The sequence below is a fragment of the Fringilla coelebs genome (genome assembly GCF_963513975.1).
Source record: "Fringilla coelebs genome assembly, chromosome: 1".
Lineage (NCBI taxonomy): Eukaryota > Metazoa > Chordata > Aves > Passeriformes > Fringillidae > Fringilla > Fringilla coelebs.
In genome coordinates this window covers 12,713,333-12,847,010 of record NC_140028.1, presented here as the reverse complement: position 1 = coordinate 12,847,010, position 133,678 = coordinate 12,713,333, and the positions used below count along the sequence as shown (strand labels likewise).

The window sequence follows — 133,678 nt, the reverse complement described above, 5'->3', positions numbered from 1 at the left end:
CAGCAGGCTGATGTTCTGGGTGCCTTTGGAGCTGTTTTATGAGCCAGAACTCTGGCTGGGCCAGGAGCTGATCCCACCCAACTGCAGCAGCCTGGTAGGAGAAGGAAAAAACATGTCTCTGTAAAGGAGCACTATGAGCCAAAACCACAGACTTTTGCTAGGCTTCAGTAAGCAGCAAACAGCACTTTTACACTTCAGTGCTTTGAGAAAGCTTATCTACAATAACCATCCTGAGTATAATTCAGTGTTTAAACAGCCTCACCCTGCCCTGGTGGATCTCTGGGTGGGTTAATCATAAACACAGGCAGAATCCCTGTGGCAGCCAAAGGATGAAGACTGGAGTGTTTGGCATGTATGGGATGAGTTGCTGAAGGCCAGCTTGACACCAGACAACAGGAAGGTGTAGGAGATGGAAGGAAAAAAGCCCAGGTAATGTCTTTTCTTGGCAGTGAAAATATAAGACATCTGCAGTAAGAAAAAATAAGGTTTAGGAATACCTAGAGACCTAGAATTTCAACATTAAGGTGCTTGCATGGGGGTTTCATTTAAGTCAGCAAGTTTCATATTGTTTTTTTCTTTGTTTGAAAGCCTTCAAGGGAAGATCATGAATTCCACTGAACTACAGATGGGAGGAGATTAATGTCTCTGGCAAGCATAATTTCTCACGTCTTTAGGTCTTTTCTTTCTTGTCCACTGTTTTCTAGAGTTTCAGTGTCCTCAGGATCACTGTGTGCACTGACCAGCAGGGCAAGCTAAGAGAACAGAAATCCCTTGGAGTGCCCTGGTGCAGGGCTGTGGGGCTTGGATGTGTAAGGGTGGTTTCTGTGTCTGCATCAGTTGGCTTCCCATAACTGGTATCTCTCCTGTAATTTTGTGATTCTGCCCTGAAGAAGTGCTCAGAAACAGCATTGCTGTGTTTCATAGGTAGACATATAGTAGATACATATATGCATCAGTTTATCCATTGGGATAAACTTTCCATTGCTTTTCATTGCAATAGGATGCATCTAGGCAAAATATGACACCTAAATCTTTCAATACACAAGTGCAGCAGCTGGAAATAATCTTACTTTTGTGAAATTGATCTAATTAATGAGCTGGAGATTAGCTCTAGTTTTTGAAGTGCTTGTTTTTCATAAGGAAAGGTTACTGGCTTTTTGCTGAAAAAGAACAGAGGAATATGTGGGTGTTTGTGTCTTTGAGTAAATGCAAATATATATATATTTATGCATATATCCATGTTTATTCATATATTTCTATATTTCTGCTAACAGTAAGATTATTTAAATAGGATGTCCTGCTTTAGTGTATATTCTTGTTTCTACCTTCTTTTGCAGTAGAGCTGAATGTGCATCTAGAGAACAAACTTTGCCTTGGCTGTAGGAGAACAAACCCAGAATTTTTCATGGATTTTATAGCATCTCTACAGACTCAGAGATGTGGAACTGAGACCAAAGCTTGGCCAAAGTTCTTAGAGAATTTGCCTTAGAAATTTATATAGTTTATATAAATAGTAAATAACTGGTAGTGGATTATATAAATTTAACGCAGTGACAAATTTTAATTTGTGCCTCACCCTAAATTCTAGGACAACTACATGAGGTTTTTTGTGTGTAAAGAAAAAGTCATGTTTTGCTTTAATGGTTTGCTTCCTTCATTGAAACAATCTAAGAATATCTACCTAAAAGTAAACTAGCATTAGCTCTGGTAAGATTTTATATCAATTTTTCAATTTATTCTGCTGAAATGTATCTGTTCTGCTGAGATATATTGATGTGATTTTGGAGTCCAAGTCATTTAATATTCTGTGGGACCGATCCTGCAGACAAGGGATATCTCCATCAGAGAAGAAAGAATTTCTATTTATTATCACATAGATACTTATTCTGCATTACTGTGGAATACCTTTGGCTAAATGCTCTCTGGAAAAGCCTGTGTGTCTCCACTGGTCTGCTAGGGGGATCCTGCCTGCTCATATGCAGTGGGACCAAACCCTGGCTGCCTCCCTCAGTCCCAGCAATGGTGAACATAGTGGGGGTCTTTATTTCAAGTTGGGAGCTTTATTCCTGTTCACTACAGCTCAGCAGCTCTGTTAGGGACTGCAGCACAAGGAAAAGCAAAGCAGTTGTGCTAGGCATGAAAAGGTTTTGAAATAGTGGATATGGAAAATTACTTCAGGGACATAATGCTTTCCTCTTTGAGTCATACAAATACCCCCAGAAAGATTGCAGACAACACAGAGCTGCAGCTGAGTCACCTGAGGGAAGGGATGCCCTCCAGAGGGGCAGGCTTGGGGAGGGGGTCTGTGTGAACAGCATGAAGTTCAGCAAGGCCAAGTGCAAGGTCCTGTGCATGGGTTGGGGCAATCCCCAATATCAGAACTGCAGGAGGAGTGGGCTGAGAGCAGCCCTGAGGAGAAAGACTCAGGGATCCTGGTTGGTGAAATATTGGACATGAGCTGGCAATGTGCACTTGCAGTCCAGAAAGCCGAGCAGGTCCTGGGCTGCATCCACAGAAACATGGCCAGCAGGTGATTGTCCCCCTCTGCTGCGCTCTTGTGAGAGCCCACCTGGAGCCCCTGCCCCACCGTGCCCAGCTCTGAGTCTTCAACAGAAGAGAGACTCTTGGAGAGGGTCCAGGGGAGGCCATGACACTGATGGGGGCTGGAGCTCCTCTCCTGAGAAGAAAAGCTGAGAGAGTTGAGGTTATTCAGCCTGGAGAAGAGAAAGGTCAGGGGAGACCTTATTGCAGCCTCTCAATACACAGAGGACACTTGCAGAAAAGCAGAGAAACACTTTTTACCAGGGTTTGTAGTGGCTGGACAAGGGGCCAGGGTTTTAAACTGAAAGTCAGTAGGTTTAGATTGGGCATAAGTAAGAATTCTTTTGATGAGGGCATGAGACACTGGAGCAGGTTGCCAGAGGAGCTGTAGATACTCCAACCTGGGAAGTGCTCAAGACCAGTTTGGGAAGGGCTTGGAGAAACCTGGTCTGGTGAGAAATGTCCCTGTCTGTGGTGGAGGGGTTGGGCTGAATAATTTTCAAAGTTCCCTTTCAACACCAATCTGCTGTTCTGTGGTTCTGTGAATAGAAGATTAATATTTCCTCTGTATGTTTATATACAAAGGGGCCTATTAGTAAATCCTCCATCAATCTTCCTCATATAATAATCTGTGTCTTCTTTCATGTTTGTTTGCTTTTCTTCTTTATTAAATAGTCCTGGTAAAATATGAATGAAATTTGATGCAGACCTGATTCTTCACAAGAGAATCAATTTTTATGAGGAGACAGGCTCCTTGCTAGACTGCATGGACAGGTATTTTTGACCAGCCATTTCCATCTCTGACACTAACAAGGCTTGTGACAATTGCAGTAACCTGGCTGCTTCCAAACATCTTGAGAAATACTGCAATAACCATATGTTATTGGTTCAACCAAATGTGCTTATTTTTGATAAGGTGTGACTCATACCCCAAACAGCAAACTCCTTTGAGTTCCACCCTGTGCAGGGAGGATGCTCTCAAGGACATTGATGAGACAGGAATATTGACATAAAGATGTTACTGTAGACACTAGCAGTATTCTAGACATTTTATACAGCCTTCATTTGAGCAGCTTCCCTCTAGCAACAGTGAAACAAAGGAGTAATACTAATAAACAATGTTGTATTGATGGCTGTGGTGAAAAGTGATAGAGAAGATACTTGCCCAGAACTCTCAGGCCCTCTCCTTTGAAAGATAAAACTGTCTTTGAATTAAAGGGTGATTTTGTAGAAAATTTGGACCGGTCACACACTTTGTTTTTACAAGTTTGGATTCTCTGGTAGCAAATGGAACTTGAGTTGCTGCAGCACCAGAGAAGACCCATTTCTAGTTCAGTTTAAAAGCATTTTGCATCATCAGTGCAAAGCACATAGTCCTGGTTTCAGCTGGGATACAGTTAGTAGCTGGGACAGTGTTGCAAAATGAGGATTTAGGATTGAGAATAATGTTGCTATCACTCTGATTTAGTTGTTCTTGAGAAGTACTTACACTCTGTCAAGGACTTTTCAGCTTCTCACACTGCCATGCCAATGAGGAGTCTGGAGGTGCACAAAAAGATGTGAGTGGTCACAGCTGGGACAGCTGACCCCAGCTGATCCAAGGGATATTCCTTATTCCACATGGATCCAAGGGACATTCCATCCCATATAGCATCATGCTGAACAATATCCTGGGGGAATTGACTGCAGGTCAGGGACTGGCTGGGCATCAGCCATTGAGTGGTGAGAAAACTGCATTGTGCATAATTGGTACTGTACATAAAAACATTATTATTATTATTATTATTATTATTATTATTATTATTATTATTATTATTATTATTATTATTATTATTATTATTATTATTTCCTCCCCTTCATTTTTGTCCTAGAAAACTTCTGTATCTCCACAAAAGAGTTTTCCCTTTTTTCCCTGTTCTCTCCCCCACTCCACTGAGGGCAGTGAGTGGATGGCTGTGTGGTGCTCAGCTGCCTGCCAGGGTAACCCAGAACCCAGTGGAGTGTGGCACTGCCAGAGGGTCACTTGGTGCTGGGTGGCAGCAGCCCTGTGTCCCACTCATAGCCTTTGGAGGCTCCCTGGGATTTCCACAGGCAATTATCCTCATGCTCCATAAGTAATTGTTCAAGGTGTTATTGGTTTTTTTTGTCTCTTTTCTTTCTCTCTGGTTCAGGGCTGGAGAATAAAGGAGTTTATTTGGCCTGGCAGGGCACAGGCTGCCCATAGTGCAAATCAAGTTACCTTGCAATGATTGCTGTCTGGACCAGAGCACAATTACTGCAGCAGCTATTCCATAAAATACTCCCTTTAAACTTGATATCTATGGAAATGCTGAAGGCAGCATTCACTCTTCTGGTTTTCAAAAGATATGTCTGTTATGAAGATAATCCTCTAAAATCATACTGAAGATTAATCTGAAAGTTTTGCAGAACAGGAGGTTATTCTGGAATATGTGACTGGTAAACTCTAGCATTTTACAGCTCCACTGAGCCAGAAATAAGAGTCCTTTGCACTTAAGGATAAGTGAGATATTCATCCTGTTTCAAGAAATGTCAGAATAACAAGCTGCTTGCCTCTTTATCTAGGAGCATCTTTTATGTTGGTCAGTGATGGTCTTTCCACTTATTTGGATTGGAACTGAGGCAGGGACAATAAGAATAGATTTCTAATGGAAGGAGAGATCTAAAAAGAAAAGAGATCCAATGTTGGCAGCATGGAATCACAGGGACATAGGAAGTGAAAAAGTGTTGTCAGGCCGTGGGCAATGCAAAAATCATAACTTTAATCCTTTGTAAATAGAGAACTGTATTATGTGCTCAAGAGTTGTCAGTTACTTTTGGTAAAACTCTGGGAAGGCAATGCACATTCCTTATCCTCCACATTTGCCCACCAGGACCCCTGCTACTGGGTGTCTGTACTTGTCTTGGTAAGGTGAGCTACAACCTTTCTGAGGCTGGAATAAAAAAGCAGCTCTGTGCCAGGTATAGTGACTTCAGAGCTGCTTTGTGCTCACAGCTTTTTGTTTATGGAAACCAACCTGCCAGTCCTCCTGGGCAGTGTTTGAACTTCATGGCTGCTTGGTAGAGAATCCCACTGTGTGTGTGGGATAAACTGGGATGCTGAGCACTTCCCTCAGCAGTGTGGTTTTGTTCCTGTGTCAGAAAGGATTTATTTGGGAATAATACTTCCCTGCCCACCAGACAATGGTTACATTCCAGTGCAGACAATCTACTGATAAAGCAGAAGCATCTTTGCAGATGTCACTGTTAGACTGACATTCACAGTCTATCTTGTGTCATTACTGTAGAGGGATGACCCAGACAGAACTCTTGGGGCTCTATTGGTGGGCTGCATTTTTTAGTCATGAGTCCTGATAGCTGTACTGGGCAGAGGGCAGAGCCTTGTTTGCCCATCAGAGCATGTGAGAGCTCACAGTGCTGCTGTTGCCACTGACAGGGTTTGGTATAAAACAGGGCAGCCCTAAGTGTGTTTCATATCCATGGCCCAGGCAGCCTTCTATAACCAGGAGTGCAAGGGAGGGAGAGGAATTAAACCCCTGTGATTTAACTCATACCTTGACAAGAGACTAACCTCTGTCTAGGATTGACAACCACATCCAAAGATACATAATATTGTGAGCCAAGTGCACCCAGATGGAATTTATGATTCCTCTCCTTTTCTAGCTCCACAATAATTTGCTGACAAATCTTCCTAATGGACTTTGGAAAGTCAAAGATTAGGTATATTGTGAGTACTGTAAAATAACAAGCCCCCTGGGGAGAGGTAGATTGCACAGCTGAGCTGCAAAGCCTGGGCTGAATATTGAGATCTGGCATGGCCTGGGAAGGGTGGAGCCACTGCCTGTGAGAAATGGCTCAGCAAGGGATGCTTGTCTGCCTGGCTTCACAGAACAAGGCTTGCTCAGGAGCAGTTCCTGCCCCAGGCTTGTTTTAACACTCACAGGGCACTAAATCAGGCATCACACTGGCTCTAGGCAGATTACAAACCCCTCCTGGCTGACCTGGCACTGAGACTGCTCTGGGACTTGGCAGCTGAGCAGGTTTCTTTTGCAGACCAGCACAGCCCTGAGTCTGTCACTGATGCTTCATTACTTCTGCAGATCCAGAAGTTTTCATGCCTGCAGGAGCAGAACCAAGGGCATTAGCAGGGTCTGAGTCACTTTGTGCTGCCTGAGCCACACTGCAACACCTGCTGTACAAGCAGGGAGGGGGAAGGGGAAGCAGGGGCACAGAAACCTGCAGGCAGCTGCTCACCTGCCATGAGCAAAGCTGGGATTACGATTCAGGGCTCTTGAGTAGCAATCCCTCCACCTTTTTGTATGCCTTTATCTCCCTGAAATACGATTTTTTAGTAAAGCAAGTGCTAAAAGATTGAATTAGGGATGGTATCAGAACACTGAAGTCCCCCTAGGTAGGGCACTGAATATAATACTTCACTTCCACAAGCACTTATTAGATTTCTCAAATTTGAAATGTTTTCCTTTACATCAAAGCATCCATCTGTTCAATATTCAGGATGAAATACACTCACTGAGAGCAATCCAACAGCATTTTCCCACACCAGCCAGGTCTTGCAGAGGTTGGTGGGTTCTGACTCTCCATCCCTGTGTGACCACCTTGCAACCTGGTCCCCAAAGCTGTAGGAAGCACTGGGGAAATGTTCTTGCTATAGCCCTGTACAGCCACTTCCATGTCTGTACTTCTCTTGGCCCTTGGCCAGCTTTGCAGCATCACTTACAAAAGCCAAATTCTGCTCTTTACACTTGGCCCTATTAAACCTCTTTATTTCTTTTCAGCTGGATCATTAGTTAGATGATTCTGTATTGTTTCTGACATATATATTCTTCCCTGAAAAATTAGAGAAATCCCATTTATAGGGCTCCCCAGTCACTGAGAGAACACCCCAATTTATACCTGCTGAGTGGACAATCTATTTAATGTCTTTTTCTAACCAACTATCACTTCCTCCAAAGGAGGTTGTTCCAGTGCTTTGAGGACTCCCTGTCAGCAGACAATTTATGCTTCTTGTTCTCTGACTTGCCACAAAATGAAGTCACTGTTTATATTTTTGCATTTGGCAGCAACACGCCCAGTTTGGTCCCATCTGGAGCCATAGAATGGTTTGGGTTGAAAGAGATCTTTAATGGTCATCTGCTCCCAATGCCCTGCCATAGCAGGGACACCTTCAGCTAGACCTGGTTGCTCAGGCAGCTGTCCAGCCTGTCCTTGAATGCAGAGATGGGGCATCTACCTCCTGTCTCAGTGGAACAGAGAGCACCAGGTCCCTCAGGGTCTCAAAGGTGATTGAGAGCAACATTCTGCACCCATTAAAGAAACCAAACACAAAACATGTAAACATGTGGATCACTAAGTGCCTGGGGTAGCTGGGAGGAACCACTTTGTCGTCAGATGCACCAGCCCATCTCTAGAAATGCCATGGTTTTCAAACCACTGAAGTCTGAGGCTCTTCCCACGGGACAGGTAAATCTTTTAAATCCATCAGCTGAAGAGACCACTCAAAGCTGCACAGCTTTATTGATAAGGCAGGAATGAGGCTGGAAATAGACTCTGTATCTTGACTTTCTTCTCATCCCTGGCCTTTCACTGGAGGCTGGACTTAGCCCAGGTCTGGTCTACTATTTTTTATGACAGGAGAGGGGCTGAGTCACTTTTCTAACATATTGACTTATTGAAAACCTCCCCTTATGTAAGCTTTCTATTTCTTGACACTCCTGAGTTGCCAAGTATCCTATAACTTGGTGCTGGGCACAGCCCCCACCTTGATTTATCAGGCAGCTTAGAGAAACACCCACTCTGTAAATACGAGGGAGTTTCTGTTCAGCCTCAGATTCATAAAATGAACATGCCAGAACTTTCTGTCCTCCTGTTCCTGTGGCACAGAGCAATCCATCAGGCAGAGGGACTGCTGTCCTGTGGTGCTGGCTGGTGAGTTGAGGCTCACCGCTGGTGCAGGGTGTTCCTGCTGGGTGAGAGTGGGAGATGCAAAGCTGAACTTTGAGCATGATGGGAAAAATATTATTTTTAACAAGTATTGTTGAGGTTGGATTTACTAAGGGAGGGGAGAAAAGAGGCAAGGCTCAGGAAAGTGTTTCCCCTCAGGCAGAGATTTGTGATGTGCTTTGTGATCTGTGGTGGGCAGCTGGTGAAGGCAGGGTTCCTGCAGGCCTCTGCTGCTGCTTTCCTGTATGAACACCACAGCTGGAAACTGCCCCCTCTGTCTTCCACCAGTTTCCACAGGATGCTGTGAACCAGCTGGTGGCATTTCACTTTTGGCCACCACCACCCTGAAGCCAGCTGTCCCAGCCACAGGGACAGTGTCCCACACCCAGCACTTCCCGTGTGCCGCAGCAATCACCAGGATTATTAGGGTGACATGCTCCACTGTCTCCGATACAATGGCAGGTAAAGACCAGCACCCCACTGTGTTGGGGCCAGGGTATGGTCACAGAAACTCTCAGAGAATCTCACAGAGTCTCTGAAAGTCTCTGAGGAAGCCTTGAAGAGTTTTTAGTTTCACCAGCAAAGGGTGAGAGGAATGGAATTGGTCATGCAGATAGGAGGGATCGCATGGTCTGATTTCAGTCATTTAATGTCTAGCTTCTACATGGCACCCATGGCTTTCCTAGTGAGTAGTAATAAATGGAAAGGGTAGCTCCTGGAAGAGGACTCTCCATTGCACCATGTGCTCTGCAAACATGGCTTGATTTCAGAGTATCTGTAGATACACACATGGAGCCTGCTTCTGCCCTACGTGTTGCATAGCAGTTCTGGAAACATAAACTTCAGAAAACATGGGCTGAAGTTGCACCTGTAACATGGTCCTTACAGCAACAGGAACAGGAGATACCACCCTCACAGCCTTTCCTTGCTGTTACAGTGCTCAGTTATAAAACAATCTGTGAGATTTCTTGCCAGCCTTGCCAGTCTGGAGGCACACAGACTGAGGAGCAGTGTACTTGTTTACATCCACTTAAAAAAGCCCTGTTGGCAGCTCAAGGCAGGCATCCCATATGGCCTGAAGGCTGATTTACACCTCTTTACCCACTGAATCTTCACTGTAAAATTTCATAAGTCTGAAAACATTTCCTATGGAAAATGAAGCAGTCAAGACAATCTTAGTCTCTACTTTCTCTTTTCAACAAAGTGTGAGAGAAGAGAACAAAAAAGAAGAGAAGAGAAGAGAAGAGAAGAGAAGAGAAGAGAAGAGAAGAGAAGAGAAGAGAAGAGAAGAGAAGAGAAGAGAAAAGAAGAGAAAAGAAGAGAAAAGAAGAGAAAGAATTAGGTCACGGCAGCTTTTGCCACTCAAGTGCAAATTAAGTCCTCAATGCAGAGCCACCATGTCCAGCTGAGCAAAGGGGATGCTATTGGATTGTTTCAGGTCTTATGCCCAGTTAGAAAACAAGCTGTTTGAGACCTGGATGGTGTAGGAGGCTTGCAGCCTGCCAGAGAAGCTCTCTGCAGAGGTAAGCAGAGTTTGGTTGTCTGACAGGATGTTGGTGAACAAAACTGATCATCCACTGTGTACTTGGGTGTCCAGGACTCTCCTGCAGAGCTGTCAGTTCTGCATACTTGGTTGCAATTTCTAGGGCAGGGTAGTGAAACCCTTCTGTGCAGGTCACGAATAATTTCTCAATTCAGCCCTGCAAGAGAGAATTTCTTTCTTTTTTTAAAAATTTTATCAGACTGTGAGCAACCTGTCCACTGAAGGGGCTCACTGACCTGTCCTGGTGTTCAGGATTTCATCTAGGAACAGGGTGCTTTAAAGCCTCCCTTTGGTGAAAGTGCTTTGGAATGGCTGTGCTGTGTGGGGTGTCCAGGGGACCACAGCATTCTGCTGTCAGCCCAGTCTGCCTGCACTGGGTGTGCTGTTATCTGCTATTATCCATGTTCCAATTCCTTCCTTAGTCAGCTCGTGCTTTCTAATGAGAAAGTCACTGAGCCTTTTAAAGGAAGTAGATGGGAAAAGCAACAGTATCTGCCTGTGGCATAGGCACATCATTACCCAAAACTGGGAAAGACAAGACAGATGAGAAAAAGTAAGAAAAGAAACTGAAGAAGAGTATCCCCAGTAAAAGCCAGCACAAGAACTCAGGGCTAATTGTAAAATTCAGAAGGATGAATGAAAAAAAAAAGCATTAATTTTCTGCTCCAGTGGAGAAAAGGAAATTTTGCATATGCTTGTTAAAGATAGAGGAGCATACGAGATATCCAATTTAATTACCATTTCTCCTTTGAGTGGAGAAATCACTTAAGTCAAACAAGAGTGTGATGGATGCTGGTGAAGGGCAGGGCAGCTTCTGGACAGCTAGGCTGGAATCTTCTTGAACAGAAGAAGAGCAAATAAGCCTGACTTTCTGAGGTAGCCATCTCCCCAAATTCCAGTGGAAGAAACAAAAGGAGAGAGAATTTTGACCCTGGTTGATCACTTGGGTTAAGCTGTCTACTGTAGTTTAATTTCTTTGCATTTTCCACATCAGCAAAATTACTGATACTTCATGTGCTATGGGTACTTATCTCTGCAGGGATCTTAATTATGTGTTTTGGGAATAATGAATCCTTCTGCTGGGGTTCAAATGTTTAATTCCAAAGGTGTCCTTAATGAGATGTTCACCTCACAGTAATGGAGTGTCCTCTTTAAAGGCCAGCTCCCATCAGACAAGGTTAAGAACAATGTGAAAACTGTCTTTGGGAAGTGCAGAACAAAAGTGGTCTTGTGCCTCTGTAATTTGTTCTCAGTAAGGACTGAAATATGTCCAAGAGGAAATGTCAAGGAAGCAGATGTACTTACAAGACTGGAGACAAGAGCTGTGACTAATATTATGGTTTATTAACTAAGAATAACACATGTTAAGCCTTTGAACTGGGGAGGTTAGTGGAGTAGAAGGGGGAACCACAATCCAGAGCCTTGTACATTGAGCTGCTATAGAGAGAAGTTAGGCAAGCTACAGGTGGAAAAAGAAAACAGAGAAAAAGAAATTGTGTCCTTATTAAAAAAGAAGTGAGTGCAAACGCAAGAATACTTTAGATAGACCTATTTTTCAGAGAGTGGTTGCTAAGACTGTCTGAAATCTAAACTTTTCAAGGTGTCCTGGTGGGTGTGGTAAGCCTGCTGGCCTCTTAGCTCAGAGCTGTTGTTCAAGAGCAGTGCATGCCTTCCACAACAGACTGGCTCCTGCAGATGTCTGCAAAGCAAGAAGACTTAATGTTTGCACTGAGATAAATCTTTGTTCTTGTTCAGTGTTTACCAGATTGACTAAGCAGGTACCACATTTGCTACCAGCAAGAAGCAAACTTAAATGCAAATAGAAAAAGGGGACACAGCCTCAAATGTGACCAGGGAGGTTTTAGATTGGATATTTTAAAAAAAGTTCTTCACTGAAAGGGTTATCAAGCAATGAAACAGGCTGCCCAGGAAAGTGGCTGAGTCACCATCCCTAGAGGTATTTAAAAGACATGTAGATGTGGCACTCAGGGACATGGTTTAGTGGGGAGCTTGGCAGTCTCAGGTTAATGGTTGGACCTGATGGTCTTAGGGCTCTTTTCCAGCCTAATTGGTTCTATAGGCTCAGAAAGCCACTCACAATGTAAAAGGTAGAGACTGAAAGAAAAGCAGCAGGATGGAGCCCTCAACAGTGGTACCTCAGGCCCGCAGGTATGTCTCATACCCTCAGGAAATTCTTCCAAGGTTTAAATTAAATTCAGCTAATTATAGCTGAAGACTTTCTCTTGAAGGAAAAGAAAATCAAGAAGTCCTTTAGTGCTTGCTTTAGCTGCTCCTGGGGGGTGTGATTATTATTCCTGGTAAGATCTAGTCCCTAATGCCTTGTGCTGTCTTTAATAATTTCTAACTGCACAAAGTCATGGGAAGTCTTTCACAGTTCAGCAGGTGAGGGGTCAAAATTCCTGTAGAGGGAATAAAGAGCTCTAAGAGGTGCAGGAACACAAGAAAGGACCTCTCTGCATGTAATAACTGTGTTCTTTATTTTGTAGGCCTGTGTTAGTATTTAGTAGATCTGTTACCCAGCTCTTGTGTACTGACATGAGAAATGTCATTGAATATAACCACTAATTTGCATCTGTTCAGGATGTGGCTTCCTTGTTGTCATGACTCATGGTGCATAAGGATGCTAAATGTCAATGCAAAGTCATTGGTTTTCTGCAGGAGGGACAGGATTTGGGAGAACCAAGGCTGTATGTGCCAGGGTGGATGGCCAGTGTTTGCAGACATCCCATGCTCTGCTGCTGCTCTCCCTGAAGCCTTCTCAGAATTTGGAGTTTTACATAATTTGTGATAGAACTCTGCACAATTCAAAAACTCAAATTATAGGTCGCTCAGAGTGCATGTCAGTATACCTGGTATTTCTTCTTCTGCATCTAGGGAAATATTTTTTTTAATTTAAAATGCTGAAAAGCATAGAAGCGACTGTGTCAAACCAGTTTCTGCCTCCCAAGAAGGGCTAAAGGTAGAAAGTTGGACATACAGTTTATTAAACAGGTATGAGCAAGGCCCTCAGCAGTTTCATACACTTAGGAAGTTTATGAGCTGGATGGATATCAGACCCTCTGCCCACAAACTCCTTAAATGGGCCTGAAATCTCCTTGAATTCTCTAACTCAACGACCTTCTTTGCAATGTCTGATTTATGTGTCTCACTGAAGAATACCTCATTTGTTCACACCCCCCTTTGTTTTAACTTGTTGCCTGGTAATGTCATTGAGCACTGTGGTTTTGTGGTCTGGGGAGTGAAACTGCGACACTCCTTTTCTATCCATTGTTCCATGTCACTCATTATTTTATAGCTCACTTCCAAAGAACACTTCAGGTGTGGTTAAACAATATAGTAAACCCAGATGCCTCTCAAAGACATGGGGATCACATGAGGCTCTGATAATTGGGAATGAATTCACCTTCCTGCTCAAATGTGCTCCAAGAATGGATTCACTTTTTCACTATCAGGCTTTATGCTGGATTAGGTATAATTTTGGCAAAAGCTTATGCTGTATGCTTTGGTCATTCAGACAGAAACATGATGATGAACCCATTACTTGTTCAAATCCATGCCAGGTGACCCAGCCATGCATGGATTTGGTATTTATGATCAGGGAATGACCAGAACAGGAGAAACATCCTATGGATTTGGTATTTATGATCAGGGAATGACCAGAACAGGAGAAACTTCCTATGAGGTCATATCCCATATCCATCTGGCACTGTGCTCTTCTCCAGCAGTGGCAAAAGGATGGGATATTTGGGGAGAGCACATGAGCCTGGGCACTTTCTGTGTCCATTCTCCTTAGCATCCAGAACATTTTTATCATCCAGTCCTTTTAGTATTTTCAGTCTTGTTTCTCAAGTGCATCCTCATTCTAGTGTTGTGTTATGCTGTGTAAGAAGCAGCTGTGCTTTCACCCTATTTGCCAGTTTAAATTTATAAAATTTCATCCCATTCCCACTCAGTCATCTCCTCTCCAAATGAAGAATTACAGCTGTTTCAGTCTCTCATAAACTGACTTTTCCCACCCTTTTTCTGTGCCTTCTCTAACCCTGTTGCCTTATTTGAGATGTGGAGACCAAAGCTGCCCACAGAATGTGAGATATTAAACTTTTTTATTCTGTGATCCTGAGTAATGACCTTGTGTAGGTTCACCAGTGCTTTAGAGGCGAGCTGGCACTCGCTCCTTTGTTTCTGACACCCATGCTGACAGCACCCAGCACAGTCTGGATGCTTTGAACTGATGCTGCACAGAGCTGCTAATTCAGAGACCACCAGGGGTGACTCCAGGACCGTCTTCCAGTGTTTGGTAGCCAGTTCAGCATTTCTCAGGCATGCTTCATTAGTTTCACCTCGCTGCACCACCTGAAAAGCTCAAGCAATCATCTCTTTCTCAGGCTAAATAGACTCTGCCAGGACCCTCTTTTGATCACACTTCACAGTGTTTTCTCTGCATTGCTGAGTTTTAGGTTCCTTTTGAAATGGGAAGACAAAGCTGCAAGCTGCAGCCCAAATGCAGTAATTTAGTGGCATAAGAGGTTCCCTTTCATATTTTAATTTAATTTCTTATGCTTTCTAATGGCTAATTTCAATTTTTTATTGCTGCAGTGCAAGGAACAGAAGTTTTACTCAGAAATACTCACAAAGACAGCAGAATTTCTCCTGAAGAGCTATTTTAGAGCCTGTTCTTGAATGCACAGAGCCAGTGTGTAACTAATCCTGACCACTGTATTGTCAACTTGCAATTTTGTTTTCTTATGGAGGAGATATTAATAGTTCAGACAAGACATGTGAAGTCACAGTGTCACATAGATATGGAAAACCCCAAGATTCAGAACTGATTCCTGTGGCTGCCACAGCTGTTTTTTAAATTGCAGCTTGTCATACAGGATTCTGTATTCACCTTCTTGAAGAGCTGAAGCTTTCCTATTGCAAATCCATGGACCTGTCAAAACAGCAGAACCAGGGGGAAATCAGGAAAAGTGTAAACAAGTTAAGGCAGCTTGTAAAAGCTCCAGGCTTTGAAAGAACCCCATCAGAAATAATGGATTTGGGAATAAAGGGAGGTTCTTTGCTGAAGCAGGATGAAGGATCTGACAGTATACTGAACAAAGCAACCCTGCACTGGGAAACAGAGTGAGTGAAATGAATTAATTGGTGAAGTCTTCTCTTAACTTCTATAATCCTGACAAAAGAAGGCATGAAATGAATATATTTTAACCACTCATTAAGATTTTTTTGCTTTCCATATGCCCAAGATCACAGAATTTATTTTATTCAGCCCTCCTGGATAATTAAATGTAGTGCAATTAGTTTCTTCCCTGGGACTTCATTTATTATCACAAATGACATACTGTCTTAATAAAACATGGTTGTGAATTAACCAATTGTGCTCATGTGACTGTTTTAAATTTAGTAGACTTTTCATTTTGAAGCCACATCTTTGTATTGTAATTGTGTTTTATTCTTTGGAAAAGGGGATTTAAGTTATGAGATAATTTCCTTGACTAGTACTGTGGGAGTGTTAAAATGAGCCAAGAGTCATTCCTACATTTCAGGTTTGTTGTTTTTTTTGGTTTTTTTTTTATTTGAAATGAAATGAAGTAACACTTTTATAACTTAGAGAACTGGTGTTTATTTCATGGAAATTAGAACTACTCATGTGTAGATAATTATTCACCTGTTTGATCTACTGAAAGACTCTTGAAAATGAACTTACATTGAAGAAGTGGAATTTTAAGGAGCTGAATAAAAACCCCACCAAGACGTCTTAGAAAATGCAAATAACAAAATCCAAAGATAAAAACCCACCTATCAAATTTTATGTTCGTGTATAGGAAGGCAGAAGTATTTTTCCTCTTTCTTCAGTTTCTGCTTCCTCAGCCAAGGCAACCACTGTGCCCATGGCTTACAGTCTTGAGGCACTGGAGCTGCACAAACCTTTGATCATCCCTGAACGAAATAATTTTGATGGTTCCAAAAGGTTTGCTAAGACTGCTGCTTGCAGGGAGGAAGGGACTTGCGAGGAAAGCAGGGCAGCTGCTGCAATAAGGACTTTCTGCTGCCAAGAGCATGCTGGCAGCTCACTCAGCCTCTGTGAGAACTGGATGGTCCTGGGGGATGTGCTGGGTAAAACAGGCTTTGTATCTGTGTCTGATCTGGGTGTGCAGACCTCACTCCCTGTGCCCACCAGGAGCACAGCTCACACACCTGCACAAGGGAAGGGCATCTCAAGGTACAGAAATGGAACTTGGCAAATGTCTTGGTCTGTTGTAGCTAAGCTCAAGTCTGGGTTTTGCTTGAACTAGTTCTGGGAAACTGCACGGGGAGGGGGCTCTGAGGAAGGGACAGAAGGTCCCTCCTTGAGCTCCACGTGTCTGTGTTTAAATGGCTCAGTTTATTCTTCCAGCTGCATAAATGATGGAGAAGGGTTTTCTGCCACCCCACAGTGCGTGCCCAGAGTGAGGCAGATAACCTGCACCCTCCAAGTGCCTGTTTGTCCCTGGATGGCTTGTAACCATTCCCACAGCAGCAAGGCAGACTCCTCCTGAAACAGCTCTTCAAGCACACAGACTTCTGAAAAGACTTTGCTGGAAGAAAATACTATGTTTAAACAGTGTGGAGGGACTCTGAAGTTCAGTATTAGTAAGGTCATTTGAACACTCATGCTGACAGCTCTGAAGTGGATATTTTTGGCCTGCTTGCCTTTAAATTAGACTGCAAATTGCAATTATTGGATATCTAAGAGAACATTATGCTGTGCAAGAAGTGATCACAAAGCCTCTGTGATGATGGAACAGCTTAGATGAAAAGAAAGAGCACGAAAGCAATCTTTTGAAAGCTGGATGCTGCCATGGATGAACCTTGACAACAGGAGAATGAAATTTGTGAGTCTTTTTTTCAAGGTGTGAAAATTAATTCAGAGACCCAGTGGACCTGTGGCACTGAGAAGAGGAAATGCACACTTGTGTTTACAGAGGTGTGAATTCAACATGGTCTGAGGATAGACAAATGCTGTGGTATGGTTGCTGCCCCACTCTTATTTACTATTTATATCAGGGAAGCCTCAGTGGATCAAAGTCATAAAGTAAGGTCTACATTGTACTGTGCATATGCAGAAAAGAAAATTTCTCCCAACTTCAGATTTTTTTACAATCCCCATGTGAAAGGAGCTGGGACACTCGGTCCTGTTTGAACTGAGAAATGTTCTTGATTAGCTGAAATGGCTGATTTTTAATTGCTTCTAATCAAAGCACATAAAACAGGAAACCTCTTTGTAGCATGTAAGAATTCTTTCATCTGCCTTCTCTTTGGGCATGAAATTGCTTTATTCTATCTCAAATTAGCCTGGAGGATTGAGTAAGGAGCAAAACCTCTATTTGTGCATTATGTAGCACATGGGGGTTAAATCTTCACTGAAGTTTTTGAGTAATGCCTCAACACCAACCTCCAACCTCCCCACAGGTCCATGACTGGTGAATGAGTTTTTCTGCACCCAAGGCTCTCCTGATTTCCCATTTTTGTTTGTGCCTCACTGATAACCAGCAGGTCCTGGGGGAACAGGAGACATTTCTTCAGTATATCTTTGGGGTTTACTTAGAGGGGGCACAAAGTTTTATGCCTGGCCTAGGGCTACAGATGGGTATGGATAACTTTGGGGTCATTCTGAAATCTGGTGCAACTGCACAGAAGATCCAAACTTTCTCTTGTTAAAATTTACACCATCACAGGGAAGAAGGGATGGAATAATTTCCAAGTTTTCAGCAGTTGATTGAATTTATGTCAAAACTGCAGGGAAAAACATTTTGTGGAAATCTGAAGAAAGTTTACTTGTTTTATTCCTTCCATAAGAACAAACTGTCTACCACAAACAGCATATCCACAGAACACCTTCAGGATGCCTAGCTGGTTATTTTGAGCAGTGTGGATGTTACCCATGTGCACAGTAGCAGGGTGTGTGATGGGTTTTCTCCTCGAGCCAGATCTTATGAGCTCTCAGAGAAACCATCACACCCGAGATAGCTCTGCTACCTGGAATGGCATAAAATCTGCAGGATGGCCTCTGAGGCAGTGTTGGAAACAGAAAAGTTTTAATAAAAGGCAGAATAACAAAGCTCCTTCACAGAAAACTCTAGCTAGGGGCAAGAGGTTTTTTTGCTCTTGCTAAAACACTTCACAAAAGCAATGATTTCCTTTGTTCTCTTCTTTTTCCAGTGAATTGCCTAGGTGGGATTTTTTGGCTTCTGTCCAATTGGCAGCCCTAGATTTGAGGTGAAGTCCTAAAGGTCTTCTAAGATGTCTTTTTACCAAGTTGAGGAGAGAAACTTCTGGGCTTTTTTCCTTTTTAAGGAGACAAAGGATAATTTGGATACTTCGTCAACAGGGGGCACATTCCTACAGGTGTGCACACTGACACCGGCTGACAAGCGGTTTTACAGGTCAAAGTGGTGGAGCCTATTGTGAAGGACTGATTCATTCAGTTCCCTGAAGACTTAATTTACTTACTTTAGACCCTTACAGAGAAGATTCTCTCTGGCAAATCCCATGTACAGAGAATGCCACCCTGCTCTCCTGCTGAACAGACCCACTCTCTTCGTTCCCATAGCTGAGCCTGGCAAGTGACCTGTGCTTGCTGCCTCTGCTGCTGTCGAGGGACACATCTCTGCATGGTGATCTTGGCCAAGGTAACCTCTGGGGACAGGGACAGGGGTCAGGGACACATCTCTGCATGGTGATCTTGGCTAAGGTAACCTCTGGGGTCAGGGACAGGGGACAGGGACACATCTCTGTATGGTGATCTTGGCCAAGGTAACCTCTGGGGACAGGGACAGGGACACATCTCTGCATGGTGATCTTGGCCAAGGTAACCTCTGGGGACAGGGACAGGGGACAGGGACACATCTCTGCATGGTGATCTTGGCCAAGGTAACCTCTGGGGACAGGGGTGCAGGAGAGCTCGGATGCAGCCTGATGCCATTTGTGCCCAAACCTCTGACAGAATAAAAACCTGAGACAGAAATGTGGTGTACTTCAAAGATGCATTTTGCTCTTGGCACCATGCAGATATCCAAAGCTTGGCCAGTTCTCTTTCTGTTACCCTGTGGCACCTTCTGCAGTTCTGTCTTTAGGCAGTTTCAAGTGTTTTGACAGCCCAGTCACACATCAGGCTTTATTAATGGCCATTTCCTGCAGCCACCCTCTGACTCTTGCTTTGCTTGAGGCCTGTTTTTTGTCTGAGTGCTACATTTCCACGCATACTGATGACATTTTAGGATTCTTTGGTACAAAGAAGTTGTACATTTTCTGCTGTTGTACCCTACATTGCTGACATTCCTCTTGGGCTGGCCAGTAAACCTAATTTGCTTGCTCTGAATACAACCTTTAAACATTACCAACTTCTCTTTCCAGTTTGCAGTATCTTTTCCTCCACAGCTTGAGTTTGCAGATGATTTCAGATGTTTGAGCACTGGTCACTATCAGGTTTACTCAGCTTGTAGGTGCCTGCTTGTTTTGGCTCATTGGACTGTGTGCTTGTGCAGGTAAATTTTTATACCTACAATAATTTAGGCAAACAAATCCTCTAATGACAGGGGGAAGAAAATTTGCTGAATGTTTGTCACTGCATGCTTGTGGCCAACAAAGAACCTGAAAAATGCTGCTATTATATGAAATCCTTTGTGTTTCCTGTCACCACTTGGTTTGTTTGTCAGTACCATTAATAGCACAAAGTTCTCAAGCAGACTGGATTGTTTCTCCCTCTAAAACATGTGGCATATTTATTTTCTTGGAAGAACTGATGCTAAGCAGAAACACCTCTCTAACACAGCTTGAGGAGTAACCCTTGTTCAGGCTTGTTCACTGCTTTGCTGCTGAAGGGGAGTGAGAACTGCCTAAATTATGTGGGTGTAGTGGGTATTTACACAAATGACTTTATCTCAATTCAGTGGAAAACTGCTTTTGTTCTAGATCCTCTAATCTGCCTTTTATCTTTGGTCTTGTCACAGGCATAAGGAATGAGCTACATGTGTGGGAAGTCAGTAGATTGGAAACTTATCTTTGATTTCCTTTCTTTGCGTCCTGCCATCTTGGTTTGAACAGAAGTTTTGGCTCTTGTCACATTATATTTGCTTGTACATGGCCAAATTTTAAAAAGAAACTACATGGGATGAAGCAAAAAGTCAGAGCTTTCTCTTGTTTCTCTCGTTTGCTGTCAATAAAAGGAAATTCAGAATATAATGATCTTGCTAGGAAATCAAAACTCCCTCTTAACAACTCCTTGAGTTAAATTAGAATCCAGTACAGAGAAAAGTTTGAAAATACTGAACTGATCAATTTTCTTTACTTTTTCAGAAAGGGGCTGTTTGCTGGAATGAAGCTGAAGAAGAAGAAAAAAGGCGAGAGAGGGCTGACTATTGCAAACAAAGACGCATTGGGTAAGCCTCATAAATCAATATTTCAACAGGGATGAGCAGGTGGTGGGGGATTATATTAGATCTGATTTCATGTGAACTCATTTGAATTGTGTCTCAAGGCTCAGCATTGATAAAACAGGCAGTAAAATCCTTATCACTCCCAAATAAACAGCTAATTCTTTTTGCATTAACTGTTTCATGAAGTTCACGTTCAGATTCTGTGAGTTTATACTGCTCCATCTGGTGCAGTAAAGTAAAAATGTCAGCCTGCCTCTTTGCATAGAGAGATGGCACATTTTTGAGTTTTTGTTTTCTACTTTACAGGTAGATAATTTACTACAGGTGTGTAACTCCTCTGGAAGTTCTGTTTCTTTTAGAAACCATCAATACTCAGCCTGCTTAGGCTGTGGTGGCTGGATGGGCTGGCTCCATAAAGCTGGCAGATTTACTCAGCAGTGTGTGTGTGCCTGTTGTGAGTGCCCAGGGTGAGGAGAGTGGCTACAGCCACATGGATATGGGAAATGGTTTTGCACAGGGGGGGAGCTGCTGCTGTAATCAATGCTGCTCAATACAGACCACGAGAGTATCTCTGACTGGGACACCCAAATAAATAAAATATTCAGCTCATCATGGTGAATTCACTGCTCTTCTCCAAGTGAGATTTTTGCTGCTAGAAATCAGATGTGGGTTTTACTTCCTTGTCTGTTTTCTTCATCAGGTGGTCATGATGAGATTTCAAGTTTTCTCCATGACACTCTTGGAAGACAGGAAGAGGCAGAGGAAGACCTAATGAACAGTGATGCTCTGTCCAGTGCTTTTGGATCCTTAAGCCCAAATAGGAAAAGGTGCTCCTTCATGTATCTTACCTAACATCCCCCAGACATCTTTTCCAGATCCCTGTTTTCCAGGAAGGGCATTGCCCTTGAACAAAACATCTGACAGAAAATCCCTTTGCTGACAGCAGTGATCCCTACACTCCTGCTCTCCCACATGACAGAGTGGAGTGCATGTGTCAGCTCAGAGATATCACCAGACGCTATCCAGTGCAGGGAGAGGTTGAAAGGGATCCTGAGTGTGCCACAACTGTACTAAGGAGCTCTGCTAAACAAAACCATCCAAAGGGAACAGTGATGTCTGTAGTGAAGAGCTTGTGTAGTCGTGCTTTTCATACAGGAGAGGAATGCAGTCTGGGGAGGACTAGAGTCAAGCTTGATGGGATCAACAAGTGAAATCATTGCCACAATAGGTGGCTGCACTGGTTTGTGTGCATGCAAAACATTTCCCTATCAAAAAGTATATGAGGAAGACAGAGATGGTCTCTGCTGATGAAATCAAGCCTAACAGTTCACAACAGAGCTGTCTGTCATAAATAATACTTGTTTACTGTTGAGAAGTCCTCCCAGTGTGTGTCCAAGTACCAGCTCTTACCTAGAGATGTCTAATGACTTCTTCTGACATTTAAACAGGGCAAAGCTGGTGACCAGAATTCATGAAGAGGAGATGAAATCCCAGAACTACCAGGTGAGCAGGGGGTGACAGCCCTTGTGTGACTGTGCATTCCCCAGGCAGGCTGGCCCTGAGCCCAGGAGTGTCCATGGTGTCCTTGTGCCCCACAGATTGCCATCACCATCATCGAGGCCAGGCAGCTGGTGGGCGAGAACATCGACCCTGTGGTGATCATCGAGATAGGGGATGAGAAGAAGCAAACAACAGTGAAGGAAGGCACAAATGCCCCTTTCTACAATGAAGTAGGTGCTTTCTCTTAAAAAAGACACTTTCTTCTATGGTTCTGGCTGGGCTCTGCCATTGGTAGCTCATAAGGGGATGAATTAAGTTTGCAGCACTTCCATGTCTGAGCAGGGAGGTCTCTCCAGGAGACAAAGCACCAGCAATAGCTCCCTGGGGTTTTAGATCTGTTTGCTCTTTCTCTTCTCAAGGTCTGTCCACCCTTTTCCCTATCCTCTCCAGCACATTCTGCCTTACCACCACTGCTGCTGCAGCTTTTAAAATCATCCATTTAGGAGCTTTGTCTATACTGCAGCCCTCCATACATCCACCCCCTTTTCTACTATTTCGTGGTTTCAGCCTTTCCTTGACATGTGTTTGTTCCAATTGGTGACAAATGACACCAAAACAATCCCCAAAACAAACAGGTCCCTTTTGACAATACCTCCTGACGCAGACTGAGGCCCATGGGCATTTGTGAAGCAAGTCTTGAGCAGCCATGTAAGGAATAGAGTAGAAAACAAGTCTGGGCCATGGCAGAAACACATCAGGGTCAAGGAAAGAATTTTGCTTTTTCCACCACTGCCCCCCTGCACCCCAGAATCTCACCTGGGCTCTGTGCAGTAACACAAAATGCTGAACCATGCAGCTGACAGCACTGTCTGCCTGCCCAGGGATGGTTCTCACCTGCTGCCCCCTCTTCCCACAGTACTTCGTGTTCGATTTCGTTGGACCGCAGGTGTTGCTGTTTGACAAAATAATCAACATCTCTGTAAGTACCCAGGAAAGCTTAACACAGTAAGTAAAGGGCATTGTTTCTCTGTCATTTCAAATCTAAAGGATTCTTAATGTAGTTTAAAAAAAATTTTGTGTACCAAGAGTGCTAGAAAGTCACCATGAAGTATAGGAAAGAGAACAGAGGAGAGGGTAAGGAGGGGGAGTCAGCTGGAAGAGATTTGAAGGAACATACCCAAAAGGAAGATTTAGTCTGTATTTTCAGGGACACTCCTTTCTGTGTGGCGAACTGCAAGGAAGAGTGAGAAAATTCGGCTTAGCTTTCTCTTCTCACTGCCTTCATCCATCTAATTTTCAACCTGCCACTTGCTTCAAATGACTGAGTTCAAACTTCTTGCTTACATCAGTTCCTCAGATATAACTGTTTCTAACTACATGGAACTAATCTAATGCAGACACTTTTCCTCAGCAGGGGCTCTCAGGCTGCCTGAGTGTCACTGGTTGGTTGCTCTTAGCATGGGAGTACTCTCCAAGAGTTTAGTGCTGCTTCCGCTGCTCACTGCAACTAAAGTCCTACAGGGGGACCTTATTGCTCTCTACAAATACCTGAAACAAGCTCAGAGACAGGTGTGGCTTGCTCTCTTCTCCCAAGTAACCAGAGACAGGACTTTCCAGGAGGAAATGGCCTCAAGTTGGACCAGAAGAAATTTAGACTGGATATTGGGAAAATTTCTTCACTGAAGGGGTAGATAGGCATTGGAATAGACTGTCCAGAGAAGGGGTGGAATCACCATCCCCAGAGGGATTTAAAAGGCATGTGGATGTAGCAGCTGGGGACACAGTTTAGTGGTGGACTTGGCAATGCTGGGTTGATGATTGGGCTTCATCCTTAAGATCTTTTCCAACCTAAATGATTCCATGTTCTGTGACATTTCAGAACAGTCCTGATAGAAGACACACATGTTCTTGGGCTTGGACATTAGATAACGATGTACAGTTTGGAAGGCCAAGTCTGTGGAACCAAGTTAATTATCTTGTCCAAAACTCATCACCATGTGTAGCAGAGCTGCTAAGGAATTAAAGATCTCATGAGACTCTGGACAGTGCCATATTTGTATTATTTGGAAACTTCAACAGCCGTGCCCTTCATGAACTCTTGTTTTTCCTAAAAGTCCATCCATTTTGTCAGAGATTTCTCTGGCAATAAGCAGTGCAACAGTTGTTGCTCCAAGGAAAGCTCTTTTTCTCTGGAGTGCTTTGTGCATTTCAATAATGTACACCAGAAAAAGATATGTGCTGGTTGAGCTTGACAGAAACAAGCAGTGCTCAGGAGCTATAGGACACATCACTGTCTGCTTCCTTTTCTGAGCTGCTAACTTTTCCCAGCTAGAGAATAAAATGTGTTCATTCACACATGGACAACTGGACAAGTAGGTTTTCAGTGCTGGGAGTAAACTGACAGTTGGAATCCTAAAGTTCCATTAATATCCACTGTATCACACTCAGAGCTCAGATATATGAAGTTCATTACTACATAAGGTATCTGCAGATCTAATCTCAGCTGTGAGGACAGAATTTACTACAGGCTGACAATGGCATGGGAGTAGATGTCACCTCACAGCTGTGACATATCACAGCCTGTGGTCCGTAGGTGTTTCAGACATGGTTCATGTAGCAGCACACTGCCAAGGCACCAGCTCCTGTGTGCTGCTGGTGCTGTTGGGGATGTACAGTTATTTTTCTCTGAGATATGGCCAGTCTTTCCAATCTCACATTCTTTTGATAAAGATTCCATATCTCCAGTAGTGGAGGGGAAAATGCCAGCTTTCTTCTGACTGCAATAGGGGTGTGGGAAAACATGTCACCATTACCCTGCTGTATATCTGCACAGTTTTATCAGACTCAGCAAACTTATTTTATTTATAGCTGATGAAGGTGCAACACTAAGAAATTAAAGGTCTTCTAGGTAAAAATGACTTTAAGAAAAAGCTCAGTAACAACAATGATCTAACCTTGGGCAGTGCTCATGTGTGCTACTGAAAACAGAGATTCATTACCTTGCAACATAGTCTGGAGAATGTAATCTATCAGGGGAATAGAAACAAAGAGGGGAAATACGTGTGTTTGGAGTGAAGGAAACCCTGAGGGATGGAAAGTTTCACAGCACTTGCTTAGCATGAATCTTGCTTAAGAAGAAACAAAGATTGACAGCCTCCATTATGAACTTATCTGCGTATAGAAGCTCAAGGAAAACAAAATAGGTTAGTGCCCTTGTCCATCAGTTTAGTAGTTAGTCTAGCTGTATTCAAACCCTGCATTGGAGAGGAAAATGAGACAGTCAATTGCCCAGCAGCTGCTTATTACTAGATTTTTTCCTTCATTATTGTCTTCCTGTACGTTTCAGCAAACTTGTAGTAATACCACAGTAAAACTAAGGTGACCCTTGTGTGCTAAACCTGTATCTCCCTTACTGAACTATTCCTCAGTGTAACACTGTGCATGTTTGTGCCCATTCAGAAAATCTGAAGCAAATCCTTCAGTCATCTACAGTCAAGTGTGAAAAGACACAAATCTTTAATTAGATATGGTGTGGATGTGATGCTCCCCCTCAGAGAAGACAAGAGGTGTTTGCTATAAACTTCATGGTCACTTGCTTTGTTGCATTAGAAGAAAATACACTGGGAAAAAAAAAAGAATGAGGAAAGATGTGGAGTGTTTGATAGAAGCAGTGAGCCATTGCCTGAGCGTTAAAAGCAACATGCACTGCAGGGAGTGGAATCCTGCATCATTTCAGTGGAACAGGGGCATTTACTTTTCACAAAGCAAACCTCAGGGGCAGAGGAGTGAGTTTTACTCATTTAACATTTAATGCTCTCTGGACAGGCTGTCATGGAGAGGAATTGAGCAAACAGCAATGAAACAGCACCACTTTGGACTCGCCATATAACCTCATCTTGGTTTTGAGTCTTAAAGAAGCTTGTGGGGTTTTTTCCCTACAGAAAGGCTACATCCTTCTTCCCCCTTTAATCTCTCCTGGTTGGATCTGTTGATTTGGGCATTCCCACATACTTCCTCCAAAGGTGCAATATTGCCTGGCTCCAGGGAGAAGCCAAACAGATTTCAAGGCTTCTTCCCAACCCTGTGTGCACTCTAGTCCAACCTCACAGGAGGGAGGGTCCAGGGCTGTGATGGGACCTGACAGCACCAGGGATTGAGGAAAAGCAGTACTTGTGCATGCAGCACTAACTTCACACTGACTCCTTTTCCACATGAAGGTTATTTAATTTTTCAGCTTAATAGTAAAGTAAAACTGCTCCTGTGTCCACTCTTGATTTTTCAGCTCTAGGAACTGCTTCTGTGTTGAAATGAGGAATTACCAAGGACAGCTGAGTGTGTTCCCTAGGTCACAGTGGCACAGTGGCCATAGGCCCTTAACAGGGAAAAACATTATATTGCAATTAGAAACTTCTTGAATTTTCTGGTGAATCTTGATGAAGGTGTCAGTGATCTTTACTTGGAAATGTGTGTCTCCTGCTCTTGAAAAGTGTAGAAAATAAAGTCACATGACCAATCCAGTGCAAAATTGCAGAAGTCTTCCTATCCAGAAATATCCTTCTCTGCAATGTATAGGTCCAAAGAGAGAATGTGAATGTGAAGTGCTGTCAGAGGCCTGATTGTTTACTTCCAATATTTAGATTTAACTTCTGTAGACTTGAAAGACCTTAGTTTCTCCTTGCAATTTGGGCAAGGGGTTCCAGAAAATTTGGCCTCCTTCAGAGGCTTTTCCAGAACCAAGGAATAGGTTTGAACTTTTTAAGCTATTCTGAAACGAGGTGAGACATATTTTTTGAGAAATACAGCTCTAGAGCAAATCTTCCCTTAGAAGAAGCCTCTGCCTTGTCTGTAAATTGAACCACAAGCAAGTATTTGAAAACAAGACATGGAAATACATAGGTCTGGGAATCACGGCAATTGAAAATTATTAATTAAATTTGAATTAAATTCAATTGAATTCATCACTTGGCAGGAAGAATACCGAGACAGACTCACTGGGGCCTGCTTGCCATCTAATTTACATCTATATCACTTCTCTGATTTCATTAATATCGTGGGGGGGTAGATTAGAAATGACTCTCTTGGTTTATGTGTACATTAAAATGTTGCCAAGAAACACATTCTTTCTCCTCTGAGCGTACTCAGTTTTTATGGCAATTCAGCAATTGCACAGTGATAGGATTTCTGCAGCATAGTGTGAATCCAGTTACATCCCATGTGTTTATGCTCATTATGATTTAGCTAAAACTGCCAGGATAAGTAATATAACTGCACCTGCTATGAAGGAGCAGGTGCTCTAATCTTGATCTAATTCCTGCACTCTGTCCTAGGGACCTGGGATGAACCTGTGTGATTCCACTCAGATGCAATTATATTGTTTTTTAAATCGACACAATGTTGGGTAAAAGACGTATTTCAAACACCGGCTGTATCTGCTGTGGCTATGTGCCCCCAGTTTTGGGTGCTGGGTGTTGCTGCTCATTGCCTCTGAACTAAATGTGATCTTTGGATGCTCTTTCTTGGGCTGACTGTGAAGAGAGATAGTGACATTCTTTAATCAGCTTTTTCTAACAGGTTATGCACCATAAACTGATTGGGAGTGTGCTGATAGGCTCCTTCAAAGTGGATCTGGGGACGGTGTACATTCAGCCAGGTGAGCCGTGCATTTTCTGCCCTTTTTGTCTGCTAAGAGAGATTTGAGGGAGGGAAGGAGAGGAGAGGGAGATGTGCTGCTTTTCCACTTGGATGGTTCTGGTTTACACCAACTTAAAGTTTTTGGGAGAGTTGTTTACCTATTTGGATAGCAGAGTACCAGCCAAACTGTTGGAAAGAAGTTCAACACTGAAAACACCTTGGCAATCTGCCTGTTGGTGGGTAACATTTCTCAAGGATGGCATTTCTTTAAGTGGTCAGAGTGGGCAGCTGAATATTCTATAAAATCCAGCTGCACTCATTTACTACAGAGCATCCAAAGCTCTTTCCCCTGTGTTGGGGTAGAAGGAGCAGAGGGAGGGAAACCAGGATGGAAAGTGGAAGGAATGGTGAGGAGAGCACAAGACAAGAGGAGGAGCAGATCATAACAGGAGAGAGAAGATGACAAAGAGGTGACCATGGGTCCACTTGACTTGTCCTCTTCAGAGCTGTTCAGTGCTTTCTGACATTTGAACCAAGAAAAGATCACCTACTTCTCTTTTGGAGTTTTTACAACCCTCCACGAAACATGTACCGTTTTCTCTTCCATAATTACTCAAGGACAGGGTCTCTTCCTCTTTGGGAAAGAACATATTTAAGCCACTTGCTGTAGACATCACACAGTTATAGCAAGAGTGTAGAGTCATTTGGGCCACCCTCTCTGCAGGGTTCCTGTAAGAGTCAGAGGAATGGCCTATCTGCAATGAGCAGTCCACGTCCACGCTCAGGCTGTGTTAGTCTTGAATCCTGTCCGTATGTCCTGCTCACACTTTAACAGGAGGGTGGTGTCTGAGGGTTGATCTTGAGCTCATATCCCTGGTACTCTGTGGTCTCTCCTTCCCACTCCTTTACCCACCCAAGGTGATGTCCAAGGACTTAACATGAGATCTTGGGACCTTTCTTGGTAGGGTGGTTGAAACACGGTCACAGCAAGGGCTGTTGTGGGGGAAGAGTCTTGAACATTTTCCTCCTTGAAAGATGGAGCTGAACGTGCTTCTGGCTCATTCTTCCTCCTCTGGTGGCTGTCCCTTCTCCTTCCCTTTCTCAGCTGTCTGCCAGCATTACAGTGGTCACAGCACCCAGCAAGGGTTTTGCTGCCAGGGTTCTGAGATCTTCAGACAGTTCTCATCGAAGAGGTGACCTTTTCTCATAAGGGCTCAGCATTAGTTCAGCTGCTGAAATCTCACCCAGGCTTCCACTGGTCTTTAGTCATTGATCTCAGTAAGCAGTGATGAAAATGAACTTGTTTCTGACAAGCTCTGGATCAATCCTTTGCTTGCCTTTTTGATCACAAAATATTTTGGATCCTCTAGAAGTGTCTGGTAAACAAATACATTTCAGCACAATCCTCCTGACAGCACAAACATTGTTTGATGTACCTTTTCCAGGAGTGAAGAGGAAAATGTTTTTATATTGTCTATTTGAGTGTTTAAGCTTGTCCTTCTTACAGGTCATCAGTTTTGTGACAAGTGGGCACTTCTCACAGACCCTGCCGACATTAGGACAGGAGCCAAAGGGTACCTGAAGTGTGACCTCAGTGTGACGGGGAAAGGTGATGCAATACAAGCCACACAGAAAACAGCTGATACTGAGGAACAGATTGAAAAGTACTGCAATAATTTGTTTGGGTTTTTTTACTGCTTTCTTCCTTAGTAGGGGCCTCAGGAAGTCTCTGCTCTCACTTTAGTCCTTTTCGTGTTAACTCAGGGTTAATAGCTGGATAACATTGTACACTTGTTGGTCTAACATGCTCAAAGAGAGTTGAGAGTTTTTACAATCCTCTCATCTAAATTGAAGGGCACATTAGGGTCCCTTCTCTGCAGCTGATAGAATTGACCAAGTCCTGTTGGCTAAGTTCCACATTACCCCTGACAGAACGTTCATTGATCTGAAACCAATTAATGATCTCTTAAAGAAGTGAAGCAAGAAGAAAGAAATGTGAGGAAAGCCTATTCCTTTTCCCCTCTCAGATGTGTGTATGGATATTTCCATATCCTTAGATAAACTCAATCACGTTATCATTCTCCTTGTAAAATACAGAAGTTCAAGGTGGTAAATATGCTACCAGCATACTTTACATTTTACTGAAGCAATGTTTCTGGTCAGTATTGACATCCTGGACTAAGTCTGTGGAAAGGCACCAAGCTGAGGGAGCACATGGTCTGTGGGAAAAGGTGGTGGGTGTTGGCTTTTTGAGCCCAAAGGAGAGCACTCAAATGGGCATCATAGATGAGGAAGGCAGAGACAGGCTCTTTTCAGATGAGTGGCTCTTTTCAGTAGAAGGATGAGAGGCTTTGGAGGCAGGTAAGAACAATGAAATTACAGAACAGATTGTGTTTTACCATGGACATGGTCAAACAAAACAGGAACCCAAAGAGAGTGGGAAATCTCTGTCCTTGGAGATATTCAGAATTTACTGAACAAGGTCTGGAAAACCTTATCTGGCTGGACCTGATTTTATATCACATAGAAAAGTTTGCTGAGTAATGCCATATAATTTTCTTGTGGTAAAAAGATTGGTTTTGGTTCAGATGAAAAAGCAAATTCATACACCTTTTTTTGTTTTCTCAGGTGCATGCTAACCCAAGATCACAGTACTGGTGGAAAAAATATCACTTAATTGTCCAAGTTTTCAATTTTAAGACAACAGCTTCTCTTTTCCTTTCAGGAATCTCTTGATCCCCAAAGGCTTTCCATCTGAAAGACCATGGGCCAGATTTTATGTGAGAATTTACAAAGCAGAAGGACTTCCAAAGATGAACTCTAGCATCATGGCCAATGTCACCAAAGCATTCATAGGCGACAGTAAGGACCTTGTGGATCCCTATGTGGTGGTCATGTTTGCAGGTCAAATGGTAATTGGGATCCTCTTGATCACAAAAGTAGGCCTTATTTCCTATTAGCTGTGCTACAGGCAGGTGATTATGCTGATGTCCTTTAACTTACAGTTACATAAATTAGGTAAAACCTGTATCTTGGTCATCAGAAAATACTCTTCTTAAATTATGTAGAAATAAAGTAATGGAGACATTTAATGCCAGTAGATCTAATATCAGGCTCACAGCAGTAGGTTACAGGCAGGCAGCAGGAGGGGAAAGAGAATTGTGTAGCACTGTTACTAAAACACTGAGTTACAAGACAGTGATTTACACAGCATGGGATTAGGTAAGAGCTGTGTTCTGGTCTCCCTCGAGTGAAATAAGGGAGCAGGGCTGAAATCAGTGAATGTGGCTCAATCAGGCTTTTAGGGCTATGTATTGGTTTCTGAATTACTCTGCTGAAATTCAGGACCCTCTCAGCTTTCCTGTGTGGAGTAAACATTTTAGCAGACTGGCAGTGCTGCCTGGCTTCATTGCTCCTAGAGCAAATTCAGCATCAAACCTGGTGTGACAGGTTACTGCTTAGAGAGGTTTCTGACCCTGGTGGAAGAGGAATGCAGAGGAGGTCCAGGGTCTGGTTCCTCTGGGGTACACCATGAAACCCTGCATCAGGGAGCCTGTCTTGATTATTGCTGCAAATAAACAAAGGATCAAAATGGAAACTATTTTAATCCAGCAATGCTTTCTGTGTGCAAGGGAACCTTAGGGACAGCTCCAGCTAGTCCTTTTTAGACATGAGAACAAGGATCTTGGTGCTGATTGCATGTTTTGTCATGAATCCAAATTGCAAAGTACAACTGTGGGTTAAACCAGGCAAACACATGCAGCACCCTCAGGTTCAATAGAGGGCTGAAGAAGACAGGAAGGGTCACTGGTGTGAGTTTGCACACTGGTGTGCAAATTAGGGTTTTATAGAGAGGGTTGGTGAGTTTTCTGACTCAGTTCTCTCCACTTAATGTGAAAGTCTAAGTCCTGCCAGTGACTGTACAGACTGTGATACAGTCCTGCCATCTCCTTAGGTTGGAGGAACAGCTCCAGATTATACTTCTCTTGCACACAGGCATGTGTCCAGAACACGAACCACAATAATCATAGTTTATACTAGATAAATTGCCTCATTTAAAGTAATCCCATTGGTACACACAGCCTGGAATCTGTAGTGAATTTAGTCTTTTATTAAAAAAACTGCACTGCATCATCACTACCCTGATATTTCAAGAGACATTTGAAGGTGTGCAGTTTGTAGGAGAAATGCCAAAGTCTGGCTTTACAGATACATTTTGTTAATAAGGGTCCTGAAGTATTAGATTTTATTCCAGGCTGTGCTGTGTGCATGTGAGAATTCTTTAGCCATAATGTGGTCTTTTATTAGATATGGACTGCAATATGAAGAAGCTAATAGAAAAGCCAAAGCACTTTCAAGATAGCACATTTGTGCTTTAAAAATGGCCAGAGAGATGCTGCTAAGTGCAATTTCTGCTGTACTCATTGCCAATCTCCAGAGTTCAACCTCTCTGGAATTAAATTTGCTGGACTTCCATTTCAGGGCCGGACAACAGTGCAAAAGAACTGTGCAGATCCCGTGTGGCACGAGCAGATTATCTTCAAAGAAATGTTCCCTCCACTCTGTCGAAGAGTCAAAATCCAGGTCTGGGATGAAGGCAGCATGAATGATGTGGCCTTGGCCACCCACTTCATTGATTTGAAGAAAATATCAAATGAACAAGATGGTGACAAAGGTAAAGGGGAAAATATCTGTTCCAGGATATATCTTTGAGGTAAAATCTACTTGCATGGAATCTTGGCACTGGCTAATCCTAATTTAGGGATGCCCAGAGTTCAAGTGTTGGTTCTGAGACACCTTCTGTTGCTTAATTTCACATTATATTATGTTGTGCTCAGCACATGGAGGGTCTGACATTGTTCTTGTTAAATGGCTGCTGCATAATTTGTTACCATCTGTGTGGCTGTAGCAATAGTCTGCCCTAATCCATTGGGGATGACAGATGTAAGTTTATAGTTCATGTGAGTTTCTACTAAGCAATGAAGCCACAAACTGAAAATCACTAAAAATCAAAGGCAGAGCAGGCTTGTGTTTTGGATCTACCCACTGGAAGCAAAGTGTTCAGGTAAGGCTCAGCTGGGTGCTGTCATAGCCCAGGGAGGCACCATGACCTAGTGTGTCATGCTCTATTTGAGGAGAGACTCTCTATCTGGAGTCCTTTCACTGATGTTTGAGTCTACCTGTATAGCCCTGTTTATGTTGTGTGACCTGTATGTGGAACATGGCCAGTTATCACAGCTCAATGAAAGCACAGTAACTCCTTAAACCTGCCAATTCAAATGTGTGTCTCAGTTCTTAACCAGAAAATAAAAGAAAAATGTGCGTAAATTGAGTGACACAGACATGAAACAGTTTGACCTACAGGAGAAAGCCTCCATCCTCTCCCATCCTGTCCCAGTCTTTAATCTGCAGCAGCAAGCTCTTTTTTCAAGAGATGCAATAGACCTTCTGCCCAGCAGGTGTGGTACAATCATCTTCTGAGAAAGAGCTCCAACCCAGCAGAGTTGGTTGGGTATTGGCAGAGGTTCCTTGGTGTCCAAGAATTGCCCTGCAAAGCAGTGCTCTGTGTGAAGTGATTCCCCACTGCCCAGAAATAGGTCCAGGTTTGGCTTTTGGGATGTTAGAGGCAAGATTTCTTGGAGCAGACAATGAGGAGAGCACACCCAACAGAAAAGCCACAAATATTACTTTAATTCCAGGGTTTTTGCCTACCTTTGGGCCTGCCTGGATCAATCTCTATGGCTCACCCAGGAACCACAGCCTCATGGATGACCACCAGGAGCTTAATGAAGGTTTTGGAGAAGGAGTCTCCTTCAGGGGACGTCTCTTCCTTGAGATTGCTGTGGAGATACTTTCAGGAGGAGCCCGTGAGTCGAAGTTTTCAAGCATTATCAAGGATATCAAATTGTCATCTAAAGATAAAGCACTGAAAGGAAAAGACAAAACTGACAAAGCAGGAGAGGACCGAAAGTCAGCTTCTCCTTCAGACAAGATGAACTCAACTGAAGTGGAAGTTGAGCCTTTTGATGTACCTTTGGAGGTCAGTATGATATTATGAGAGTGGTTGTCATGTGTCACTAAACCTCCAAGAATGGCTCTGGTGTGTGTATTTGGGGTCAGGCCATATAATACTGCTTTTTGTGCTCCCAACAGTTTCTCCAAGCTTTCACTGTCTTGGGACCTCCCCACAATAATACAGCACAAATGGAGCTTTAATGTGTACCTGTAACTCAAGAAACTCTCGAGTAGGATTTTGTGTTCATAAAATTTAGTCTCCTGTCATATAATCCTTTTGCAATAGCTGCATCCGCATGTTCCTACTAGAAATTTATCTGACATAATATCTACTAATGGACAGAGAACCAGTGTGGACAGCTGGTAATTACAAAGCCTGACTTCCTGCATTCATTCAAGAAAATCTGGAATTGTCAATTGAAGTCAATAGAGAATCATTGAGATAAATCTGTGCAAATGCAGAGAGACAGATACAGTCTAGCCTGATTTGGTCTCTTCCTTTGATACTGCATTGCCAGCGTGGTGCTAGTGTTAGGCTGATAATCCCTTTAGAGGAAGAGCTGAAAATTATGTGCTCAGTTTCACCCAGTGGTAACTGTTGTTGTTTGCCTAATTCCACCTGTGGTATAGGATTACATCATGGGACAATCTGCTTCGAGAAGGTTGGGCAGTTGTGGCAGGGTGTGTGGGCTTTGGAGCTGAGCCAATGTTCGAGCTTTAATTCTCAGCTCCACCACGTCACTCTCTGGGAGCAACAACAATTGCTGCATATGCAAGCTCATTTTTTTAAACCCAATAAATAGGAAAAAAATATTGTCGTAATCAATTTTCCTCCCACTTCACTATATCTACTACAACTACCTGGCAGGAGATTGTGGTGGGGGGGTTGGCCTCATCTCCCAGTCAACTAGCAATAGGAAAGGGGAAATGGCCATGAGTTATGCCAGGGGAGGTTCAGGTTGGATATTAGGAAAAATGTCTTCACAAAGAGGGTGGTTATGCTTTGGAACAGGTTCCTCAGGGAAGTGGTGGAGTCACCATTACAGGAAGTGTTCAAAAAATGAATAGATGTGGTGCTTTGTGACACAGTTAATGGGCACGTTCAGTAAAATTTGGACTTGATGATCTCAGAGTTCTTTTCCAGCCTTGATGATTCTGTGATTCTATGTCATTGATCAAAACTTTGTCTTTTGTAGTGGGAGTTCCAGCTCACTTAAGATATTTGTGTCCTTTATTAGTTCTGATTCTTGGTCTTTCCACACCATCTCTACAAGTAACTAGGAGAGGAGCAATTGTTCTTTGGTCTTGAGGCCTGGCCTTGGGAAGTGCCCTTCCTTGGCCTGGGTGTTTCTGGCCTGAGGTCTGGCTGGGGTGGGTCGAGGAGTGTGTTAGCAGGGAGCTGGATGGGTAATTGTGAGCCACTCGTGTGAACTTGTGCTCCACTGTTACTTTATTTACTCATGTAGTTGTAAATTACCTCTGTCTCTCAGTTCTTCTTGGGAGACTAATAGAGATGACATTCAAAGACACTTATTTCCATATCAATTTTCCTTTATATGCAAGAAATCCTTTATTGTGAATAGCTCAGTCACTATGGTCTTGGGCCTGGCGAAATACCCCAGGTAGAGAAACAAACCCTCCTGTAACACCCACCAACAAAAATTAATAGTAATAATAAGGATTTATTTCCAGCTGCTGTTTCTCAGTTTCAAATAGGGAATACATAAAAGGCAATAGCATGATACAGTGATGCTTGATATTCTTTTAGTTTTGACATTCAGCGGTACTTTGTGCTCCAGTAGACAGTAATTGTATTACAACTCTCTGAAAGGAAAAGCAGGAACTAGAGACATTACTAATAATGCAAAAAATGTCTCATAGAGCCTCTGAGACGACAGAAGCAAATTATCTATCCCCATAGCACAACTTTATTGACCTATTCTGACAGCAAGAAGATATTAAAATTTGTTTTCTTTATAATGGGAGGTAGATGTGTGTGTCATAGTCTCTGAGCCTTGGCTTTGTTTGGGTTTCATACTGGACAACTATAAAAAGCTAAAGTTACTCTGGAGCTGCAATCTGAGCTGTTGACTCTGATATATGATGCTGCTAATCCTTTCACTGAAGACCTATGATATTTTGCTGTGTATAGCAAAGGTTTTTCAAAATGAAGACATCATGGGCAGTGTCAAAAACTGTTTCTGCTTTGCAGAAGTCAGGGAAACAAATATTCATGTAGAGCTGATGTTTTATTCATTGCCTCACTCACATTGCAGAAGAATTGGGGCTGATCTTGCCTAATGGGCCTCCCTTTGCAGATGTTGTGAAATGAGAAGGGTTTGAATGGGAGGAGCAAAACAGCTGGGGAGTAAATTTGGGGAGAACTCAAACCATACAGTAGATGTCCTTTGAGCTTAGGCTTGGCTTGGGGTTAACAGCTTTTGTTGTTAATGACCCAAGAGCATCAGAAGTGTTAGCTGGCCCTCCTTGACTGAGAGTCCATGCCAGGCACAAGCTGATGCTGGGTCTCCAACAGGTGTAAACAGAGCCCAGCAGAGCCTTAAAATTCAACAAAAGACCATTGCACTTTTCTTTTATGCTGTAAAAAATAGTAGGAGGTAAAATAAATGCCAACATTTTCCTCCTTCTTATCCAATAGATCTATGAAGAGAAATCTGAAGAATTCCTTCTCTTTGGGACATTTTTTGAAGCCACAATGATTGATAGGAAGTTTGGGGACAAGCCAATAACCTTTGAGGTTTCTGTTGGTAAGTGTGTTAAAGTCTTTTCCAAAGGAGAGGGGCAGCCTCAGGAGCAAGGGGATGATAGGTGTTACTGACTGATGTGTCTCAGGGCTCAGGAGTCAGCTTCAGAGTAGAGCCTACATTTGAGTTAACCCTGATTATCATTTCTCTGGATAAAAGTCAAGCTGAACATGCTGATGCCTATCTGTCTTACTCCCCAAATGCTCTGTATTAATGCAATCTATCCCCCAATATATGCAGCAACTTAGCCAGTATTTACCCTTTTAATCACATGGGAGATCAAGCTCAGATAATTTACCTCAGGCAGAGCTCATTCTGTGATGTCCATTTTGATCAGTCCCTGGCTGAGAGGGAGCCCTTTGTGGAGGATGGTCCCTGTCCATTGTCTTGGCCAACCCCAGTGAGTTACCTGTGGGTCTGTGAGTGTGGCAGGGGGGTGAGGTACAGCCAAGACTCACGTTGCAGGCACCACCTTGTCCTGTTATCCTCCTGGTAAGTCCTTTCCTCTTTCAGGGGGAAGCAGGACCATACTCCATGGGCTCTTCATGGAGCTAAATTATCCCTCGAAGCAGACTAAAGAGAAAATGAAGACATTTTCATGAATATTTTCCAAGCAGAAGAACTTTCTCTTAAGAGAGAAGCTTGAATTGGTCTCATTTCCATTGCAGGGGTTTGATTATCTCTGTACCAGACCCACCAAGTGCACAGTGGCACTTCCAGTCTTTGTGCTCATGTCCATGCCTGTGCTCAGCTATAGGGTTGTGTGTGCAGGGAGAGATGCTGTGAGAAACAGGGGAATCAATGAGGGATACTGATTCCTGCTGAAGCTTAGCAGGAAGATGAGCTGAGAATGACAAGAAACTCATTTAAATGGCTGGGCAAGGAATTATAGTGATTCTTGTCAGAATTAATACTAAAGATGAATCTGGCCCTGAATTCTAGACCTGAACATCTCTTAGCATTTGTGTAGCTGAAATTTGGACCCAAACTTAACCAGTTGTCATTATTTACATGAAAGGCTGAACCAAAATCCAGATCAGGATGTCATATGGGGTGATTCAGCACATTATTTTTCTGCAGGGAATGTTTTTTGTCTCTCTTTTAAAATCTGTAATTATCAGTTTGATGGATGTACCTCTTTCCCAGTGCTGATAATTGCCCTTTAAGGCAAAATCCTTTTAGGGAAGATGATTGTATTATTAGCAGAGTTGTCTGGCATTAGGTTTGAAGCTGAGCCCTCAAAGCATTGTTATTACTAACTCTGCAACCCTAATGTGCAAAATTTACTTGTCTGAAAAAGAGTTTATAACTTCTGAGATCAAACTTTGAAATGATCATCCATATGGTATGAAGAAGACATACATTTTCTGTGTGAATCAATCCCTTATCAGGGCTCCTGAGTCTAGAAATATCAACAGCAGTATTGTTTTGGTTTCTGAATTTCTTTACCAAAAGCTGAATGTCCTGGGGGCCAGCAGTCAGAGGATCAGATCACTTAGTGATATGTTAGATATATGTCACGTGGGACAGGCAAGGAAGCACTGCTCTAGAGCCTGACATTCCAGGGACAAACATAACCTGTCACAACCTTTATAAACTGTGGTGTGGTTAAAACAGCTGAATGAACAGGAGAGGACAAAGATTTTCCACTGGTATGACTGGCCATCTTCCTTTTTTAAAACCTCCTTCATGTTCACCACCTCCAATTTAGACATCTCCTGTAACCCTGGGTCTCTAGGTAACTTTGGAAATACAACTGATGGAGTGCCAGCAGGAGCTGGAGGGAAAAAGAAGACACATAATGGAGAAGCAGAAGAAAGCCTTCTTTATGAGGGGGAAGATGACATTTCTCATGACCTTGGAGTACCCCTGGTATCTACCACGCCCCCTGAGAAGCCACTGATCACAGGTGGGAACAGGTGAGGATCTGTGTTTCAAAACCTCATCATGTAGGACTCTGGTTCTTATTTCATTATCCCGTGGCACTCCTGGATGTACCCAGGCAGCATTAAAAAGTTTGTGTGAAATGGAGCCTTTCAGGTCCTCAATTACATCTTTCACAACAGTAAATTTTCTTGTCTTCACTGAAGTGAGCAGGCTCTGAGCTATTTTATATGCATCTAATCTTGGCTCCACGGGCTCTTGAATCCTTTCTGAAAGTGTTGTGTGTTACACCAGCTGAACATTGAAAAGCTACAGCAAAATGCAACTTCTTCAGTGCCATCCCTGGTTTAGGGTTCCACACCGTGGTCACAAGTAACACCCAGCCAGTGTCCAGCTCCAGAAGCACAGTGTCACATGTGAAATATTGAAATCTGGTCAAGGCAAAGGCACCTTCCCAAAACACTTTCTAGAACTAGTAATTACAGATACAGACTTAAATAGCCAGTAGTAACAGAGGTAGGAGGAAATAGGCTTTGAAAAAAGAAATAGAGCAATGGATGAAAATATTCAGAACATTTCTTCCAAATAACTTTGTTTATAAAAAGAATTGTAAAGGTTTAATTCATTTGAAAGATGCTAATAAAAAGAAATATTTTCTTTGTTCTTTTGGTAGGTAGAACAATCCCCAGTGTTGGTGACTGCCAATGGCACTTCTTCCTTTAGAAGGCCAAGCAGTCTAGAGATAAAAGGACCAGGAGGAAAATATCGACCTGGATCTGTTTGGTTTCTGGATGTCTCTAAATTTAAAAAGCACTTTAATTCTTTTCTGCAATCAATGCCTCACATAGATGAAATAGGAGTTAGTGAAAGAAAACAAGAATGAAAATATCATGGTAAAAAATCTGGTTTTGCAGCAAGTCAAAAAAGAGAGGGGAAAAGCACTTTCTATCAGTGCTTGATAGAAAGACAGTTGTCTTTCCTTGTTAACAGAACTGCAAATTTGGGTACATGCAGAGGGCTATTATCTTCCCTGAGACAAGCTGGGATTTTTAGTTTTCCCTTAACAAGAATGTAGATTTAAAGAACCATTGTAAAAGAATGAATCACTCTTCAAATCAGCTGTTTGCTTCTTGACTTGCTTATTAATAAAGTTTTCTCTCATTAAAGATCCCTTTTCCTCAGATTTATGTAGAATGCTGCATCTTTTATTCCATCCTGTGGTATTTAAAACAGTTTGGTCAGCCACAGATACCAATTAATGAGTTTTTCACTGTCTTCTCATAATGATGTCTTGGTGGTCTCACCACTGGATATTTTTAGTACTTAATGGGATATCCAGTACTTTAGAAAAACTGCATTTTAGATTCATAAATGAATAATAGAGAACAAAAAGAAAAGTATATTTTGGAGAATTAAACCATGAACTAATTAAAGGAACAGGCAGAGTAATAAGACTTCTAAAGCAGACACCATGAAACTCCCAGGAGTTTTCCACACTTATGTTAAAACTTAAACTACGTATAAGCTAAAACTGAAAAAGCAATTCCTCAAAATTGTAATCGTGGGAATAACAGACCTGAATGTTCAGTTTTCCATTTGAATTTTTTCACGGCTATATACTCTTAGTAAATCAAATAAAAAGGTTCATAAGCTCTATAAATTTCAGGTTAAGAAGTTCAGGCCCTGGGAGATGCTTGAATTGATTTTCTTCCTTCTGAAAGCACCAGAATTAATGACACCTAAGGTCTGTGTAGCTGTGCTGTGCACCAAATTCAATGGGTAATCCTCACCTTTTTGTAGGTTATTGAGGAGAAAGTAAGTGGAAAATTCTCTTTTGATATCCCAGAGGGCAGTAAAAGGATGTTATGGGGAGGATACTAATATTTTTAAACAGAAAAAATTCACACATAAACCTCTTTGGGATGTGCGGAAGTTTGGAGTCATTGATATTGAAACTCAAGAGCAAAAAGTGATTTGGTTTCCATGGTCTTGGCTTGTGATCTAACACGTGGCCACTTCTATCTGAAATCACTGAGACTATCTGAGGCCATTAGAGCCATGGCCAGAGGAACATGAAGTGGTTTGCAAATGTTCATACACATTAAAAAGGTCTCCACTGTCCCACCATTGGTACAGAAAATGAGGAGACTTCTATTGCTAAATCCAGTGTGGCTGAGCAATGAGGTTTCATAAGGCTCTAGTGTTTATGGAAGGGAGGACAATGTGCTTATTGGGTCCATGGACTTGGCATGGTACCCACTGCAGATCTAACCAAAGCATCAGCTCTGTGGCAGGTCTGCAGAGACTCTGGGTATGCTGGCCTCCTGCTCATTTTTTTCTGTGCAAGTCACTCCTGCAGCTGAACACACAAAGAGAGCAGAGATACAAGAGTCAATACGACACCTTGGACTTAAGATCAAAAGTGTGAGAAGAGAGAGCAGTGGATGCATTATTACTGAGTTATTATGAGCTTGGTATTTTACTAAGCAGGTCTTGCAGATCAGTTTCTGACAGGGAATGTCAATCTCCACAAACTCTGAAAAAGAGCATCTTGTGAAAAGGATGTGGTGTTGAGGCTGACATGGCTCTCCCACTGTGCAGTTGTGGAACCATTGCTTTTGAAGATGTGATCAGATATTAATCTTTGCTCTTTTTTCCCTTGTAGTTTCCCACCATTAATAGTATTTCAGGGCTTCCCTGCATGCCTTTATGTTTGGCTTTTCTCTCACCCTGGAAAACACTGAAATTAGATCCATTGACTTCAAATTGTTTCTCTTCAAGGATATCACTGGTAGCACAAAATGATGTTTGTGTTTACCATTCCCAGGCAAAATTTACTTGTCAGCATGTGAGAACACAATCTGTTGTGCCTGCAGCTTCTGTGCTGTGAGAACACCAAGCAACTTTTCTTTGCTCTGCATCCCCTTGACCTGCTCTGTCCCTTCCTGACCTGCTCCCTGCCGTGTTTCCACAGGAACTACCAGTACCTGCCCTATGGTGAGAGGAAGCCCTGTGTCTGTGTGAGGAGCTGCTGGGGCAGCCAGACCTTTCGGCTGTACTCTTCCAACACTCTTGAGAGAATGGCAGATCACCTGGTACGTGCCAACCATCCTCCCAGGCTCATTTATTCAGCAAAGTATAGCAGTGAGAGGCCACACTTCCCAGATCAGACCTTCAAAATTTCCCCCAGCTGCATTTCTTGTTGTTCATTTTGTGAGAAAGCAGTTGATATAAAAGCAGTTGAAAAAAAGCAGTTGAAATCCTTTCCTTTTTATTTCCCCCAAATTGCTTTGAACTGTCAGAGCTGCTCAAGCATTCCTGACCACAACAATTATTTTTGGCCTTAGGTCTGCTTTCTTTCCTTAGCAACGTTTTATTCTTTGAAAAACACACAAACAATTAAATTTTGAGATACAGAGTAATTTTGTCTCCTGTGGCTCTTCCCCTAATGCCTTCTTGCCTTGTATTTATACTGTGCCCTCATTAAAGGACAATATTTTCTCTTGTTTTCCTAAAACATTGACAGAGAAAGAATGGCATATCATCTCATGGGCAGTCACTCTGATGGCCCAGTCACTGTGTTTTCCCATAATTAAGGTTTTATTCTACCTTTGTTTAAAGTTGAGTATCAACAGTCTCAAGAAAGTTGGTTTTGTTGTTTGTTGGTTTCATTTAAGTGACTACTAATGTTGAATATTTTAATGTGGGCACTTAGATTAAGAGTCTGATTCACCCCTCATTTATCCATACATATCTCATGAGGAACAACACTGAAGTCACACTTATGCAAGGTTGTATCTGGAGAAGACAATGGCTTATAACCAAACATTTTGAACTGAGGTATCTGAATATTAAACATCTCAATAGACAAATGTGAAGAGATAATGTTTGTCAACACCCACAGGCCTTGCTGAAAATCCAGATATTTATTTTAGCTTTTAAGAATAGACTCCATTCCTCATGGATAACAGTAGGTTTTGTGATGGACCTTACATATGGATTCAAGTGACCACTGAATTTTAAGATGTCAACTCCAGCAACTTGCTGAAGCTAAGCAGCAGGATTAGAAACAAAACCAAGAAATATTTTTGTCTCCTACCTAGTGGATAATGTTTCCAAATTATTGATCTTCCTCAAAGAACTAAGAACACAAAGTTGCTCCAAGCAGTAGTAACTTGGACAAGTAATTGGAAAGACTGGGAAAAGGTCAAAATATATCATGCTGCTGGAGTATTTTCTCTGTGCTCTTCAAGCATAGTGATATATCAAAGGTTCTTCCTGTCAGGCCACAAAATCGCCTCCCTCATTCTTGCTAGTCATAAATGGCACTGTGACACCGACAGAATGACAAAGTGCCCTCCTGTGCAAAATGGCTTTCTCATGTGTTTTTCATAGGAAGAATCATTAGAGCAAGTCAAGGACTTGATCAAGGTTTCAGAGACTGCAGCTGAGGAGAAAATGAAGAAGACCCTAAATGGTTTTATCAATCAAAGCAGGTAATAACCTTTAATAGATGCATACAGAAAATTAAATTTAATGTTGGCTACAAATTCAAAGCTAGACAAGGAAATGGATGTTAATTAAAAAAAAAGTACAGTAAACTTACTGAGCTATATATTTTATTTATTTTGCTGTAAAAGCAAAGACCTTTCCAAATTGCAGTTTCTATTTATACAGGGAAAATATTTGTTGTTATTTTACATATTCAGAATTGACAATAGAAGATTTCCAATCATTGTCATATTATTTTGGCTTTCAGAACTCTAAGAATACATTGTATAGGTGATAAGTAGAATTTAATAAAGTGCGTGATAGATACACTGTAAAAAAATCCAACCACAGTTAATATAAAAACAAAGGATGCCACGTATTGGTATAGATCCAGTGGGCTCTGTATCAAATGACTTGATTTGGCTCAAAATAGATATAAATCCTTATTTCTAGATATTATTAATCCATTTCTGGGAAGTGTGGTGCAGAGGTTTTGGACTTTATTCCTTTAATCTTATAGGTACATAATATTTTAGAGATTTTCAGCACCTTTGTCTCCTGGTTCATGTACTGCAGCAGACACAGAACATTACAATGTATTTTAGCACACTAGTATTTTCACATTAAAAAAAACAGATTTAAAACCCCTGTTATTCCTGTGTCCTAGGGTGTTCATGGTCATTGCTGAAAAGAAGCCCAAAGGGTTGAACTGCACTGCTTTGGACAAAAAGAGGCTCATGCTGTTCAAGCAAGAGCTGGTATGTGCTGTTCTTTTCCTATAAGCATTGATGCAATGATGATTACTGAAAGCACACTGCTTGAGGGTTTTTTTTTTTCTATTTTATTTTCTATTTGATTGCACTATATGGGAATGCTATGTAATTCATATGAATAAGTATCCCTGAGCATTTATTTTAATAAATCCCACTGTGCTTAATAAAGATTTGTCAGATACACTAGAATCAGTCAGAAGGTGTTGTTTTTAATTACCAATAAGGCATTATAAGAAAGAGATTATTATTCTCATCCAAGCATGTTAAAATTGAATGATTCCGAGTTCAGTGGAAAAGTGCCAAATTTACAATTTAATTAATCTATTACTGTTGTGGTGCTGAACTTCAAGACTACTAAAGTTTGGCCTTTGTAAAGACCTTAGGAGGAGGACCTTACTGGACCCAGTAATCTCCTCCAGGGAACCAGTGAGAAGAAACCAAACTGTGTGGAGGTCATCTGAATATTTGTTACCTTTTTTACTGTTTGTAGCACAAAAGATTGTGCCTTCTGTCTGGATCAAAGCCCAGTGTATCCAGGTGGCAATAACATGTGTTTTGGGACTTCCATACATGCAGTATACAGACAAACAAAGACAAAATGGGGGACGTTCCATTTTTATGTTGTCCAGCTCCAACGAGTTGGTCAGTTTCTGTTGTGGCAAAGAAACATTGAACAATGTGTCTCCCATCTTCTCTTTTCAACTTGAATCAAAGACTATTTCTCTTCCATATCAAACTACTTAATAACAGATGAAAAGTATGTATTGTCTTTCCTCACTGCAGGAGGCAATGTCCAGTGATGCCAAGGGAATTGTTCAGCAGCAGAAAAAGAAGATGTCAGTGGATGAAATGATCCGTGAGACTCAGGGCTTTATAGATAAAATTCGATTCTTGGTTGATGAGGTAATCCACACAGAATTCAGAAAAATTTGATTTTCATAATTCCATGTGAATAATAACTTCCGGCTTGGTTATCCAAAGAGTCCTCCTTCAGATATATGGACCCTATTCTCTTTTGCATTAAACTGAGCTGTTATCAATCCAGGGTAGGAAATACTGGGCTGTGTGGTATGGAGAGGATGCACCACAGATATTTTTTTAAATTAGGTCATCCCATACCTGGTGGCTTGATGAAGTCAGCTTTGTGATATGAAATGTGCCCACCTGTATGGACACCTGTATGGATTTGGACTGATATGAGCTTGGGGTGCCTATATCATTTAGCCTGAGAATAACAGAAAAATTGATATATTTGGTTGGGCCAAAATCCAGCCACTGGAAAGTTGTGCCTCTGAGAGCTGCCTGTGCTAGCAAACCAAAGAGGGCTGTGGCTATCCCCTGGCACAGAGAGCAAGTGGCACACTGGCATGGTTTGCATCCTACGCACAAATTCTCTTCCTTTCTAAAACAGAGTGACCATGCTTATAGTTCCTTCAGGGAACAGCCCCTTGCCTGGTCTTTTTTTTTCAGCTTTGTTTGGGGAACATTATCTGGGAGAGGGCAAGGCAGTCTCACTGAGCATTGTCACAAGCAGAAAGGATGATCATATGCCAGGTTTGAGCTTGGTCCTGGTCCTTTTTGGTTTGCTGATATAGAGGAAATTAGTGGTATTTCCATGGTAGTTACTACATGGTCTGTGGTCAAGTTATTTCCTGGGACAGAGCCATACCCAGATTCTTAATTTTAGTTTCTCCTGAAATTACTTATGAAGTAATCCTTAATCACGCTAAAAAGCTCTTTACCTTCAGCTCTAATTAGAAATTGAGGTATGGGCTGCAAAACATGAAGTGACAGCCTTGTTTAATTCAGAGGCATATCTGCCACAGGAGCCATGAGGGCATCAGCTCTTACTCTTAGTGAGAGTGTTTCAACAAAAATATGATGGTGGCGGCTCATAGAAAGAATTCAGTTTTAGTTCAATATGCCTCATTTAACAGCCGCAGAATACAGTGCCTGATGTGTTCATCTGGATGATCAGCAACAACAAAAGAGTTGCATATGCCAGAGTCCCAGCAAAAAACATCCTCTACTCCCCAGCAAAAGAGCAGAGAGGCAAGGACTGTGGGAAGATTAAAACTCATTTCCTGAAGGTAAGTCTGTGGCACACTGCAAACACAGGCAATGCCTGGGGAGCATTTGGCATTCAGATTTCTTCCAGGGGTAGTATTTTACAGATTAATCTTTGTAATGTAAAAATATGTACAGATTTGTATCCACCATTTATTAATATTTGCTTCTTACATTTATGCTTGTCATTCTTAAATCTCTCTATCATTGCCAGTCTTTTTATGTATGAGTAATTAATTCCCTCACTCCTTGTTATGGCAAGTATAGAACATTGTTCATCTATGGCTGTATAGAAAAGGTACAGCCCCTTTGCTGACAAAAACATCAGAAGGCGGCACAGGAAAGTCTGTGAGGAGACTGGTGAGAGATCAGCAACTCAGTGAGGAAACCTAGGTATTCAGGGGTAATACAGGAAATATTTATACTTTCTATTTAAAACATGCTCAAGTTTGCACAATATATGTGCAAAAACATTGTTATGGGATTATTAATGACAAAGGAAAGGCCTAGTGGATATAAGCCTACAAAGACAGTGTGACCAGTAGCACCTACAGTGGAATAATGTGCAATATCATATTTACTGTGACCATCAGGAAAAACCCAAATACTCCAGACAATAGTAACTTCATATAATGACTTTTTAGTGGATTTTCACCTTGGACTTCTGAGAATACTCCCATAAGGCACAACTAAAGAACAGATAAAAACATCGAAGATCCTGAGATACTTGCCATAGGTACTTGCTAAGCAAAGTATTATTTGCCTGCATGAAATGAAATATTCTGCAATTAACTATCCATCCCCTTCAGTATCAAGAATTACCTTAGGAACAGACAATACTAAACTCTGAACTTAGCAGATCTAGATGAAGGGGGAAGGAAGAAAAAGGAAATAATAAGTCAAGAATAGTAACATTTTTGTTTTCTGACCTGCCCAATGGCATAATACTTTTAGTTATACATGGGACTAACTACTGGATATGCAAGAAATGGAAAGTGGGCTGAAGTCTGGGCAAAGTAGGGGATAAAATAGCTCTTCTATATGTGCAGCTGTAAGATAGTCTGCACAAATCTGTGCATGTTAGGCAGTATACAGTTTACATAGGCTGTTAGTTGAGCAAACTACTAATTCTTCCCTAAGAATCCCAGAAATTTCTTGTGCTAAATGAGTTTCAGGGCCATTCACTGTGAAGAAATGCCATTTATCAGTATATCAGCTCAGAGAATGCTTTTTTATTTTTCTCTGGCTTGGTAAGACTCAGCACCCAGCCATCTCTCTTGAGCTTGTTGGTAACATTGGATTTTTTCTTCAGCTGCCAGGCAAGCGCCCTCTGGGCTGGACTGTGCAAGCAAAGGTGGACATCTACCTGTGGCTGGGACCCAGCAGCTATGCCCACAGTGCCATGGAGAATTTGCCTGTAGGATATGAGATTGAATTAGCATCTAACACCAACTCAGGGCACAGTGTGCTGCCCTCATCTGCTTGCCTGCTGTATAAAAGTAAGGCACTCTTTCTTCTCCCTTTTAACAATTAAGAGAAATGGCCCCAAAAGCTCTAGTTCAGTGTGTCACAACCCCTCTATAAAGTAACGATTCTAAGATGAAAATGGCTTTGCTTCTTCATCAGAAAAGGCTGGGTTCATTGCCAAGTCATCAGTTCTGCCACTGGTAGATGCCAGGGAAAGAAGGAACTTGTTCACTTGCAATTTCTGTTCCCTGTCCTGTGAATCTGTCTCCTTGCAGAGGAAGCATCCCTCAGTTCTCCTGATGATGCATAGAACACCTAGCAGATAAGAGTGATGGCAGATAACAAAAATTGGCCAATAAAAATTGGCACTTAATAGCCCTGCAGTAGAGATGTACATAATTGATTTCAGGTGAATTCAGATGTCTTGCACAACTTCTGAGTGTCTCAGGTGCTTCTTTTGTGAGACAGCACTAGCAACAGTTCCCCCTGTCAGATCCTGGTTGGGGAGCAGCCGATGACTCTTCCCCCTGCCCCTGTGCTGCACTGTTTCCATGGAGCTGATGTTGCTGTTTTCTCTGCCACGATGCAGCCCTGCACCTCTTCCAGCTGAGAGCCCACATGTACCAGGCCAGGGGGCTCATTGCTGCTGACAGCACTGGACTTTCTGATCCTTTTGCAAAAGTTACTTTCACATCACGCTGCCAGACCACAAAGGTAAATTCCAAAGCCTCTTTTGGTGACTGAAAACTCTTTTTTTTTTCCCTTTCTTTTTCCTTTTTTTTTTTTTTTTTTTTTTTTAACAATTAAGATATGAAAAGGGAAAAGCTTGGTTTTGTAAGAAGGTACCTAGCAAGAAAAGTTAGATGCCTGCTGCTAAAGAGCAGATCTTGAAATTCTACTGCAAACAGGAAAAAATTTCCGTGTTATCCACTCCTCTAATAAGAGGTGCAGCAGTACTAGTTTATTTTTGCTCAGATATCAGATTCTCTGGGACTACTGGGACTTTGTAGCAAGTGTACCTTTCTTCACATCTTTATTTCTGTGTTTAGAATTTGGACTGTTGTCATTGCTAGGTATAAATGTGGGTATAAGGATGAACCCTCATGGTTCTCTTTTCCTCTAGCCTGTGCATTCAGTCGCTGGGCAGAGTGGAGACCTTTCCATGGCTCCTGTAGCCAGCACAGCCCTTTGTGATGGAATGTGGCAAAGCACACTGGAGACTGTAGAGCCTTAAAATGGGAATGAGCTGAAAACAGAGAGGTGGGATACTTAGAGGCTGCTAAAATATGCCCAGTAGGGAATGGTCTCCCATCTCCCTCAGGAAGCTCCAGGGATCAAATGGGCTCCTGTGGGGCCTCTAGAGAGAAGTGGAAACTTCTACAGAGTTTCAGCCAGAAGGGTTGAGGAACAGCCTGGGCAAGTGAGCAGGAGGATGGTTCCTCACAGAGCATGGAGACTTTCAAAGGTCCTGAGCCCTTTACAACTATCCTGGAATTAAAATTGGGCAGGAATTCTGACAATCATGCTGCAAACAAAATTTGCTGAGCTAAATGTGGTCTTGTGTCACACCAAATATGGTCTTGCTTCAGAAAAAATATTTAACCCTCCCATTCAGCCCCTCCCTGTAAAACTTCACAGAAGACTGTTTCAATTCAATTAATTCTAATATTCCTCTGACATTTTATTCTGTTACAAAGCAAGTTCTGCTGCATATGCCAAAGGGAGAAAAGAAATAAAAACCTTTCTCTAAATTGTAAATGCTTGTGCTACTTCTGCCTCAGGGTTACTAATTGAATTTTTCCTCTAATGTGATTTTAACTTCTAATAGAAGATGGTGAATGAAACCAATTAAATTAGCGTCTAGATGCATCTGATTCTGGAAAGTAGAATTTGGCCCAGGAAAAATCAGTGTTTATAGGCACAGAAGTGTTAAGTTTATTTACTGCCTTAATAAAATATTGCAGCTGATAACTTGCATATTTCATAAGTGTCAGTTAAGAGCCAATAAATGGTAAAGATCTTTATTTCCATTCAAAAGAATGATAGCAGGTTATGAGTAATTTTGCAGTTGGCACGTTTTTCCTCTTTAGCTGTTATCTTTGTTAAATGTATTTTCTGCCTAGACAGTTAAAACTTTCTATATGAGGAAATACTATAAGCATCCACCTAATTCAAATTAAAACAAATTAAAAACTTCTGATTTCTTATGAGTGATTCATGAAAATAACTTCTTTCTTTTTCATAAAGTGTTAAGTGTCGTTACACAGAACTAAAAATAAGATTAAGAAACGTGCCCTGGAGAAGTGAAAACTGGCCTCAGTTAGGGAAAAAGCTTTATTTTAATAGCACTTGGCATGTGCCTGCTCTCCTAAACTAACAGCTTTCCTCTACCTTTAATACTGAAGTTTGTCTACACAGACTGGTTGTCATATATTGATATGCTCTTAGGATTTGTGAGGCAAACAGGGAAATGGAGAAATTGGAGGTACCAACCTCACAGTGAAAGATTCATATTCTCCTGGCTGGGAGGAGCTGCTGAAAAACGTGATGTCTCAGCCGTGGCATTGCTCAGGCTGTGGAAAAGGAGGTCACCGGCTGATGAGCACGTCCTGCTGAAGGGTACTCAACCAACAGCTCACTAAACAATTCCTCTCTTCCATTAGATCATTTCTCAGACATTGTCCCCCACCTGGAACCAGACACTGCTTTTCAACAGCATTGTGCTTCATGGTGACAAAGAGGAGATTGCCCAGTGCCCGCCGGAGATTGTCATCGAGCTGTACGATGATGATGCAGTGGTAAACTCAGAATTCCTCTCACTAAAAACCTGGGCTTCTACATCCCACTGCAAGCATGAAGGCAAAGCTGAGTCACTGAATAGGCTTTAAATGGATCACCTTGCTGAGCAGAGCTCAGTGCTACTGTGGTTTGCAGTTTAGCATCTGAGAACAGCCCTGAGATTCACTACATGGCCTTGCAAAGATGTGGCCTTTTATTTTCCCCAAGTGAATCTTGCTCCCAAAGACCAGCTTGCAGAAATCAGAAGCATCTTGCCCCCAGACCCCTTGAACTCTGCTTTAAATATTGTATCTAAGTCTGGGTCAAGACCATGCAGACTCTGATGCAGTCTCACTGACTAAATATAGACCTCAGAAATTTTGGATACACTGAAGAGCTAATAACTACTCAGCTCTTCCTCTTCATAGCTGCCTTGCATCTTACCTTGGACTTTCCTTCAGAAGTTTTGGGGGTTTTTTTCATAAAAAGCTTTGCATCATCTCAGCTCCTATAAGCATTGTGAAATCCAAATGCATTTGACCCCCTGTATTCTCCTTTATTTAGGGTAAGGCAGAATATATTGGGTCTACAGTGGCTGCCCCTGTGGTGAGACTTGCTCATCAAAACTATGAACCACCAAAACTTTGTTATCACCCAGTGCACTGTGGAAGTCTTTCAGGAGGAGACCTTCTTGCCACATTTGAGCTTCTAGAGGTAAATTTGACTTCCTCAACAATTACACTTTTACACCCTGGGGCTCACAAAAGCTGCATCAGAATCTATGACCATCTTGAATTAATAGGAACTATGAGCCATTGGGCCTCATAGTCCCCATGCAACTCCTGTCACCCCTTCCCCCTTGTCAAGGGCCCCTGCCCACACTGCCAGCCTTTCACAGGCTGTAAGCCTCCTTTGCCTGTCACTTACCCTGCCCTAAACTCTGCTGGGCCCTGACAAACTGTGAAAATCCCACTGCCATTGCCATGAGCTGCTGTTTGGACATGCCATTGGACATGGTTGCACATGGCCCTGACTACCAGCCTTGAAGCTCCCAATTCTGCTTTGCTTTCACTCTTAGGGAAATGAAGTGGTGAATAATAAGGATTGGGTTAGGGAGGTTGAGTTTTTAGATACCCCTGCTATATTAAAAGCAATATTACACGGCTTCCAGCTGCAAGACAAAAGGAAAATTAAGTCCTAGTAGATGCAGGACAGGGGTCTGTGATGCCAGGATTTCAGGCAATTTCACTGAAATTTGCAGAGCTATCAGTTAAAGGTAAATTCTATCTGCTGAAAACCTACAACACTTTATTCTGAAATCTGAAATGGGAAAAATGTGGAATATCATAACATGTTTTACTGATAAAACAGGCTTTTAATAATGATAGTTATTTATGTCTTTGGTGAAAGCCAGAACTATAACACCACATGGAATATTTCCTCATTATGGTGGTGTCACAGGAGAGAGTGAGAGCTTCAGACAAAGCTCCTTAGAGAAGCCTTCCTGCTGAGTCACAAGGTGCAGAAAGGATCACATCTAGAATCTTCCTGTGGAAGGCTTCTAAGCAGTTTTGCTCAGGATTTTTGTTAAATAGATTTACCATGCTTTCCATTTTTAGTAAGTAGAATTACCATGCTTCAGTACATGCATGTCTTTAGGGCAAACTATGTCCTACTAGGTAAAAGGAGCCTTTTTTTTCAGAAAGACACATAAACCCAATCTATTGAATACTTCTTCTGCCATAGGTTTTAGCATCACAGCATGAGAGGGAGAATTTCAAGTCACATTCACAGCACAACAGTTCTGCTCTGCAGCTTGTCATATAAAATTGATTGAATTGGTGTGTTCTATGTGCCATTATCAACAGATACTTCCAAAACTGGTTTTATTCGTCCAAAACCCAGTCTGAGTTACAACTGCTTCATTTTCAGATTCCTGAGTCAGATCCAGACAGACTTCCTCCACTGGATCCACCAGATATTGGCCAGATTTACCCAGTCCCAGCTAACATAAGGCCTGTTTTAAGCAAATACAGAGTGGAGGTGAGATACTTTGACTATTTCCCCTTTCTAACCTCATCTCCTTTTATTCTCTTGTTGAGCTGTAACAGTAACTGATGATTTTACAATCTTGATCAATATGATTCACACAGAAATAGCATATGAGGTCATGCAAGGCTGTGCTTCCACTGAGGGGGCTGTGTCTCAATCCTGACCTGCTGGGACTTCTCTTGTGGCAGAGCAAGGCTGGTGGATCCACACTCTGTGCAGCCAAGGAAGTGTGCACAGGAGATGGAGAGCTACCCCTTGCAAATGACATCCCTGGAGCTGAAGTTTGGCATCAGCTATCTACCTCACAGGCTTTTTCTGGGTCCCTAACTTCAGCCAAACAATGCATTCTGCCTGTGTACAAATGCCTACACCTTCCCTGCCCTTCTCTCTTGTACAATTTGTGTCCAAAGTAGCCTTATATTATATATTAGAAAGCTGGGAGAAGTGGCAGCTTTTCCTCTCACTGCAATGCCTGAGGCTGCCCAGCCTCACTGCTCACTGCCACTCATTCTGCAGCCTTCACACCAGCTGCTTATCAGCCCACTTGCCCATGGCAAGCCAGGGTTTCTGCAGGCTAACAGAGTTTCTCTGTTTCTCTCTGCACACCACAGGTCCTGTTCTGGGGCGTTCGAGAGCTGAAGAAAGTCCAGCTGCTCTCGGTGGATCGGCCCCAGGTTCTCATCGAGTGTGCAGGGAAAGGAGTCAGATCCTCTGTCATACAGAGCTACAAGAAAAATCCCAATTTCACTGGCCTTGCAGACTGGTTTGAAGTGGTGTGTACAGCATGCTGCCCCTTGCCTGTCTGTTCTCTGGTCAGACAAGGTGTTAATTACCATTATCTTCCTTTCTTGTCAAATCACTTCTTCTGTGTCTTGATTAAATACTAAGGGATGTCAGTTCTTGTGCAAAAGCTGATTTGAAAATGCTTTAAAAGACTTCTGCTACAACCATATGATAAAAGAAGATGATGTTTTGCATGTTAAGTCCCAAGTAGATAAGAAAATGTGTTGCAATCAGATTTTTACTGATAGGTTGGATCATAGGGGCAGCTAACAGAAATATATTTATTATTTTTCCTTCTCCTTTCCAGTTTTGCTGTGTAGTGTTTGTTTTCCTTTGCTTTCTTTCCATTCTTGCAACTTTCTTTGTGTTTTACTGGGCTATTAAGGGGATTAATCATTTCTGGCTTTTGAGCTCAGGACCTACTTACATTGTCGCACCTGATTTTATGAGCTGCAAAGTAATTTTGGTTGGGTTATAAGAGCTGGCACTTTCAGAATCAGTCCCCAGCAGAGTAAAACTGTTCAATTTTCTCTTGAGAAAAGTATATCAAAACAATAACATGGGTACTGAAGTGCAGTTCCTACAGTATTTTTAGCTCCTATTGTACTGTCCTGAGAGCTGTTTTCCTCTTGGTAGTTCATCCTATAAGCATGTGACCACCCAGGGTCCACATCTCATTGTTGGGCAAACTGAGGCAGATAGGGCAGAGAGCCTTCAACAAAGCAGCAGTGGAATTAGGACTCACAACTTCCAACACTGCATTTCATCCTTCTGAATGCTCCCGATTCTCCCAGTTTATCTAACAAGAGATGCTTCAACATGAGAGCATGGGATTCATCTCAGCAGCACGGTCTGTACAGTCCACTCTGTATGTTAAAGAACAAAATTTTTAGATTTTGCAGAAAACCAAAATCTTACTGCCTATGCTGAATGCATATTGCATTATGTGTATGTTCATTGCTAAGGAGGAGAAGGGAAGGAGGGAAGGAGGGAAGGAGGGAAGGAAGGAAGGAGGGAAGGAAGGAGGGAAGGAAGGAGGGAAGGAAGGAGGGAAGGAAGGAGGGAAGGAAGGAGGGAAGGAAGGAGGGAAGGAAGGAGGGAAGGAAGGAAGGAAGGAAGGAAGGAAGGAAGGAAGGAAGGAAGGAAGGAAGGAAGGAAGGAAGGAAGGAAGGAAGGAAGGAAGGAAGGAAGGAAGGAAGGAAGGAAGGAAGGAAGGAAGGAAGGAAGGAAGGAAGGAAGGAAGGAAGGAAGGAAGGAAGGAAGGAAGGAAGGAAGGAAGGAAGGAAGGAAGGAAGGAAGGAAGGAAGGAAGGAAGGAAGGAAGGAAGGAAGGAAGGAAGGAAGGAAGGAAGGAAGGAAGGAAGGAAGGAAGGAAGGAAGGAAGGAAGGAAGGAAGGAAGGAAGGAAGGAAGGAAGGAAGGAAGGAAGGAAGGAAGGAAGGAAGGAAGGAAGGAAGGAAGGAAGGAAGGAAGGAAGGAAGGAAGGAAGGAAGGAAGGAAGGAAGGAAGGAAGGAAGGAAGGAAGGAAGGAAGGAAGGAAGGAAGGAAGGAAGGAAGGAAGGCTTATTGCTGTGCATGAGAAATATTCTATACATGTTCTGTGTTCTCTAGCAATTCTCTCATGCTGCTGTCTGTCCCCTGCAATAGGAGCTGCCTGAAAATGAACTCTTGCATCCACCACTGAGCATCTGTGTGGTTGACTGGAGAGCATTTGGGAGGAGTACTCTCGTTGGAACACACACCATCAACTGTCTTAAGCAATTCCTATGTAAAACCCCATTAGGTCTTCAAGCTGCACCTAACAGAATAGACATTGCAGAAACTGAGAAAGGTAAGTGCTCAATTCTGACCCCAAATAAAAGCACAAAGGACCTGTTTAGAGGTTTACACTTAGTAGTGTGCTTTATTGTGTTGAGTGTACGCTCAAACCCTTAATCACGTGATTATTTGATGATCATCAAATGCAATGACAGTATTTCTGCAAAATCTTACCTAACTTGCAAAGCTTCAATTTCAGCTTCCCCTGAGTTATCCCAGCCTGCTGAACTACCCCAGGAAGAACCATTTTCAGCTGATGACATCTACGCTGAGGTGGAGCAGGGTAAATGGACAGTGGTGGAGCCAGAGCCATCCCTCACAGCACCTCCTGCCACTGAACCAGAGCACTCTGCCTCTGAGCCAGGGAAAGAGAAGAAACAGAAGGTGGGTGCAGCTGAAACTAACTTCATCCTGCAGTCTTGCAGACTTCAGCCCCTCCTTATGAATTGGTGACCTGTTGATCCCAGGTTTAGAGATTTTGGGTATTGATGTTGACACCCACACTATCCTGCTGGCCCTCAAAAGAAATAGTTAACAATGCAGCTTTGACCAGAATCTCATTACTTCCACTGATAAGTTCTTAAAATTCTTGCAGATTCAAGTGTGAGGAGCCAATTTGTACCTGGATGTTTGCTTCCCTTGAAACATCATAATTTATTATCTGTGTAGATTTGTCTGTTGTATGGGTTGCTCCTGTGGCAGTGTCTCCAATGCTTAAAGTCATGGCATAGTCAGCAGAAAATACAGAGATCGCTTTAATAATATGATGATCACGATGAAGTGTCTTGGAATAAAAGACAGAGATAGGAATTCATTTTTCATTCTGTTTAACTCTTGGAGGCTGAAATTTTCAGTGTATCCAGCTGTTCATGCTTAATGCCATGAGTTAGGTGATTACTTTTAATCAGTTCTAGTGCTTTTGCCATCTTTTGGTAGGAGATTAAAAAATCCATCCGACGGTCAACAAAGAGGAGAAAAAGAACCATTGCAGATGAATCAGCTGAAAATGTTATTGACTGGTGGTCAAAATACTATGCTTCCGTGCTCAAAATGCAAAAGGTGAGTCACCCAGCATGCCCAAAAGTCTCACAGATGAGCAATGTTGTAAAAGTAGATTTACTGCTGAATGATTCCTTTTCGGTATTACACTCATAATGAGGAGTTTGTCCATCATGTTTTTCTTTTGAAAGGCAAAAGGAATTTTTTCCAGTGAAGGAAAACCTGAGGATAGTAAGTAAATTATTTGCATTTTTCTAATATTTTGTAATATTGTCTCTAGTGTCGCTTCTCTACTATTTTGCTGGCAACAATTTAAGTTTGGTAAGAGAGTACCATTGGTGTATTGGGCTCTTTCCTCTACAACTGACCAGATGATGGGTAGGTTAAAACTTCACAGTCAGGATTGGGTTAACATGAATTTCCTGTCATTCAAATAAATTGTAAATTCTCTTCTGATCATTTTTGTTGCAAATTTTCACCTGTGATGGTAAGCATTATACATATAAGACATCTCTGACATTAAATATATATCTCTAAATATTTAGTGCTGTTAAACACACAGAAACTACTCAAAAAAATGAAAGTAAAGTGAACTCAAAATCCAGATTTCTGCCAAAGAACTGAACCATCTCAATGTAACTTTTGAGGGCTCACCCTCATTTTGTTGGGAAATCCCCTCTCAGTGTTTGGAATCTGACTTCAGTCCGGTGTGCCTCCTCCCTTCTCACACTCCCAGGCTTTTACCAGTGAAATACACCCTATTTTGGGATATCTTTAAGCAGAGAAGGACTTGGGTCATCCTGATATCTGAAGTAGCTGTCAGCCTAAACAACAGCTTTCGATTTTAAATAAACCTTGAATTTTATGTGAAAGCTGGTAAAAACTGTTTATTTGCACTGGGGAGGAGTCAGAGAGGGAGGAAAAGGGTGGTCTGGGAGGTGGCCATTGGGGAGGGGGCCATACAGGACACCATCACACTTGGTCCAGCAAGCTCTTTATGAAGACTGGCAGCCACAGAGAGCATAAATTGCCACCTCCTGCCTGGGAGGACCAGTGGTAAAAGAGAGGATCCCTGTGTCTGGCAGTAGAGGAATAAACAGAGAAAGAGCAAGGGGGACTTTTTAAAAAATGTGTTTTGCATCCCTGCCTGAAGCATTTTATGTGCTTTGCTTACTAAAACATACACAATGTCATTACATTTCTGCAGATAAGCAGACTTCTGACCACATAGCATTGATCATAGAGGATGAGCCAGACAAAAAGAAGAAGGATAAGACATTGAAAAGGATACAGAAGGAAACTCCAAACCTAGCAACACTGCAGGTAAGAGAAAAGTAAAGCTGAGGTAAGGCTGTTGTTATTCACTGTCTCTCCAAAGTTTGACATCACAGATGAGTTTGGCAAACCCTCCTTACACATATTTCAGACACTGTAAAATGAACAAAACACACTAAATTATAGTGATAATGCCCTTCAGCACATGGGACACAGAGGAGACCATGGTGTGGCCCACTTGGTCTTAGACATAGAATTTATTGGTGTAGACAAACCCAGAGAAACTTTGGTGAAATTCAGTTTTGTTGTTTGCAAGTAAAATACTGCAGTTGGAAATCCCAAATTTCATGTTAGAAATATTGCAGCCTATTAAGAATGCCCTTAAAAAGAGGTGGAAAGCATTACTGTGATGTCTAGTGCACCCCCCTGATGGGAAATAATACTCAGCTCACATTAGATTTGGTTGGGCAATGATAGAAGGAGTTCAAAGAAAACTATATGGGCTGTGCAAAATGCCTGGAGAGATGAGAGGTTTGAAAAGATTAGGACAGTTTGGATTAGATTGTGGCTGAATAAATGGGAATTTGAAACTGCTGTTTCCATTTTTTAAGAGATGGCAGTACTATAGGCCTTTCCATTTAATGCTTGATAAATTACTGGGGGAGAGCATTGAAAAAACATGTTCTTTGAAAAATCGTTTGGTCTTTTGAGCTATCCTAAAGCTCTGTCCCCACAGCACTTTATTATTTTCTGCTTTGCTCTCAAGTTTTGATACATTAACACAATAGAATGGGTCAAGTCAACAAAGGCACAACGCAGCAAGGAAACAGAAGAAAAGAGCAGCACATCCACAATTTTTCATTCACACCAGTGGCTACAAATGTTCATTTTGGCCCCTCCAGATTCACTTCCACCTGCTGCATTAATGTGTTGTTTCAGTAGTTTGGGAAAGCCTTTGGTTGAGGACAAAATTGGTCCTGTTTTAAACAGGGAATTAACTTTTTTCCTCAAGGACTTTTGCAAAACCTTGGTTTTATTAAAGTCTGCATTTTGGGTAGAAGTGAATTTCTATTCATTCTCTAATAAAAAAAGTTGCTATAAATATATTCACTGCACCACAAAATGTTAACATTCTTATATTTTCAAAGATTTATGAAGGAGACTTGGAGAGTGAATTTAATAACTTTGAGGACTGGGTGAAAACTTTCCAGCTTTTAAGAGGAAAATCTAACGATGAAGTTCATGCTGATGCTGAAGACAGAATAATAGGAAAATTTAAGGTAAGCTTTAATGTTAATTAAATGGGTAATAATTTAGAGATTTTAGGTTTTAATTCATATTTCAGGTTTGCCAGGGATGAAAGAAATAAATATTGCTAGTCTGTTGTAAATAGAATGAGTTTTATTACATCTAGAGTCAAGTTTTTTCCTTTCCTGTTATCTGATAGAAAAAAGCATCATCCAGTACCAGGTGTTCCCTTCTGTTTTGAGACAAGGAATCACAAGGAGTTTGAAATTACAGAAGGGGAAGAAGTGATATTATGTAGTCCAGATTTCACTGATGCAATTTGGTTTCTACACTCTCAGTTATAGAGCCTTGCATGTAATTTTGTGTAATTTAAGTGTAGGCCCTCACAGCTACAACCTCCTCCAGGGCTCCATCAGGCAATCTGAAAAGTTCAAAGCCTGAGTAATGTTATTAGGATTTGTTTGATTAAACTCACTGATGTCTCAATTAGTCTGCAATGCAGATTTCTGTCCAAATGACTTGTTGGTTGTTTTCAGGCAGTGTGAACTACTCAGCAACATGAGTCAATATTGATTCATATGAGCTGCAAAAATACAGCTGGATTCCTCTCATACTCTTATGAAACTTACTCAATGGAATTATTAATTTGCCAATATACAGTTAAGGTGAAAATATTATTTTTTAAATATTAATGATAAGAAAACTGGATTTAGAACATCTACAGGTATTAGTTTAAAATAGTCAATAAGCACAGAGGTACTCCTTGTAAATATCTAGATATGATAGTACCATCTTGTAGAGAACAGACATTTTAAAAGGTGATGTTTATTGCAATGCAGTTTGGGTGCCCTGTGAGGGCTACCACAAAAGAAGTTGCATGAGTGATGGTTTTTCCATTCAAAGGATTGTTTTTTATTGCACTTGATCTGTTTTCAAGGGAGATAAAAGTCAATATATTTCCAGGGCTCCTTCTGCATATACCCAAGTCCTGAGGATGGCAGCTTGCTGGATGGAGGGCAGCCCCGCATCCTGCAAGGGATCCCCCCAAACCACCCTGTCAAAGTGCTCATCAGGGTTTATATTGTGGCAGTAAGTAGACAGATGCTCTTTTAACCTTGAAATAACTTGGATTTTTCTTTTCAACTCAATTTACTTTAAGTGTCTTTGTTTAAGTTTCTGAAAATCCTCATCCATGGGGTTTGGGCTGGTCATATTTCAGAAAAAGTTTCATACTGTAGAAATGTGTGTGCAGAGTAGAAAATGTTATATATATTCCTCACAATAAATCTGGAGACTTCGGCAAGACTGGAGAATCGCTTCTCTTGTTCAAACTAAAAGCTCTGGATACATAACTAACATAGTATAGATAAACTGTTCCATCCACAATATGCAAATGCAGCCAGTTTTAATGAGTTGAGTTGTTAAAAATGACATTTAAACAAAACCTCAGTAAGGAGGAAATGGTAGTGTATTTTTGAGGGCATGTGAATAGCATATGAAAGTTCTACAAGTGAATAAATTTTGGGGTCAGTAAAGGTAGAAATACAGAGCACAAGATGAGAGAGAATGGTGTAAAATGGGTAGAAGAAACTGGTGTTCCAGAGAAACAAGAGAGTTGCAGGTAATCTAAGACAGAAAGATTGCATGCAGAGAGATTGTGGCAACAAAATACAAAGACATAGTTCTACTTCCCAAATGAATAAAAGGACCTAGAGGTCTTTTCCAATCTGAACAATTCTGGGATTCTATAAAGAGTAGGTTTCCACTGTTCAAGGATCTGGAACAAGATTAGTGGGTTAATCTTTCCTGAATCCTACCCGCACTTGTGCACCCAGCTTCTTCTAGCATTGCTGTCCCTGCTCAGCTTTTTCCATCTTAGTGATGGGACAACATTTCCAGCCTTGCAAGCTCTCCAGATCATCTTTTCATAGTAGCCTACAAAGCCACAGGTCAAATTTTGCATTACATGAGGCAGGCAAAGTCCCTGAACTTCCAAAACACCAGGACCAGGCAGGAAAACCACAGTCCTGTGTAGGGACCCTGCTATATTTAAGCAAACTCCTTGAGGACACAAATTTCCTTCTTAACAGGCATTTAACCTCAGCCCAGCTGATCCAGATGGGAAGTCAGATCCCTACATTGTGCTGAGGCTGGGCAACACAGAAATTAAAGACAGGGAGAACTACATCCCCAAGCAGCTAAACCCGATATTTGGAAGGTCAGTGGTGACTTATTTTTGTATTCAGTGTAATTTGTGCTTTATCTCTTTCTACCCCTGTTGCTGTTACTAAGTGTTTGCTATATGCTGATTTCTGCCTGTTTGGATGTTTTGTAATTCTGATGGTAAAAACGTTGGTTATTGCTGTCACACTGTATGATAATAAAATATTTCATTTTCATACCCATCAAAGCATACCAAGTAATGCAATCTGTGAGAGGTTTTGCAAAATTATGTGTGAGAGGAAATGAAGCAACAAATGATAATTGTCTGTGAAAATTAATACAATCATTAAGTTTAAAGCAAAATAAATATCAGAACAGTAAAGTGTGATTACACGATCTTTGTTGCTGTTTCAGGTTGAATAGAGTGCTAAATAAATCTCATAATTCTAGGACATCTGAGTTTTTTGAACTCAGACAGCCAGGGTCAAGCTGTCAGTAAGGATCCAGTTTGTATTATCAATGCTTTATAGTTATTTATAGTTTTAATGCTAATAGCTGTGATATTTTTTTCCCAGTAAATTTCCTTATTTTCAGAAGGTAGAAAATATTTTAAATCGGGGTGGAAGAACATTGAGACAGAAAAATGATACTATTTTGGACTGAAAGAACCCTAGAACAGAGGGAAAAGTAAAAAACTCATACTTCAGGAGACAAAACTCAGCTTTTTATGTGCTTTGGAGAAATCTGGAGCCAGTGTTGTGATCAGGATGTTCTGTCTTTCACTAATTTGTCAAATCCCTTTTAAAATCACGTTTCTATTTTCAACTTCTCATCATATCTCAACAATACTGATTCCTGAAAAATGCACCTAGTGAAAAGGGAGTCCTTATCTTTGTTTTTTTTGAAATTTATTTGAAACTTTTGCCTGATCATTTTGTTGGGTGCCCCCAAATTCCTATATTCAATATTTAACCTGCAGCTTTTGCAAGAAAAGAGAAAATACTTAAATGTCCCTTTTGGGAGTTTTGAAAAATGTGTGAGAACCCTTACATACAGCTGTATTAGCATTACTGGATTCAGGATTGTAGAAACAATCTTAGGACTGTTCACAGGGTGCTAGGGAAGCAGGAGAAAGAATACACTTTTACACTGTATGTTTCCAGCATGTTCATGTATTTAATTGAGGCAAAAAGCACTACCAAAAAAGCCCACTGTGTATTAGAAGAGACACCACTCACACACTGTTTGCATGGCATTAATTGGCCCAGCCTTTGAGGTTTAAAAAGTGATTTGACTTCATTTTTCCTGTAGATCATTTGAAATCCAGGCTACATTCCCTAAGGACTCCTTGCTCACAGTCTTGATCTATGACCATGACTTCATTGGCACAGATGATCTTATTGGAGAGACTAAAATTGATTTGGAAAATCGTTTCTACAGCAGACACCGAGCTACCTGTGGATTACAGAGTCAATATGAAATGTAAGTACTTCTATATGAAGTGTAAGTATTTCTTCAGGCAGCAGCAGAGCTCAGAGTCAGTGACTTGACTCGAAGGAGAAATTACAGATGTGTTCCAGATATTATGCTTTCTCCAGCACAGAAGTGTCACAGAGGGTATTTTAATTAAAACTCACCAAAAAGCTTAGTGGTGGCTTTGGGCAGCTGCCAGCCTCAGTGGGGAAGGGATATTTTTAAATTAACAGCACTGTTGGTTGAAGAAGTATTTTAGATGGTAAACAGCTGATGTTTACAACATACCTGCTTGATAAACTGCCTTTGGACAGGCATAAAGGGCAAATGGGAAAAATGTCTCGGAGAAATTATGCCAGGGCTCTACTTTGCTCTCTGCTGTTCAGCTGCAGCTGCAGTGATTGCAGCAGGGCTGGTGGGACTGGGGTGGCACTGGGGGAGCAGGAGCAGAGGCTGCTGACACGACCTCTGTGGTGGGGTGAGCCATGGGGCAGTGAGCCTGAGCTCCTGGTCCCTGCCAGACAGCTGCACTCTCAAGGACCTTGTGCACAAAAAGTAATTAATGCAGAGAAAGTCAGCCTAAAATAACTCAGCTGCCCTGGGGCAGGGCACTAACCTGGGAGATGTGTGTTTGGGGCTCTTCTATGATTGTTTCTCATTTTTTCTACAAACCAGGGGTGGACAATGTCAAAAAGCAATCCAGAAACACAGACCAAACCCCAAAGCTTCCCTTGCCAGCTCAATCTCCAGTGTGAGATATTCCTTCATGTGCTTATTACATGTCTCAGATAACCTGAGCTTGTCCTTTGCATCTGGGAGCTGCAGAATAATTCTCCTTGAATGGAGGCAGCACATGTAATCTGAAATCTTTTCAGTACAAGAGGGAACAAGCTCCGTTCCTTTTCCTCATAGGAAGCCTGCCCATCCTATTACTTTATCTATGCTGTAGGCAAGGCTGCCTCAGCTTCTCCTGTGTTTTAAGAGAAAGGAGTGGTTGATCTCCAAGGACCTGAGCAGAAAGAGGCAGTGTCTCAAGTAAGTGGCAATTCTGGACAAAGGAAAAATTTGACTGAGCTGGTATCAGGGCCACTGACCACAAAGTGAATCTCTGCATTGAAGTTCCTGTAGATTCTGAAGGCAAACCTCACCCATTTTTCACTGTGTCCCCTCCTTGCAGAGAAGGGTACAATGCATGGCGAGATGCAACCAAGCCAAGTGAGATCCTCACTAAGCTCTGCAAGGACTACAGAATCAGTGGACCCTTCATGAGGCCAGGAGAGATACAAGTAGGAACAAAAATCTTCAAGGGACAGACAGTCTTCACAGAAGATGAGAACGGTAACAAAGTAGTTCAGCATCCTCCCTTTGCCTTGTGGCAGTACCAGGAGCCTGCCAAGAGGCATCTGAAGCCCTTTATGCTATGAATTGCCAAGATGGATTACTGGAGCCTGTGTCTGCTTTAAACACTCATGTAACTCTGGCAATGAAGGCTGTGTCTGTATTAGCTTTTGCTGTAGCTTAATTGCAAAGAATCTGTAGAGTGAAACAGTTGCTGCTGATGACTTGACATCTGCATGGGAGCTGTTGGGGAATACCTTGGACTCCTACCTGATCCCAAGGATGGGATGTCCAAGATTGGTTGGAGTGAGGGGGACCCTCTTGGAACATGTCTTCTGGCTTAGTGTTGGTCTGTGCATGCTCTGAAATCCTTCCCCACAGAATATCAAAGCATGGGAAGTCAGGAAGAATTGTTCTTTAGTTCTCTGTCTAAATTAAAACACTGGGATAGACAGACCCAAGAACTGAGAAGTAGAGAGAAGGGAAATACTGTTTTGAAGGGAGTTACTCAAGGTCAAGTTTCTGACCATAGTTATATTCCAGGCTGCTTACCAGCCAGTCCTACCTTTCCTCTCTGCTGTTTTCTTCCTCCTCTTGGTTACTGCCACTCTGATTCCCCTTTTGGCATAGCACTCTATAAATCCAAGTATCTGTGGGGTCCATGGACCCAGGTGGCAGGATGTAACTTACTGACAGAGCTCCCAGGTTAAAAAGAGGTCAAAGCAATTGGGACCTCCGGTGTCCCTATCACATGGGGGTGGAGTGGGAGAGTCATCAGTGAAAGGTGCCCCTGCTCATGGCAGGGGGGATGAACAAAATTGTCTTTGAACATTCCTTTGAACCCAAACCATTCTATGACTCAGTTCTGTACTTAGAATAAGGAAAAAAATAAATAAAAGATGTGAGGGTGGAGCCTGTCAAGGGGAGTGAAAGGTGCAGTTCTCAGAGACAGTAGTGGACACTGTGGCAGTGCAAGACAACCTCCAGTCCCTTATCAGTGTTGGTTTGTCTTTGACACAATTCTTCTTAGCAACTACAAAATACAGCTCACACCTTGAGTGGAAGGTGCCAAGGAAGCACTGTTGAAGGGAGAAGAGTTGATCCATTTTTCGTTTCTTGGCCTGAAAGAGATTTTTTACTCCAGTATTGCTGTTTGTTTTCCTCACTAGCAGATGACTGAGTGTGACTACCAGCAACAGGATGTCTCAATCAAAATTCTGGTTCACTAAAATGAGCTTCAGACAAACCAATGTCAGATAAGATGATGTAAATCAGAAGCAAGGAAATGTAGAACCAGATGGCAAAGACCAAAAGACTCATGTACACAAGTTTTTCAGTGCTGTACAGAAATAGTTTATTGTATGCAGTCTTTACATAATTTCTATCCAGATTGCTGTTCTGACAAGTACGTCTGGATCCTTATTTCCTGATGGATTTCTGTGGTGGCCATCATTTGGATCTGTAAAACTAACAAAGGCCACAGATTTGAGCTCTAGAGGCATATTGAAAAGGGAAAGCAGTCCCATTTCCACTGTACAGATGGAGGAAATTATAATTATACATCCAGCGGCAACTTGCAAGGGAAGGAAAAATTTAACTTTGCTCTAATATCAAAGAAGTTGGATAGGATGGGATGGGATGGGATGGGATGGGATGGGATGGGATGGGATGGGATGGGATAGGATAGGATAGGATAGGATAGGATAGGATAGGATAGGATAGGATAGGATAGGATAGGCTAAGAATATTCTGCTTGGAACAGATCTACAACAATCATCTAGTCTAACTACCTGTCCACTACTCCCAGATAGTCTAGGGTTACCTGTAGCCAATGGGAAGCAATATACATCTTCAGAGATTAAAAAAAAAAAAAAAAGAAATCTTCAGAAAGGTTTCTTTGAGAGGATACAGGATATTGTAGGATAATCTGTGTCATTGTTACAGAGGCTGCCTGACTGAATAGTAGCTAGAGACATGGCTTTTAGCTGGCTAAAATTAGATGTTGGTGCAAAAGAGGGAACAAAGATGCATAACCACAAGATCATCCTTCCTCACTCTCTGAGCCATTAGAGAGGATTTAATACCTACTGTTTAAATTCCAAATGAGTCTTTTGCCAATGCTCAGTGATTCAGATATAGCAACACCCATAGGAAGAGTGATAATTTGTCGACACAAATAAATCTTAACCTTCTTCTCACTTAGGGACTTCTAATCTACAAGATATCACTTGCCAAAAGTCTGGGCTCCTTTTGTGTGGAGCCCACACAGAAAGGGAGGAAAGAGAGGCTCAAGAGCTCAAAGGGCTTTCTCTGCTTTCTAGCATCCATGCTACTCTCAGTATTAGCACTGGTCCCTCCTTGAGGTGCCATTCTCTGGGATTCTCTGGTTATCCCTTCCAAGTGGCCAAGGTGAGAGGGTCAGGAGGTGAAATGTTCTTGCCCATGGACTTCAACTCTTCGTCTGAGGTGTGATTCACTTCTCTAAGGTCTTTGCTGTTGCCATTACAAAGTAAAAGGAGGCATAGCTAACTTCTAGTGCCTATTTACGTCCGCTTTGTCAAATCCAAGTCTCCTTGTCCTACATGGGCTTTAAAAATTTGCCATTTTCTGCCAAAAGAATAACTGATACATTTCTTCCATCTTCCTGTTAAAAACTGATGCTGTAGCAGTGACATGATTTGCTGTATTTTACAGGAAAACTGCTGCCTGAGTGCTAATCTTCTAATTAACCCAATGGGACCCCTTATTTATGCAAATTAGAAGTATTTCAAGGTCCTTCTTTATTTAGCTGGAATGCATAAAACCTTCCTGCTAACTCAAGCAAATTTTTAATGAGTACCTCTAATAACTAATGAAACATATTACCAAGGGGTTCAATATTATAATTCAGCTCTCATTGTTCTTTTTGTTTTACTCTTTCCTATAGAGGAGCCAGTTGAATCATACGAACATCTCTCCTTAAAGGTTTTACGTGCTTGGGAAGAAATCCCTGGAGCTGGCTACAGACTGGTGCCAGAGCACATTGAGACTCGGCCCCTCTACCATAAGGACAAGCCAGGCATGGAGCAGGTAGAGCAGCTCAGAGGTGGTGCTGATGGTAGACCCAGGAGCAGTTTCATTCCCTCCAGTTATTGTGGTTTCTGTTTGTAACTGCAAACCTACAGAGCCAGCACTCCAGTGCTGCACCAAATGTGAGACTTTGTACAGGGTTAACCTGGAGCTTGTCTCCCATGTGTGTACACAGCCACTTACCCAAATCCACAGTAATGACACAAGGTGTAACTGCAAATTTTCATTCTTTTAAATGCTTTACTTGATTAAGTTAACAAAACCTCTGCTTGTATCTAAACATTGGTTTTCTTTTTTTTCTGTTCATCACATACTATTTTTGCATGGATTTTACCTTGAAGCTGACAGTGTTTGAGCTCTATTTCAACTTCATCAAATACCTGAAAGATTGAAAGAATATGTGCACAAAAAAGATATTGTATAGAAAGTTCCTAGATTAAACCATAGTTACAAGATTTTGAGCTGGTGGGTGCTTGTAGAGGAAGAGGTGATTTTGGTTGTCAGAACTACATCAAAAGCCTTTTAAATCCTCTGTGAAATAGGGCTACAGGGGTGTTTATCTCTTTGTTTTCAAGGGTCGTGTACAGATGTGGGTTGACATGTTTCCTAACGACATGCCTCTGCCAGGACCCCCCGTGGACATTTCACCCAGAAAACCCAAAGGGTAATAATACTCTGTGCTTTCCTCCCACCACAGTGGCAATAACTCTTCAAAGACTGAGTCTTTCTTAAGTGTCTGGAAATAAATAGAAAATAAGGTACTAAAACAAACCTCTCCAGTCCTGAGGAAAGTTGTCTTAGGTTCACATGCCTTCAAATCAAAGAGGAGCATCTAGTTTGGTTTCCTCCATTAAACAACTCAAAGAACTGTTGGTGATTTTTTAGCAAGAGCTATCACACACCTCTTACAAAGATATCCTTTTTTATCCTTTATCCCTTTATCCTTTATAATAAAGAGATTGCAGGTGGCTAGAGGCAAGTAATTCTGATGTTATCATCTGGTTGTTGAGCTGCAAGGATTAATTCTGGTTTCACTACCTTTTTCACTGAGATAACTTCCTCGACCCTGGTTGAGCTCTTCAATCTGCAGTAATAGCGTTACATGTATTGGATTTCCAGCAATTTGTCCAAGGATAAGATCAAGAAACACATAAAGCGCAACAAATAGAAGAGATCTGTTTGGAATAGCCTTCTCCCATTTCCTTATGCTTCCTTACATGCACTACTGCACATAGTTGTTCAAGCTAATTGAATATTGTAAAGAAAACACTAACATGAGAAACAGAATTGTCAGCCCATCCTGTATTTTAGCAAGGCCTTTCCAGGGAATTTAAAGTCTGAAGAATTATCAGGTACTATTCCTATATTATTTGATTTGAAAAACAAACTAACAATGTAGCAATTACTTCTTTCCAACCAGAACTTTCTATAAAACTCCTTAACAACAAGCATTTTCCAATCCAAAAAGATTCAAAACTAATCAAGCCCAGAAAACCAAATTGTTGCTTGCCATTTTTGTAGTATTCTGTTGAACATTAGCAGTAGCAGTATACTGTTGAACATTAATTATGAGGAAAAAACCTGGTACATGTAGACTCAAGTTACACATCTTGCTGATGAATGTGTCTTTGCTGCAGCAAAACAGGCTCCAGCCTCTATAAAACTTCAAACACTTTGTGAAAACATCTCTTATTGATGATCTTTGATTGAACAAGACTCAAGTGGGGCATTGCAGATTCAAAATTCTTTGGCTATTGCAGAGGCTTGGTTTTCATGGAGCTCCTTAAAAACAGATACCAGATACAGAGAGTATCTGGTAACTTCTGAAGTAAATTGTTCCACACCCTGAGATTGAGGTTATTTCCAAGACAAAACATGTCGTACCAGGGAAAATATGTTGGTATTATCAAACATAGTTAGTTTGTCTTTTTAATGTATTTTGCTGTTTGTACAATGACTTAAGGAATACCTGAATTTTTCAGTATTAAATTTTTATGTCACCTGCAATATCTGTGTATCAGCTCAAGTTTTGAGAGCTTTGGATGGCCACCATAAGTGTTTGCATATAGGGAGTGGAAAGGATGGAGAAACTTTAATGCCTTTTACTGTTGTTTCTAAAGATGATTGTATCTGCTTAAATGCAAATATCTCCAAGTAGTCCTCTTCCCTTTTAATGCCCTAGATTGTACAAAATGTAATGTTTTTAGGCATTTCTTCTAAAAAGCACTTCTCAGGGAGCTCTATTCTTTATTAGCAAGCTGATCACTGATTTGGAGACAGCTCTGATGAAGTTTTTCAGACCAAGTTTGTCTTGTTCCACTGCAGTATTTTTGTGAAAAAAGTTGAAAATGAACAGACATATAAAAAGCAAGGAATTTTCCATCCCTCCAAAGCTGGCAGTGACGCTGTTGTTGTCCATTATAGTCCATGAGCTGAGGGGAACCAACTCTCCACTCTATCACCAGACTCTTGTAAACAGAAGAGGCCTGAGACTGATGCACAAACACAATATTTCCCACTTTATAAAAAACATGATTGGCATTAGTGCCTGACCAGGGGTTTACACACAATCCTTTTTCTTTTTCAGATATGAACTGAGGGTAATAATCTGGAATACAGAGGATGTCATTCTAGAAGATGAAAATATTTTTACGGGGCAAAAATCAAGCGATATCTATGTAAAAGGGTAAGGTCTTCATACTTAAAAATAACATGCAATATTTCATTCAAAAATCAGAGGCAAAAATTATGTTGTGAGAATATTTGATGAGCTATCCAGTGACCTTCTCACTTTGCACTAAATGCCTGCCAAAATTACTCACCCGTATGGGATACTTTTTACCCTGTTTTATTTCCTCTGAAAATCAAGTAACTAAAATGACACTAATAGTTAGTTCCTACTCAGGCAGAGATGGGACACAACAAGCACCAAGCTCACAGTTTAGTACAGAGATCAAATACTTACAGAACTTGAACTGTAAGAGCTTACATGGATGCAGAGAGGTTTGACATAATCAGAGAAAAGAGCATTATAGCCACATTAGAATAAGAAAGGAGGTGTTTGCCAAGCTATTTCTGTTGGAAATATTTTCTAACCTCATGTGGGGAGTGTGTGTGGGTGAATGACCATGATCATGCTGAGGAGAACATCACATGGGCACTTTCTGCTCTTCATCTCCTCCTTTCCTGAAATTGTAGCAGGTTATTTCTTAATTCCTTGCCAGCTTTGGAATACAGCTTTGCACTTTCTGCTTCTGAGCAGGATTTGAATGCAGGTACCAGGGAGAGCTCGGAGGAAATTATGGGCATAAGTGGTAGTACAAAGTACTGAAAATCTCAGGTTCCAGACTGGTCTTAGATTTCTGGCCATTTTTCCACTCCTAGAGAGCAAGTTTAATATGCCAATATGAATTGTGTGTTTGAGCAGTAGCAGAGTAGCTTTGAGGGATTAAATAGAGAGCCAGCCTAGCTGTGTGATGAGAGCATCACCATCAGTGCCAGAGTGGTCTGACAGAGAAGCCAGGAGTGGGACATTTTTGCTTCTGTGCCTTAATGATGAAGACACAAATCTCATTACGTTCAAACAGCGCATGTGGCACTGTATCTGCCACCAGGCATGGATTTGCACTTGGGGCAGTGCTGTGTTTCAGGTTGTTACCATTTTTCACAATTCCTTTTTGAAATACTGGGGTTGCAGGGGAAAACCTGCTCTTTGAGTACAGCACAAAAATGCCAATATTTCTTTATTCAAGGTGTGAAAAATCATCTACAGAACTCAAACATGCCTAGCTGGGTCATTACCTCTCTTCAGATGAGAAAATTATGTTTAAGAAAGCATTGTTCTTTGTACCACAGCACATCTGATATTCTGCACACTGGCAAAAATCAAGAGGAAATCACAAAAAAACCAAGAGGGACTTCTCCCACCACATAAACACCATGTTTATAACTGCAAACAGGAATTGCAAAAAATTTAGGCTCTAATACCAAGCACTGATCACAGTCTTGAGACAGTGACACAGAATTTATTAGTGTGGCAAAACATCAATACAGGGTGATTAGTGCTGGATAAACGACTGATGCTGTCACCACTGCCTGTCCCAAAGAACAGAGGTGTCCTGGCCAATAGCAGACTGGTACTGGCCAAGTAGTACTTTGGGGTCTGAAATAAAATCCACGTTCTCATTCTCAGGTTTTGATCACCACTGGCCATTACAGCAGCCTCCCAAGATCCCCCAAGCCAGGGCTGTTGTTGCCTGTCACCCTGCCAAACACTGTGCTGTCTCTTACTGGTTAGGGAGGAATTAGTAAATGGTCAGGCCTGAAACCAAATAACAATTACATTTCAAGATCCCCTGGTGACAGCAATGCTTTCCTCTGTGTGCTTGCTCTAGGTGGATAAAGGGCCTGGAAGAGGACAAACAGGAGACAGATGTACACTACAATTCCTTGACAGGAGAAGGCAACTTCAACTGGCGCTTTGTGTTCCCCTTCCACTACCTCCCAGCAGAGAAACAAATGGTGGTTACTAAAAGAGAAAACATATTTTCCTTAGAAAAGACAGAACGCAAGATACCTGCTGAGCTGGTGCTTCAGGTGTGGGATTTTGAAAGACTCTCTTCAGATGATTTCTTGGGTAAGTATGCAATGGATCTGCCTGAGCTCCATCTGAGGTCTCACCAGACCCGTGTTTTGCAGAGGAATGCACAGAGTGGTGTCTGAGCCCCAACTTTTGCTTTTCTCTTTCTGAAGCACCGCACTGCAAACTTACACATTTCTTGTAAAGCAAATAATTAGGTCAGATGAGAATGCCAGAGCAATACAAATGAATGACTGACGGTACAGAGAGATCCTCAGCTGCTAAATTCCTCCATGGATCTCACCTGGAAGCTGCTATTTGAATGTCTTTGTGTCTGTCTGTCCCTGAGTGTTGTCAAATTATTTCTTTCTCCAGGCACTCTTGAGTTGGACCTGAACGGGTTCCCTCGGGCAGCAAAGACAGCCAAGAGCTGTGACTTAGGCACAGTTGTGGCAGCAGGTGAAGAAAACAAGATCTCCATATTCCAGCAGAAGCGCATCAGAGGCTGGTGGCCTTTCATCAAGGCTGGGGAGCTCACGGTAAGCAGCTCACTACAGATGAACAACAGTCTCTGGGACTAATATGTTAATTTTGGATTTGGAACAGCCACCACCAGCAACCCATAAGATTCCTCCAAATGCTTTAGTGGCTCTCCAGATATTTGGTTCAGAAGAACCCAGGTAACTGAGTACTAAAGTGTTTTTCAGCTGCATTCGGTTCCCTAGGGGGACATAGACCAAGAGCTACTCATTACCGGTTTTATAGCCCTCTATAAATGAATCTGCTTTGGTCCTTTTTTGTGGGTTGCTTCCCCTGTCTCTAGGCTTTAATTGATTCTCCAAGAGTGTTCCTAAAGCTCACCATTCCTTCACATTTTTGTCTATTCCAGCAAAAACATTTTTTTAATGTAAAGTGCCATCTTCAAGTTCATTGCCTTATTCAGCTTGAAGCTGACGGTGTACTTTCCATGGATTTAGTGAATGAACTCCACTTCCAAATCCCAGATTTACTTCCCTATTCTCAAGTCTAGTACAATTGATTCCCTTTCTCCCAGCCCACTTTGATCTCTCCCTTGCTCCCACATTTATTACTTTTATTGGCATCCTTCTTTCAGCCCTGTTCTGTGCTGAGTCACAGCCAGTGGGCATAGATCAACACTGCAAATCAATACCATCCACAAAGGTATAGGGTAGGGAAATTGCAATATATGTAAAGTCATTTGTCTGGTTTTCATCCATCACAGCTTCTATAAAGCTGATTTGATTTATCCACTCTGAATTGTAACTGGACTCTTTAATCCCATCTTCCTTTTGTGAGCTGAGACCCCACAGGTCAATAGCTCCAGCACTTGTGACTGGCTGAATTTCCTCCTGCTGATGGATTATATCTGGTCCATGCCAGCAGCACACCTTCCAGCTCAGACATTCAGCTCTGCCAGGATGTGTGATAGATAGAAAACATGTTTTTCAGATGAATTACATGATAATTTAAGAAGCAGAAAATGTATTTGTATGTCTGGAAGAAATTATCTGACCTCTCTTTCCTACAGTCCTTGAGCATAAGCCAGCAATTTGTGCCTGGGTTTTCCTTTGTGCTTTCTCTTAAACTGTAAAGACTCTCCTATTTTCCATAATCAATTTCCTTTGCCCTCAGTTGGTTCCATCATTTCTCAACAAGGCAAATCCTACTGTGAATTAGTGATAATAACCCAGTACTGGATGCTTACATATTCTCTCTGATTCAGGGCAAGGTGGAAGCTGAGTTTCACTTGGTCACAGCAGAAGAAGCTGAGAAGAATCCAGTAGGCAAAGCTCGAAAGGAGCCTGAGCCCTTGGAAAAACCCAAGTGAGTAGGAGCTCATTAAACTCAATAAGCTCATTAAACATGCTGGGGCAGGGGCATTCAGCAGGAGATGGGGAAGGGCCTGACCTCCTTGCAGGACACCTCCTCACTGGTCTCCTGGATTTTCTTCTTTTTCCTGCTGCAATATTCAGCAAGAATCTTGCTGAAGAAATAGTGCAGCTTGTGCATGGCCTGATGGCTGGCACTGCTGCTGGCAGCACCTTCAGGTTTGCTGAAATGTCTTCCTCTGGAAGCCCAAATGAATTGCATTGCTGAGCATTGTGGAATTCACACGAGCTTATTCCATAGCTGACCTGGCATGTGATAACATCTTAAATCATCATAGCTTACACAGACAGCCAACATCTCAGTTTGGTTACCTATAAAGATCAGTTCGATTATATTTATTATAGTAATAATAGAATCATTTAGGTTGGAAATGATCTTTAAAATTATGGAGTCCAACCATTAATCCAGCTCTTCCAAGTCCATTGCTAACTCATGTTTCTAAGCATGACATCTGCGCATCTTTTAAATACCTCCAGGAATGGTGACTCTGCCACTTCCCTGGGAAGCCTGTTCTAGTGCTTGACATCCCTGTTGGTCTGTAAATTTTTCACCAATACACAATCTAAACCCTCCTTGAAGCAACTTGATGTTATTTCCTCTCATCCTGTAATTTGTTACTTGGAAAAAGAAACCAATTCCCACCTGGCTACAGCCTCCTATCAGGTGGGGCAAAGAGCAGTAAGGTCTCCTCTGAAGCCTTCTTTTCTCTAGGATGAGCAGCTCGAGTTCCCTCAGCTGCTTCTCACAAGACTCGTGCTCAGACCTTTCACCAGCATCATTGCCCTTCTTTAGACACACAAAGGATGTGACTTCCATCTCTAATTTTATTGTTCTTTAAACTCAAAGAATGAAGATGCTTATTTTCCATCATAAGACTTTTTAATGAGGACATCATAAGTGTTTTAGCAAAGGCAAATGATCTAGAAGGAGTAATTTATCTTTCAGTATTTGTCATATTTAAAAAGTATCAGCTGAGTTTTTTGCATTCAGGAAAAAAGTACTTTTAATCTATTTTGGCTCAAGTGCTTTGTTCTACCAAAGCACTTGAGCAGTTTTTTGTGAGGTGGATAAATAAAAGAGTGTGAGAAATTGATGTTATATTTCCTGCTACCAAAGCTTCTAAAATTCAATTGCTAGTCATAATGGTAATGATTACACATTCTGTTTAATTTTGTTGGTTTGAGATACATCTCAGGATAAACATGAGAAAGGAGGAAGCAGCATAAAGGAATTATCAGATCAGAGGTATCGGAGCATTGTTTAAAACTAGCCTTGGAAAGACTTTAATCCACCACTTCACCCAACCCCGTTACCCAAAGGCAGGATGAGCTTTGCCTGACAGGTGTCTGCATGAAAGATTCCCAATAATGGAAACTAAAGCGCCTCTTTTAGAGGAGAGAGGAATGGGATAGCTCTGAAATACATGTGGTGGAAAGCAATCAGCCTAGGGAGTTTTAAGGGGGAGTGTCAAGTGGAATAGAAGGATTACATGTCCAGAGGGGTGTCAACGGGATGCACAAGGCACTGTCTTACTTTCCTCCCATTTTTTGAGACCCAGCCCATGCATCCATGGCTGCCTTGGGCTCCCTGTGTTTTCAGCTCAAGGGCATTTTATCTGCAAATGTGCTGCTGGGCCAAAAAGTTGTCACCAGCCTGGTGGCCTCTTCTCTGCTGCACAGCCTGGAGGTGTTTTGATCCAGTAGCCACAAAACCAGAGTCTTCCTCCAGATCTTGCACTGAGTTATCAGAGGTTTTTGTGGTGTCAATACACAGCCAACATATGGCTCAACAGAATTCTACTCTCAACTGAGATGTATGCCTCAATTAAATCAAAAGTAGAGTGGGGATAGTGTCATTTGACACTTCCCAGCTCAGAAGCAAAACATTCAGGCTCCTTTTGTAGTTGCTTATGGTACAGGTGGAGGACTGATCCCATATCCTTAGCACACAAATCCTGAGATATGAGCTGGGGAAAGAGATGACTTTGCCTCCTGAAGGTCCTTCCTCTCCCCATGCAGACAGCCCATGAAAGACCAGACTGAGCACCCAGGCTTTAAAGTTAGGCAGAATAAATCCTTAGGTTACTAAAGCAATATCAGCATCTGAATAGTAAAAATTATTTTAGATAGACAGTCACTCACTGAAAAGAAAAGAAACAGTTGAAGACATAGCATGGGTCATTTCATTAAAGTTTAAAGATATTGAAGTTTACCAACTCAGTGCCCCCAGATCATGCAATATGTGGTTCATACATGCAGAGTATCACAATACTCATCACAATCAGCTGGGAGATAAAAAATAATTGATTCTACCCGTCAAATGAGTTCTCTTCAGGAAGGAGTGGATCTCAAGGACCTCTTTTGTCAGGACCTCCAGATCTCTCTGCCAGTACTGTAGATTCACTCTAATATTTTTGCTTGTCATGTAGGAACACCCAGAGAAGCAGAGACATTTTCAGATTTTTTTGTGAAATTATTCTTTTTAATTAAGAAACAAAATAACTTCAAAATAAAAAAAAAAATTTCTAGGAGCTATAGACAGTAACAGACTCTTTAATGTGCCAGAGCAGAGGTGGACAAAGATTAAATGTCTGTGAACTAGGGAGAGGAGCATGCAAACAAAGAATAAGGTTCAATGAGTGTAATTTCCTGCTGGCCAAAGCACTATGAGGTTATTCATCTCTTCAATTCTGCTGATCAAGACACGATGCCTTTCCGGATGCAGTCTATTATAATAAATACACTGCTATAACTGGTAATGAGTTCTATTGCCCACGTTGCAAAGGAAACAAATTAAATAAGCAAGAGTCTGGCTTTTTTTTTTTTCCCAGCCTTTAAAGGTTATGAAAAGTACTCAAGCAGTTTGTGCATGCAGACTAAGTAGTCTGCATGCAGATAGTACATGCATGCAGTACTTCAGTCCAGTCTGCATGCAGTTAGTACATGCAGACTAAACTGAAGTAGTTTTAATCTTCAGGGTGTCCAGTTTTTTAATAATTCTTTTTAACCTGGAGGGCTGATTTGATTATTTATTTCTGAATAATATCCACCTCAATAAAAAGCCCAGTCTTTCATAAAAAGATATTCAGTTGGCCTTTTACATTCACAGACTCTGTCACATTGGCATTCACTTCCACTGGCTTAATGCTGAGTTCACTAGATAATTAAGACATTGCCTAAATTCCTGGAACACCTTTCTGGAGTGAAACATGGCCACATCTTTCTATGACCCCCAGTTAATTTCATTCTCCTTATTGCTGCCCCATCTGCACAATTACAGTGACATTGGATAAGAAAGACAATCTGCCCAGGTTTTGCAAGTGTTCATGTTGCCCAACACCACTGCATTCATCAGGCCATCCCACTGAAGAGCTGGCAAATGCTGCTTTGATAGGGCTGTTGGAGCAGCAGCACAGTGCCCTCCTAGCCCAGGTGTCATGCCAAAGCAGATACCAGGCCAACATTTTTCCTAAACAGAACACTGTTTTCCTCTCTGTGTGCAGTCAGCTTTGTTGTACAGTGGGAAGAAACTTCTGGGTATGGAGGAGAACCCAACATGGGGCAACATTTGGAAAAACTTGGATTGTTGGATGCAGATATTCTCCAGTGGAAGAAGGAGGCTCTTTATGTACACAGGCAAACCATCTGGGTTTCATTTCATCATTTCCTCTATTCACAAGGCCCATGTTAAATTTCCTTCTGAAAATACACAATTTTGGGCCACATGCCAGACCTGAGCTGGCTCTGATTATTATAGCACCTTGACTACCACTGTGCAATCAGACTTTTTGTAGTGGCTCATTGCCACTTTTGTGATGGTAAATTCCTTGAAATTACTAGAAAGCTTTTGTACTCAAGTTTATGATGCCCGCATTTCTTCTTTAGGGTTATCATGATCTTGTTCCCAATTTCGAACCCTATATCATGACATAAATTGAACTATTTATGATGTGTGAGCTGGAATTTCTTTACAAGTTGTGTGTGGAGCTTGGTTCAGGAATGGGGTGGAAGAAAAGTGACCCAACAGCTTGTGAGCATGGGTGGACATTCCCTCTAATCCCTGTAGCGGGTTCCAGGAGTTAAACGTCCTTTTCCACCTCAAATATATATTTTGCAGTGGGATAACTTTGGAAAGAGATGGATCCGCCTTAACAAAAGATTTTCCTTTTCTTTCTTCCCCTTTAGCCGACCAGACACATCCTTCTCTTGGTTTGTCAACCCTTTCAAGTGTTTGTATCACCTGATCTGGAGGAATTACAAGAAGTACATCATCATTGGCATAATTCTGCTTATTCTTGTTATCTTCCTGGTTCTCTTTATCTACACACTGCCAGGTGCAATTAGTGAAAGGATAGTCACAGGAAAAGGTTAGACCATGGCTCTCATTGTAGTCAATCAAATAAGGAAACTTCTGCTAAAGTCAGGCAAAAAGAATTAATTAACCTTAAACACATCTCGTTCCTTGGTAAAAGAAAAATAACTGTTCACATAAAAAACTGAAGCTCTCAGAATATTGGAATGTCTTCTTTGAATGCTCATTCAGACCCATCCTTCATACACCATTCCTGTACATTAATGGTATATATTAATGATGTACATCATTACTGCTGCAGCTTTATTGACATTATTATTGAAAGTGTTGTTATGCACCTAAAATTGAATTTAAGAGTAAATTCTTCAATGCTATGCAGAAATTAATTTCTCAGTCAAGTGTTTATTATTACAGATGTATTAATTAATGTGAAGGTCAAAATCTTTACACAAAGATAAATGTATAATACAGTCTTTGCATAGTTGTGTAATTAATTATTTTAACTATTTTTCAATAACCTTATAATGGCATGATTATTTTTAGATAAAAGGTATTATTAAAAAAACTCTAAGGTTAAATTGTCTCATTTGGTGTCATGTAGAATTTATCCTGTACCTCTCAGTAAAAGTGCTGTGCTGTACAAAAACATCTCACACACTCATAAATGAGCTAAGTGCCAATGACAGGGATGCAGTAGCAGAGATTGAAAGACTTTTCCAGCTGCAAATTGAATGTGCTGATGATCTCTGGGGAAGAGGGATCAAGAAGATGAAGACTCGTCCATGGGCATTGTGGTAACAAATGATCCTTGTAGAGGACAGGGAACAGGGAAAATCTTGCTGCTTGAAAAGTACAGACAAAGAGCAATGGAAAAGAGATGGACTGCAGAACAGAACAAACCATGGAGTATTAAAGACAACAAGGAATAAAACCTTACACTGTTGTCAATGTGAAAATCCTCATCCTACTTAAGAATACACAAAATGTTGCCACTTGTGTCATGCACAAGGCAAGGCTTGATAACTCAAAGATTCCACTTGGCCTTCAGATGAAGGTTATGAATATGGAATAGCCATCCAAATCTCCTCCAGTGTCACCCACAGTTAGATCTGTTGTAAAAACAACCTTTGTGAAAATGTTTTCCACCATGTACCCCTCGCACAAAGTGTGAGCACCCTTTGCACATTTCAAAGTATCAAAAGGCAACACAAAGAGATCCTATAAATGCTGCCAATTCTGCCAGACTCAGGGTGCAGGCATAGAAAAGCAGACAGCTTGATAATTCTCAGAAGCCATTTATAAGGGAAGCTTGTTTGGTACTGCTTGTACCTGGCCTGCTAAGGCTGTGCAATCAGCCTCTGTTCTGTGGCCTAAACCACGGGTAATTGCATTAGTCTGGAAAATGGATATCAGTGAAACTTCCACAGACAGATATCTCGCCTTTGAAAAGCATTTTAGAGGCTTATTTTGGATAGGACAACTTGCTCTAGAAGTGCCTCTGCCCCATCCCATTGATGACAGAGTCAGGTGGCTAAAGGCAAGCTGAAAGCATCCCATCCCTACTCCATCCAGCAGATCATGACTCTGTTTTCCTTCTAAATTTCATTTTCTAAATATATAATAAATATAACTAAGTTATCCAGATATGTGATTGAGTATATTACAACTAGACATGTGGCAAAGGACTGCAGTGGGTGAGTTTTTCTGTTCTATTTTCCTTTAGAAGTTATTTTTTTCCCCCAGAAATTAAAACAGAATTACATGGTTAAATCTGCCTCAGTTGAATGTAGCAAGACAATGATGTGAAAAGGTGCTGATCACCCTTGAGTCCCTCTTCAACTCATATCCCTCTGCACCAGGCCATTGTCTGGTGCAGTCTCTGCTCACACACCATGTGTGACATATTCCTCTGAAACCACGTTTTTCAATTTCATGCTATTTTGTAACTGAACAGAAAAGAAAATACTGTTTCTCTTAATATATTTCATCATACCATGAATTTTGGAAATGCAATTTAAAAGCTCCAGTGAGAGTAAATAAAACTATTCTGGCGCAAAAAATGAGAGATAATTATTAATGACTGGAGTATGTTGGGACAGCCAAAAAGCAATGAATCTGAATTTTTTTCCACTGTGTCAGGTCAGAGGTCCTGATGCTGCATGGCAGCTGTTGTGTTCATCTGTCCTTACTCTGCTTGTTTGTTCTTGCTGCCATGGACTGTGGTCTGCCCTGTCCTGATTTCTGCAGTGTTCTGTGCCTTGCTCCCGGTCTGCAAACTGCACTGGACCCAGCAGATTGGTCTAAAAGTGACTAATGACTATGTTAAAATGACTTTTATAGTCGGAAGAAAGAAAGCCTTTGACAAGGTGATATAAGAATTTGCTTTCTTCATATTTTAGGCACAGAAGGTTTTTGGTTGCCAGGCAGAGCTCCTCATTGCTCTGTGTACCAGCTGCCAGCTCCAAAGGGATTTTTATCATCTTGGCTGAATATCCTGCTTGCCATCAGCTCCAAAATGCAGAGCACTGTCTACTTCCAGACTAATTTATACTTTTTTTATCAGCTATTTGTGACTGGGAAGAGCTTAGCCCTGGTTCCAGCCTCCCAGACATTTGGAATATGACAGCCACCTCTTCTTTCCATTTTCCAATTAATCAGTCTCAATAGCAAACGAATAAATTTTCATGTATTTTGTTGGGAAGGATGAAGTTTGACAAGAAAGTCTCACAGATATGTATGCTTAGCAGAAAGATTTTTGAATGTGGAGTCTGATGAAGGAATAGAGTTGGAAGCAAGTTTTGATATAGAAGAAAAGAATTGCTGAGCCAGTCTTAGTGGATAACCAAGGAGGCAAAGGGTATGTTAGTTAGAAGGGGTTTTTATGACTTAGAGCAAAGGATAAACCTACCCCAAACAAGAAAATGTTTGAGCAGAAAGAGAGCACAGGCAAACAAGCCTGCTGATGTGGCAAGTAGAAAAAAGGTCTCAGAAAGCAAGAAAACTGAAAAACAACAAGCTTAAACTGTAACGTACTAACTTTTAGTGACTGGAGAACAGTAACATGAATATGGTAATTATAGTAGTTATGATAGGCTATAGATAATAGTTAAGGTATAGATTGGTTCTACTGTATTAAGAGGCTCAGCAAAGAAAAGTATATAAAGCATTGTACCCAAAACCAAAGGGTCTCCAGGCCTGCCTGCAGCTGGAGCTGACAGCTGTAGGCACAGCTCTGTCACCCACGACCCTGGACTGCTGTAACCTCTTGGATGGAATAAACTGCATTTTGGAGAGCTGCCTGGAGTCCTGCATCTCTCATTTAGGCTCTTACAGTATTTCCTATGGAGAAAGGATAATTTATAAAACTCTTCCAGACAGCCTCTCTTTCAAGCACTTCTGTAAGCAGCTATGAAGACTAATCAGAGCTACACTGATTAGCAGAAATCTGTGTCTGCTTCCTGGATGCCTCTGCCGTGGCTCCAGGACTCCACATCAGGAACAGAGGCCTCCTTCATTAGGAACAAACCAGAAAGATTGATGGATGTTCCTTGCCTCGCTCTGACTGGAGCGTGGCCCTGGCTGAACTCTCTGTGATGATGCTGACAGTTCATTTCCTGGCTAATTCCAGCACCCTATCATTCCAGAGTGACCTGCCCATTGCAGCTCAGACCTTTTTTCACACAGCAGCTCCTCAAGAGGGCTGTGCTTGACCCACCAGCACAAAGAGCACTGCTCCCAGCAGTGCCTCCTCCTTCTGCTGCAGGGGTGTCTGGAGCTCTTTTCCAAGCAGCTGGCTCCTGCCAGGGAGCTCCTGGAAAGCTGCAAGTGCACTGCAGGCAGCTGCTGCCTCAGAAGCTGGAGTGAAGGGGAGGCTGACAGAGGGCAGGGAAATCACCTCCCATTTACACATCATGTGCAGCCTGCATTTTCCCTCACCATTCAGATACTGAAAACACAGCAGACCTGTAGGTGATATCAACAGATACTGTAGGATTTCTTTCCCAAGTGTCTTTTAAGACCGGCACATACAGAAATTTGGTATCCACTTGTGGGCAAAACTGAGAATCACTGGAGATTGGGAAATACTGTAAGATCTATATACAAAATTATAAAACAAATACAGACCAGAAACCTGTCAGATATCTACACTTCTAGGTAGGGTGGTCAAACAGTGTAGTTGTACTGTCACCACCCTGTTCCAGTGGATTCCTTTTCCTTTAGTTCTTTGTCATTCTCTGAAGTTCTCCATTGAGGTCTCAGTATCCTCAACCCCTGAACCAGAGCAGTCAGCTACCCTGGGACACCACATCTCAGAGGAATCCTTCACCCACTTTTCTACCTCCAGCCTAAGTGGCTACAGCAGGTCCTGCAGCCTCCTTTGGAAGCCCTGCCCCTCCACTCTTCATCCTGGATCAGGGCATCTTGCACCCATGAGCAGCACTTACAGCTGCAGGCTCCTGCTGGGCCAAGGCTTCAGGCACAAGAAAATCCAGAGAGGTTTGTTGTGCCCAAAGCATGCTGGCACACACTGTTTAGCTTTGCACTGTTACTTAATGCCAGATTTTAGAAAAAATATAAGGAAAAGAGCCAAATGCAAAAGCTCATACAGCATAAGAGCCAAGAAAGGATTTATTTGTTTTACTTAGTGATGTTTCTTTTCCCTGACAGATAAGCAGTAGTTAATCCTCTCCAGGAACCAGCACACAGTTCTAATATACTGACAAAGCACTGGCCTGTCAATATGGCTGTACAGCAAATAAACATTGGCTGCATTTACTGCTTGTGATGAACTTTTAATTAGCCATACCAAAAAAACCTCACCAAAGCACTTAGCAAAACACTTTCCAAAAGCCTCTTGACACTGTCAATATGGTCTTGGCTCTTGGTGTGTGAATAGCTTCACCCAAGAAAGCAGCTCTGCCTTCAGCTGACAGCTCTCTGGGGCTGGCACCCACCATGCAGATGGATGCACACAACTTGTGCAAAAGTGCTACACCACAGCAGCTTCAAAGGCTGTGTCAGTGTGTGGAACACAGCTGGGGGTGAATACAGTACAGAAAAGTAGAAAAGTCAATATATTAAGAAAAGGGTGATATTAAGAGCAACACTTTAGGAGGATTTGTTCTGCTCAGTTAGAGCATTTCTTCCCCTTTGTTGTCTTTATTTGGAAATGGTTTGCATGTCCCAATCTCTGCTTTGACTGAGTGCTGATGGTATGCAGCTCACACAGATATTCCATCAGCATCTATGACCATGAAGTGGATTTGCACATGGCTCTGGAAACTGAATTTTGATTTACCATGGCCAGGTCTTCCTGTTCTTGGCACAAGGAGTTGCAGCTGCTATTTGTGAGGAACACTCATGGACTGGGTATTTAAAATGTGACTATGGAGGATGGGTTTCAAAGCCAGGCATTCTGATTCTCCCTCCCAGGGCCATGCTAAAGAGTTGAATAACCAGGGCCATCCATATGATCCTGGCTCAACATCTTCCACTGGTGATAGAGGTGCCCTTGAAGGACATGCCCACCACAGAACTTTGCAGTGTGGAGCCAACACATGTGCTGTAAAAGTAGTTGTGGAGTTCTGGACAGGAAAGAGTTTTCAGCCTGGAAAGTGAAGCTGGGATGCTTTGTCAGTGTATTTGTTTCCTTTTTTATAACATCTCTGATGGGGAGAAGAAAGATGGAAAGGCTTAATGCTTTCTACTGTCTCCACAGGTTCTGGTCAGGGCCTTTTCAGTTTGTAAAGTCAAAGATTGTGCAGGCAGATAAAAAGGGAAAGTTTGGGAAGAACTATATTTGTAGTTCAAATTGTATTACAGTCCTCTAAAATTCAAGTGACTGTAGACCCCTGACAGACCCTCAGGTCAAGAGCCAAGGCATCTTTTTCTCCAAAAACCTCACTTTCTCACACAGTATGTCTAGTTTGGGAGCTGAAATTTTATAGATCAGCTTTAGTGGTTCCATTTCCATTTAGTGTTTTGAGAAGTCAGCTGGATTTATGGAAAGGGAAGCAGAGGCTGATGAGAACTTGGTTTTAGTGTCTCTGTCTGGGCTGTGAGCCGTCAGAGTCATCTGCCCACCCAGCAGCAGCTGAGTTCTTCCATCAATCTTTGGGGGTCTGTATCATAAACACACTCCAGAGTGTGAGATCCTGTGCAGCTGAACACCCCCTTGCCAAAGCCTTTCATTACTATGTTGGGCAAATTATTTCCTAGAGGATGTTAGGTTTTCCATGTGGTCTTCCCATTGAAGCCAAAGAGGAAAATTGCACCTATACATCTCCTGCCCCTGTGGTCACTGGGGTGCTGACTTAGTTCCCTGGGGCATCTCAGTCTGTGTCAGACCCCAGGTAGTCCATTGCTTATGCCACACACAAAACCTTTTTTAGGCACAGAATAAAAGAGGTCTGATAAGTGCCTGAAAGGTTGTTCCGCTTGGTTATTATTCAGATATGCTAATTTATTCAAGGGAATAAAATGGTCTTGCTGCACACAAAACTAAACCCAAGTTCCTGCAACCACTTACATTTCATTAGCTTCACAAAAAAAGTGACAGGTTTGCCTTTCAATTTACTCCCATTCATTTTGCTACCCTGCAAGGAAGTTCCTCATGAGTCCCCATGAGCATCCTGAGGACTCCCAGACAGTTTGGGGGACTGACACCTTGTGAGAGAAATGCCAGTTCTGTGTTTGAGTCTGGTCTTGTCATGGCTGCAATATTTACCAAGCCCTGCTTTGTTAATTCAACCCATCCAATGGGGCTGAAGGACAAGGGATATGAATCCCACCTGTTAATTACCTTTGGGTGACTCCTTGTCTTCAGACCTCTCCTCTGCATCCTTCAAGGGCACAAAGTTTTTCCTTCAGTCCCTGATCACAAGACAAGGTTTCCAAATCAGCTCGCACTCACTACTAAAATTAAACACTCACCATTGCCAAGTGGCCTTCTAAAACTCCTGTTTCTTCTCCCTGTGCCACCTGTTGCCACTGCTGCAAGAACAGATAAGTCATTCCCTCTTTGGAAGAAAGCAACCTCTTGGGTTCTTCTTTCATTTTAAATACTGATGGAACAATCTCTTCTTCCACAAGCAATGAAATGCAGACACACACTTGGTTTATCTGTGCTCATCATTGCTTCCTGTGAGGCCAAGTACCCACAGCACATTAATTACTGAGCCTGTATTATCAACTTTCTGCAGGTATTGGCTGTATATTAAACCATAAAATCAGGTGGTTCACGTCTCTGCTGTCCTTGGGACTGGGACACCTGCCTGCTTGGGGACAAGTGAAGTTATTTTCAGAAAATGCATTTTATGAGCAGGTTTGGCTGCGCAAATCAGACCCAGACCTGGAACCCAGCTCCTCCACGTTCCAAACCACAGCAGAAGCACAAAGGAGGAACCAGCTCCAAACTTCACAGCTGATTCTGCTGCCTCCAGTTTTCAGAGCAGCTTGATCCCACCAGGAGCAGGCTGATCAACTGGAGCAGGCTGCCCTGTGGGATGTGTGGTTGAGGACGGGCTCTGGTGATGCCAGGGCTCGTCAGTGCTGATCAGTGTCTGACAGCAATAGCTCAATCCTACGTGTCCTGGTCTCGTCTCAGCTCTGTGGGGCTGTAGGCAGGTCAGTACATTTTACAAGTTTTTCAAAGGCTATGGTTGATTCAAAACCACTGGCAGTTTCTCTTGTAGCTGAATTAAATAAATTATGATCCCTGTAGCAGAAAAGCAGGCAGTATGGGGTGTTTTCTTCAGTGCTTTTGAGAGAGCAAGGCAAATTTGTCAACAAAAAATGTTCTTTTAACCTGGGGCAGCTGGCAAGTACTTCATATGGGACAGCTCTTTGATTGCACTGCTTATAATTACATTAACTCAGAGCTTTTACCAGGCTCTTGATTTATGAATGTGCATGACTGTGATCTCCTTTTTTTTTAATCCATCAAAATACCTGTCATCACAGGGCAATGAGGTCCTTTATTCAACAATCCTAGTGAATTGGTTTTACTTTACATACTTCACTGAAAAGGAAGCAAACTAAGTGGGGCTTGTGTGCATTTGCAAGGCATCTGCTGAGCTGTGTGCAGCTGCAATGCATCCTGCTCACACCTTGCAAAGCCCTGATAATGAGACCCACCATCAGAAAAGAGCCCCTGAAACATTGGGATGCCACAGCATTCATGCTCAATTAACTAATTAACAGACAATATGGTTTGTGTGGTCAATCATCCCTGGCACAGCTTGAACATTAAAATGAAATGACTCTGTGCCAAAGCATCACATAGGAAAGCAGCACTGCTCTTGCTGAGCACAGTGAGAGTTGTATTTCTGGTGTGTGTGGGGCTTGAGACTACTGGATTTCAAATAGTCAGCAGGCTGAGAGTGAGTGACTTTGCTGCTGAAGGCTTTGGAAAAAATCCTCTGCTGGTTCTCATCAAATATATGTGCTTCTCATAGTTTTATTTTTCGGAGGAAACAGAATGCACAGAAAAGAGAGAGCCACTGTAATCAAATGCTCTGCTATAAAAAAGCTGTAAGTAGCTCCAGTATTCCACATTTGCAGACTTCTGTAGTGCAGGACTCAACATGAGGGCTGGGAAAAAAAAAAAAGCCCTCAAAAAACCTCTCTGGAAAAAAAATCAAACAACACCTTCTCCAAACTCCTGAAGTGTGACTGCAGCCCTGGAGATGCATTTCTCCCATCAGGCTGTCATGGTGCAGGTCTGAAGCAGTGGTGGCATGGAGAGGCATCACCCTGGGGACACGAGGGCAGGGCTCCCATGAGATGCCCCTTTTGCACAGGAAGGTGGGGCAGCACTGGAGCAGAGCAGCACAGTCACAGCCTGTGCTCACCCCACCACCCCTGCAGCACTTCCTGCAAGGACCTCACCAGCCCAACCTCACCAGGAGACCTGCAGATGCTTATCCAAGCCTGGATGTGAGCTCTGGCTGCAAACAACACATCATGGGACATGCTGAGATGGGGCAGGAGATGCCACAAAGCATTTTAGCAGTCAGGGACTGCAGAATTGAACCCTCTTAGTCAAGAGCATTTCAGTGCTGGAAGAAGGAACAAACAGTTCACAGCAGAGTAATCAGAGTAATTCAGAGTGCCAGTGGAGAGAGAGCTCCTGGGTTCAGTCTGTGCAGCAGCACTGACCCAGAACAAGCTGTTTCATACCCCTACCAATCAAACCTCTGTGGTTAGGAGACAGGGATGTAGGTGCAGATCCAAGTTTAGTCGCAGACTCAGTCAGCCATTTATATTTAGAGTGTTATATGGCACAATCAATTCTTTATGTCCCTTAGGTAAGATTTCAAAGTTTAGCATGCAAGCCTCTGTCAGCCTCAAGGTGTAACACCTACATCAAGGATGCATCCCTGCACAAGGGGACACTGTGTCACACATCCTGCTGCCCTGCAGGAGAATCCAATGGACCCTGGGCTGCCTGCTATTCATGGGCTAGGCTGATTGACTTTGTCAGATTTACACACCTGCTCTATTTTTGGTGAGCACATGCTCACAGTCCTTGGCTGTTGAACAAAATTTATGGCCCTTAATTATTTAGAGTTGTTCTCTCTGAGCCAGACATTGCCTTCATGACCACAACCATGGGCTATTGCATAAGCAGGAAAAGGGGGAGAGGGAAGCACACTGTCACAGTCAGGGGTGTGGTAAAACCCTTCAAAGAGTTTGAGGCACTCAGAAAGTGGGCTCTCACAGTTCTTTAAATTAAGGAAAAAGTTTGGTCTCTGGTTGTGACCAAGGTAATGAAAAACCTTTCAGCTGCTTCCTCTGTACCCCACGACACAATGAATAAAAAGATATTGACTTCCCAGCAGGCCCTCTGTGGGCAGGTGTGGGAATGAGCAGTTTGGACAACCCCAACCTCTGCATTAGTGATGTAGCTCTCAGTCCTGCAGAGAGACAAAGCTCAGCAGGGCTGTGGGTTTCCCATGGTGTCAGTACAATAAATTCATCTTACAAAGTGTGAGTCAGGAAATCAAAAGGAAAGCTTCAGCCTAAGAAGACTCTAGAACTGAGGGGCTGCCTAGGAGGACAAGAGAGCTCCTGATACATTTGCACATTATCCCTCCAAGAGTGTACTTTGGAGCCTGTTTTTTGTTAGATCAGATGGTCCAATATAACAACAATCTGAGCCACCAATGCTGCCTTCCTGCCACAGGGAAGCAGAATTCAAATGCAGCTGGAAAGGGGGCCAATCACACATAAAAAGAGCAAGAGAGAGTTCAGCCACAGCCAGCACAGCAGGGACAGAAGGTGTTTGGTCAGGGCTAAGAGCTCAGAGCTCAAACCCCAGTAGGGTTCAACACCGAATAGCAGCGCTCAGGAAGAGGAGTGCCAGTGCCTGAACTCCTTCCTGCTCTGAGCCTCAGGGCATCTCAGAACCACCAGGGAGGGAGGTTTCTGCACAGATAGGATCTGAAGTTGGGTTCATTTAGCTGAGTTTGGGTTCGTTTATTCTGCCTTTCTCTTCCGTAATCTTTTCCCCTACTTGAAGTGCAGCTACCTTAATGTGGTTTGGTTGAACTAAACCTCTCATGTTCCCATCCCTGCCTTGCCTTGTGAGAAGTCTTGGGAAAGTGAGAAGCCTGTGCACCAGGAGAGCTGGAGAAGTGCACAGCAGGACCACTGGGACCTGCCAGCCAGGATGAGAGAGGCTGTGCCTCCTGCAGAGCTCCAGAGGCAGCTCACTGGGCAGTTCTCCCCAGGGCCAGCTCCCACACAGAAGTCCCTCTCCAGCACCTGGGGCACACCTTCCAGCTCCAGCACCCTTCTCTCATTGTCTGCCCTTGGCACATGCCTCCCTTGTCTGAGGGAACAAAAAGTTTTATGCAAGGCACTCCTCAAAGCACTCCTGTTTTCCTCCCACAGAATAGGGTTTGATCCTGGGAGGTCACTGCCCAGGCTCAGCATAGCTGCCCCAGCAGGTATTTCTCTCTTTCCCTGCATGGGCTGCACTCCCTCATCTCAGCCAGTGCTTGGGCATGACCTATCTGAGATAACACAAAGAAAGTAGGAATTATCCCACCTCTCTATTTCACCAAGGAGAAATACCACTATCCTGCTATCATCGCAGCGCTTTTCCATCAATCTCTTTTGGACAATATCAGATATCTGGTTATTTCTCTTCAAATGGTGATATCATTGTCACATTTTTACAGCTGTTCTGTTGCAGATGTTTCATTCCTATCGGGGGTTGAGGGCATTGCTGTTCTTCAGTGTCAGGAATTTCATTGCAGAGTCTTCAGAGGTTGAGTAGGCTCTTCCAATCTGCTAATTACTATAATTAAAGCTAACTAGCTGAGTAATTAAGCTGTGTTGCAAATAGGTGTTTGATTGAAAAAAAGCCCCTTTCATCATGAAACCAGCCCAGAAGCTGGATTCTGGTTCCATGAATAGCAGCAGGGAGCAGATCCTGTTCAGAAGGGCTGGCAGGATCTGAATGACCCTCTCCCCTCAGACAGAGGAAGGTGCAGAAGCTTTCTACAGCCCTCTGGCAATAGGAGCAGCTGCTTTAGTGATCCTGGCAGACTGACATCAAATCGATGGCAAACGTTTGTGCTTCATCTCAGTTTCCAAATCCCAGAAGAGTGTTTGCAGTAAGCAGAGATAAAGGCCTGAGATAGGCTCTATACCAATTATTAGAGATGTAGCCACCCTAGCATCACTTTTTCACTTAAAAAATCCACATGTGAGTCGTTAAAGACCTTATGAGCCTTTCACATTCTGTTAAAAGTACCAATAGAAGGAGCTTCAGCACCTGCTGAAACATCACTTATTTGAAGAATTATTAGGGGCTGGGCTCAAGCCCCTGAATGCAATGTCTTTTGTTTGATAACCACAAAATACAAATTTTGTTGGGTATGTACTGAGGTTTGGGGTTTTTTTAAAGCATCTCCTCCAGTTTGGACTGGATGACTGGGAAGAGCAAAGACTGCAGTGTTCCCAACCCAAATGCTTCCAGTCCAACTTAGCAATGGAGCCAAGAGAAGTGGTAGAACATAAAGTTTTTTTGCAACTTGGGCTGAAAGTTTCATTAAAGCTCAGACCCAGGGAGATTTCCCAGGCTGGAAAATTTTATCTTGAACAGTTACAATTGAGCAAACTTACAAGTGCTTATAAAGCAAATTTTAAAAATTGGTATTATACATATTCTATCTTCAGATTAGGTGAGTAGGTAGTAGAACATCTATTGTTCTCACAGAAAGTGTTTTCTGCTTTCTTACATGTGATTTCTTTCTTGATTGGTTCTTATCCTACCCAGCCTGGGAGGGAAGTGGGTATTACTCCTTTCTCCCTCACAGAAACCTGACATATTTCAAGACCCTTTTATTGTTTCTGAGTCATTGATTCTGGATGTATCCAAATGCATCAGCTGAGACCTCATTCCTGCTGAACACAGCAGCAGGGTCACCTCAGGGGCCATGTAGTCTAACTGCAAAAGTCACCTTAATAATTATTCTGGTGTGACCTGCTGAGCAGAATTGCTTGGGGAAAGGTGAGGGAGTCAGGCAGATCCAGTCACTTGCTCTGTTGTCCCTGTTTCTTAGCCAGGCACTGCAGCCAGCCGTGGAGAAGGAACAAAATGGTCAAAGAAATGAGGTTTTTTTCTCCATTGTTAATCCCAGTGGATCTATAAGGCTGTTCTTAAGGCTTTGCAGTTGAAAGGTACTTTGGGAGTGCACAATACTCTGAAGAGTGGAACGTGTCTTATTGTGTCAGGACACTTCTACATTTTTTTTACTCCAACACTTCATTATATGTAGAGTGACATTATGGACTATTATATGCAGAATCTGAGCAGAGGAGACAATAAGAAAAAAATCTTCACTCAGAGAGAGCTTCAAAGACCAAGAAAGGGGCAGACATGACTTATTTGCATGTCATCTAAATTCTATGTCTTATCCTGACCTCAGGTCAGATAGCAATTATTAAGTGACCTTTGTAGATCAGACAAAAAATGTACCAAATGACAGTATCCCCCAAAGACTGTCTCCAGTGCCAACTCAACCTCCCACTTCTGTTGGTAGAGGATTACTCGTGACAGGCTGGGCAGAAGATTGATTATTGTTATAAATTATTTCATGATCCCCCTTCTGGTGCAATAAAAGGCAGTAATTCAGCTACCCAGAGAGTGGTGAATGAAAAAAAAAAAATTAAAGACTTAATTAAGTGCAAGTCTGGAGTAGGAGTTTGTTGGTGAAAGATTTTTGAATCCATTTAAAATTTCACTCAGTTCTTTTTATTTCTAATAAACTCAGTAAAATGATAGCAGCATTCCACTGTGAGAGGTTGCACCTTGACTAACCATAGCCAGTGAAGCTTTTTTGAACTTCCTGTTTTAATGTATTCTTTGGTTTAATAAGATTAATATTTTCCCACATTTTCTACAGAGTACTACAGGTTTTTTTATCTGTGTCAATGCAGCATGAAAATATTCCAAGGCTGGAACAGAGGACTTGTGTAAGAGAAACTGGTTTCTACTAGTGGAAGAAATGAGTTATATTAATTAATATACTGGTTGTGAAACTGATGTTATGTTTTCTAGAGGGAAATTGTAAGTGGATAATAAATTGATATAACTACATATTAATTCACATTTAAAGGGTTAGACACAAAGGATTTTTTATGAAAAAAGTGTGATATCGCATTAAGCAAGCCCTGGGAGTGACCCACCACGGAAGAGTTGATAGGTGATCAAGTCCATGAAGGGAACTGGTGGCACACACTATCCCAGAACTGGGACTCCAGCACTGGCCCCATCTCTCCAACCCTAGTCCTGAGCTCAACCCTCAATTCTCAGTGTGATCCATGAATCACATTCCACAAATGTCACAGGCGTAAATAAGAATGGTGCCCTTGTGTTTTCTCTTGCACTGCTTGGAGAAACGCTCAGCTCTGGAGCTCACCTTTTCCCTCCTTCATCTTCCTCCTTGCCTCTCTTACTCTTTCTCTTTCATGGCATTTCAATGCTGATATGTTTGTGCCCTTGTCCTGTGAGCTTGTGGGAAAAGAGGAGGCTGTGGTCCTTCCCTGCAGGTGGGCAGAAGGGGCCACGCTGGGGGACAGGCAATGAGCCACAGCTCAGCCCCACCGCGTGCTTCAGGCTGAGTCACACAACACCCACTGCCCACAGCACCATAAAGTAGCAGGAAAGACCAAATTAATCCCTCATGTGTCACCATGGACAAAAGGGCTCAGATTTCTCCAGCAATGAAGATTTAGGAGGGACAGAATGCCAATAAAAACCTCCTTCATAGCACCAAGGTTCTTATATGTAATTTTTTTCAGTGAGCAATATCTGGCATTCCTTGAGATGCCAAAATTTGGGAAATTTACTTTTTACTCTGAGTTTGCAGCACCGCAGTCTTCAGCCAGAAAATTCAGCTATTAAGAATATTAACCTCTTTTTTTTTCCTCTTTTTTTCTTTTCTCTTGATTTTGAGGATAGGAGGAAGGAAATCAGCAAAAGTTCAAAAGTTTAGGTGAAAGTCAATGAAATGTTCGAGAAGGGAGCAGAGAAAAAGGGTGGATTATCCTAGGAAAAAGAGAAATTTGTAAGGCACAGAATGAGAGGAAAAGATGACTGACTTCAGTTATTATTAGGGGCAATTGAAGAATTTGAAAGAAGAGTGGTAGGTTTGTAGCTTTGGGGTTTTAACTTTCCCCTCTTTGTTTCTTTTCAGAACATCAGGTAGGGTTCTTCTATTCCTACTGCATTTTCAAACTTCTCAGCAGTTTTATGCAGTCTCCTGATTTGGCTACTTTTATCTTGGAAGAGTCCTCTGGAAGTCTGGGCACCTGTTCCTGTGCTGCCTGACCAACATGCCCACACTGACTGGTTTGTCCAGGCAATCTCCCCTCTGTACAGGGACACAGGAAGTGAATGTAACAGCACACAACATCTCTGTTTTCCTTCATATTCTCAACATATCCATTTTTAAATTATTACAGGGGCCTATATATATAAAATTAGACAGCAGTTAAGTTGGATACTCCACCATAATTCATTGAGGAAATTAGGCAGAGTTCAGCTGCTACTGGAGTCAGCACATCTCCCCAAAGACTCCTCTGTAGGACTCAGCTCAGTACCCAGAACTTTAGGGCATGTCCATCTTTTCAGAAACCTGTTTCTGACAATAGCCAATACAGCCATCTCAGTTATTTCCAGGTTCATTCTGAGTCTTTGCTTCCACATTTGGCCAGCAGGTAGGGTCTAGAGAAGTCACCTCTCTGGCTAACAAAGGAACCCATCCAATCAATCAGCTAGCTGACCTTTAGATAACAAGCAGAGCCTGAACTCCAAAGCTGCTTGTTCTGCCTGTGTTTTTATGAGGAGCAAGCATGATCCTTTAATACAGCTGAGTCAGTTCATGAGCACTGAGATGAGAGAGCAGCTCTATCAGATCTGAGCTGCTCCTGCTAAGAGAGGCTTATGTGCTTTATAAGATAATGTTGGTCCACTTGTACACTCAGCACATGGGCTTCCAGACTTGGCTGAACAGAAGACAAAAATCCTTTTCCTCTGGGCTTTGCATTTCCTCTCAGTTTTTTGGGTTTTGGGGTTTTTTTTGTTTGGCTTTTTTGTTGTTGTTGTTTTTATGGTTTTGCTTGTATATTTGTTTGCTTTCACATTCAGATATGAATTTAAGTATGACTTCATCTGAAGAAGCTGACATTGGAATAACCAGAAATGGTGCTTACAGAATTAACTGATTTCAAGCCCAGAATGCCTCAGGGAGAGCTGATTTTGTCCTGCACAGAGAATCACAAGATTGATATAAAACCCAAGCATAATCCTTCTTTGCACTTCAGTTTACTGTTTTAGAGGTTTTTTGACCTGGCCTGCAAAGCTGGCATCTCTGTAAGACTTGACAAGAGGAAAACTGAACTGATGATCAAGAAACCATCTGTCCTTAATCCTTCTCTCGTGGCATATATGCAAATAAGTGTCTTGATGTCCAAATACAGTATTTGCTTTCCAGTATGATATCATATTTCCTGCTTGATTACATCAGAGCTCTTTAAACACACCCCTCCCTCCCCCTCCATTAAAATTAAATCTGAGATTTGATGTTTCTTTAATCAGGAAGAAAAAGATAATAACTGGGGGAAACAGGGAGATAAATTAAATCAAAATGGCCCTTTAAGGCACTGATAAATGGTTTCTGTGGTACTATGAGTATCACAAGGGACTCAAATGGGGTTTGAGAGTAACTGCTTCAAGAAGATGTATATCCCAGTGGCTGGCCAGGCAAAGACAAAATGACTGTAATTTCTCCCAGCCAAAGACAGCTGGCTGTGATGAGACAAGGTGTCTCACCATCTTATGAGACTCTTTTTACACTGTTTACCCTGGAGATATGGCTTGGGTCTTCTCTACTGGAAGATTAATGAGTGAGAAGTGATTTGTTTTATGTTTATCATGCAAGACTGTAAAACTGAAAATAAAGTGAAAAGGAAAATGACATTATCTTACTACCTAGAGATCTTGGCTCTGCAAAATTCCAGTCCTACAAATGCTATTTTCCAAAACATTCTGGTGAAGCAGCTAACACTGAGTAAATTTGATAATCTGTGGTAATTCAGAACAGGGCATTTTTTACCTGGGATTGGCAATGGCCCCCACTTGGAAAAACTGTGTCTCTTGGGAGATGTACACTGGAATGTGCTGGGTAGGAAGGATTGAGCTGCCAGAAGTTACAACATTCTACAAAGTTGTTTCCTGTTTGCTTGTTCTGTTTTCTGTTTATCCACTTCAAGGCTAACTGGTTCTAAAGCTCTCTAACTCTGAGTGATATCAAGACCAAAAATTATTCCTTTCATCTTGTTTTCTCACTCTTTTACACAAGTTATGGTTGGCAAATGTCCTTTGCAGTTGACTACCTTGGGGAACTTTTCAATCACAAAGTTTGCCAAAGACATTAGATAAGACCTAGCATCACACCCCAGACCAAACAACATCAGTCTCATCCGCAGCTGGGAGATGAGTGTGAACATGACATTTATCACAGGGCAGCAGGCAGTCCTGGTGGTGTAGCAAAAGCAATGCTAGAGAATGGGACATTTATCACAATGAAGAAAATGCAGCTCACTGCACATCAGTTTCTAAAGCACTGACATCTGCTGCCAAGCTTGTCAGCACTGCATTACCTTTGTGATCCATAGGGAGGAATGGGAGCCGTTCATCTCGTCTCCCACAGGCACGATGGATCCTGCCTGCTACCTGGAAAGGGAAGCTAAGGTGTCTAGTTCAAATGGAGACATCTAGAGGGGTGATTATCCTGCTGTTCTGGCTCTTAGTGTGGCCCCACCCCGAGTACTGTGTGCAGCTCTTGGCCCCAACAATTAAGAAGGAAGTGAAAGTCCTTCAGCATGTTCAGAGAAGGACAACAAAGTTGGTAACAAGGCTGGAAGGCACGTCCTGTGACATGTCCTGTGAGGAGTGGCAATGGACTCTAGGCTTGTCTAGTTTGGAGAAGAGGCACCTGAGCTCCAGCATCATCAGCATCATTGCCAGAGCTTCCTGAGGAGGGCAGGGGGAGAGGGCTGAGCTCCTCACCCTGAGATGCAGTGATAGCACGTGGGGATAGCTCAAGGGGGAGCCAGGAGAGGTTTAGACTGGATACTGGGAAGCATTTCTGTACCAAGAGAGTGGCCAAGCACTGGAACAGGCTTCCTGGAGGGTGTGGTAAATACCTCAAGCCTGTCAGTGTTTAAGAGGCATTTGGATAATGCCCTTAACAAAATGTTTAACTTGGTCAGCCCAGGGATCAGTTTGGCAGTTGGGCTAGGTGATTCTTGTAGGTGCCTTCCAGCCAAAGTACTCTGTTCCATTCTTTCTGCTCCATTCTATTCCTTTCCTAGCCAGTGTCTAAAGACTGGCACAGATCCTGCCCTACAGTCCTGGTTTTGCCCTTCTGCCTCAGAGACCCCTGCCAAAGAAAAATGAGATGCCAACTTACAGACTTCACTGAAGGGTTTTGAGAAGCACAAAAATCTCAGATAAAAGGAGTTACCATTATTCATTTCACTTACAGGTGTCACAATGACATTTTTCTCCCCTTGGGACCGAACTTGCAGTAAGGAGACTGAGAAAGAAAGTAAGGGAAAAGGAGCAGAGATCTTTTGCCAGTGAAATCCCTTTGCAGGATGGTGTGGGAGGAAGATGCCAGTCAAGTCCTGAATAGAGCTTACCCTGACATGCAGCTGCTGCTCACAGAGGAAATATTAGAAGGCCAGGACAGAGGTGAAGTGAGGTGGTGGCTGAACAGTCCCCATGGGACTGGCTTGCCTGGCAGTGCTCTGCCTCTGGTAGGGTCCAGAGGACACTGAAGAAGTTCTTGTTCTAGTGCCCACAATATGAAACCCCCTGTGGGAGACTGAAATGTTAGGGTAATCAGCATAAACATTGCTAAGGAAGCTGCAACCACCAAAGCACTCCCCACTCAGATACAACTCCTGATAGGAGCTGGACTGTGAGTCAAACCACCCCAGGTCTGAGGAGAAGAATTTATCCACAAGGAAAGCCAAACCCAGCAGCTGTCCTGACAACCAGCCCTGGCTGGGTTCTGGGTGAGAGGGGCTGTAGCCCACAGACTCATTTGCTGATGCCAGGTTTGCAGACACTCCCCCCAAGCACAGAGGGAGAAGGAAAGTTGTTTGGTGTGTGGTGTAACCACTGGTCAGAGGGAGTGAACACCCATCCTGCCTTACACAAACTGTCTCTGTTGTAAAACTCTCCACCATGGGAAGGCCACATACACCCAGGACATTGTGTGTCCTGGGTATTCCCACCCAGTCTGAACACAGACTAATCCACTGAACTCTGCACTTAGCAGGGCACCCAGCACGGAGAAGACCAGAAGAGGATCAACAGGACAGTGTCAGGATCCAGGGAGTGCTGATATTTTCTACATAATCTGTCTCTCCATCACTCTCTTTCTCTTTTCCCCAATCCCTTTTTCTATTTCTTCCTCTCTCTCTTTCTCTCTCTCACATTTACTGTTAAATATAATCCATACTATTGACTTGGGCATATGGTCTCATTTGCACCTTGACCAGGGCAGAGGCATCTCTCTAACAATTTTAATAATTGGCTCTTAAGACACTCTCCCTTCTGCATCCTGAGTATAGAAATACGTGCACACATATTGCTTTCTCTAGCAGATGCACTGAGCAAAACCCCTTTGTGTCCTGTCTTGCACTTTTGAGGCTTCATATTCATATTTTCTATCAGTTGGAGAAAACCTCTTCAATATCACTTAATCAAATCTGTCTCTTTATAAGGTGCATTGGTTTACACCAGAGACATATCTAACATTTCCTGCCTTTGCCACAGAAAAGTCAATAAGAAGAGCAAAGCCACTTCTTTACCATAAGAGGAAACACAGGGAAGGTGTTCATCCCCCCTGAATGTGAACACAAAGTCATTACTGTCATTACAGTGTGACATTTTTAAGATTGATCATCTCCTTTTAATTGCACAAACACAGAAGGTAGCACCATAGATTATGACTAGGAGTCATTTGCCAGATAGACGCTGCAATAGCAAATTAACTTGAACTTTCTTTGGAATTGGAAAGGTAGGCACAATATATATGGTCCTGTTTAGACCACCTGCCCATGGGCTATCTGGAGAAAAGCTATTTGAGCAAAATTGGAAAATGCTGCAGAACAGCATGCTGGCAGAATAATCTCTCTTAAGCCAGTATCCTGCCAAGAGAATTTAGTGAAAAAATTTATATCTGAATGAAGAGATAGACTTCATTTAGCTGTGGCTGAAAATATCATGACTAACATTTTTCCTTTGAACAATATTTGTTTTGCAGAATTCAAACTTCTCTCTTAATTTCTTATCACACAGCCACAGGTGAAAATGCCTGTACTGGTGTAAGATTTCAGATTTCCTGGTTGGTTTGGGTCTTTTCAGTTTGGAATACAAGGTCAGAAATGCTAGAGTTTCCCAAAGGTGGAAACTACCATTTCTGAGGAACTCAAAGGATGGAAATTAATTGGAAATATCCTATCCAGACTCTGATTTCAGGTGTACTGCATGCCTTTCACACCCGCCTTGAACAGTTATAAATTTGCAAAATGAACACATTTTATGGAAAAAATGAATAACAGAAATGGCAAGAAGCTTCAGGAGAAAGACAAAGAGAGCAGGGTAGAGCTACAAAAGAAACCAAGTGGAAATCAGTTACCTACATACCAGAGAATACCAGGGTGTGCAGCTGAAAACCAAAGGATTTGGGGGGAACTTCTCTGTGCCTCAGAAGTTTGTAGGCTCATATACTGCTGTCAGTACCATTTTCAGTGGAAAGGAAAAGGAATAGGAAAAGACCAGCTTGTCCTGCTGGTGATACACTGCAAAGTACAGCTCTGGCAGTCCCTGTTGCTGTTTGGGGAGTGAAATGTGGAGTGTTCAGGCATCCCTGAAAATACAAAAATACAACAGTCCAGAAAAGAGACCTGGTTCTGTCCCTGCTGCCCCAAAGGCAGGGGTCATAATCCTTCCATTGCCAGCTCGATCAGATCAGGAATGCTGCCCCAGATGACTGTGGAACATTGCAGGTTAAATAAACCAGCACATCCACATGGGCAGGAAGTTATAGTTACTGGGCAGAGCTGGTCCACACAGGCAAGGTCTCTGGGGTTAAACTACTCCTTTCCATGGGACCAGATGTGGAGAACAGTATGTCAGAGATATTCATCTGGCTTTTCCTAACAGTGGTTTTAACTGTCCATTATGTCACTCTAAAGTCTAAAACACACTATATAAATCATATTTGAAACTACTTTTTCTTTCCATTGGCAGTGTCAGGAGCTCAGATAGGCAAACAAGCACAATTGTAATCCAAATTTAGGAGTGATGTAGCTTTCCCTGTACAGCAGAGGTACTTTTGACACAAAAAACTATGTCCACTCTTTTTAAAACTAATTATCTGCAAAAGCATGGACTTTGACAATGTGTTTATTGGTTGGCATGTAGCATCTAATCAATGAAAATGCTTTGTTTTTCTTGCAGTGCATGGAGCTTTATTTGGTTACGCTGATGGTAAATTCCTGCTCAGAGTGTGTCAAGGCTGTGTGCCAAGAGCCCCTGGGAATCACTGACAGATTGCTCTGGCTGTTGTACATCTGCTTCTGCCTGTTCCCATTTCTGACATAATCTGGTTACTTCAGGAATAGATCCCTTCCTTCCTTTCCAGAGGCAACTGTCTCCATGTGCTAGCAGGGATGGGGATGAGTGTTTCAGAGCCCTGGAGAAACTAAAAACCTTTGACACAGGCAGTAAATTACAATTTACATTTGGAAGAGTATCTGGCCTCTAAGTGACCTTGCAAACTGTGGGAGCCAAGAGAAGCTCAATACACTAACTGCAGAAGAGGCAATAGTTCATATTGCACATTATCTTAATTTTTCCATGAAAAGGGCGCTCAGTGGGAAGGCAAGAGATTTCCATGAGCTTTCCTGGCTTCTTCTCAATCTCAAGAAACAGAAAGTTTGGATGAGGATTGTAATTTTCCTCCACCTTATCATTTCAAACAAAAATCTGCTGCAGCCACCTGCTCGTCTCCAGGACCTTCTGTTTTGCCTGACAACTTCTATTTTTAAACTGGCTGAATTCCTCTCTGTAAGGAATTGCCACAGCCACTGCCACCCCTCCCAGTCACACCTCCCAGTTCTAGCCTGCTCTGGACTGTGGATTACGTTTCCTCATTCGTAGTGGTCTTGTTGCTATTTTATGTCTGTTTCTCTGGTTCCTGCTCAGCACATGCTGCATGGAACTGACTGACATAAAGGAACAAAATCCAGAAATATGTCCCAATTCCTTTTGCCTTCCTCCAGGCTACAGAGCACACTGGATTTTTCTGTTTCCTATTTTCTTTCCACTCCCTACTGCTGCTCTTATTTTAAACATTATCTTCATATTTGATCACTGTAGTTTGTAATTGCACTTGACTTAATAGTGGAAAAAACCCCAGCTGTTCATTGTGTCAGCTTGCAAATGCTGGTAGCTTTCACAGGGTTTTGTACCTCCAGCCACACTCCCCTAATATGCTGGAAAAAGGTCATTTGAGCATTATTGCTCATTCATTCACATGACCCCAGGCCTGTGGGGCACATGCATGGTCCAGGATCTTGTGGTCCTATGTGCTAGCCATGAAAGTATTTTTAGCACAAGTTAACGACTGATTTGTTTTACATCTGAAATGTTTTAGTAATTTGCTTTTTCTTAATTATTATGCATCTTTCCTCTGAGTGAGTGAGGGTTCAGGCAGGATCAGACTGAGCATTCAGCCAGGACAGGACACCATGCTCTGCTGCAGATCTCCTCACACAGCACACAAAATGTGGAGTGTGATGAGATTCCAAGTGCTACGTATAACTGCAGTGTACATATCTCTCATATCTCTTTCGAAACACTACCTCCTTTTTTGTGTAAGACATTTTAAACCTGGTTTTAATATAATTAATTTCTAATGCATTCCATACAATCACACATTTGTGGCCCACTTTTCAGAATCAAGAACCCCTGCCACTGAATTTTTCTATGATTCTACAAATGTGGTGAGAAACAATAGCTGTGGGAATCCAGGTGAAAATCTGAGGATAGATAGGTCAGGACCAAAACCTCAGCTCTGAACACAGGCAGGAGAGAGCCTGCACGTGCTCCCTGCACAGTGTCATTTGCATTTAGATGGTAAATTTATACCAGCAGGGATTTTTGTTTAGTTTTGTGTTGTTGGGTATGGGTTTTTTTTTTCAGTGTTCAAGACAATAATAAATGTTGAAAGGGAATTTGTCACATGAGTTCAGGTCAAGCCAAGCTTCATTTCCCTGAAGTCTATGGTTTCTGTATCTTTAATCATCTATCTGGCTACATGCTTACCTATAATCTAAATAAAGAACAGAAGAAGGAACTACTCCTGTTCACTACAGCATTCAAATCCTTTTCAGTCTCTCATTACTGTTCAGTCTCTGCTTAAAGGAAAATTTGCTCTACCCTACTGATAGTTTAATCTTTTAGGCAATTATAAGGGTAAAAGAGATCCCTTATCATAAAATGTGTCCTGCACAATTCTATACCATTAGATACAGAAGCATGTCACCCTGTGAAAAACAAGAATACACCTAAAGATAGGAATTGGACTGATAATAGTATTTTCTTTCCTGATTCAACACTGAGACCATAGAATCATTTAGCTTGGAAAAGACCTTTAAGATCATCAAACCCAAACATTAGCCTAATACTGTCTTGGTCACCACTACACCATGTCCCCAAGTGCTACATCCACATGGGTTTTTTTAACAATTCAAGGGATGGTGACTCAGCCACCTCCCTGGACACCCTGTACAATATGTGACAACCCTTTCAGTGAAGGAATTTTTTGTAATATCCAACCTAAAACTCCCCTGGCACAACTTGTAGCTATTTCCTCTAGTCTTGTCACCTCTTACCTGGGAGAAGAGGAGAACTTCCACTTCCATACATCCTCCTCTCAGGTAGCTGAAGAGATTGATAAGGTCTCCCCTGAGCCTCCTTTTATCCAGGCCAAATAACCCCAGATCCCTCAGCTGTTCCTCATCAGACTCCCCCTAGATCCTTTCCCAGATTTGTTGCCCTTTTTGGACATGCTCCAGCACCTCAATGTCCCCCTTACGGCGAGGTGCCCAGAACTGACCAGAGAATTTGAGGTGTCACCACACCAGTGCCAAGGACTGCCCTGCTCCTGCTGGCCACACTATTGCTGATACAGGCCAGGTGCCATTGGCCTTCTTGGCCACCTGGGCACCTCTACTGGCTGTCAGTGTCCCCAGAATACACATGGCCTGGTCCCACACTCCTGCAGGGTCCAGCTGCTCTGCAGGTCCCCAACCACCCCAGTAATTTTAGTAACAAATCACTCTGACTTTGCAGCAGTAAAGTGAGACACCAAGTCTCTAGTGTTCAGTGCATGAGCAATGCTCAGAGCCTAGGAGCATGGCTCAGAGAGACAAAAATTGTACCAGAATTAGGCAGCAGCTGGTCAGGGGATGAGCTTTTGTTGGCCTTTACTCAATGGTCTCTATGTATCTAAATGCTCCTGCTCTAATAGTCCTTAAGAGAAGACTTTCTTGCCAGCTCCTCAACCCATTTCATCATCTGAGACATGGTTTGTTTTTTGCATATTAAAGACCTAATATGTCTTGGAAAAAGCTCTAATGCCTTCAGTTTGTGTCTTGGCTTCACAAAAGCACTGGGCATCCTTGTCTTCATGGCAAGGCAAACCCAGCCCCAGAGCCCACAGGAAGATGACATGTCCATCTGGAAGATGACATGTATTTACTGTGTAATTGTTTGGTTTGGGGTTTCTTAGGGGCCAATGAACAATGGCCCAGCCTCTGTGATTGGACTTCCCCGTCTCAAGGGATTTTCTGGAGGCTGTCACACACCAGCTGTGTGGTTCCCTTGGGTCTGCACCAAGGTGGGTGGAGAAGGACAACCCCCTTGGCACTCCACCTCACCCCCTGCTCCCAGGAAGCTCAGAGTACTCTTTGATCACAAACTGGCAGCCCTTGCCATGCCAGGGGGGCTGTGTGGGCAGTATCAAATGTTCTCCCAAGAGGTGTGGAGGTCACGTACCCCCAGCCTGGGCTCAAGGCTGTGCAGTGTGCTGGGAGCTGCTCAAGGACACCGGGCACTCGCTGCTTTCTGCTTGCACGGCACAGAGAGGAGTGCAGGGGCCAAATCCTGCAGGAGCAGCAGGAGGGCACAAATAGAGTCAGGCAAGCTCTGTGGGACTCCATCCTCCACTGATGTCAGTTGCTTAAGTCCTTTTTTCCCAGTCAATTGGAACTGCCTGAAGCCTGCAAATACCAGGAGCCTCTCTGAAACATGCTGCCTGGACGAGGAAGGGGCTGGTGTTTGCTAGCTGTCCCAGAGACAGGAGGAGCAGCACAGGGACAAGGAGGATGGGGAAATGCTCTCTATTCAATCATTTGACCATAACAGTTTCCTCAAACCTTTCCTGTCTCTTCTGTACGCAGGTTGGGAGGGGAAGGCAACAGAGATTTACAGCAGTGTGTCCAGACTGTGTGAATTCTCCTGACATGATTCAAAAACCTAAACTACAATGTGTAGTCTGTTTTCTTGCCACATTATTCCATGGATGAAAGAAATATCTTTCACACCAATTGACTGGAACTTCTACAGTGGAAAAATTGGTGTAGTTATGTCCTACAAGTCTTATCTGAGTGATAGTGGTAGGGAAAAATCTAAAGTCATATTCACAGGTACCCATGATCATGCTCCTGCACACCAGAGTTAATAAATGCTTTTTTTTCACATTCAGTGGTTACAAAATCAGACCCCACTTGCACAAGAAAATTTACAGCCCATTCATGTGACTGTATTGGCTGTGCATTGAAGTCAGGGCTATGTTGTTGTGCATGTTTCCAAAAGGAAAAATAATGGGCATAATCTGGAAGAAGAGTTCAACTTAAAGAAAAGCTTTAAATTCTCAAGTAATTTAGTTCCATTTCAGAGCATGATTACTACTAAATTACTTTTTTTCTCTAAGTACTTTCCAACATAATAAATGGTACTGATGAAAATCAGCATGAATTTGTGGTAATAGTTCTATAGGCTTAACTCTGGAATTTTGAGGTTGTGGGATTTCTGGTGCACACCTGTGTTCGTATCTCCAGTCTTTGGACAGGTATTTGAAAAATCACTCAATCTTTTCTTATTTTATGTGGATCAGATGACCTGAAATGATCCTAAGCAACTCGTGGTCCAGACACATAGTGTGTTAAGGAGCTTTAACTGGGAGGATTAACAGCCAGGATTCTTCTGACTAAATACTGGCTTCTATTCATCCATGTCTCCACTGGACTGCATCATCTAGACACCCACAGAAATCTGAAAAGTAGACTAGAAAGATTTAATATTCAGGTTTTTTCTGTTTGCAATGGTGTGTAAATAAGCAGAATTACTCCCCACAGGTCTGTCTTCATTGACTACCAGATCAATATTCAAGAATGTTCTGTGGGCATCCAAGGTGATTTTGACAAACCTTAGTAAACTTGGCCAGTAATAACTGTGTGTTATCAGTCAGAAAGTAACGGGACAAGCTGTTTTATCTGGTGCCTTAAGTTGGTCTGTATTGTCTTCTACTGAATTTTGACCTACTACCTCCCCTTTGGGGCTTTATTGTGTAGTGTGGTAACTTGGACAGTTCAGCAGAACAGAGGTGACTTGTTCCTCCATCTCTGCTTGGAGAGATCCATCCATCTCTCCATGGCTGCTATCTGAGCCCGACAGTCATTCTGAAAAACTCAGCCTTCACCTACAACAATCATTTGCATATGTGGCAATTTTTTTTCTGTATATTCAGACAGAAACAATGTACTCTGCATTTAGAAAATTAGGCAAAGTCTCTAAGGAACATAGATTCCTAAACAGGCTTACATTTATTTTCCTTGTTTTTCTGTCTCATCACCATATTATCAAATATACAGCTTAACTTAGAAGACCCATTTAAAAAATCTACTTCTAGCACAGGTTATGATTGATTGCAGGAGCATGTGGATTCTCAATGGATAGCTTGGCCAGAGACAAATACATATATTTGAAAAAAAAGAGCCATTCTTGTCCTTGCAGGATGTGGAGGAAGCACTGAGCTGTCATCTTGAAAATCTACTGGAACAATGGGATGAGAATTCATTACCAATGAGAATAGTGCTTCAACTTGTTCTTCCACACTATAAATCACCTGAAGGAAGTTGGGGAGAAATTGTGTGGTATTGGTAAGCCAAAGATCAATCAGCAGCAACAGCCATGTGTCATAACACACTTTGTAGTCTGTGCGTGGTCTAAGCTAGACCACTAAATATGAAAATAACAGAAAATGTGGTTTCAGCAGCAGCTGAAGTGAGTTCCTCACACAGATATGTTTGCAGTCTGCAGCACTGACCACAAAGAGCACAGTAAGACAGCATTAACAATGGCCTCTCCATCCAATGCTGTCTTTTCATTCTGTTTGCATGGGACCTAGTATCTGTCATGGGCCATTCTGGTCCATGCCCAAAATCTGACACCAAAATCATCCAGCCCAGAGGGAGAAACTGTGCAGGTACTTCCCGCCTTCTCTGCTCCCAAGGCCTGCCATGCAATGGCTCAAGAAGGCGTCCTGCTCACACAGCTGCCTCCAACCAGCCACAGTAAACCATGAAGTGACACTTGGTTAGCTCTGAAAAACTGACCAGAGTTGAGAATTAGAAACAGGAGTCATGACCTTGCCTCCAAATCAGATCTCTGATTTGAAGGAAGCCTTTCTGAGGCCAAGCCCTTCTTGCAAGCTGGTTGGTCCCACTGTCCTTACACTGCAGCTGTACCAGAGATGGGAATCACGCAGAAGAGTCACGGCCCATTATCTTTTCCATCTGTACCAAAACATCACAAGGTAGATAATTTATGAGTGCATTTTTCATTTCTGTTAGGATATATTTTTCATGTGGTCTCAAAACCTGTTTTCCTCATCTGTCATACACATCCCTTGTTGAAGACAATTATTTTCATAAAAAAAGGAAAAAAATAAAACCAACCTGCTTTGACACCGGTATTGAAATTGGCAGGGGATGAATTCTTATTACTGCAAGCAAAACGTCTGGGTTGTACACTCCCTGTCAGACAGAGCTTTTGTGTGAATGGTCAGGAGCAAAAGTGGAAAGTCTTCATGAGACTAGAGGTGCAAACACCTGCTTAAGAGCTCACAAGCAACACAGAAGTGAGCATCAGTTGTTTAAAATTTCTCTAGCTGACAACTCTTGTGGCTTCACAATGTGTTTTTCTGAAAGTCCCTGATGCTGAGATGGGTCATATTTAGCAATGAAAAAATCTCATATTTAGCTGTAAGCTGTTCCCATTCTAAACCTTAGTGTGGATCTGAGACTCTTCAGCCTCTCTGGAAATCTCCAGAGAACAAGATGTGTTTCTGGAAGGTTTGTTTTACCCAAACACATGCTGTTAGGTCTCATCCAAGAGTCCAAAGGAGGAAGTCTAAGCTCCTTCCATTCAGACTGTCATAAGAAATTAACAATCTTTGCTGGATTTAATATTTATGCATTAAAAGAATAAAAACTAGATGGGAAGAGAAAATAATCCCATTAGCTTTTGTTATTGTTTTCTAAATAATCTTTTGGGGATTTATCACTTTCTTGTTTATTAAATGGTTGGCAAAATTGATAATGGCTTTACTCTTCAGCCTAAAAATATTTTTCCATTTATTTTCTATCTAACACCTACAGTACAAAGAGATCAGATAAAAGAGCCAGTGGGATAAATCTAGTGACGAGTATAAGCATAGCATTACCAAAGGCAGTGGCCCTAAACTGTATCCTTTGATGAGAGCCAGAAGTTCATTTAGCCCCACAACATCTTCTGTTAGGCTTAGTGTTACTAATTAGTGTTACTAATTTTGGTTTACAGATGGGGAAAAAAGGTACTGAGGTACTAAACTCATTATGGTCATTGAGTCTTACATACAGCTGGGAGCTGATGTGGTTTTAAAAAGAAGGACATTTAAGGCAATTTAATGGCCCACATTACCAACCACTGCAGCAGCAAGCAATTTGGTACATCAGATTTTTTGATACTGAGGTTTTTCCCTCTGTGCTGTGTGGAAGGGGTGAAATTCTGATGAGTTTCCACCTGGTCCCCTGTTTCCCCAGTCTCTATTGGTTTTGTTACCCCAGGCTCCCCAAGGAGATCTCTTCCACAAACATTTGTCCTTCCACAGGCTCGAAGACGGGCTGCACTGAGCCCATGTGTGCCATGCCAGTGTCAGGAGCAAATCACCTCCTTATTGTCATCATTGGTGGGGGCTTTGCAGCCTCTCATGGTGCTGCCCTGCCTTATTTCACTAAGAGGCTGCCAGTTATACAGAAATGTCCCAGGCAGCCTTTGGACAAACAGGTGGTTTCATCATTTTGAAGGGGTTAGATTTCACTTTGGAAGCAAACCAGGCTGTAAACTGACACAAAGCTCTTCTTCTGCCAAAATCTTAGGTAAGAAAAGAGGAACAAGTGTTTTCCCAGGACCTGATATATCCCTCCTGTCTGCCTGTGTGTGAGCCCTCCTCAGCTGGGATGCAGCAGGAGGTGTGATCGCAGACAGGATGCAGAGCAGCTTCAGTGACAGCCTCACCCCATGGGCTGTCTGCAGCAGCACTCCAGAGCTGCCCCAGACTGGGAGGAGAGGAGCTGGCACTACCAGCAGTGCACTCTGCGGTCCTTTCCAGGCAGCAAGATGAATTCTTCATAGAATGAAAAACTGATCAGAGCTTATAACCACTGGATACACTGTCTCTGGATAAAGAGGTCTCATCCAAATGGTTTCCATATTAACATTTTGGGACCATCTTTCCGAATGCTAGTCCCAAAAGTTAAAAAAAAAGAACAAAACAAAACCAAAAACATTCCCAAGAACCATATCCACAATGTCTTTAAGCTATGACATCTAGGAAAAACCATCCTTTTAATTTGCATTCTGTCTGATATTTGAGTCATGACATTTATTTTTTAAGTTTTACTGCAAGCAGAAAAGACCAAGGAGCTTGGTCTGTGTCAAATCCAAGTCAGGAACTAGGGATATGTGAAAACAGCCACCAGAAGATGGGATGTGGAACTAGTCAATCATTTCAGACATCTTTCTGGATAATAACTGAAAACAAACTGAAAATTTTGCACTAACTTTTGATACATAGTTCCCCTTTGGCTTTTTCTAATGTCTTCAGCCACTTTGTTATCAGGACTCAGATCAACACAGTGAGAGTGTTGCTTTGGACTATTAGATACCATTCACCAGGGATAAAAATATGAATGGAAACAAAAGGTAAATTAATTTAAATATGCTACTATTACATCCCCCTCTTCCTGCATTTTACCCACATTACATAAAAGATGACAACATCCAATTGTAGACTATCAGGAAATCACAGGTTTATAGCAATCCAAAACTCATCAACAACAAGGATTAGAGTTTTATCAACCTAGGATATGATGCTACACATTTCCCAAGAAACGTGAAACTATAAGCAGGGTTTTAAACTTTGGCACTATGTTTTATAGCTGCTATGAAATGGCATATGGAATGATGATTTCAACAACGTTATTGCTTTATTTAAAAAAAAATTTTGATTGGGTTCTGTTCAGGAGAAATGTATTAAATTAATGGCCTGTGGTGGGTACACTACATTCCCAGCTATGCTGTACTAGCAAGAGCAAGAGACTTACAGGCAATGAGGTTCCAAAAAAGCTCAGTTAGATAACTGAGACAGATAAACCTGTCTCATGAACCTTCATGGTCAATCCTTGTGGTATTTTAGAAACAGATACATAGAAATGTTCCACAGAGCTCAAAAGCATGCCTGTGCCTCAGGTTAGAGGTGCAGGGGCAGGATGCTGGATTGGCAGAGGCACGTGGTTTTTACATGGATGAATCACATGCACTGGATTTTGAATGATGGGGTTGCCTCCTTTTTGCTGGTCTTTACAGTCCCTTTTTCAGCATGGAAAAAGTTCATCCCATATGGATGTTCAAAAAAGTTTGAGTTAGTCAACAGCAATAAGTCTTTGTTTACAGTCTGCCTGACGAGTTACACTGCAGTAACTGTGGGAGTGGATGTTCAACAACATCTCAGAATCCTCTAATCATAGGAAAATTATTTCCCTCAGTTCCTCCTTAGAAATGTTGAATGTCCAGCAGAGGATATATTTTTTCAGGCAAGGAATTACAATACCACAGTTTAGAAAAAGGCCCTTTCTCATGCATAAAGCCAAAATGGTAGAAAGACAGGGTCACTCTGCATGTTGCCTCTGTTTGGGCCAATGTTGTGCATTTGTAGGGATGAATGTACTCGGATGACAAAAGAATCCAATTGCCAAGAGCTGGAGCAGTCCCTCTGATCAGACATGAAGTGGTGGAAATTTTGTGTTATTCTTAATATAAAACCCATTTACATCTTCCTTTCAAACACATGTACTAACAGGGGACATGCAGCTCCTTTATTATTTTCTCTTTGCTGTCTCTCTTGTGGGAGCTTCAATTCTCAGTTTGACTGATTCTTCAGTAATTAATAGTTTGAAGTTCTTTATACATCTCAGCAGCCAGCATGACTCAGAAAACACCCAACCCTTCTGAATGGATTGTTTAGGCAGAGCAGTTCTAGCAATCACCCATGAAAACACGTCCTGTTTTCCGAACCATATTTCTCATTTGGACTTCTGAGCATGCTTACAGGATGAGAATGGAGGATGGATGAGCAGCTAAGGGGCAGCACAAAGATAGGTCAGGCTGGATTCCTCCCTCCATCTCTCCAGTGGTGGAGTCAATCTACTTGACTTAGACACAGGACTTCACAACCAAAAAGGCATTAAAAATTGTGTGTGTGACTTGCACAGATGGGAAAACAGACAGAGAAAGGAAAGGATATAATTAGATTTGTATTTTTAATTTAATTCAACTGAAACTATAGATTCTTGCTGCAAAAAGCCAGGACCCACATTTTCAATGATCTAAGGTGTGCAGCTTTCACTGGTCTACAAGACTGCCAAGAACAGTGAAATTCCTGCAAGGCTGGGCTGCTACCTCTGGCCTTTCCCATCCAGCAGTACTACCAAAAGGTGCAGAAAAGGGCTTGCAGAAATATTGGTTGTTGTTCCATCAGTGTCCTACCAGGCAGACTGAAAAGGGCATTACTGCTGGGACCAGTTGCTGAATTTACCTGAAGAGTTATTTCCAGCATTAATAGGCTGCTGAACAATTTTGCCTTTGTTTCATTATGTGTAATGATACACCTTTGCAAGATAGCCATTCTGGTGAAACAGTCCTAAATGGGTTGGTGTCTGAGTCAGGATCAAAGAAAATCCAATTGAATCACATTTGCCACAGTCTCCAAAGTGAGAAGAAGGACCATGGATCTGCTGAAACAGTGACTGGATTGTGTGTCTGAGTCCTTCCCCTGCCTATGGCACTGCCACCCACCTGCAAAACAGCAGTGAGAATAGTTGTTTCCCTGGTAGTGCTCATAAAGAAATTTAATAAGAACCTCCAGAAGTACCTGGTGCTTTGAAGGAGCTATTACAGAATTCAGCTGGGGTATGTGCTAAGCTTTGAATTTATCTGTCTCTGTGAAAAAGCTGAAAAAACTAAATAGATTAACTCACTCCCAGAGAGTGAAGTGAACTGACACAACCTGTGGATCTAAACTGCTCTGTCCCCATGAAATTAATGCTGATTCTCTCCATCCTTCCTGGCTGCAATAATATTTGTGATTCGTTTTGACAAGAGTACAGAACAGAAATAATTTTGGTAAACCAGTTATTCTGAATACTGCTTCTCATCAGCAATGTTTGATCTGCTTTTTTGACTGATTGCTCACTAAGAAACTGACTGGAGTCTTGCAAGTCTGCCTTGTGGTCTGTTCTCATTTGCTTTTATTTACCATTTTATTACAAGAAGCTGGGTGCTTAAATTATAATTCTGAAGCTTAAGATGATTTTCTTTGATTATTTTTAATCTAGCTGTTCATATGTTGTTCCCACTTCCTAACATTTCTATAGAAACATTATCAATTTATTGTAAAATTATGTATAGTAATCAACTGAATAATGTCATCTTGCTACTTGCATATCATTTTCATGTTAACTGATCAGCAAATTAAGAACAAATCCAGTGAGACTCCTGTAAGAAACATTCATGTTTCTTAGAAATGCACATTGCCAAGAACATTCCCAGGTAAGGTGGAAGTGAATGGCTGCATCTAAAACATCTTTGTTCTGGCAAAAAAAAAAAAAAAAAATCAGTCATCAGTCCCTGATATAATTCTTCCAGGACTTCATATAAATATTTTAACATCTCTTTGCTTGCTTTCTGCTGCTTGAGCCTGTACATTGTGTTCTGGCTGTATTTTCAATTTCTCCTATCGTGGAGGAGAGACTTTTAAAAACAGAAAAAAGGGTGATATTCTTATAAACACACAAGAAATAAAATATCCTAAAAAACATCAACTGGAAACTAGGATCAAGACCATAAGGTTCAACATCAGAAGAATCAACAGATTCTTGATATCTCAAACTGCAATTTACCCTCACTAGAAAAAGAGTGATGCTCAGAGTGAAATAACTGTTCATCAACTAATGTCACTGCAGCCCACTAAAACCCCAGAAAAACAGAACTCACAAAGCAGGAAAAATATCCAACTTTTTTCCTACAGAGTCACTATGGCATTAGGAGCCAGTCAACTGAGGAAAACATGTTTTCCTACATATATTCTGAATTTTAAAATTCAGACACTTTTTTTTTATATGATCCAAGAATGTGTGGGGTAAACTAACTGTGAACAGCAGCAATATCTTCATATCAAAGAGGATCAAATTGCAGAATTTCAAAATTCCTTTGTTTTCCTTCTCCTTTTTTGGTGTATCAAAGCAAGGAAGCTTTTATGTGCTGTGCTGTTTTAAAATACGGGGATTTCTAAGCCTGGAACTAATCCTCAGTCAATTGTTAATCAATGAATATTTGTATGTGACCCTTCAAATTTCTGCTGTTGGATGAGGAAGAGAGAGAGACGTATACCATGGAAGCAGGTCCCTGCAGGTACAAAATTTGAAGCTTTGGTGACAGCCTTAAAAGCCAAACCCATTTTTTACCCATAAGAGTGAAAATAATTTTCACTCAAAGGCCATTTTCCACATGGGTCATGTGGGTGCTCCACAGTGTTACTGTATGTTTAGGTAATTTCCTACATTTAGGTGCACTTAGTGCATTTCATGCATTTATCCATCTGAATGCTGATGAGGGGAGATAATTTTTTTTCCATCCTCCCCTTCTGCAGAAAGTGCATCCCCTGAAGTCATGGTGCTTTGTCCATAACTGTATAATGGTGAGCCTTCACATGAGCTGTAGTTTACATTTAAGCACTTCAGAAAAAAATTTCTTGATTGTCTTATTTTGCTTCAGTCTGTGTCCCCAAGTGTTGCTGGACAGGATTTGAGATTTCCAGTTGGAATAAAACGTGAGTTGTGCTCCTGCAGCACCCCAAGCACTCCCACTGCTGGTGGGTGTTCAGTCTTCAGAGTGGAGCAAGTCCAAATTAACCATCCTGAAATAATTTTAATGTTTTTAAACAGTGCTTTGATGATGTCTTAGGCAGAAGCTTCACCCAGATAACCATGTATAATCCCTGCTCATAGCTCATTACTTTGTCATTTTCTCTATTCCCTTTCAGAGCCTGTTTTTACTTTTGACCTCCTTTAGGAAGCCCAACTGTGAAGTTGCATTTCCTATTAACCAGTGTGTTCTCTTCTTTGTTATAAACCTATGACCTAGTAATTTAGCTGGGTTCTACCTGTGGCACAGACTGTGAGAAGGAATGAATCCTTTCCTCTTTTGTCACATCCACTCTTGTTTTCATTCCAGACTGAAGTCCCTTTTAGAGCCTTTCCTCCTCAAGCAGTGTGATTGTCCTTGTTGCCTTTCTCAGTTCTGTTTCAAGCTGTACTCTCTTCCTTGGGAGACAGGGTGACCTGATCCACACACACTATCCCACATATTGATGTATTGGAGGCAAGCATGTTTAATCAGCCTGTATTGCTGGAGAAAACCTCACTTGGTGTTTATTTGCTGCCCTGGTATCTCCAGCAGCACCACAGCACTGGGACATCAGATTTCAAGAGAATACCAGGGGAAAAAAATCTCAAAGCCTGAAATAAGAAAGAGGTAGAGGCACAAGCACAAGAGGGTTGTCTGCACAACCTGATCATTGAAAGATCTAGGGAAAGCCAGAGAAGAGTTGGAAGGCAAAGTGGTGAATTTAGAGTCTGAGGATCATCTCAATTTGCATGCTAACTAATTGCCAAAGTTGCAAGTGATTGAATTAATTTATCTATTTAAAAAAAAAAATCTGATGAACAAGCTTTCTATGCCACATAAATAACTTTTAATTAGAGAAAGTCTCAGCACTGAAACACCAAATTATATATTAAAGAATGAGACAAGCACTGGACCTGACATTCAACCTTACTGAAATGCTTTACAACAAGATGCTACAGCAACAAAAATATTATGGAACTGACTGGAGGAGAGAAATTATCTTTTCCAAATTCATGTATTTTCATTAGGTGCATGGTTCTGCCCTTTTATAGTAAACAGGATCTTTGTCAATACATTCAAGACACATAGGCTAAAAATATTTTCTCAGGAACATTTTCAAATCCTAACTTCTTATGAAAAAGATGTTTATAATTCAGCTATTTGACACGTTCAAAATGCATTTCTCTGCTTTAGTAACTCACCCTTCTTGTTCTGCAATGGAGATTAGTGTATTTTTAAGCATTATCAAGACCACCCTGAAGCTGCTTCAGAAGTTACTACTTGGCACTGACTATAGGCAAATGTTTATGTGCCTCTTTTAAAGCACATTAAGAGTAAAATTGCAGCCATTGCAGCTCTAATTCTGAAGTGTCATTTCACAGCTAAGAACAATAACCTTTCACCTAAACTTTCTGAGGGATTATGTACTGAATATTTCCTAGAATCTGCAAACTTTCAAAACTCCTTCAAGTGGACCGTTTTTCAAATTCTCATCTTCATTTGCAGTTCTTGTGTATGAAATGCTGTTCATGGATGACAATGCCATAAAAGGGATAACAACAAAAGCAAGGACAACAGTTAAAAATGAACCTGTGCTTGGAGATCATCTACTATGTCCAGTTCTGGTTCCTACAAGTCAAAAAAGACATGAACAGTCTGGATAGGGTCCAAAGGAGTGCCACAGAGATGTTCAAAGACCTGTGAAGGAAGGTGGAAGGAAACAGCTCTTTTCACCCTGAAGAAGAGATGGCTCCGTCTTTGGAGGGAGACTCATCAGACTATTTGAATAGTTAAAGGGAAGCTACAAAGAGGATGAGAGTGTCTTCACAAAGGCACCCCAAGGAGAGCAGGTCAGCAGGTACAATTTGCACAGGAAGAGGTTTCATCTCCATGTAACAAAGACATTTTTTACAGTGAGAATGATCACACACTGTAACAGCCTCTGCGGGGGTGTGGTGGAGCCCCAGCCCTGAAGGGTTTCGAGTGTGATGAGACCAGGGGAACAAAATTGCATCGAGGCTCCCTGGTTGGAGCAGGTGACCTTCCAAGGCTTGCTGTGTGACTAGAGAAGGACCAGGAGCTGGAGTGTCCCTGCTGGTGTTTAATGGGGTCATCAGAGATCCAGAACAGGGTCACCCGGGCCAAGCCAGGCTCCTGGCACTGACACGTGTGATACTTACAAAGGTCTGTGGCTTTCCCAGTGGGTTCTGTGGGAGGACAGAGGATAGACAATAGCACTATAAAGATGCATTTTCTCTTCAACACTGGCTGGATTTTTTCAGTTGTTTTTCTATGTGGAAATGGAGTTTTTGAGAGAACTCACAAAACCTGCTTTCTCCAGCTGTGTGCAGGATTAGCTCAGCACTAACTCAGCATGGAAACTGCCTCTCCTTTTATTCCCGTGCTTCAGCTCTGGGGGAAGCCTGCTCTCCCTGCCCTATCAAACCAAGGCCCACATTAACATGATGCATTTGTGGTAAGCATCTGAAATCTGTCAGGTTTCAGTCCCAAATGCCCTCAGGCTTCTCTCAACTCTCCAGCTGCTTTCTTGAGCAAGTGGCTGAATAATCAAAAACCAGCTGAAAATCCCAAGCTTTCATGAATCTTCACACATAGAAATACTACAGCTGATTGGGGTAGGGTGTGAGAAACTGGAAAGGGTGATAAGTGGGCAGCAAACCTTCAGAGACACAGAAATCTGATCACCTCCAATACAGAGAAACAGAATTGAAGCCTCCCTCCTGAAGCTCAGCTCTTTATAATTTTAGATGCATTAAAATGAAATTAAGTGATCTATTTTTGTGTAGCTGTCTTACAGAGCAGCTAGCTGTCTTACAGCTACATCTGTCTTTCAGGCTGGCCAGTTAGGGAAGCAGTGATGCACTGTTATGCTATTGCAATGCTATGTCAGGTGACCCAACAGCATCAAATCTATTATTGTGTTTAGCAGCACATTTTGGTTTAGCACATCTTCCTCTTCCTACCCTGAAAGCAATTTCATGTAATGCACTGCTGTGTTCTCCTTCTGAAAGAGTTTGTTTGAAAGGACTGCTGTGGCACAAGAAGCAGTCTACTTCCATGCTCTGCCTCTGGGATTTGATAAGGAATGGCAGCAAATGGCTTTCCTCTCTGGTCCAGGCAGCTGGTAAGATTATAGACTTCTATTACAGTGTAAAGGAATAAAAGTCTATTTAGGATAACAGAAGCAGCAGAAATGTGAATTGAAGAAAAGTATCTGCATTTGCCATGTTGCAACCACAAAAACTTGTAAGATTTTTCTTATTTTCTTCTGCTTTTGCATTTGAGAAACCTGAAAACAAGCATGCATACAGCTACATATACACACAGGCAGGCACCCTGTTAAAACTAGGACCTTGTTAATCTAGTTAATCTTACTCTTGGATATTGCAAACCTAGATATTCAAAAGCACATAACTGTCAGTAACAGGTCTGTTCTCATGTGCTACAATTTTTTCTGCTTATAACAGCCTTAGAAAAGGAAGACTGGTATCTTAGACTGCTTTTGGGGTGTCATTTTTCATCACTTCCGTGTGAAGAACAATTTCAATCTGACTGTCAGATTGAAACAGGTTAAGGGGAGACCACAGCCCAGTGCTCAGAGGAGTGGATGCTCTGAGAGGATGGGTGATGTATTGGGGTGCTGCTGAGGCTGGAGTGACCCACATCCAGCACACCCTGGAGCCCTTGCATGGAGGTTCATTGAGTTGGAGGCAGCTGCCACAGAGCTGCTTGTGAGAAGCAGGAAAAAGCCCTACAGGCTGTTCCAGCCAGGGCACAGCAAAGCACCTCTGCTGGCCTGTGCAATCTGCAGCCTTGGCACACGTGGGCCTGCAGATGCCATAGGGGCTCCCAGACAGCCCCTGTGAGGCCAAGAGAGACCATCTCCCATCTTCAGTGTTCTGATTCTAATAATGCTCTGAAAACTTTTCTTCTGCATAGACCGACATGCTTGCACACATCTGTGTCTTTGGCAAACTCTTTGGTTCCTAATTTCTGAAGAAAAATTAATTAAGGATAATTCCCCCATTTCTCTCCTGAAGATTTTGTGGGAAATCCTGTCCTAGGCACAGGGAAGGACTGAACTGCAGTGCATCTCAGCTGAAGATAAACTGGGGAAGCTAGAGAAAGGAGATGTTTATCTGGTGTGTTGCTATTCCTGCAGCTGTAGCTGCTAATACAAGCTGCTCAGAGCTCTTGGTAAGGGCAGGTGTATCTCCTGATGAATGGAGTGTAGGAAACAGGCAGCTCTGAGGGTCCCCATGCTGCTCAGTCCCTTTCTTATGGGCATCTGCATAATTATCCACCAGGCTCCAAATGCCCTGTGGGAGGAGGGAGTGGCAAGCCTGGCCTGGCTGAACTCTGTCCTTGCCTTCCAGCCTGAGTGACCACCAGCTCAGAGACAGCCACTGAGCTGAGCTGCTGAAAGGAAGGAGCTGTTGAGCCTCTGCATTAAAAACTCAGTACAGCAGCCAGGTTACACCATGGTGGGCAAAGGGGGAGCAAGAATAATTGTAGACACAGGGCAAAGACAACCTCACTCTCAGCTGAGAAGAGCTGGGTTTGGTGGTGGTGCAGATGCATTGAGGGATCTCTGATAATTTCACTTCTCTTGTGTTTCATTTTTCACCATTTAAGAGGTCAGGATCTATGTCTATCTTACCTTTATGCTTTTCCTACTCCAAGCAAGTTAAGACTAGACCCTACCTGTAAGAAAAAGAATCTGGGGACAGATTTTAAGAGTAACACACCCCCATCTCCCCACCCAGTAATTCAGTGATGATGGCTTCTCACAGAAAGGCTTGCACATCATTCTTCTTGTGTTTTAAAATTCAGAGCAATCCCAAAACACCCTCCTCTATTAGCAGTGATATATTCCCAATATCTTCATTAGTGAGCTTTGGAGGAGACAAAGCAAAAAAACCTTCAGGAGATATAAGATGGAGAAGAAGGAAGAATACAGCAGAAGCTCCAGCCAAAAATCTAAGAATAGCAATGATTCAACTCAGGCTAAAAATATCTTCATTTCTAGTGACAGGATCCAGATGTGGAACAAATGCCAGTTCACTCAGCTCTGACCCAAGCACATGCAAGCAAAGAAATGGCAATCAAGCAGAGTTATAAAACTGACTCATGGGTTCAGAAAGCAGCAGCATTTCAGTTCCCACAGCAAAGAAAGCCATCTAGCTGGGCTCACCCTTAATGAAACAGGCCAGTGCTTTTTATATCCAAAAGATTTAATAGCTCATGAATGTCAGGCATCCTTTGCCAGAAATTAATCTCTGCCTCGCAAAGTCCTTTCAGCTCTCCATGTCCCCTCTGAGCTCCTGAACTCACTGCAGGTTTCCTGGTTTGTTTTTGGCAGAGGGCAGAGCTGCAGAGCTGACAGCATTTCTGGCTGGCTGCCCCAGTGCTCTGCCACCCCACTCGAAGGAGCTCTGGGAGGACAGTTTGAGAGGGCAGAAGAGCAAGGGGAAATTTCTTCTCCTGGAAATAGCTTTGCTGACTTGCAGCTTCCCCATGCTTGTGGTGTTATTTGCAGCACATCCATGGACCTGATGGACACAGGCCACAATTATGGTGGGTCCTAATTGCAGGTTGCACATCCCATTAGGAAATATGAAGGCAGGGAAGGAATATAGCCTTGGAAAGACATTATAAGTGAAATCAAAATGCTTCAGCTCCATAACACTCCTGCAGATCCCCACCCGAGCTGTGTGCCCTGGCCAGACCTAACACAACCAATTTAATAGAGCTTTGCTTTAGCCACTGTGCCATGACACTGGGACAGAAAATCTGTAAGGGCAGCTGACTCAGACTACAGTGAAGGAGAGAGAGAGAGCCCAGTGTCATGGAAGAGCTCTGTTTGATCCTTCCTTCCTATTCTCCTAAGGAAAAAACATGAGCTTTTTATATGAATTTATGCTCTCTCTCTGAACACATAAGGCTGAGAATAAACAGGGAGAAAAATGCTGCCCTTTTCCAGTGCAGATCTGGGAAATAGAGGACTTCCCTTAGTTCTTGGAGGGAGACATCTGGGGCTGAAGGATGATCAAAGGAGCAAGGGAGCACAGACTCCTTTTCTACAAGTCTCATTGGGGGGTGACCTCTGGCACCCTAGTCCAGAAGCCAGACTCAGCTGAATTACATGGTGACAACTGCAGCTGTGGCACCCAAACTCCTTTGCATGGAGACATTTTGGATACCTGAGAGCCTGCAAACTTTAGGGAGAAAAATATGAACAAAAGAGATATTAAACCACTTTGGAGATATTTAAACACCATTTCTTAGTCCCTTTGGAGACTTTCCTTTTGTTTGTGACCTTTTTGGGGCTTTCAGCATCCTGGAGTAAAGGCAGGCCCTTGTGCTCATGGAAGAAAGGCCTAGGAAGGTGACTGGGGAGAAAGCAGGATGCTCAGTGCAGCCCAGTGTCTCACTGACTTAGGGTGATGACCACATTTGTTATCAGGGAGGCAGGGCTGTCACAGATGTGTCCCAGTCCAGCTCACTCATGTTGCTGTTCAAGTCATACTAAATTGTCAGCCTGTGAGCAGAATGATGCCAATAAAACCTTGGCATAGTCAGCAAAACCAATCTGTATTGCCAGGGAATTATTCTGGCCATTGTGGCACATCTCTTCTTGCCTGTTGGACAGGTTACCTCTTAGCTGGTGCTGTAAAAGCTTGATGTCTCCCACCTTAACAGAACCTTCCATGCACAAGGAACTTCTTTGAAGCTGGCCATGCTCATCCAGAATACAAAACAGAAACATCATTTTCCAATTTGCTCCAGGGCTGAAAAAACCCAAAATTACCAGAAGAGAAGCCCTAAGCAGCACACTCCTGCTGCCCCATGTCCTTGCTCTTGCAGAAAGCTGGTGAGGCAAACCAAGCACGTAACCAAGGAGCTCTCACAGACAACTTTATTGCTGAGGAGAGACTGACTGATTTCTCTCTTCTCTACCTCTCTGAAGCTTACTGGCACTTACTAAATTTCAGGCTCCTTATCTTTGTCAAAGCTGATGAAAAAGGTGGATTTTAGAAGTATTTGGAGGAAATAACTCACTGACAAACAGACAAAAATGCAGTCCCATAAACTTTGCTATATTTGACATAAGGCTTGAAAAATCCTGTCTCTTAACTTGTTATTACCAAGGTCGCTCCAAAACAAGATCAAACATAAAGATAAAGGAAGAGTCTGAAGAAGTTATGTTAGGTGTTTCCCTCTGTAGTTCAAGTGTCCAAAATCTGTCCAGTTTACAAGAAAGTGTATTTATTAGGATGTTTAGGCTGCAGTCCCAAGAGCAGACAAAGCATGGTTCTGTCTGGTGATGAAAACAATGAGTAACATTGAAAAATGCATCAATTCTCCATCCAGATTGTGAAAATTTAGCCACCCTAAACAGCAACAGCCAAACATGCATTTGATAATGGTGATTCTTTCATGCAAGAACTACATCAAAGCTCTTCGTAGGCATTTTGATCTCATGATAAATCAGCTTCCTATTTACAGAGATTTGAGTGTTTGTTTAGGAAGTTCATTGTGAGCCACAACAGTCATGAATGCTACACTTCAATATACTTTCAATGTACCTACACAATGTCCCTGGTACATAAGAGTGCTAGAAAGCATCAAATTAAGCCTGATTTTATTTCTGTGTCACAAGGACTGAACTTAATTGTTCAGTCCTTTAAAATACATAAGCAACTAGAATAAATGCCTTCCAAAGTGAATGACCCAAAAATCAAGGAGTTTGACACCCTGCTAAAACCTCCAGTATTATCCAAATTCCTCTGTTTAGCTTCTCCCCAGTCCCTATTGAAAACTTCATGATATATGTAGGCCCTCCAGAAGGGTCATAACTGTCAGAGTCAAGGAAACATGGAAATTGATCCCATGCCTTCTCCATTTTTGGAGCTGCAGTATGTGAGAAGGTGAACTGTCATGAAGATCAGCACTTAGTAAATTGACCTCCTTCTTAATTGTTACTAAAAGGCATCTGTAAAGTTTGGCCACTGTTTCCCTGCAGATCATTGTAGCCTTTCCCTTACAGCACTAATGAAAATGAAAATTTAAGGTTAGCTGTGGCTAATAGTAGCTAATTAGCTAGCTGAAGACCTGATTCCATCCCAAGGAATCCTCTGTCCCATCCAGTGTAGCTGTTTGAAATGCTCATATGGCATAAGTTCATGTCCTGGAACACTGACAACTGCATTGGCAAGCAAAGCAGACCAGCCCGTTTTTCTGTAGGAAAAAGGCAAGAATAGTGGTGGAAAACAGCAGAAGGAAAGGACAGAGAAGGCCTCACTGATTATACTTGTGGTCAGCACTGAAACATTTCCAGTTCCCCAGCTCTCCCTCGGCCAACAGGGAGCCCCTAGGACTGCAGAACATCAAGGGTGTTAAAGCTGCCATCCAGATTTTCAGCCCCAAATGTCTCAGCCTGCCTTTTAAAAGCTGGGCATGGAGGAAGTGCTTTGCTGCCTATCAGGCTGAAATTTAGATGAGACAGGCAGCACTGTTTTCAGCCCAGGAGCCTTAGCTTTATTTGATGGCCCGTGATCCAGCTGTCTGCCTGTGAATGAAAACATCGAAAAACCCCTTTCACCAGCCTAAAAAAAGCTTATTTTACAGAAAAAAAAACCCCATACATATATATATATATATACACACACACATACACACACAAGGAGACAGGAATGTAGGCCAGTAGCATTAATAATTACTGACTAAGGTCTTCACCACAGTATCATGGGAGAAGAGGTAGAAGCTCAGTTCCATCCATTAATCCATGCAGGCAGATTACTCACGGCTGCAATATTGAATTAGCTTTTTCTGTGACCCAGATAAACTGGGGAAGAAACATTTCAGGCCAGAAAAAATAACTGTTAGGATTGAGCACTGCCAGAGCATCCAAGAACTACTTTATTTTCAACTTAATAAGAAAATTCTGCACTCATTTGATACATTTCACTTTTTTGGTTTCAAAATATTTTGCAAAGTCAGGAACTGCTGGGATAACTTTGGCTCAGTGAAGGGAACACTTCACTCAGGACTGAAATCAGATGGTGTGCTGTACAGAGACATAAAAGCAGGATACCATAAGCTGTGTTCTCTCTCTTCCTACCCAGAAGCACAGAGGGGCACTACATTGGGGGATGGAGCCCCTCAAGGTAGATGCCAGCCACAACAAATTCTCATGGTGAGCACACACTATTTTTAATGCTTTTTTTCATCAGGCATTTAGGTAGGACATACAGCAAGCAAGGGACTACCAGGGAAGCTTCACCCCATCCAGTGCTTGAAGCCTGGTCCTCCATCTCTGAGAAAAGCCATTTCTGGAGGATCCAGAAGTTGAAGAGCTGTCCCCAGGGTTTTCCTGAATTATTTGCCCTGAAAAATGGTTTCCTTCAATGCCCTTTTAGGTATTGATTAACCTGTGACCTGAAACTATAAACTAGAAAGCTATTGCACAACTGCTTTCACTCTGTCTATTCTGGTTGCAGGTACTGCTGTTATCAAGACAATTGTCTCATCTTTTCCTAGCTCCTGTTCATTCATTTAAAATAATCAAGCCCCATGCACTGGGACATCTGGTCTATTCCTCTGCAGAAAGCTTCACTGCAGAAACAAGTAAAATTTGGATTTCTCCATATTCCCCCAACATATGCTGTCAATATTGCTTTATTATGAGGGGAACAGGAAGTCCAATCTATAGAAATTTTGATAAAGCATTTCTATTCATAGGATCAAGGATTTCAGTCTTTAGGCTGTATACTTTACATCTATTCCTAAATGTTTGAGTGTCCCTCAAGTCTGATTGCTTTGGCATCTGTATTACATGTAGACTTTGAGCACTGCAGAATGTGCTGGACTTCCCACATCTGTGCAGTTCTTTGCTGTTCATTTCATGTCAGTCATCTGCTCAGACCTCACTTTTCTCCCACATGCAGCCTGCTTGAAATCAGAATTGACAGAATCAATATCTGTGGTAAAAAAACAGAGACATCAATAAAAGAGTCAAAAATGCAGAGATTTTTTAGGCAGCCCAGAGCTACTTTAAGTTTCCACAGCATTCCTCAAAAATGTATCTACCAAAACATCCAAGCACATTTTGTTCCTGACTGTTTTGTCTGTGCAAGGAAAAGTGACCAAGTGGCTTTGGAATAGTAGCTCTCTATATCTTCCTGAGGAATATACCTGACTGAAGCAGAAAGCAAATGTCCATGTGTCAACTGACAGAAGATCAAATTGCACCTGCTTTAGAAGCTGTGCTAAACCCACGGCTCATAATGGGAGGCTGCCTGAAGCCCCTCTGTCCCCATCCCTCTCAGGATAGACTCCCACTCTCCTTTGAGCTGGGTGGCTGTGACTAAGGAGGGTTATTCCTTGTGTGCTCCTTGTGCCAGCCATGGTGAACCTTCCCCAAGCTACAGGCAGAGCCAAATCCATCAGGACAGCACCATACAGCTGGTGGATTCCCAAGGTGGAGCACATGCATGGGCCAAGAGAAGCGCTTTAAGAAATGAATATGATTGTGTTATAATGCTAAAGACAGAATTTGCTTGTAGGGCAGTGCACTGGGACTGCCTCTTGCACTGGGATCAGCCACTGGATCTCTTCAGCTGCTCCCTGTACCACTGGCTACTAGAATTCTTGTTCTTTACAGGTAAAAGGTTTGAATGCTGTGGTTGGGTTCATTCATTTCCATAATGAAAAATACAGGCATTTCAGAGCTGAATCAGGAGTTCTATCACCTGTCTATGACAGGGAGAAGGTTGTACATCTCTGTCACCTGGCACCATGAAGATCTGCCACCAAGTTAGATGGGAAGAGGAACTGTTGAATTTAGGCCTCTTCTCATGAAAAATATTTTTCTGTCTGTGCCACCTCACACAGATATCAGAGATTCCTAACAAACTTGAAAGCCTGAGTGCAGGTTTAAACAGTTCATTTCATCAGTCAGAGCTGTGGTCAGTGCTGCACGCCTGACTGCCCTGGGCACCACCCTCTGGTGCTGGCCATGGTTGTGTGCACAAGGCTTGTCCCAGCAATGTCACAGAAGGAGGAAAGGTGGCACAAATCCTTTCAGTGAGTATGGTTTTTGTAATCTTTGAGGATGAGTCACATCTTACCAAGGAATGGGCAGTAAAGTGTGTGCTTCACAGCTACTGCCTTAAAGCTGCCTTTATGCCTGCACATAAAATAGGCAAGGACTGAAACCATACTTGTTTGGTCAAGTAGCATAAGGAAAATGTTCCCAGCTGAACAAAAAGCAAAAAATAAAATAACAGGCATCAGCCTTCAGGTTTTTCAAGCTGTCTACTTCTGTTGTTGAATCAAGAGACAGAAGGGACCTTTTATTGTTTTGAAACTCATTTCTTGATCTTTCTGCTGTGTAACAGGAAAGGCATGATTAGATAGACCAAGCCAGAAAAATACATCAAACTAGAGTACAAAAAGCCCTTGGCTAGCTAGAAACCTCAAGGGTTTATATGGGTAGAAGAGCTACAGTTTTCATACAGCAAATTCCAAAAGAAAATATATCCTCGTCTAAGTGGGTGAAAAGCCCATCATGTGTATGAGAACAGTATCTACTAATTCTGTACTAAACCCACTAATAAAAATCATCAGTATGCTTGATGGGCTGTAATGACCTGGGTCTGAATAAAATCCTGAAGGATGCCACATGATTATTAAAGGCACTTTAAAACCCTTTTCTGATAGAGTTCCATGCTCTTTCTGATTTTACCAACAAATACTGACAGAAACATCATTCTGTGACTTTATTCACATTTTCAGTTGTTGAAGTTCAGTGCCTTTGGGATGAGATATTTATAGCAAAGCTAGACATACTAAAGTGTTGCTTATAATGAGACTAGAAATGCAAACTTTCCTTAAAAATTCTTCACAACACCTTTGCTCTTTACAATGTAGTTAGTGTCACATCCCATCCAGAAATTTAAAAGGCTCCTGGTTTTATTCTTTTCTATGCAAGAATTTTGTATCACCTTCCTTACCCCTCCATTGATGTTGTTTTATAACAATTCATATTCCTTTAAAACTCCTATTGATCCATGAAGAAAACAATGAACAAGACTTGGTTTAGGTTCAATAAATATTTCTCTTGTAATTTTTGCTACATCTTATAATTTTATCATAAAACTCTTAACATCTGGTGTTTTACTTAGAACTAGACCTTCTGAAGTCACATGATGATGTGAACACTTCCGCTTAAAAAAACCCCCCTTCTTCCCCACAAATTTAAGCAAATTAAACAATGAAAACATTCATATGATGGGCTTTGGAACTTGAGTTACAATTGGAATTTTAAGAAGGAGATCCTTTCCCTTGCTAGGTAAATAAACATTTGTATTAATAAAAAAGAAAACCAAAATCTTATTTTCCTCAGAGGCATTTGAAAAAGTAACCACCTTTGTTGCCTTTGTAGACCACAACAATTTTTACTTTGACCTTAATATTGGACTGCCCATCCTGTTTATAATATCTCAACCCCTGTTAACACTGACCACAGGGAATTCTGTAATAGAAACTTATTAGCATGCTCAAGACTATTTTCAGCTCAGGGTGAAGTAGGATGTCTCAACACTCATTACAATAACACCCTGCTAGGTTTGAGTCTTAGTAGTTTATAAAACACTTGTAAATCTTGAGGTGAAAGGTGATAAACAGTTCCTAAATATATTACTGCTTTGTTTACTTTCATATTCCATCTTTTACATCATCATTTCCTATGACAGAAAAAGCATGAAAAGGCTGTTTAATGATCATGGTGAGCTCACACATGGCAGATACTGGTTGAGTCACTCCTCATAGCATTTCATGATAACACCAGGTACACCTTTATGTATCAACTGTGTTGAAATACTGGCTGTCCACCTACTGCTTTGAAGAACTAGTTTATAAAATTAACTGTAGAGGCAAAGCAGTAAAAAAATCAGTAAAATTTCTGATACTTCTCATGTGAAATGATCAACAAGTGAGCCAAAGGAAATCAATCTTCCAAAAAAAATTTAATGGGGTCAAAGTAAGAACGGCAACTACAGTGCTAAATAAAGTCTAAGTCAGTTTTGATTAATTTCCCTATACCCTAAATACACTCAGGTTGTAAATAGAACAAGGGAGGGAAGAAAGGTCCAAGGTAATTTCTGTATCTCTGAACTCATGCCCATACCCTGGCACAAACAAAAGGTCACATTACCCAATCTCCTTACATGTGCTACTGCTGGTGTCCTACAGCTGCTAGGAGCCTGAATCTGCACTAAAAATAATCACACAATCCAGCCACTCTCAGTGAGACATGGAGGAAGAGAGTTAAGTACCATACTACGAGGCCCAGCAAGCTCAGAATAAAAATGGGCTCAGCCAGCCAAACTCAGGCATGGTCCCCCCAGCTGGTATCAAGAGCAGTGGGCAGCATCAAACCACAGAGCTCATCTGCACTAAACTGGTGAAATGCTGCCAGCAGAGGGTTTTCAACATCCTTTTTTCTGATGCCATGTTTTCCACTTTATTCCCTTTTGTATGGGCAGCCCACCCTCCTGGGACATGACTGCAGTGGGAATCTCCAGGCAAGGGTTCTCCTGGAATTCTGGAGAAAGTGTGTGATTCCTCAGGTCTCCATGCTGCAGAAGCCATGCTGATACAGCAGTGTGCCCAGCTCACCCCACGGGCCTCCAGGCAAACAAATGACACAGTTCTGCTCCAGAACTCAGCCACAGCTGCTGATTTAGGGCCCTTTGCTTGGTACTGGACCACTTCCCAGTGAGTGCAGCCATCAACAGGCAAGCAGAGCCACGCGGTGTGCCTGGCTGCACTGCACCATTATTTTGGGCAGAGATAACAGACCAGGTCCATGAATTGGATTTCTCTTTTCATTGCAGAGTAAAAGATGAAATATCTGCCAGCCCTGCCTGCTCCTCCATCTGAGGCTCTCAGTGCACACTGCCATGGCAGTGCAGCGCTGACAGGTGAGAACAAGCGCAGTGTGTGAAGCGAAACCCTAAGAACCCTTGTTATTCCATCTCTGATAATAGCCAGCAGGGGCTGTAAGACAAAGGCCAAGCAACCAGAATGTAACACTCTCCTGGAGAACTCCAGGGAAATGCTGCTCAGGGACTTGAGGAGCTGAGAGTAAGGCTTGTAATTCCCTTTTCTCCCATCTGCAATGAAACACTTGTCCAGCTCCAGAGATAATCCTCTGCAGTGAGAGCCCCACCATTCAGCTGTGTGTTGCAAACAATAATCTCTCCTGTTTCTTTTGAACCCTCTATACAATTCTCCTTGTTTGTGCTGTGAAGACAACTCACTTTCAGTTTCTTATTTACCTCCTCTGTTTTAGACTTTACCTCCAATGATTTTAGACTTCTGCCACACAACCCAGCAGAGGCACAGATAATCAGGAATGTGACATTGACACCAGTGATGTTTATGTCCTAGTGACCACAGGTCAAACAAAATGTTTTTGAAAGCTTGGGGCAAGCTGACATGCTCATCCTGGTGGTGTTGCTGTGCTGAATGTGTTTCATAAAATCTTCCATACTGTCCCTTCCTTGGAAAATGAGGAAGTATATAAAATATAACAACGGCCCTACAGCAGGGAAAGAATATGTTATTAAAGGACCAGATGCTGAGTGATCACAGTGTGAGCCTCTGGCAATTTAAATGACTGACAGAAAGGTTGTACAGACAGGATGGAAACTGCCCAGCAAACATTTCTCTTATCAATGAACACTGTGTTGTACATGCCTTTTGAGCAGCCAAGGGAGATGTGCCATTGCTGGGGACATGGGGATGAGCCATCTGCTGACCTCCAGCAGCCACATGAGGGGCGGCCAAGAACCAGCAGAGGTGCTGGGGGTACCAGAACAGCCTGCAGCACACGGTCCAGCACAGCTGCTGGGCTGTGCCAGAGTGGGCTGAGTGACCTCAGACAAACCCTGTGCAGCTATTGATCTTCTGGGGTGCAATGGACAGCACGATGGATATGTGCCTTTAGGGTGTACCTGGCAGACAGATATGGGAGACAACCTGTGGCTGCCCACCACCACCATGTTGTAATTACTGTCCCTCAACAGCCCTTTCTCTCCAAGATCTCTTGAGGTTTGTGTAGGAAAAGTCCCTTGAGCCACAACAGGAGCAGGGCAGCTCTGTGTGTGCACATCCAGACTGTGAGCAAACATCAGCTGGGTGAAAAGTACAGCAGACTTTTTCCAAGGGAGCTGAAAATTGCCAAAGCAGAGCTAAAAGCCACAACCTTTACAAATGACAAAAAGCTGTAATCCTGGCCAAGTTACGCCCCTTCAGCCAACCAAGCGTGCGCTGCTTTGGCTATTTTCAGAATCAAAGTGCAACACCCAGATAGTGTACTACAAAAACTTGTGTCCAAGAACTTTGCAACTCTATTTTCTACAAACCCTTGTTGTCTGGATGCCCAGCCATTGGCTGTTCACAAATCTTTCTCTGATTGCAGCGTGTTTCTTTGACTTAGCCCATTGGAGGATGTGACACCATTTGGGGTTCTCTGAAAAGCCCCTGAGCTGAATTGCCTGGCTAGCAATTAATTAGCTGGGGATCCCTTTGGAGGTAATTACCTTCCACTGCCTATTAAGACAGCACCTGATAAGATTTACTGCCTCATTACACTGCTTTGTCGAATTCAGCTGCTCTGTTTTCCACATTAAACACTATTAGAAAACATCTATTTTGTGTCATTGGCAGGCTGAACGATATCCAGGGGCCTCCAGCAGCGTGGAAGGAAGGATGATAAAACACTGAACAGCCCCAAACCACACAACACTATCAAGGCACATAAGGCCAAGCACCACAGCCACTGCTGGACATCTGAGGATATTCAAGTACCAGATTTAACTGTCCCCAGAAGGGATTAGCCTGGAAGGGAAATGAGCCCCAAGCCATGCTTTCATGATCAGCAAATATGCAGCTTTCTTCTCATCTTGGGGATAAAAAAGTAATTTTTAGACAAAGGCAATAATTGAAAATCTTGGAAACTTGAAACTGTATGTCAAAAAAAGTTCAATGACAGTGGAAAGTATTTTGGTTTGATGTCATATTGCATTCACCAAAAATATTAGTTCAAATAATTAAAAGCTATATTGAGCCATAAATATCATAATTTTGGGTTTAAAATATCACTAGATCTTTTAAAATTGAAACACCTGCCAAGGCCAATGTTCTTCTTGGGAGAACTTCAGTGTTGATGAGTATTAATTTATTTAGCTGCTTATTTATTCAAATTCTAAATATATACATCTTCTGTAAATCAATAATGACCTTCACCAAAGAATTCTTCTTAGATTCTTCAGACATAGGAACAAAGCACCTATGGAAGCAATCTGGGGAACATTTCAGAACAAAATCTGTTTTACTGTATTTGCAATATGTGCTTGGAGATATTTAATGCGCACAAATAGCACAGACATTTATCTTCATAATGTGGTTGTACATTTTGATCAATTTCATTTTATTCAATGCTTTCAAAAGTGAAATATAGTGCATTTTCTAAAAGTCCCAGCAGCCAGCATTTCTATTTCTATCCAGTTTATGTTCACTTTACAAAGATTAATTAGTTTCCACTCAAGGATTAGGGGAAGTAAGCTTGTTAGTTTATAGGTGTATACACAGCACGGAGCTGCATGCTGATCCCTGGTCAGGATCAGAAGCTTTGAGCAAACCACTGCCTTAAAAAGGCCAATATGACAACGGATACTTTTGTAGTCAGAGGTTTTAAGTTTCATTCTGGCTCATGAGGCACTCAGAAAGGATACTTATTTCTCTCCAGCTCTTCCTTGAGTTCCACATTTTGGGACTGCAAGGCAAGTATGTAATGCTACAAATGTTCTATTTTTATTTCATGGCTGGAGCAGAGAAGTAGTTTGGCATCTTAAGATGCATAACTGTATTGAGGAAGAGCTTTATTTGCATTTAAACCACTTTTTTAAACATACTTTGGCTATTTATTGCAAATCTACACTAGCTGAAATATCAATGTTATTCTGTTTCCACTGAACTCCCTGTCAAACTCCTGCAGGCAGTGCTGGGAATGTAGCTCAGAGAGTTTGGTTCCGAGTGCCAGAGTTTTACATTTAATGCAGGAAAATGCTTCTGAACAGGTATGCAAAACCAAAACAAAAACCCTAAAAGAAACAAAGAAAAATACAAGAATACAAGCCAACAACAAAACTGTTCACATGGCCAGCTAAATGAATGGACTCCACTTGTAAGTGAAAAGTGCCCTGAGAGGTTAGCAAACTAAACTGGGGCTGTGTTTGGGCTCTGAAACTTAGGTATGAGGTAAACTAGCACAGCTCAGTTTTTCCTTGTCTCAGAGACTGGCAAATCACTCACCTCCTCGGATGTGCTGTGAAGTTGAATTACTCAAGCCAATTCTTTTAGTCCTGAGAAGCCCTAAGGTGTTGCTAATGATTATTCCCACAGTACTGCCAGTCACCATAAACCTCTTCTAGGTCACAGTCTTGGCAAGACCAAGACAAGATTCCAGGTATTTCTGAATTTAGAAGTTAGTCATTAGAATAACTTATCGTACATCCTTCATCAAATTGATTTGGTCCACATTGCAAGAGATATTGCACCATGTTAGGATATAAATGACTCAAGTCAATATTGAAAATGGGATTGGGAAGTTACTCATCACAAGCCTGAATGAAGAGACACCATCTAAAGTCTGTGTTTTACCAAGCAGGATGACTGCAATTTATCCACTGGGGAGGAAGGAAGGAAAGAGGGGGAAAAAAACCCAGAGAAATAAAGCTTTCAAAGTACTTTGGGAGTTTAAAGCAGGTATAAAACATATCATCTGTTAGAGTCATCACAGAGTAATACTTAAACAGAAAAGGCATTTCTTCAGCTGGGCACTACCAGAGACAATGTCTGAGAGGGAATTCAGAGCAGAGAGACATACAGAGAAAAGCAGAGGAATGTCTTTTCCTATTGTTAAACTTATGAAGGATACTTATTCTGCATCAAACAGGACAGTTATAGCAGCTGGAAGCGTTCATAATGGCCCTGTGTCAGCACATTGTGGCTTTTGTCACCTTCAGATGGCACATTTGAATGGTGACTGTGAATCTGCAACAGCCTGAGGAGCCTCAACCTCAACTGCAAAAGCATCAATACTTAGACCAGGACAGACTGAGATGGCATTCCCAATGGGATTCCTCTGTGAAATCAGTTCCACTTCACTTTCAAAACTACTACAGGACATGGTCATTGGCCAGTCAATACCCAAGTAATCCTGCTTAATAAAGAAAATAATTTACTTTATTCCAAAATCAGAGCCAGCTTTTCATCTTCCTTGGCTTATGGAAATTTCTTATGTACTACAAAACTTTTCCTGACTTCATGAAGGAGAAGATCATAAGGTATTGTGTTTGCTTAGGGCAATGTTAGATTGTTTAATGAAGTAAGAGAATATTTTGTGTCTTAGAGGCTCTCTGATAGAGCTTGCATTGTGCATACCATAATTTATAGACTTCATAGAAAGGGATGGTAATCATCATTCCAGAAATGTGAAATGAGACAGATCAATGGAAATTAGCAAACTATAGCCTGCATAGGTGTCAGTAAATTGCTTGATTTCCTTGGCTTTTAATGATATTATCTAATGAACAGCTTTTCTCTTTAATTGCCTGCTAAACAACCAATGATTATGAAGTGATTTTTTTTACTTTAACTGGTCATTTCAAATAAAATGCTCCATTTCCTTGCTTTAAAAACACAGTGCTGTTTTGCACTGATGTCTGCAGTGTCATTGATGGTTCCAACTCTGGGCCATGGTGGCTCCCATTTACCAGCCAGCCCATTGCTTGAATGGGTCTCTGAAGGATATGAACTCAACAGCAACAGTGGTAAAACTTCAGTGCAATTTCAAGGAAAATACTGCCCATGATTGCTCACACCATCATTGCTGTCAGGGTTCACTCAGTTCATTTAATGTAGAAATAATAATTTCTATCAGCCTCTTGCTGTCCTTTCAATCAGTTACACAGTGGTGCCACACAGACAAAGCTGCACTATTTTCCTTTCCAAACAGCAAAGGCACAGCAGAGAGCTCTTGTCCTGTACATGGAAGAATCTTGGCTGCTCTGGTGCTGGGGAAGCCCAAGAGCTCTGAGCACACTCAGATGGAAAGCACTGCTTATTCCCCATGCTATGCAGCACAAGCCCTCAGGGTCCTTGAAGATGTGCCAGCTGGAAGTGGCCCAGCACAGAGCATGGCAGGGGAGAGACTGGATCCTGCTGCACTCGTACAAACACCCCCTGCCAGGGCAGGCACCAGTGCTTGGCTGGGGAGGGCTGGGGGGAGCTGGACCAGCCCCTCTGGCTCTGCAGCAGCACAGTTCCTTCATCCCCTCCCAGCAATGGACACTCCCTGGAGCAAATCCTGCTGTTTCTGGTCCTTTTTCTGCAGCAGATTAAAAAAATAATCACACTTGCAGTAAAACCTTTGGCCTTTTGATGTGACTGCATATGCTCCATGAAAGGCAGCACTTGGTAGCTGAATCTGTCACCACTCCTAAGGGGAGCTTTGGCCCCTTGAGAGCTAATCTGATGACCTGAGATCTGTAATTGCTGCTCCCTTAAGCTCCAGCAGATAACCCTGTGCATAAATCACCACGGCAATCCAGACAACACAAATGTGCTGCTTGTTTATTTTTCCCTGCCCTCTAACAGCTCTCCCAGCTTCTGAGCATGATATTCAGAGAGGAGAAACAGCAAGGTCAGGGCAGGCTAGCAAAAAGTGGGTTGGTAGGGATTTTGGCAAAAAGAGTTCTCATTACCAAGCTATACAATAAAAAAAAGAGTTGCAATTGTGCATTTAAAGTGTTAAATATTACATCTGGTTCTCACTGAGAGCAGTAAGGACTGCTATGGCTCCCCTGTTATTGTTTGGAAGAATGCCTTCCTGCAGACAAGTCCAGCAGGTTTACCTGGCTGAGGGGGAGTTCAGGCTGTCTCTCCTGGAAGGCAGAGACAGAATTGCTCCCCTGCTGCAGTGGGGTTTGTGCCTCCATGGCAGCAGCTGCAAAGAGACTGAAAACAGTGGTAGTAGGACTGGGTGACCACTGCACCAGAGTTACTTTTCTTATTAAGAAAATCCCTTCTCAGTCACACCTCAAAGCACCAGAAAGCCCTTTCCTCAGGCCCTCCTGATGCTCAGTTGCTGCCCCAGCCTCTGAGGAGCAAGGGCATTGGCATCTGTTTCCATCACACTCTCCTTTACTCAGCTCACTGAGTTCAAGGGGGCCGAGCTCACATCAATTCACAGCTCCAAAATACCTCCCATCAGGCACAGAAGTGTCAGATGCTCTGAAGTTTCAGACTGCTGTAGATTATGTTTGACTCAAGCTGCCACGGGCTGATAAGGACCTCAACAATGGAGTTAATGCAGAAAAATCAGCTCTGTTTTAAGAGATGATTTCCAGAATAATTCTGTCATTTCTGAGTGGCCAATAACACAGGAAGATTCCAGTGTTTGGAAGCTTGTTTAAGATGGGTTGCCAGTTCCAGAAGCGTAAACCACCTAGATTAATTTTTAACCACTTTAATTCCAAGGATGTGGAGGTAATTGATTGCTAAATCACTAAATCAAGTTCAATTCAGAAATAGTGGTAATAGGTGTTGCTAGCTACTTTGATGAGGATGAAAGAGAAAGTCAATCCAAAACAGCTTTTTCTCCTTTTTTTTTTTCCCCTAAGGGCTTGTGTCTTGCCTGGGAAGCACATATTTACCCTATTTACAGAGATAGTTTGGTCACTGTCCAAATCTTCATGTAGTCCAAGTAATCTCTCTTGTTAGCCTGGACACATTCAGTCTAATTCAATGCATGGAGCAAGCTCAGAAAACAGAATCAAAATCATAAAAGGAACACAGACAGAATTTCCACATCAGGCTAGCACCTCTTGATCTGTAAGAGAGTTTATGCAGCCAAGGCAAGTGTGAAGCAGGATCTGTACTGACAATCCAGCTGGCCAGCACTCTCCTTGGAAAGCCACCCTGAGTGACCACCTGGAGGGCACAGCTGAGGGGTTTTAGACTTTCAAGTATAAGCAGCTGTGAAATCACAATTAAACACGTGATCTAATTATAGGTGCAGGTACAGTGGGAATGGTCACCCCTAAATCCCTCGGCAGTCAACGTGGATGTCTATATTAGGGGGCCTGTGTAGAAGTCACTGTTTCTCTTGGTTGAATATAGGGGAAGCTAGCTCCCTGAGCCCATGTCAGGGAATTCTGGTGATTCAGGATCAGTCAGATCCTGCTCAACCTATCTGCAGGCACTCCTCAACTCTATTGGACACAAAATCTATAGTCTGTAACTGATGCTGCAAGTCCAATCTGATGCTGCAAGAAACAGCTTCTTTCACTGCTTTTTTACAGCTCATTCATTTGCTCTGTAGCTCCAGATACATGGCACCCCTGGCCTGGGCTATTTACATTTCCCTGTCTGAGTTAGCAGATACAGTCAGGATACTATTTCTTCCAACCAAGCCAGGGAAACTTTCTCTCATGTGAGGCAGTGTTTGACAAAGTGCACATTGAAATCTGCAGCTCTGTCCTGAATGTTTGGATTCACTGCAATTCCCAGCTGTGCTCAGTGGAATTGCAATTCAGAAAACCAAAAGAGTAGTGCATAATTCTCTTCTTCCATCTCAGACTGATAACCGAGACTACACCTTTACTCCATGAGACTATGTATTTATACATTTTTTGTGTGGCTAGATATTTAATCTGCAAGAGAAATACATGTCAGAAAATGCAGGGGCTGCCATGGATTATGATGATGTTGTAATCCCTGGAATCAGTTTGATAAGACAAAACAAGTGTGCTAGGTACCAGACAGATATGAAATGAAAAAATGAGTCTGAACCCCAAGACCTTGGAGAGACTGTTGTCACGTCCTGTAAACATTCCTGCTCCTAATTACCTTTTACTGCACAGTGCATCTGGGCCTGGGTAAACCAATAAGTGGAATTTTGCCCTCTGCCAAGTCTTGTCAAGTTGTGCTAATTAGGAAGCTGCAGCTCTGTTTCTGCTTCTCCTACTAAATGAGTCAGTCACCTGTGAGTTTCCAAGCCATGCTTCTCAGCCATGCTTACCCACTGTGTGGGAATACTCTGGGGGCTCACACGGAGCTCCTCCAGGCAGTTCTCAGCTCAGATAAAGCTGATTCTCTCCCAGCTGAAAGACATGTCAGAAAGGACACAGTTCAATGAGGATGCTGCCAAAATAACAAGTAGGGGATGAATTTCAGCCTTTAACAGCAGGCAGGATGACTGACTTGGTGACTGAAGCTCTGTGGAGCAAGAGCAGGGAAAAGCAGATTCAGTTCAAGGAAGTGCTAGGGCAGCTTCTTCGTATGCCAAAGAGCCCAAGTTTGGACAGGGAGGTTTCATGTATTTATGCCCAGGAAAAGCTTTCTAGCTTTCAGAATAAGGGGCCTGGAAGCTTTAAGAGAGGCAGAAGACCTTGAGTGGTTGTTTAGAAACAAGATTCCTGGCATATTCTGCTCATAGCACTTTGCCAAAATGAGCATCCAGCA

At 42.2% G+C, this 133,678-nt stretch overlaps 1 protein-coding gene across 1 annotated transcript; it reads left to right on the top strand.

Annotated features, from left to right (window-relative positions):
- Positions 1 to 12,197: 12,197 nt before the first annotated feature.
- FER1L6 (fer-1 like family member 6) lies at positions 12,198 to 76,950 on the top strand (the record flags this gene model as incomplete). Its single annotated transcript, XM_084220506.1, has 41 exons — positions 12,198 to 12,232; positions 20,423 to 20,505; positions 21,203 to 21,329; positions 21,951 to 22,005; positions 22,101 to 22,232; positions 22,919 to 22,981; positions 27,574 to 27,652; positions 29,141 to 29,297; positions 30,359 to 30,545; positions 32,116 to 32,308; positions 33,333 to 33,673; positions 36,308 to 36,416; positions 38,152 to 38,332; positions 41,272 to 41,392; positions 42,693 to 42,793; positions 43,456 to 43,546; positions 44,345 to 44,464; positions 45,499 to 45,651; positions 46,941 to 47,127; positions 47,685 to 47,809; positions 49,759 to 49,893; positions 50,438 to 50,587; positions 51,806 to 51,916; positions 52,537 to 52,698; positions 54,354 to 54,537; positions 54,724 to 54,908; positions 55,461 to 55,583; positions 55,715 to 55,754; positions 56,731 to 56,846; positions 57,947 to 58,078; positions 59,010 to 59,135; positions 60,137 to 60,264; positions 61,521 to 61,691; positions 62,860 to 63,020; positions 65,947 to 66,089; positions 66,665 to 66,753; positions 68,677 to 68,775; positions 70,484 to 70,725; positions 71,044 to 71,207; positions 72,413 to 72,513; positions 76,764 to 76,950. The coding sequence occupies 41 exons, from the start codon at positions 12,198 to 12,200 to the stop codon at positions 76,948 to 76,950; spliced, it is 5,589 nt and encodes a 1,862-aa protein (XP_084076632.1).
- Between the last annotated feature and the right edge of the window lie 56,728 nt (positions 76,951 to 133,678).